The 118,410-nt window shown below is 35.2% G+C and overlaps 14 protein-coding genes, 2 long non-coding RNA genes, 1 other non-coding gene and 2 pseudogenes across 32 annotated transcripts; 7 read left to right on the forward strand and 12 right to left on the reverse strand.

Annotated features, from left to right (window-relative positions):
- The first annotated feature begins 10,875 nt into the window (after nucleotides 1-10,875).
- LOC140838214 (uncharacterized) lies at nucleotides 10,876-15,276 on the forward strand. 3 transcript variants are annotated; one of them, XM_073204363.1, is made up of 12 exons: nucleotides 10,876-11,369; nucleotides 11,466-11,532; nucleotides 11,897-11,969; nucleotides 12,222-12,305; nucleotides 12,396-12,512; nucleotides 12,693-13,118; nucleotides 13,210-13,604; nucleotides 13,826-13,925; nucleotides 14,004-14,063; nucleotides 14,136-14,222; nucleotides 14,483-14,611; nucleotides 14,728-15,276. In XM_073204363.1, the coding sequence occupies exons 2-12, from the start codon at nucleotides 11,468-11,470 to the stop codon at nucleotides 15,028-15,030; spliced, it is 1,839 nt and encodes a 612-aa protein (XP_073060464.1). In that variant the 5' UTR covers nucleotides 10,876-11,369; nucleotides 11,466-11,467; the 3' UTR covers nucleotides 15,031-15,276. The 3 variants fall into 3 exon arrangements, with proteins under 3 accessions (XP_073060464.1, XP_073060463.1, XP_073060465.1); XM_073204362.1 differs by having other exon boundaries at nucleotides 10,878-11,369; nucleotides 13,201-13,604; XM_073204364.1 differs by lacking the exons at nucleotides 10,876-11,369; nucleotides 11,466-11,532; nucleotides 11,897-11,969 and adding an exon at nucleotides 11,996-12,068 and having other exon boundaries at nucleotides 13,201-13,604.
- A 97-nt stretch (nucleotides 15,277-15,373) lies between these two features.
- On the reverse strand, nucleotides 15,374-17,387 carry LOC140837642 (CASP-like protein 5C1). Its single transcript, XM_073203757.1, has 3 exons — nucleotides 16,953-17,387; nucleotides 15,837-15,969; nucleotides 15,374-15,747 (listed from the first exon to the last, which is right to left on the reverse strand). Exons 1-3 carry the CDS (start codon nucleotides 17,081-17,083, stop codon nucleotides 15,550-15,552), a joined length of 462 nt encoding a protein of 153 aa, XP_073059858.1. The 5' UTR covers nucleotides 17,084-17,387; the 3' UTR covers nucleotides 15,374-15,549.
- Nucleotides 17,388-20,922: 3,535 nt separating this feature from the next.
- On the reverse strand, nucleotides 20,923-21,012 carry LOC140840370 (small nucleolar RNA SNOR75). The gene has a single exon (XR_012119958.1). It is a non-coding gene; the product is annotated as a small nucleolar RNA SNOR75 (small nucleolar RNA).
- A 701-nt stretch (nucleotides 21,013-21,713) lies between these two features.
- On the reverse strand, nucleotides 21,714-25,473 carry LOC140838215 (wall-associated receptor kinase-like 14). Its single transcript, XM_073204365.1, has 3 exons — nucleotides 24,588-25,473; nucleotides 23,370-23,429; nucleotides 21,714-23,209 (listed from the first exon to the last, which is right to left on the reverse strand). The coding sequence occupies exons 1-3, from the start codon at nucleotides 25,342-25,344 to the stop codon at nucleotides 21,942-21,944; spliced, it is 2,085 nt and encodes a 694-aa protein (XP_073060466.1). The 5' UTR covers nucleotides 25,345-25,473; the 3' UTR covers nucleotides 21,714-21,941.
- Nucleotides 25,474-27,662: 2,189 nt separating this feature from the next.
- Nucleotides 27,663-28,163, reverse strand: LOC140838218 (uncharacterized). The gene is made up of 2 exons (XR_012119548.1): nucleotides 28,012-28,163; nucleotides 27,663-27,975 (listed from the first exon to the last, which is right to left on the reverse strand). It is a non-coding gene; the product is annotated as an uncharacterized lncRNA (long non-coding RNA).
- On the forward strand, nucleotides 27,819-31,497 carry LOC140838216 (nuclear pore complex protein NUP58-like). Of its 5 annotated transcripts, none has more exons than XM_073204371.1 (6): nucleotides 27,819-28,162; nucleotides 28,236-28,350; nucleotides 28,782-29,255; nucleotides 29,623-30,126; nucleotides 30,596-30,631; nucleotides 31,128-31,497. In XM_073204371.1, exons 1-6 carry the CDS (start codon nucleotides 27,819-27,821, stop codon nucleotides 31,158-31,160), a joined length of 1,506 nt encoding a protein of 501 aa, XP_073060472.1. In that variant the 3' UTR covers nucleotides 31,161-31,497. The 5 variants fall into 5 exon arrangements, with proteins under 5 accessions (XP_073060472.1, XP_073060471.1, XP_073060470.1 ...); XM_073204370.1 differs by having other exon boundaries at nucleotides 31,125-31,496; XM_073204369.1 differs by having other exon boundaries at nucleotides 29,623-30,124; nucleotides 30,591-30,631; nucleotides 31,128-31,496.
- A 1,358-nt stretch (nucleotides 31,498-32,855) lies between these two features.
- On the reverse strand, nucleotides 32,856-35,376 carry LOC140837644 (L-ascorbate oxidase homolog). The gene is made up of 8 exons (XM_073203758.1): nucleotides 35,215-35,376; nucleotides 35,024-35,133; nucleotides 34,665-34,935; nucleotides 34,475-34,574; nucleotides 34,031-34,385; nucleotides 33,410-33,772; nucleotides 33,205-33,286; nucleotides 32,856-33,105 (listed from the first exon to the last, which is right to left on the reverse strand). Exons 1-8 carry the CDS (start codon nucleotides 35,350-35,352, stop codon nucleotides 32,908-32,910), a joined length of 1,617 nt encoding a protein of 538 aa, XP_073059859.1. The 5' UTR covers nucleotides 35,353-35,376; the 3' UTR covers nucleotides 32,856-32,907.
- Nucleotides 35,377-37,728: 2,352 nt separating this feature from the next.
- LOC140838220 (L-ascorbate oxidase homolog) lies at nucleotides 37,729-41,607 on the reverse strand. Of its 2 annotated transcripts, none has more exons than XM_073204375.1 (9): nucleotides 41,478-41,607; nucleotides 40,828-41,000; nucleotides 40,588-40,697; nucleotides 39,889-40,159; nucleotides 39,626-39,722; nucleotides 39,176-39,521; nucleotides 38,699-39,064; nucleotides 38,514-38,592; nucleotides 37,729-38,106 (listed from the first exon to the last, which is right to left on the reverse strand). In XM_073204375.1, the coding sequence occupies exons 2-9, from the start codon at nucleotides 40,966-40,968 to the stop codon at nucleotides 37,897-37,899; spliced, it is 1,620 nt and encodes a 539-aa protein (XP_073060476.1). In that variant the 5' UTR covers nucleotides 40,969-41,000; nucleotides 41,478-41,607; the 3' UTR covers nucleotides 37,729-37,896. The 2 variants fall into 2 exon arrangements, with proteins under 2 accessions (XP_073060476.1, XP_073060474.1); XM_073204373.1 differs by lacking the exon at nucleotides 41,478-41,607 and adding an exon at nucleotides 41,261-41,445.
- A 1,017-nt stretch (nucleotides 41,608-42,624) lies between these two features.
- Nucleotides 42,625-44,984, reverse strand: LOC140838219 (pentatricopeptide repeat-containing protein At4g37170). The gene has a single exon (XM_073204372.1). It carries the CDS (start codon nucleotides 44,724-44,726, stop codon nucleotides 42,660-42,662), a length of 2,067 nt encoding a protein of 688 aa, XP_073060473.1. The 5' UTR covers nucleotides 44,727-44,984; the 3' UTR covers nucleotides 42,625-42,659.
- Nucleotides 44,985-47,950: 2,966 nt separating this feature from the next.
- On the reverse strand, nucleotides 47,951-48,948 carry LOC140837885 (protein TIC 20-I, chloroplastic-like; annotated as a pseudogene).
- Nucleotides 48,949-49,110: 162 nt separating this feature from the next.
- LOC140837645 (serine/threonine-protein kinase SRK2I-like) lies at nucleotides 49,111-51,774 on the reverse strand. The gene is made up of 8 exons (XM_073203759.1): nucleotides 51,601-51,774; nucleotides 50,771-50,845; nucleotides 50,590-50,691; nucleotides 50,446-50,499; nucleotides 50,253-50,345; nucleotides 49,981-50,073; nucleotides 49,481-49,684; nucleotides 49,111-49,393 (listed from the first exon to the last, which is right to left on the reverse strand). The coding sequence occupies exons 1-8, from the start codon at nucleotides 51,745-51,747 to the stop codon at nucleotides 49,136-49,138; spliced, it is 1,026 nt and encodes a 341-aa protein (XP_073059860.1). The 5' UTR covers nucleotides 51,748-51,774; the 3' UTR covers nucleotides 49,111-49,135.
- A 2,772-nt stretch (nucleotides 51,775-54,546) lies between these two features.
- Nucleotides 54,547-56,494, forward strand: LOC140837646 (transcription factor HHO5-like). Its single transcript, XM_073203760.1, has 5 exons — nucleotides 54,547-54,805; nucleotides 54,910-55,145; nucleotides 55,356-55,614; nucleotides 55,852-55,928; nucleotides 55,997-56,494. The coding sequence occupies exons 1-5, from the start codon at nucleotides 54,592-54,594 to the stop codon at nucleotides 56,015-56,017; spliced, it is 807 nt and encodes a 268-aa protein (XP_073059861.1). The 5' UTR covers nucleotides 54,547-54,591; the 3' UTR covers nucleotides 56,018-56,494.
- Nucleotides 56,495-58,230: 1,736 nt separating this feature from the next.
- LOC140838221 (uncharacterized) lies at nucleotides 58,231-60,238 on the forward strand. Its single transcript, XM_073204376.1, has 3 exons — nucleotides 58,231-58,693; nucleotides 58,916-59,042; nucleotides 59,748-60,238. The coding sequence occupies exons 1-3, from the start codon at nucleotides 58,310-58,312 to the stop codon at nucleotides 59,966-59,968; spliced, it is 732 nt and encodes a 243-aa protein (XP_073060477.1). The 5' UTR covers nucleotides 58,231-58,309; the 3' UTR covers nucleotides 59,969-60,238.
- A 922-nt stretch (nucleotides 60,239-61,160) lies between these two features.
- On the forward strand, nucleotides 61,161-66,133 carry LOC140838222 (peptidyl-prolyl cis-trans isomerase CYP40-like). 2 transcript variants are annotated; one of them, XM_073204378.1, is made up of 9 exons: nucleotides 61,161-61,815; nucleotides 62,840-63,340; nucleotides 63,573-63,660; nucleotides 63,744-63,796; nucleotides 64,546-64,650; nucleotides 65,233-65,308; nucleotides 65,449-65,486; nucleotides 65,568-65,629; nucleotides 65,722-66,133. In XM_073204378.1, exons 1-8 carry the CDS (start codon nucleotides 61,645-61,647, stop codon nucleotides 65,619-65,621), a joined length of 1,086 nt encoding a protein of 361 aa, XP_073060479.1. In that variant the 5' UTR covers nucleotides 61,161-61,644; the 3' UTR covers nucleotides 65,622-65,629; nucleotides 65,722-66,133. The 2 variants fall into 2 exon arrangements, with proteins under 2 accessions (XP_073060479.1, XP_073060478.1); XM_073204377.1 differs by having other exon boundaries at nucleotides 61,162-61,815; nucleotides 65,727-66,048.
- A 135-nt stretch (nucleotides 66,134-66,268) lies between these two features.
- On the reverse strand, nucleotides 66,269-68,416 carry LOC140838223 (uncharacterized). Its single transcript, XR_012119549.1, has 3 exons — nucleotides 67,981-68,416; nucleotides 67,436-67,796; nucleotides 66,269-67,234 (listed from the first exon to the last, which is right to left on the reverse strand). It is a non-coding gene; the product is annotated as an uncharacterized lncRNA (long non-coding RNA).
- An 11,976-nt stretch (nucleotides 68,417-80,392) lies between these two features.
- Nucleotides 80,393-85,820, reverse strand: LOC140838224 (uncharacterized). The gene is made up of 3 exons (XM_073204379.1): nucleotides 85,607-85,820; nucleotides 83,096-84,878; nucleotides 80,393-82,449 (listed from the first exon to the last, which is right to left on the reverse strand). Exons 1-3 carry the CDS (start codon nucleotides 85,669-85,671, stop codon nucleotides 80,410-80,412), a joined length of 3,888 nt encoding a protein of 1,295 aa, XP_073060480.1. The 5' UTR covers nucleotides 85,672-85,820; the 3' UTR covers nucleotides 80,393-80,409.
- A 7,624-nt stretch (nucleotides 85,821-93,444) lies between these two features.
- Nucleotides 93,445-96,569, reverse strand: LOC140838225 (uncharacterized; annotated as a pseudogene).
- Nucleotides 96,570-104,267: 7,698 nt separating this feature from the next.
- Nucleotides 104,268-105,867, forward strand: LOC140838226 (cyclin-dependent kinase inhibitor 1-like). Its single transcript, XM_073204380.1, has 4 exons — nucleotides 104,268-104,760; nucleotides 104,911-104,972; nucleotides 105,239-105,418; nucleotides 105,505-105,867. The coding sequence occupies exons 1-4, from the start codon at nucleotides 104,536-104,538 to the stop codon at nucleotides 105,575-105,577; spliced, it is 540 nt and encodes a 179-aa protein (XP_073060481.1). The 5' UTR covers nucleotides 104,268-104,535; the 3' UTR covers nucleotides 105,578-105,867.
- Nucleotides 105,868-113,885: 8,018 nt separating this feature from the next.
- On the forward strand, nucleotides 113,886-117,642 carry LOC140838228 (sialyltransferase-like protein 2). Of its 8 annotated transcripts, XM_073204388.1 has the most exons (11): nucleotides 113,891-114,202; nucleotides 114,487-114,655; nucleotides 115,525-115,717; nucleotides 115,812-115,883; nucleotides 115,950-116,013; nucleotides 116,109-116,172; nucleotides 116,349-116,430; nucleotides 116,897-116,977; nucleotides 117,074-117,139; nucleotides 117,231-117,299; nucleotides 117,397-117,642. In XM_073204388.1, the coding sequence occupies exons 3-10, from the start codon at nucleotides 115,553-115,555 to the stop codon at nucleotides 117,258-117,260; spliced, it is 624 nt and encodes a 207-aa protein (XP_073060489.1). In that variant the 5' UTR covers nucleotides 113,891-114,202; nucleotides 114,487-114,655; nucleotides 115,525-115,552; the 3' UTR covers nucleotides 117,261-117,299; nucleotides 117,397-117,642. The 8 variants fall into 8 exon arrangements, 7 of the variants coding, with proteins under 7 accessions (XP_073060483.1, XP_073060488.1, XP_073060485.1 ...); XM_073204382.1 differs by lacking the exon at nucleotides 115,950-116,013 and having other exon boundaries at nucleotides 113,886-114,206; nucleotides 114,390-114,655; nucleotides 116,109-116,263; XM_073204387.1 differs by lacking the exon at nucleotides 115,950-116,013 and having other exon boundaries at nucleotides 113,887-114,202; nucleotides 114,497-114,655; nucleotides 116,109-116,263.
- The last annotated feature ends 768 nt before the right edge of the window (nucleotides 117,643-118,410 follow it).

Here is a 118,410-nt window from a genome sequence, read left to right on the forward strand (position 1 = left end):
ATTCCAGTGCACTGAGGAGAAGAAGATGGAGACCCTTAGTTTTCTTCTCGAGGGCCGTGCGCGCAAGTGGTGGCGATCGACTTCTGCGCCGATAGTCCAGTCTCAGGGTAGGGTGACCTGGGCCGATTTCCGTGCAGCTTTCATGCAGCTGTATTTTCCTCCAGCCCTTCGCCAGGCAAAGACGATTGAGCTCCTGAATCTTAAGCAGGGGAGTATGTCTGTTGATGAATATCAGCAGAAGTTCTTCGAGTTGTTACCCTTTGCCCCTCATATTAGTGGCAGTTCTGAGGCCAAGTATGACCATTTCCTCCAGGGTCTTAACCAGGAGATTTTTGATCGAGTCACTGTCTGTGATAATCCTACTTCGTATGATGGGTTAGTGAACCGGTGTCGCCAGGCAGAGATCAGTCTCCAGCGTGGTAGGGCTATTCTTTCTTCTAGACCTCCGAGTACTTTGAGCCCTCGATCTCAGTCTTTCAAGAAATCTGGTTCTTCTTCTTCTGGATCTAGATCACGGTCTAGCGGTGTTTTCCGCTTTGGTAAGAAGAAGGTTTCTTGTGTGCATTGTGGGAAGAACCATCCATCGGAGCAATGCCGATCAGCCGCGGGAGCTTGTTTTCAGTGCGGAGAGATGGGTCATCTCAAGAAGAATTGCCCTCAGTTGCGAGGTGGAGCAGGATCTGGTTCCGGATCTCAGACGACTGTTCAGCAGAGGAGGCAGGGTCAGGCAGTGGGTAGTTCAAATCTTCGACCTCGTGCCCAAGGTCAGGTTTTTGCACTGAACCAGGATCAGGCTGCAGATGAGACAGAGAGAGTCATAGCAGGTACTTTTCGTTTATGCGGTATTCCTGCTATTGTTCTTATTGATACCGGAGCATCGCATTCATTCATTTCTGCACGATTTGTTAAGCGTCATAAGTTACCATATGTTTCTCTAGACGTCATTCTTTCCGTTTCTACCCCGATGGGTCATTCGGTGTTAGCAAAGCGTCTAGTGATGGGTTGTCCCTTAGATTTTGAGGGTAACGAATTGATTGCGAATCTTATGATCTTGGAGATGGAAGATTTTGATTGTATTCTAGGTATAGACCTATTGACTACCTACCGAGCTACCGTGGATTGTTACCAGAAGCTTGTTCAGTTTCGTACGACTGAGAGCTCTAGTTGGTTTTTCTATGGTGAGGGAGCGCGACCTCCGATGCCAGTGGTATCTGCTCTGAAAGCCTGTCGTGCTTTAGAGGCGGGCGGGGAAGGCTACCTCATCTATGCGATTGATTCCTCCACAGGTAGTGTTGGTATAGATGATATTCCAGTGGTTTGTGAATTTCCTGATGTTTTCCCAGATGAGATTCCTGGTTTTCCTCCGGTTAGAGAGGTGGAATTTGGCATTGAGTTAATGCCAGGGACTGCACCGATTTCTCGTGCCCCCTATCGTCTTGCTCCGTCAGAGATGAGAGAGTTGAAGCAGCAATTACAGGATCTTCTTGATAAAGGTTATATTCGCCCGAGTGTTTCACCTTGGGGAGCTCCAGTCCTGTTTGTCAAGAAGAAAGATGGATCAATGCGACTGTGCATTGATTATCGCCAGCTGAATCGTGTGACGATCAAAAACAAGTATCCATTACCTCGTATCGATGATTTGTTCGATCAGCTTCAGGGTACCTCTGTTTACTCCAAGATTGACTTGCGATCGGGTTATCATCAGATGAGAGTTAGAGATGATGATATTTCCAAGACTGCATGTCGTACTCGATATGGGCATTACGAGTTTCTAGTTATGCCATTTGGATTGACGAATGCGCCAGCGGTGTTCATGGATCTGATGAACCGAGTCTTTCGGGATTTTCTAGATCAGTTTGTTGTGGTTTTCATCGATGATATCTTGATTTATTCTCACAGTGTGGAAGAGCATATCCAGCACTTGAGGATTGTGTTGCAGATTCTTCGTGAGAAGCAATTGTATGCTAAGCTGAGTAAGTGCGAGTTCTGGATTGATCGTGTAGTATTTCTTGGTCATGTGATTTCCAAGGAAGGAATTTCTGTGGATCCTAGCAAGATTGAAGCAGTGCTGAATTGGTCACGTCCTACGACAGTGGCCGAGATCCGTAGTTTTCTAGGTCTGGCAGGGTATTATCGTCGCTTCATCGTGAATTTCTCTCAGGTAGCTAGACCCTTGACGCAACTTACTCGGAAGGATGTTCCAATTGAGTGGTCATCTGAGTGCGAAGATAGTTTCAGAGAACTTCGTCGACTTCTGACTTCTGCACCTGTTTTGGCGTTACCGTCAGGATCTGATGGTTTCAGTGTTTACACCGATGCCTCTTTTCAAGGCTTAGGGTGTGTGTTGACGCAGAATGATCATGTGATCGCTTACGCATCCAGGCAGTTGAAATCTCACGAGGAAAAGTATCCTATTCATGATCTAGAACTAGCTGCTATTGTGTTTGCGCTAAAAATCTGGCGTCATTACTTGTACGGGGTTAAGTTTGAAATTTTTACTGATCATAAGAGTCTGAAGTATCTGTTCACTCAGGCTGAGTTGAACATGAGACAACGTCGTTGGATGGATCTACTTAAAGATTATGACTGCGAGATCAAATATCATCCAGGTTCTGCGAATCTCACAGCCGATGCTCTTAGTCGCAAGGTGAGAATCTCTGCACTTCAGACCAGTGCTATGATTAGTACTATCCAGGATTGTTGTTCATTGGGATTTAATTTCAAACATCGGAAAGGTATGGAGAGCATTCGTGTTGCTACCATTTTATCTGAGCCAGCTTTGTTCGCTCGGATTCGAGATGCACAGATGTCTGATCTCAAGACTCAGAGATTAGCCCGATTGGTTGGTGGAGATAGCAATTTCCATTATCAGTCTAATGGTCTTCTGTGTTTGTCTAATCGGGTTGTGGTACCAGAGGATGATACTTTGAGGGAAGAGATCTTGGCTCAGGCTCATCGAAGCAAGTTGAGTGTCCATCCAGGAAGCAACAAGATGTATAAAGATTTGAGGACACGATTTTGGTGGAAAGGGATGAAGCGCAGCGTTTATCAGTTTGTTTCCAAGTGTCTTGTTTGTCAGCAGTTTAAGGCAGAGCACCGTCGACCGGGAGGATTATTGTTGAACTTACCTATTCCTGAATGGAAGTGGGAGCATATTGCGATGGACTTCATTACTCACTTACCATTGTCTTCGAGGAATAGTGATGCTATTTGGGTAGTGGTGGATCGAGTCACCAAGTCTGCTCATTTTCTGCCATATAACCGTGATTTCACTTTCGATCGTATGGCTCGATTGTACATTCAAGAGATTGTACGTTTGCATGGGGTGCCAGTCAGTATTGTTAGTGACAGAGATCCTCGTTTTACCTCACGATTTTGGGGTAGTTTCCAGTCGGCATTGGGTACTTCACTAAGTTTGAGTACGGCTTATCATCCAGAGACCGACGGTCAAACAGAGAGGACTATCCGTACACTTGAGGATATGTTGCGAGCTTGTGTTATGGATTTCGGACCCGCTTGGCAGGATCATTTGCCTTTGATTGAGTTCGCGTACAACAACAGCTATCATCGTAGTATTGGTATGGCACCATTTGAGGCGTTGTATGGGCGACGTTGTCGTACTCCATTATTCTGGGACGAAGTTGGGGAACGACATGTTGAGGGACCGGAGTTAGTCCAGCAGGCTATTGATAAGGTTGCAGTAATCAAGAAACGGATTAAGATCGCTCAGGATCGACAGGCTAGTTATGCGAACACCAAGCGGCGACCTCTTTATTTTCAACCAGGTGAGAAAGTGTTTCTCCGAGTTTCGCCTTTTCGCAGGATTTTGAGATTTGGTCTCAAGGGTAAGCTATCTCCGAGATTTATTGGTCCTTTTGAGATTCTGGAATGTGTGGGAGATTTGGCTTGCAGGTTAGCATTACCTCCGTATCTGTCTGGGATTCATGATGTGTTCCACGTATCTTTGTTGAGACGATATGTAGCAGATGAGTCTCACATCTTGCATCCATCTGAAGTTCAACTAAATACGGATTTATCTTACGTGGAACGACCAGTGCGGATTCTCGATCGCAAAGACAAGGTATTGCGGAATAAGATCATTCCTCTTGTCTTAGTTCAGTGGCAGCGCAGAGGCACTGAAGAAGCCACTTGGGAGCTAGAGAGTCGTATGCGTTCGGAGCATCCAGAGCTCTTTTGAGTTATGCTTTGTATATGTTTGTGTTTGCAGTTGTAATCGAAAGATCAGTTGTGTTCAACAACAATTGAGATATTATAACGATGTTGTTATTCCGCTTTGTTCATCCTATAAACCTGATTTCGAGGACGAAATCTTTTTAAGGGGGGGAGAATGTAGTATCCCGATACCTAATTTGAGTTAATTATTGGATTAATTATATTTTTCGGTGGGATCGGAAGGACCGAACCAGGTTCGGATCGTCCGAAGAGGGTTCGGATCATCCGAAGTGGGTTCGGACCATCCGAGACAGGTGGCTGGACACGTGGAAGGGTTCTGGACACGTGGAAGAGTTCGGATCGTCCGATCGGGGTTCGGATCGTCCGAGACAGGTGGCTGTACTCGTGGAAGTCATGCAAGGTTCGGATCGTCCGATCAGGGTTCGGACCGTCCGAAGTGTACCGGATCGGATCGTACGAAGTGGTTCGGAGCGTCCGAACGTTGGCTATAAATAGAGGCGCGAGGCTTCATTTGTGACTCGCCATTTCAGAGTGTTCCAGAGCATTTCAGTCGTTTCTGACAGGTTCTAGTCTTTTTTCCGAGGTTTGGGCACTAGCGGGGAGCTATTAGTGTTGTAGCGGAGCTGTGCTCTAGTTTGGAGCTAGCGGCACCAGTGGGCTGACTGCGGACGCAGGCGTGAGTCTAGGACTGATTGTTAGGATCTGCTGGTTTGAGGTACGAAAGTACAATCCGAGATATCCTGGTTGAGTATACATTCATATATGTGTTGCATGATTATTTGCTGCATTGTTATATGTCATATGATGCATGCTATTATGTCACGTTTTATGATGCATGTTGCATTTCATGTTGAGCCGTATCTCCTTCGAGATAGCCTTTACTGTTGAGCTGTATCTCTTTCGAGATAAGCTATATCTTGTGGGGCCGCTCAGCCCTATCTTGTGGACGCATGGACACCGAGAGTACACAGTGGCCGACGGGTCGGGAGGGCTTCGGTGATCCGGGACATTTTAGGTCCACGTCTGTTCTTGTAGTGGATGCAGTGACCCAGAGGAGTACCGCGCGGCACTATCCACTTGGCGCCTCTAGACTGAGCATTTTGAGATCCTTTGTTACTCCTGTTTCTTGACTACCCTGGTATCATATCATAGCATGTGCATTTCATATAGGCTTGTATACTCATGCTTTTGTACTGGGCGTTCTTATCGCTCACGTCTTCGGTTTTTGTTTATCTTGGACACCCCATTCCCACGGGGCAGGCCTCAGGTTGGATGGCTCAGGAGGAGGAGGAGGACGTTGAGTAGCCGGTGGAGTTATTTATTCAGTACTCTTTGATTCGATATGGTTGTACCGTATACTTTCTTTTCATTCTGAGTTGTTATGGATTTTCGATGGGGTTGTATAACTATCATTTGTTGACCTTTTCCGCTATTATCTCTGATTGTTATTAATTAAGTTAAGTTGCATGCTTAGTTCTTGATTAGTAGGTGATTCTGGAACGGGTCACTACAATAAGACAAATACTTTGACATATATTTGAATGATATCTCATATGCATATCTTAATTACATTATTCGTATCTCTTCTCAAGATTTTTAAAATACAATAATTAAGTTTGTATATCGTTCCACGAGATATAAAATATTATAAAACAAAATATAAACTCGATAGAAGAAAATTTATTTTGTTTCAATGAATAATATAATATTACGTTCTAAACGCAACAAATGAGATTGAAACTATATCATCCTCATGACATGATGCACGCAATCATTATTTCAAAGCTTCCAAAAAATGACGATGAAGATGACTTTCTTGAATTGCGTCAAATTAAATGAGGACACAAGTTAAAGATATAACCATTTGAAGAGATTTCAAGTATTTTTCTCACAGTGATTGAGAAATAGTTGTTAAAAATTTATTAACCTTATAGCTATATATTTATAATATTGATACTAAATATATAAAAATGATATCACAAATATCACAATATTTGAAGAAGGTGCAACACCATTCATTCGTTATGTTGTTGAAGAATATATAAGTTATACATACTTTTAGTCACAGTGAAAACTTATCGCGAATAAAAGCATTTTTTCTTAGTTGTTATAGTTGATGATTGTCAAAAGCTGAAAAATCATTTAACAACAAAAAATAGCCAGAAAAATAAGATTATCAGATAAAAACAATGTAGAAAACCGAAAAAATGTCGTGATAAAGAAGCAAACTATGAGCATGTCAGATCCCGGATAAGGATTGTAAATAACATAATATATGTTAAAGACGATCAGATATTTGCTGAGCATATCAAAATAGTTATATGCATATTATAACAAACTACGACAAAGAGTTGTTGAGTTCTCAAAATCAACGAAGAAGAATATTTGAAAGTGTGTCAAGTGGATAAGATAATTTCTCTTATTCATATACCGTCTATGGTCATGATTTTTTTATTTTTTATGGCTTAGTTTGTTTCAGTTGATAAATGTTATTAGTCATGTTTTAATTCATTTAAATATTATCAAAATTTCGCACATATATTTTCAGCAGTTTAAGTTTTTACGTGCAACGCACGTGCATTTTTCTAGTGAACCAAAATGCAACGGTTAATATTTTTTCAAATATATAAAATATTTTGTCCTCGTTAATTAGTTCAGTTATCCAAAATAATCCTCATCCCCCAGCTAGTTAAATTCCATATCTTGAACCTATTCGGCTTAAAATGGGTGGGCACAGAGCTAGAAAAAAGAGAAGCCTTTTGCATCCATATGTAATTGGCATTGACTCCATTGTCCACATGTCTTTGGAAAGTTCCCCTTTTCTTTTCTATATAGATTCTACACTTCTTTTTACAATTGGGTTTCCAATTACTAGAGTAGAGTAGAGTAGAGTAGAGTACACACGAGCTCGACTCCTGCCTGATTCACAAATTACTTTCTTTGAAAACTTTAACTTTGCACGTATGTGTATCCCTTTGTTCCAGTTAAAAGTTGTAAATTTTCCAAAATTAAAGCTCCCCATTTAGGCGCACCCCATTCCTCCTATGCCTTAGAAACCAGATAGAGACATACACATGATGATCTCTCTCCGCGACGTAAAACTTTGACTTGTTTAATTTGTGTGTATATACGCGTGGAAGGCAGGCGCAATTCTCACGTCTATGGACAACGATAGAGAAATATTCTTGTCTCTTATTCATTAATACGGATTATTTTTGCGCCCTTTCAACTAGGAAAATGGGAGAAAACACTCCAAACTGTGTTATATATTATGCTGTTTCCAAGCATTGTCGGCATCAAACAAAAAAGTTCCACGTCTCAGTTCTAAAATATATATACAACTTGGTATTATTTTGTAATTATGTGATAATAATTTCAAAAATAAAGCATGCATATGTTGATACACTTTCCCTAGCTTGGATTGGTTTTTAGCCATCTCACAAATAATAATTTTGTCTCCGCCTCGATGAGCCTGCACAAACAAGACTATATTTAGGAGGTTTGGTGTTAATAATTCGCAAGTATTTCCGATTTATAAAAATGTTTGGCCTAAATTGCTAAAAACAATATAATTTCTTATTTCGCTACAAATCCATATGTGCACATTCTAAAGCACAGGCCCGGTCATATTGTAATGTAATAATTAACCATGTATGAACTTGAACAGATTAGCGAAGAGTCGCGGTCCCCATCCATTATAAAACACAAATTTCTAAAAAAAATAAATCATCAGATCGATTAATTAAGTTTTGATTATAAATTATTTAGAGAGTAAGAATGCCATCTAACCTAATTCAGTAATTAATGTCTTAGAAATTACTAAATTAATGTGGTTGACATCTCAGCAAACATGGAATCCGAATTCGTAATGTGGATTTACAATTAATAAATAAACAATCTTGTTTTTTTGAACATAAAGAAATAAAGAAGCCATTGCAATTGCCGGAGATACTAGGCCTACTAAAGGCACAAATATATATATATATAGTCTATATTATACCGGGGTGTTTCTCCAATATACGGAGTCAAAAAATGGAGGTTGGGGTGCTAAGCCTAAGATACATCAATCGCATATATATATACGTCTTCTGACATTAATTCAATTATTAATTGCATACGTCCGCCAAGCATGTCTGTCAGTTTGATTAAAGATTCGGGGGTTTCACTTACTCCCACGTCAATTGTAGTATTTATATAGATATTGGGGAGAAACAAGGAATCACTTCGTACAAAAATTTCCTGTAATGGTAAAATAGAACTTTGGTGGTAGTAATAATTAATATATTTTTAACGATTATTTATGAAATTGGTGCATCGAGTCTGAAATTGTAATGGATCAAGTGCTTCTTTATGGATTGGAATTTAACTGTTCTTTAATGAATCAACGGACGATAAAAGGTTTAAGGCAAAAATTTGTGTGAGACGGTCTCACGGGTCGTATTCGTGAGACAGATCTCTTATTTGGGTTATTCATGAAAAAATATTACTTTTTATGCTAAGAGTATTACTTTTTATTGTGATTATGAGTAGGGTTGATCCGTCTCACAGATTAAGATCCGTGAGACGGTCTCACATGAGACTCACTCAAAGTTTAATGAGGACGGCACTACCTCATTCAGATAGTTCATCAACATGTGCAAGTGTTTATATATGGAAAATTACAGTATTTTCATTTATTTTTGTCATTTTTCTCGATTATCAAATTTCACTCTTAATAATTTATATTAGTAATTTTTGGATTATCAAATTTCGATCATATATGTATGTGTATGATTTTTTTTTGTTACTAATTTTAGTCTTTTTTCGATGTAATTAATGTTGACGTTTATATTGTCATATTTATATTCCTGACAAAAAAACAACTAAATCGCTAAAAATATGAAAATGCATCGTTAAAACTGAAATTTGATAAAATAGAAAACTAAAATCGCAAAGAATCAAACATATATGACTCGTGATACATTTCACTACCCCATTAATATGGAATATCAAGCATTCAAATGTGTGTATAAAACTCAATTTTCAAATGAAACGACAATTATCAATAAATGCACCAGCCTTGATTAACATTTTAATTATTGTCCTAGCTATACATCAAAACTCCATTTGCTTCTCTTTAAATGAGTATAGGTCAACATGACGACAAACTTTGATTTTTTTAACTACTTAAATATTTGTTATCGATCTTGGAAAAGGTCAAAACCCTAAACATTAATCCTTTATTTTATTTACTGATACTGCGACAAGCAATAATTTCTTGGATACTCAAAGACAACGTGGGTATCTCCATCTACCCTTTTCTAAAGTTTTTCAAATCTAGTTATTGGACAAAGGGACACCCACAAATTTTCGTTTCCTTTGAAGTATCCATTGGCTTTCATCCCTTTTGAGGTGAATTACTTTCTTCTAGCTAACAACTTTGTAGGATCGAATGCTTACCGCTTTATCAAAAACTATAACGGATGGTAATTGTGTAACTCAAATCTTTTAAACCGCACATCTATAATATTTCGTTGGAATCAAACAAATGGATAAATTAACGTAAAAGGCTACTAATTCTTTGGAAAGATGAGATTTTTCATGCAAAACATAGCAGAACATTGTTTTACTTCACTATCAAAATTATTTTTTTGAGAATAAAAAAAACGACTATGCTAACTAATATTGAGGTTTGTATTCAAAGGCTTAAAAAAAACGTGCATGGAAAATTCCCAACTTCAAGATTTTAATAGCCTTGAACTTAATTCCAATGCACAACTTCTGCATATTTACCTTTTTCTTCACTTTTTGTTGACCTTAAAATTCCCAAATTGAAAAATATAAATAATGATATAGAAATATTTAAGTAATTTTTTTTAAAAGTAGCAATATTGTTAGTTATTGGTCTATTACAAATTTCCTGAAAATAAATCTTATGATATTTTTCTTAAATGAAAAAATATTATTTATTTACTTAAAACATCTCTCTATACATGTTTATTCCAAAAATCATGACCAACTCAAAATAATTTATTTAATTTTCATGTGCAGCAGAATTTACATTTTCTTATACACGAAGTTTTAATTTTAAAACATTATTTTCATAAATTGAATGGAAAATAAGATGTTACCCTGGAGAAAAACATAAATGAATTAAGAGTGAGTCTCATGTGAGACCGTCTCACGGATCTTAATATGTGAGACGGGTCAACCTTACCCATATTCACAATAAAAAGTAATACTCTTAACATAAAAAGTAATACTTTTTCATGGATAAATCAAATAAGATATCCGTCTCACAAATACAATCCGTGAGACCGTCTCACATAAGTTTTTGCCATGAATTAATATTGATTTAAGAGTTCAAGTTTTTGCCATGAATTAATATTGATTTAAGAGTGTATCTAATAGCATATGTGGTATATGCTTACTTTAATGGACCTCACATATGAGAACAATTAATGTTCATTTTAAATGCATCATTGGGGTACAACATTATTGTATTCTTTGATGTCTTGAGTTTTTATAGCATAGAAGTGTAATGTGTTTGATTTTAAAAAATTAAAGATATATTAGCTTATTAATATTTTTTAAAAAAAATATTAATTTTACAATTTTCACCATCCCTTGTTACAACACTGTATATATATATATATGGCGGTAAGCGACAAGAGAAGTCATTGGCTTTTGTGACACCCTCCTCATTTTTAATCACAGTTTGATCGCTCAAGCAATTCACTTTTCTATCACCAACCATACTTTTTTTTTTGCCTTTCAATTTTTCCTCTAATTTTGTAACCTTGTAAAGAATCTACCTTTGTACACTCTTTGACAATAATAGCTTGAGATTTTCTTCATTTCAAGTAAAATCGTGTAGGCGGAGTTTACGCTCCTTTATAGCACCTAGAGGTTCCCTCGTTGCCCATAAGCCACAGTTGAGGCAGCAGATTTTGTAGTGGTGTGGATGAAAATGGGAGCTTTTCTTTCCTACGAAGTGAAAAGAAACGGAACATTTTATGAGTGCACATGATCCTCTGCTGTGTTCAGAAATCGGATTGGGCAAGGGTGAAAAATATGCAAGAAGACTTCGGGTTTTTAACTCCAAGTTTAGGTTTTCAGGACCCCCTTTGGGAATTCTTGTTTTTATTTAAAAAAATCAATCTTGGTACTCAACTCCAAAATCAGAGCTTGTGAAGGTATGAAGTTTTCATGGCCCCTCAAGCTTTGTGTATAATTTGTAAAACTAAGTTTTGTTTGTTAGAAATGTTATATTGTGCTCGAATGATTTACAGAGATGAGTTTGGAAAGGTTTGGCGACGGTAGGTGGCCAGAGCTGGTCCAACACAAGCGTTCCAAGAGGTAATCTTCTTGTTTGGTGACGCTATTTTGGGGTTGTTAGTATGAGAATGTTGAGGCTAATGATTTTCTTTATGAATTAGAAGACTTCGGTGATATTTTAAAATTTCCTCTGCCGTCAGAGAGTATCTCTGCATTATAATGATTTTATCCGTTTGACTGTGAGCCATTATGCTATTTCTTGGTGTTCATCTTATTTTTGCTTACATTGGAAAAGTTGATGAAGAAATGAGAATGTGGGGGATGATTATTTGTTTTAAATCTTGAATCTTAGATTAAATTTTGTGATTGTGTTATTTTAGTAATTGATTTATAAATATATGACATTTGTTTTTTTAAAGCTCTCTTACTTCTGTGGCAATTGCAGCTTCCCCAGCTGCAAAGAACAAGAGCAAGATATGCAGGATCAATCTACTGAAGCAGTTCGTGGGGCGAAATTGGTGTGGTTACTTTGTTGTAGACTTTTGATGTTGTGAATAGGGTCGGCAGTTGTCATTGAAATTTTTTGTATCTCTGGCATTTATCAAACTTTTGCTTGTGTATGTTCGATGTAATTGTTTTGCAGTTTATAGTCCCGTTCTTTTCCTTCGTCTATTACTTGCTGCTTTTTCTGGAATTATGTTGCTTTGGATTCTATCGACCATGATATGTAGACTTTGATTAAGACAGTGTTTTCTTTTTTCGGCTGCCAGAACATGGGATGCTCCAATGAATGTATCGACAGGAAGAAAGGGCAAACAACGAATGCTGATATCCAGTATTCTTTGAAGCAAGAGGTATGGGATAATATTGATTTTCTAAGCTTTGTAAAATTCAAATCTCAAGTGTTGTCAACCTTGATCGTAATTCACAATTCACCATGCCAGATATTGCAGCTTGAAAAGAGATTACATGACCAAATGACTGTCCGTGGAGCTCTCGAAAAGGCTCTAGGTTATAGGACTTCCTCCAATGATATTTCCGACGTAACCACTGTTCCTAAGGTACCACTCTGTAGCTCTTACATTTGGAACTTAAACGAGATTTTTTATCGTTATCTTCTTGGTCTTCTCCTCCACAAACTTTACATTAGTCTCCCATTTATTTTCTATAGCTAGCTTCATATTTTTCATGAACATGTCAACCATAGTGGTTTTGATGAAAATTGCTCAAACTATATACAGCCAACCACAGGACTCATCAGAGATATTGCCGTTTTGGAGCTAGAAGTTGGGCATCTGGAACAGTATCTTCTTTCACTGTACAGAAAAGCATTTGATCAAAAAATACCTTCCTCGTCCCTCTCCAATAAACACGAAGATTTGAAACCACCCATATCACCACCAAGAAGAAGGCGCCTAGATTTTTCAAGATCGGATATTACGTCAGCAAGAGTGAAGTTTTTGCCTCAAACTGAAATTCCAACAGTATCCAATACGAGGAAGGAACTCGTTGATTCAACCGTAGAGAAGTTCAATGATTTAAGTGTACTATGTTCTCGTTCTTCTGTGTGCCAATACTCATCTCAGGAAAACCAAAACTCACCTCCAGCGGAAGCTTTTGGGAAAGCTTTGCAGGCGTGCCGTTCTCAACCATTATCCATGATGGAGGTATCTCACATTTGTCCTTTATTTTCCGTATTTTTAAAATTTTCAATTTTCCAGTAACTTAAATTTCTTTGTTTTCTTAAAGTATGCACAGAATAATTCTTCACAGGTCATCAGTCTAGCAGAACATCTTGGAACTTGTATCTCAGATCATTTCATAGAGACACCGAACAAGCTTTCTGAGCATATGGTCAAGTGCATGTCCATTATATATTGCAAACTTGCCGATCCTCCATTAACAAATCATGGCCTGTTATCTCCCACTTCATCTTTGTCATCAATGAGTGCATTTTCTCCAAAAGATCAATGCAACTTGTGGAGTCCAGGATTGAGAAATGATTCTTCCTTCGATGTTCGGCTGGATAACCCTTTCCACGTTGAAGGACTAAAAGATTTTAGTGGACCTTACAGCACAATGGTTGAAGTACATTGTTTGCATAGCAATGGCCAGAAATTGGGTGATAATGAATACTTGTTGCAAAATTTTAGGTGAGCATACTTCCAGCATGCTTGTTCACATATCTCTAGTTTGCATCATCTAACTTGTTACCATCCCATATTGAATCTGTTAGAAATTATGGAATCGTTATTAAGTTTAGGGGTTGTGCGACCTACTAACTAATCTTCAAGATTTAGCCATTTAGGTTCTCTTCTTGGGCGGCTGCATAACGTAAACTGAACTTGGAATGTTAAGTTTTTACATTTTGCAGGAGTCTTATTTCTCGATTAGAAAATGTCGACCCTCGAAAGTTGGCACATGAGGAGAAGTTGGCATTTTGGATCAACGTACACAATGCTTTGGTGATGCATGTAAACACCCAAATAGCTAAAATCATGTCAATATGACGTGTTGATCCTGACTTGACTATGCAGTTTTCATGTAAACAGGCGTTTTTGGCTTATGGTATCCCCCAAAACAATACTAAGAGGATGCTACTACTCTTAAAGGTAACAAGAAATAATTTATTTTTTGAAATAAGACTGAGTTTGAAAATAAAAATTAACACTCTTGTCACCTAGGCTGCCTATAACGTTGGAGGTCAAATCGTAAGTGCAGATGCCATCCAAACTTCTATCTTGTCTTGCCGAATGTCTCGTCCAGGACAGGTATGGATATATGTTCAGTATGTTGGTTTTCTAGAGTTTTATTTTACTCAACTTGTAAATAGACCGATCTCTAGACTGCACAAACTTTAATTCATTAGCCAAAAACAGCGAGAAATATGGCTAAGTTCCGCCTTGACGAAGTTTATGTCTTCAGATTCATATTCTCAATAAGATAGGCATATCCATGTTTCAGTCATTAGTTCTTGTTCTTTTTTGACAAGTCAAACAAGAAGCTCTTATCGAATTACCTTTGTATTCAGTGGCTCAGGTTGCTACTTTCTTCGAGAACGAAATTTAAACCGGGTGACGAACGACAAGGATATGCAGTTGAACGTCCGGAGCCTCTTCTGCACTTTGCAATTTCATCTGGGAGCCATTCTGATCCTGCTGTAATAATCCGTAACCTTCTTGTTTTGTATATGCCTTGTTCTTTTGGTTAAATCACTTCTTTCTGTACTTCTTTGATCTTTAACCAAAACAACGGTTCGTTTTCTTCTGTTGTCAGGTACGTATTTACACACCCAAGAAGGTGTTTCAAGAGCTGGAAGCAGCAAAGGAAGAGTACATTCGAGCGACTTTTGGTGTCCGAAAGGATAAGAAAATCGTTCTGCCCAAGATTGTTCAGTCCTTTTCGAGGGATTCAGGTTTATGTGCTGCTGGTATAATGGAAATGATCCAACATTCTTTGCCCGAGTCATTGAGGAAAAGCGTCAAGAAACGGCAACTGAGAAATCCTCTCGAGAACATCAAATGGGCTCCTCATAACTTTGCTTTCAGATATCTTATTTCAAAAGAGCTGGTAAAGTGAATGTTAGCCTCGGTTTGTATCTTGTTCCTTAAATCATCTTGGTGACAATTTCATGTTCAATACCGCTTAGTCTGTAATATGCTTCAAAAGAATTTATTTTTTTGCTGCTCAGTATTGTATCTAAGTCCAGCTATCATGTGAATTATTTTTGTACATCCTATTTTGGTACAGCCTTTTGTTTTTTTGTTGAAAACAGTAAGCCTTTTCGATTACTATAAATAGCGATGGAGTGCGAATGATTTATGATCTAAATATGTTATAATTGCTTTTTTTCCAATAAACTCATTTCATGTTCTCTGGTTGGAAAAGATAGAAAAGCCCAAATAGAAGAAAAACCAAAAACAAAGCTAAATTTGCACCTTTTATTACAGATTTCACGGAGGCAGCTCCATCTCTAAATTGTACACTTGCAACACTACAATGAATCGTTTCAAAGATACAAACCAAAAATGATGTAGCAATCTCCAATTAAATTTTACATGTCTACATCTCACGTCCTGTACAATAATCACGGACAAGCTATAAGGTAGCTGGAAGAAGCCAAAGATTGAAGAGGGATGATGCCAATATCAGAAACCACGACAAGAACGCCATGGCAGCAGAAAGTTGATATCTGGAGCATATCTTTTGGCTGCAGAAGGAGCCTCCAAAAGCAAACAGGATACTCGTCACGCTAGCCGTTGAACAAGACGCAGCCAAAGCCAAAAACGACAGAACCTGAGAAAGGATATGGCCTTTATAAGAATATTTTGCAAGTGATGTTAAAACAAAGAAATTATTGGATATAAATATGATTAAATTTGTACCCAATCTCCTATAACAACGATCGAAAGTATTCCTGGATGACGGGCAGTGCGTTTTATGAAAAGAGAGAAGATATCCACCACTGCTAATGTCAAGCTCCACGGAATCACTAGAGCCATGATGGTGACCAGGAAACTGTGAGCAGAAACAGTAACGGCATGTTACATAATGAAGAAAAAAATATCAAATCACGCAGAAGAAACAATGGTATTAATACTCGGCCAAGTATGCTAACTTGTAGAATATTTTTCCAAATCGATTTTGTAATGCATCAAGATCTAACATTTATCAAGCTAATACATATATTAAACCCACCCTATTCAAAGCACAAGACAGAGACACGATACTTCGCAACTGAAGGGTGTAGTATATTAATTTTTCTTAGTTGTAGACTGATAGTTGATCAATGAACAGAAAGGGAATGCTAATACAACCCTTGATCTCGAACCACTTTACGACGATAAAAAAACATGTTGGCTTCAGACAATAACAGATGCTTGATCCTACTAGTTTGGTAATGCATTGAAACTAAATCTTGTGACGCTTGTGGTCGATATATAGATCATCTCAAAATTTTAAGCTTTTTTCAAATCTCCATCAGTAATGTGAAAAAGGTTCTAACCACTCGAAGAAGCGATCTGAAACCAAAAAAGAAAAGCTACCTTTCCCATCCTTGAAGAGAAGGTGCAAATCTTTCATCCATGATTTCGGTAAACATTCAAAATTTTCAATCTCAAATCCTGATTAATCACGTCCTACTTCTAAATTCTTGAATTCATCACTAGATTGACAACTAAATTTCTCAACTTAAATCTTTAACCACCCAACTTCATCTGATACCGACTCTGTAAAAATGTCTACCAATTGTAACCGACACTTATGACTTATCAGCAGTAAAATTATTAAAGCACAACACAACCACATGATCAGAAAACATGTCCATAATCCAATTGGAAACTCTACATCCTAGAAAATCAATACTACCAATCAAGAACAAAGAAAACATTAAAAACAGTATTCAAACAAAAGAAAGGAAAGTAAGAAGAAACGAAACAAGGGTGTTCTCTAAGAATCAAACAAACTGAAAAGACACCATCTTTAAGTTTAAAACTTTTTACCAGAAAGCAGTGTAACTGTAAAACTCGACATCAAAACACATAAAGAGCAATGAAGCAACAGCAAAAAGGGCCTGTCCCAATCTCAAAGCCAGGCTCGCACTTGTCCCCGAATCCCCAGGCAAAAAATCCATATAATCTGTACATAAATCCCTATGTTATCCCGAATTCATGCAGACACGATCTTTGTATGCCTGTGATGGTGATCACAGCACAACTTCCTCACACCCATATAATCCTCTGCTCAAGGCCATTCATCGAAAGATGAGAACTGGGAAATGGAAGCAAATTCTTAAAGGCTTTCCATGGAAAATTTAAAGCAAGCGTTCTCTTTGATGGGTCGTGAAAAGTTTTTCCGGAAGGAAAAAACAGCGGTGGAGATTGGTGGAGCGAGGAAATGACATGGTGGCGACCAGACCTTTCCCCCTGTCTTTTTCTCTTTAATTAATTAATTCAGTCATAATCATATATCATAGTCGTGTACATTACTATTGAATTGAATAAAATAAAATATGCATGCAAAATGTATTCGAAATATGTGGTACATCATTTAATCATATACTGAATACATATGAATTGAGAAGCCTTTTTTTCCTGAAAAGGTTGTTGAACAGATCATCTATAATGTATATAAATTGAGTAGTGAGACATCTCACGAAGGTGCAACCCTACCGATATTCACAATAAAAAGTAATATTCTTAGCATAAAAAATAAGATTTTTTCATGGATGTCATAAATAAGATATTCGTCTCACAAAATACGATCCATAAGAGCATCTCACAAAAGTTTTTGTCATATAAATATCGAAATTCTTACGTTTGATTTTGTGAAATCAATTAATTTTTATTAAAATATATTATTTATTTAAATAAAAAAAATTTACTGATAATTATAAGATCTAAATAAACTTTAAAAATTCGCGTATTATATCTACGAATTATATATTTAACATCGTTATCCAAATAATAATTAAAAATTATAATAAAATTTTATAAATTATTTTACACGTAATTCCCTAATGCATATAAAAAGAAAACACGTAGAATGTTCGTTGGTGAGTGAGTCTAATATTTTCACGGTTGATCAAAAAAGTTGACTATTGGCCAGATTCCTATATTGAGCGGTTGCGGCTTCAATTTAAGTCCCACCATCCATGGCTTTAAACTACTTCAAATTCAACGTTCAATCTCCATTAATTCTTTTAAAATTATCACACTATACATATTCTTAAGTATAAATTATTTATTTTTAATTATTATTTATGAAGAATATATCTTATTTATACCACGGATTTCTTGGGGTATTTCATGTGTCAATGACAAAGATTTTAGAAAAATGACATCGGATTCAAGGGTTTTGCTTTGCCATTTATCCCATCGATCATGTTTTAAAAACTATTGTTATTTTTGAAAATAAGAGTTGAAATTTTTGAATATTGAAAATAAAAATTGTAAATATTGAAAATTAGTGTGTAGCAATGTATGTAATAATGTATTTATTTTTGAATTATTTTAAAAAAATTATAAATAGATCTCTCAATTTATGAAGAATAACACATAATTGAGTATACAAAATTTTATAAAATCTATAGTTCAATATATTTTGTGGATTTGATATTTTCACTTTTTATCGTAAATTTTTACTTTTAACACGTTATTAGCACAATACACGAAAATTCGGTTCTTTATATTTTTCGGAACTCCAAAACACAAGAAAAAAGTAACAATATTCAAAAGTAAAAAAATTTATTTTACTATTTTTTTTTATTGTGTATTATTTAATATATAATATCATGTTATTATGTAAAAGAATTTTATGACACATAATTATAACAACGTGATGTAATTATTACACTTCTTAAAGCAATCCGACCGAATGTGGTATAATCGGCTAAATGAACACTTAATGAAAAAACATATGTTAACAATTCAATATATCTTTGCGTTTTCATTAAAAATACAACATTCGGATGCATAATTATTGTTGTATATATTGATGATTTAAACATCAACGAATAATAAAATTCAAAAAGTTGAGTCTTACTTGGGAAGACTTAAATAAAATATTGTCTGGGTTTGCAAATTGAACAAAAAAAATGTAGAATATTTGTTCACAGGTCAAATTGTACAGAAAATGTCTTTAAATGTTTTAATATGGATAAATCAAATCCTTCAAGTACTCCAATTGTTGTTAGATAATTAAACATAGAAAATGATTCATTTCGTCAATGTGAAAATGATGAAGTTATTCTTGATCCAGAAATATCATATCTAAGTGTTATTGATGTCCTTATATCTTGTAAATTATACAAAATCTGATATATCTTTTGGAATACGGATGCAAATCTCATACGAAATATCATTCGACAAGAAGCATGTGACAATATATTAAAATAATATTGTATGTATTACTAGGGGTGGGTACGGTACGGTATACCGTACCGAAAATATCGGTATGGAATTTTTTCATACCGATACCGATACCGAAAATGTGGTATACCGCACATTCGGTATACCGAATTTTCGGTATGAAAAAAGTTCATACCGGTACCGTACCGACACCGAAAAAATGTTGGTATACCGAACTTAAATTTTAAAAAAAATAATAAAAAAAAATTATTTTCGGTATTTCGGTATATACCGAAATACCGAAAAAAAAAATATTCCATACCGATACCGAAAATTTCGGTACGGTATGATATCGTACCAAAATTTTCGGTATACCGATGTTTTCGGTAAGTTCGGTATTTTTTTCGGTACGATTTTTCGATATTTCGGTATTTCGTTATTTTTTCTCACCCCTATGTATTCCTCAAACGAAAGAAAGATACATAAAAAACGACAGAATTAAACATATTTCCCCTAAATTCTTCGCATTCACCTAAGAGTTTAAGAATAATAAATATATTGATTCATTACATTCTATCAAGTGAAACCTTATCATATCTCTTCAGAAAGACACTTGATATGACGATATTCAGAAAGCATATACTTAATATTAGGATCAACAATACAAAATTTGTGAAGAATCGTTTGTGTTAACATGAATGAGAATTTACGTGACTGTACTCTTTTTCCATTACCATAATTTTTATCCTAATCAGTTTTTTATAGTAAGGCTTTTAACAAGACAATATAAAAACACGGACTGATAACAATCATTGTATCATAATCATCATCATAATGGACAGTGTTGAAAATAAATATTAAAATTATTTAATGTTGCTGATAATAATTGTAATTATTGAAAATTAGTGTATAATGATATATGTTATAATGTATTTATTTTTGGATTATTTCAAAAAAAAATTCTATAAATAAAATTTTCAATTTATGAAAAAAAACATATGCATAATTTTTACATTTTCCTAATTCAATCTCGGGTTCGCCTCCGAGGTTTCAAGTACCCGATGCAGCAACCAAACGGGGAGAAAATTGGGGGGGCGGGATATGGCTTATGAAGGTCTCGAACTGGCACACGCTCTAACCAACTTAGCTAATAGCGTTGATATTAAAAAATAAATTTAATTTTATAAAAAAATGTCGATTATCGAACTTCGTTTTGTTTTCATGAACCAATTGGGTTAAGAAACACTAAACATTAAATCATGTCAAAACAATATTTGCTTAATTTCATCTTCCTTTCAAAGTACAATATTTCTATATAATTTAAATAATAAGAGGTACTTTTATTTTCTTTTTGAGCCGAACAACAATGTCCGATCAAACAATCTGCTGCGGATTTGAAGCCGTTGTTGCAGATTAAGACGACTAAATCTGCAAACTGAAAAAGGTTTTATCAATTATCGGGAGCACTCAGAATGAGTAGGAGGTTATAAACTCAATCAACCAAAAATTCAGATCATTTGTTTTCCTCATCGTGCACCCATTAATTAATTATTCCAAAAAAAAAAAAACAAAAAACAAAAACAGGAGGAAAATCAAAATGAACAAAGATCGAGTGATGTGGAATTCCTTTCAGACAAATGCCTCGATTCGTCGTCACATTTTTAACGAATGGATTTCGATCGGACTCGTCATCGTAATTTGTTCATCACGAAGAAACATCCATTAATCACCCAACCTTTTCTTACTAAAACCATGGGAATCGAAAAGGAAAAAAACAGACAGGAGACAAAGAAGAGACGTGATTATGTATTAAGAAAATATTCAGAAACCCTAATCGGAAGACGTGAGAAGTGAAGTGAAGTGTTCTTGGTTTTATAGGGAAATTTTTGTGTTTAGGGTTTTGCGTTAAAATGACCAAAATGTGTATGGGCTTCTTGGAAGGTCATTTGTTTTGCATTGGCTTGGCCCAAGTGTATTTAGTTTAGGACCTAGCTTAATACACAACCGTTGACTGGCCCAACCAAGTCGTGGAATCTGCATCACTTAACTACCATTTCATAGACTTTATTTTTGATTATTTAAAATTGTATTATTCATATCTATTTTACACTTCTTATTGGGGAAAATTTCAACTTAATATCTTGAAATTTAAATTGAAGAAGATAGAAAACACGTCGATGAGTGACGATTCGCCGCCACAGAAAATTCAAAAATGACATGATATATGCTTATTATTAAATTATTAAATTTTATAAATGTTAGTCGTCACCACTCACCAATATTTGAAATCTCTTTTTTTGTTTTTATTCAAGGGAAATGACCTCTTCAAATTGATATGAAAATAAATTTATTTTACAAAAATCATGTTAAATCATGCATAACTCCCCAGAAGATTATAATTTTAGATTCAAGATGAACACATACTTAATCAAAAGAGATCACTGGGTTCAAATTAACTCGCTTGCTGTACTAGTATTTGTTCATTAACCGGAACCCTGCACTTCATTTTCTTCTAATTAAGCCCCAAATAGCTCAAGAAAATGAACAAAAACTTGATACTATAGTCATACAAACCAAATATATATATATATATATATTTGTGTGTGTGTGTGTGTGTGTGTGTGTGTGTGTGTGTGTGTGCAGTCATCGAACCATATTCGACAATAAGCTGCTGGCCGATGGTGAGCTCTGCTCACTCGGCCAAGGATCCTTCACAGAAACTGGTGAACAATCCTTCATATCTCCTTCTGTTCTCGATGGAACAATCGCCCTACGGCTTTTCACCCCGGATTTCTTAAAAGCCATATTTTTCAATGATTTCTCACTCGCATGATAAGGTGACGAACAAGGGGACGTGGCAGACGATCCCAGATACATAGTCTCGTCCAAATGTGCCCAACCACTTCGCCTAATCTGTTCCAACTCGTCTGCCACTTCCATCATCGAGGGTCTCATGTCCTGATGAAAGGAAAGACATCGAAAAGCCATTTCGGCCACCTTGTGTACCGATGAGAGTGTCCAAGCATCCCGGTTTGGCTCCAGATATGGGTCGATTATCTCATCAACACGACCTTTTCCGATCCTGTCGATTGCAAGTGCAGCCAAATTAATGTCGCTGTGAGGTCGAGAGAAGTCTACGACCTTCATTGCTGAGATTACCTCGACAAGAACGACCCCAAAGCTGTAGACGTCACTTTTGTCAGAAAGATGGAAGTTCTGATGATATTGAGGATCCACATAGCCAGGAGTCCCTTGTGGAGCTGTGGAAATGTGGGAATCGTCTGTCATGCCAAATCTTGAAAGACCGAAGTCAGCTACTTTTGAGTTGAAATTCAAATCTAACAATATGTTACTCGACTTGATGTCCCTGTGATATATTGGATTCATGGCAGAGTGAAGATAGGAAATGGCACGAGCCGTTTCAGCAGCAACGGTGAGCCGAATCGTCCACGGGAGAACTGCACCTCTCTCTCTCTGCAGATGCTCGGAGAGGGTACCATTTGGCATGAACTCGTAAACAAGAATATGTTCACCATTCTCAATACAACATCCTAGGAGACGGACTAAATTTGGATGGCTAACGGAGGATAAAAGTTTGATTTCATTCATCACTTGTTCCACACTGTCATGATCTCGACTTCTTAATTTCTTGATCGCTACCCACTCATCATTGTGGAGTTTTCCTGCGTAAACCGTTCCATAGGCGCCTGTCCCAAGCCGTAGCCTTTCGGAAAAGCCATTTGTGGCTCTTTCAATTTCCTTGTATGGATATAATGGCACACTGGAGCTGCCTGCTGCTTCAGATATCAAACGCCTTGCAGTCAAGATGCTCTTCAGAGAGGCAGAACGTCTCTTTATGCACAAGAAGATGAAAGCCAAAATGACCACGGAAGCGCCTCCAGCAATAACCCCTACGAACAGAACCGAATGAAGAAATTTTTACCAGTAAACTATCAAAGATTTGTGGCTAAGGAGCTCGAGAGCAAGCAATCAATGGCCAAAATGGAATGGCTCGGTAACCTTTTTAAAATAACATACAAGAATGCGCGATTTTAACAGGGTGAGAAGTACCTCCCATAAGAATGCCCACTTTACTTTCATGGCTCCGTGAAGAAGTGTAGATAGTAACGGCTAGTAGAAAATACAGAGAAGAAAGAAGTTAGGAGAACGAAAATTAACTCAAAGTACATATTTATCTCTATATATCATATATACTTAGAGTTTCATCTATGATCATATATATATACTTAATATTTCATGTTTACACACGACGTCTGTTTGTATAACTAATTTTTTTTTATAAAATTTGATTATTTTGTTATATTTTAAGGATTATTATTTGGATCAAAATTATCCAACCATATTAAATATATAATTGAAAGAGATAAAGTGAATTTAGATGTCTGGATTCGTATCTATGTAATTGGACAACATTCTCCTTGAAACTAATTTTTGAGGTAGATTTAAATCAAAATCTCAATCTTAACATGATATTATATCTCGGACTCATTCTTATGTTTTGGATCGTACTACGAGTCATCAGATAATGTCTTATAAAATTAACGATCTAATTGTTTATTCTTAGACGTGAATGCAACATATTAAATATCTCACATCAGCTGAACTAAATCATTGAAAATTACGTATATAGACTTAGTTTATAATAAAATTATAAACTAAATCATTGAAAATTAAACTTTACGCAACAATAATAAAATCAAATGTAAATTTTATATTAAATTTAATGTGATGTGGACTTGTCATGTGGTAAGAAATACTAACTATATATTAACTAAATATTATATATGCGATTACGAACAAAATACTAATATCCAACTTATAGTCATGATCAGGTTTCAACGTTTACCGATTCAAAAGCTAACATAGATGATTTGACCAAATACCAAGTCTAGAATTGATGATGAAAACAGGTAGACCGACTCTTCCACTTTCCACAAATTGTGTAAAATCCAACCACCCCTTATCCATATATTTAAAAACTTAATAATAATATTTATACGATAGTTTTTTTATAATTAATTAACATGAAAAAGTATTAAAATCTAATCTCAATCCTCCTCTCCAAACTCTGGAAAAAAAAGCAAAGAAAAAGAGAGGCAAAGTGTAATTTTGCTTAGTTGGGAAGAGATTTATTACAATTTGAGCTCGAACCAACATTTTAACGCATGAATCTTGGTGTCATGTATAGACCAAATAATAATAATAATAATAATAATAATAATAATAATAATAATGATTTTCAAATTGAATTGAAGTAATTGGACTAACCTTTCCTACAACCTTCACCGTCGGCGAAACCATCTCCGGCGTACCCCTCGTTACACTTACATCGGAACCCTTTCCGCTCCCATCCTTGTAAGACCTCCGTGCAATTCGCGTTTGCGGCACATTTACAATCCCCATCAACCCACCAACCCAACTCCGCCGTCTGAAACTCCAGAGTGACGGAGGAGCTCCCTCTCACACCACCGGAATTCCCATCCATGTCCACCAGGATCGAAGAATGTAAAAAAACGCAGTTCCCTTTACTCAACACCTTTTCATAATCCAGAAACTCTGTTTCGTCTTCAATATCCTGCGAATAACACGTTAAATTAAAATTGCATTCCTGGTCACCTATTTGTGAACTGATCAATCTACTTGGAATCACGCAATCCTTCAGTCTCGAGCTGCAGTTTTTCAACAGAAGGCCATTACGCCACGTCGGTGCGTAGTTTTGGCTGAAGAGTCCCTGCAGTTCTTGAATCGGGCGGGTACAGCTCGCCGGAAAACTGATCAGAATGTGATCGGCTGTCCAATTCTGGACCAAAAAGTTGTCGATTGTAATGTTTCCCGTGTTCCGATTGCAACTTAATTTAATTTTACATCCATCGGAGAAACCAAATGGATATTGCACTGACTTGTTGTCGCAAGACTGATTACATTCCCTTGAGTCGTTATTCTGAGCAAACGACGGCAGGATGAAAACACATAAAAATAAACCAATAAGGTAAATACGAAAATCATATCGTGCGAAAGGGATCATTAATCAGTAGCATGGAGCAAGAAAACGAAGAAGAGAGAAATGGAGACGAATTGACTTGCGAGCTAGGATCAAGTCTATGCAGCTGCTTGCAAGATGTTGGATTCTTGAAAAGTAAACCAAATTCAACAATTTGATTTCAATTAAATACTAAAAAATTATGTGTATGTATATAAATTAACAAAATATGGTACAATCATGTCAACTCGAGGTACATGTAAACGAGAGATATTTTTTTGAATACATTTTTATTGTAAAAATACATATTTATCATTGAAGCAACTTATAATTTTTTTTGTAAAAAATACATTTTGAAAAACATTTTTATAATTACTTATTCAAACGAACTCCAAATTATTTTAATGTTTTAAGATTAGACTACAAATTTACAGGTGATCAAGGAGAGTGGCATATAGTCGTATAGAGATGTGGTTGATTCTTCCTTTTTTGAAAAGGATTATGTTCTTTCAATATATGAAGTTCATTGATTTTACACAAAAACGATTGTGAAACGATTTAATGAGTTTTTCAGAAAAAAATATTACTTTATTCATATTTCATTCTATTATAGTGGGGAAGGTTTGGGCATGGATTAAAAATTAAGATGACATCCTGTTAGTCCTTAAATATTCTCAAATACTAGTGAGTCTCACGGACCATAATCTGTGAGACGGGTAAATCCTATCCATATCTACAATAAAAAGTAATACTTTTAGCATAAAAAGTAATACTTTTTCATGGGTGACCCAAATAAGATATCCGTCTCACAAATACGACCCATGAGACCGTCTCACACAAGTTTTTGTCCTCAAATATTAATATTTCAAAATTTCTGTTTTCTATGATAATTCCATATATTTTTTTTAAAACAGAAAGTGTCATACCATAAAGTGATTATATAATAATCAAAACATATTTTATAGTAATAAATGTGTGGAAAACAATGAAAAATATGAAAGCTTGAGTTATTAGATTTACTATGAGTCCCAAAAAGAGTTAGTTTATGTTACACAAGTGTATTTTACCTCATATTCCGATACTATTAGATAATGCGAGCCTCTCATATTTTTATAAAAATTTAAATACATATTAATATTAATGATGAAAAGACTATTTAACTTTTGAAAAAAATAGGTAGCATAAATAATAATCCCAAAAGGGCAGATTCACTGGAGCCGAACAAATTACTTAGCCAAATATGCACTGGGCGTACATATTGGGCTTTAGATAACAAGGGGCCCACATGTATCGCTGAATGGTTTAGATTTATTAACCCGTTACTTTCTGTTTTTGGTATAGTCCGTGAGAGAAATACTTTATATATATATATATAATATTAAATATATAATAGAAAGAAAATATTGGTTCGATGTAGTTTTCAGAATCCCCAAAATACCCATCATTCTCTTTTTTAGTCCCCTACTCTAGTATATTATAATCCTCTTTATTTATATGATAAAATTACTAAATGCGGACATTTTGAATATTTATTTTATCCATGCGTCAAAATATAAAAATGATTATCGAGACACCTTCTGGAAATTTAAAAGCAAATACTGTCTAGCATGTTATCATATTTAAAATTTAATACTACACACACTATCTCAACTAATGGAATCCTCCCTAATTTGTATCATGTAAAACAGTTGGGGGGAAACACGAGAGTGGGTCAACAAAAAACGATTCCCCCGATCACCTTTAAATTTCCAACTTTTTTAACGCGAATGTTGTGTTGTTTTTTCTGTTTGTCGATTTGCGTACTTTGGAATTCATGCAATTTCAGATCGATATCAAAACAACACACCGTAAGAATGAATAATTGACTTATATGACATCAATACCTCAATTTTAAAACAACATTTCGAACAATTATAAAAACAAAATGCCTTATTTCGATGTACGTATAACCAATTGAAATTGAGTGTATTAACTTTTAAAGCTCATGAATTAAATATAAAATATTTATCTAGAAAAATAACTTTGCTATAATAATTGTATCTAAATAAATCTTTCCCATATATATAGATTTTGTACTTCTGTCATATTTCTATTGTATTAAAAATTTAAAACTCTTTTGTCAAAAAAAAAATAATTTAAAACTCTATATCTTATGGTCAAATACAAAATTTCAAATTAAATATTTACATTTTCGTAGGTAAAGCTGCTTGTCTAATTATGGATTTAAATGAATTGCATCGTCTCACCATTTGTAATTTTTATACTGATTTTCAATTAAGGGTTGCGGCCTTCCCAGGCCCAAATCCCAGACCATCTTCTTTTTTCTTTTCTTTTTTTCCCCTCGATGGCGCATTTTTCTACCATTTTCACATTTTAGGGTTTTAAACTTAAATTTAGGGTTCTTATTACAAGCTTGATCTGCATCCACGTTCTTCCGAATTCCATCACGTGATCTATACTTCGAAAACTTGTTAAAAGCTTCGAATTTGGACAGGTGGAAGTGTGAGTTTTCTTAGTAAATGGCATTCTTGTTCACTCCACAGCCACAGCAGCAGCAGCAGCAGCAATCCCCTTTCCAGTCTCCGTTCAACCAACCCAATCCTTTGCAACAGACTACCGCATCGCAACCCCAACAGCAGCCTCAATCCCCGTTCCAGTTTCAACTCCAACAGCAGCCTCAATCCCCGTTCCAGTTTCAACTCCAACAGTCACAAACGCCCCCGCAGCTCCAGCAACCGCACCCTCAGCAACCTCAGACACAGCAGCAGTTTTATCTTCTAACTAATGATAAAGCTCCTGCAACTTACAGTACCAAATGGGCGGAGCTCCATCCCGACTCTCAAAAAGTTCTCCATCAAATTGAGTAAATTTCTGCGAATTTTTCCCCGATATATTTGAAAAAAAAACTTTCTTAATTGGATTTTTCTGGGATGCAGGGAGAGAATTTTGGGATACAGAGATGAGAGTCAGCGACTGGATCAGTGTAGCCGGCTCTATGATTCATCCATTTCCAACAACGGGTTTGAGAACGAGGCCAGCTCTATCATGCAGGTTTTATTTCCCCCTCTCCTCTCTGTTATATTCAGCCTGATATTGTTATGGTGCATTACCCATGACTTATTTTGATAATTTCTGGGTGGATATCTGGATGGATGGCTAAAACTGGCATTGAACTTAAAAGTAGTAAAATAATTTTTATATTAGGTTTAATTTCTTTGGTTGCCTCCTGTTATTTGGCTGTACCATTTGAGGGAAGTTCGACCTCATTGTGCTAGTATTGGACCTTTGTGGCTGGAAACAAATTTGCTTTTGTTTTTTTGGGCATCATCAATAAATTTATTTCATGTAATCAATGTTGATTTATTTATAACACAGCAGTTTCAATTTATCACGCACATGAATCTGATTCTGCACATCCCCAAGATAAAAACTTGTTTGGCATCTTTTACTTTAACAAGTTTGTTTGGCATGTTTTACTTTAGCAGGAACTCGGAGGAATTAGTGTAGCTATAGATAGACAGAAGGCAATTCTACAAAAGCTAATGACTGTTGTCAAAGATATGCTACGAAACACAGAAGGAGCTGTCCGTTCCTTTATGATTTTACTGCCGAGATTTCTTCACCAAAATAAAACGGCTGCTGCAGGTGCTTCTGCACCATCCCAAACTTTAGGAGCAATGACCACACAAACTTCAAGTGGTCATGCTGCGGCAAATAATTTACTGCCAGTACTTGATTTCTACAGTGGTGTACCAAAGAAGCCATCTCCCTTCTTGCACCAAACTGTTGCCAGATTTGAGAAGTATATATCGGAGTGTCGTCAATGGATCGAAGAGTTGGAGCAGTTGCTTTTTTTAGATGGAAAGAACTCTTGCAATCCAAGTTCTTCGCTGTTACAATCCCTGCCTAAAGTCTTGGCAAATGTACATGACTATTTTGTTCATGTTGCAGCAAAGGTAATGATAAGGTGCCCTTCTTGTGTTGTTTTTGTATTAGCTTTTTTACATTATTTGTATTTCTCTTCTCGTTGTTTACGATGTATTTATTCAATTTTTCTTGTGCTTATCGATAATAACTCTCCTAGTCAGTACATTCAGGACAGTGGAGTCATAACATTGTCTTCCAGTTTTTGAACTTCATATTAGAATTTACAATTGTCTCAATAATGCGATTTTTTCCTGTTTTAAAATCACAAAAATTATATTTTTCTCTACGGTTCTCTGTTACATTTATATGGTTTTTTTTTTCCATGCTTACCTGTTTTTTTAATTTTTCCTTTCGTGAATTATTACCAATGACTTGCTTTTGCTAATGATTGTGTAGGTTGAAAGTATTCATCAGCATATTGAATCCATGAAAACCGCATATCTTGCTGACCAGCGCCGTCGAGGGGATGGCAACAATCCATTTCTCGAGGCTGATCGACGAGAAACAGCTAAACAGGAGGCTGCCTCTCGAAGGATACACCCAACTCTTCACTTACCTGCAGTTTCAAACCCAACTGCTCAAGCTACTGGACCATTAAACAACTCAGCTGCACCTGTCTCATCAATGACAACCAGTGCTCCTGCTGCTGTATATGCTTCGAGTGGAAGTGCATCCTCACTCTTTTCTACTCCATCCATTGCCACATCATCTCCTTCTCTATTCTCCACTCCCACATCTTCTGCTCCAGTTTTGTCTTTGTTAGGAACCACAGCTTCCCCCCAGTCATCACCATTTAGTTCCTTATCTGCGTCATCCTCAGCATTTCCCATTTCCACTCCCTTGTTTAGTTCAACCCCAGCTTCTGGAGTCTCAACGTTTTCAACACCTTTTGCTACAGGTTAGTGTAATTCAATTGATTAGTTGCAACTTGTTTTTCTAATGTTATCAAGATTCTAGATTACTAAGAACTCCAAACATAGAAAAGGATGACAGGTTTTTGCGCACAAATTTATGCCAACAAATGGATACCCTTTTCTTTCCGCAGTGCCCGTAAATACCGGCCTCAGTCTTCTATCATCAGTGGAATATTCATCAGTAGGGTGCTACCCAATCTGTTATTTAGTCTGAAAATTGGTGTCAACCTGTGGTTATGGATTATTAACAACAATATATGATTCGTGACTACTTTTTATAAAAGCTGCATGCTATTCTCCAAACAACTACTTTTTATAAAAGCCACATGCTATTCTCCGAAAGACGCCCCACTTATAAAGGCACAAAAATCTCATCGATTTTTCATCCCCTGATGATATAGAAATATTCTTGTAATATAAAATTCTCAGTGGGTTTTCTTTTGCAAGCAGGTGCCGCAACTGGATCAGGAGCCAGCTTTGGGACTTTATCTGTGAGTAATTTTGATGTTTTTAGGCCAACTATGCTAATCCTTTTTTTCCCTATTTTCACCTTTTTATCTGCCCATGTTTTGACCTTACCTTCCAAGACGATACTAAAAAGGGCTAATTTGTTTAATGATCTAATTTTCTTCTAATTATTAAGAGTTGTCTGCCCAATGTTGCGAGAAACTCTGGAGTAGCAAAGTTTACTTTTAAGATCACATCAGAGAGAAGAATGCTCATGCCTAGCACTTTCTTCCTCTTTGCCCCCAGACCACTATTTTTCACTTCAATCTTTATCCACAGTAGCTAAAAGTGAAGTTTTATTTTATTTTATTTTCTTTGCAACCGCAAATTAGTGACCAGTGCACATACTTGGTTGCCTTGAATCCAAAAATGCGAGATTTAGCTGCGTACCAATGTATTCATTTTCTCTGATATGTGAACACTTGTTTGTATTGACTTTCTTGTCATTCGTTTATGGCTTCCTCTTTTGTCGCACAGAAGGCGAGAGCAAAAAGCCGCACTGGGCGTCGGTGAGAAGGCATCTCACTGTCTCTCATATGTTCGGTCCTTTCCATTGTAATGCAGCAGGCTTTCCTATGCTTGTTTTGATGTTGTCCCTTGAATTAACTCAAGTAATTCCTCATCAACAACCGATCGTGAGAATATACGCCTATGAAATTGTACCTGAATCACCACCAGAATTGCATTTTGTATTTGTTGTATATTGTATTTCCTATTCTATTTTTCGACCGAATTTCATAGATCACAACCCTCCAAAATATTATTCCATTCTAACCGTGTTTAATGGCCTTGGTGATGGGTATGATGCAGCACAAAAAATTTCGTTCTTTTTTTGCCACAATAAAGAACAAATTATTACGTTATCAGAGTACTTGGTAAACAATTTTATCTATCTTGATTACGCAGCGAATTGGGTGAACTATTTATTCATGTCAATTGAAACAAAGATGGACAAACTGAGTTTTTGAAAGCAAAACCACCTTAGTTCGTATTATATTTGTCGATGGTGGTATTAATTAATATTAGTGACATCATTAACAAATTCTTGTTATTTTTAAAATCAAGATATATTTTCTTTTAAAAAAAAACTAGGAGGGACCATATCATAAGTGGTTGTACATGCATCATTTAATGTGGCAAAGTTCCAAAAGTTTTTAAGCATCGATTGGCCAATTTATAGTTGATCAATTCCTCTGTCCCGCTTCTTTCCATTTTTTTCGTCTAGGAATCAAAATGTTGTCTAAGCGCCCTTTGCCCCTCTCCCACCTAGTCTCTCACGAGTCGTTTTTATAAAAAAATATTTTATTTGAATCATTCATAAAAAATTATTATTTTTTAAGATACCTACTATTTGTTTATTAGACACTAGGTCAGCTACTATTCCAGCTAATACATAAATAAAACCAAAGGTTTTAAAAAATTTGAGAAGGATCATATAGTTAAGAAGCAAATTTTAAAGAAATTATACATATTCTATTTTTAATCTTGTAAATATTGGGCCGGGAGAAGACGGTCAAAAGTAGATAAATTATGGCTTTTACCAATACTAATGGATTAGATTTGTTTTAGACATAAAATATGTGTGACTTGTTTTCACAGCAATTATCTGATAAGCACCACTAAGTATGATTTATAAGTAAATTCATGGGTAAAAATAATAGTAAAATTATATATCATTTTTTTTTTCGATTTCGAATACTGTCCTTTCCATAAGAACAAATGCTCGCCCGTTACTTAGTTATCGAATTGGTTTGAAAGAATGCATGATTAAAGATAAAGAAACCATGGAAAATTCCGGTCCTTGGTTCATATAGATTATTACTACGTAAGTTCCCAATGGAGAATGGAAAAGAAATCTATTACTATCTATTAAGGGAGAGACACTTATAATAACTAATTTTGGTGTCATGGTCTGTTTTATTAATTATATATATTAATAAAATGTTAAAATTTTTATGTAAGTTATATGTAGTTCAGCGGTTAGAGTCTTTGTTCTTAATGGTTTAGGTTAAAGGCTCAATTCCTATTTAGATCATTTTTTTATTTTTTTATTTTTTCATTTATTTTTTAATTTATCTATCAAAATTACAGTTTAGTCCCTCACTATTTCTTATAGTTATATTATGATCTTCATTTAAATATAAATCAAATGAATTATAAAAAATATTATACAAGCACGCAACGCGTGCGTCGGTGCACTAGTTATTAAAAAGTGTTGAGAATTAAGTCAAAATGAAACTATATGGTAGGTAGCTCCTACTTAAGGATGCTTAGCCTTGCCACAATATATCACATTATCGGGGATCCCATTTTCTGTGGAGCGGCTGGGCTCATCGTTCCACACTTTAACGTACAGTTCTTGTCCTAAATATCGCCGCTGCCAATTCGCAGACCTCAAATTCCACATCCCCTTGTTATCGAACGAAACAAATATTGCACTCCAAGAATATGGATACACCTGCATGTACGTTTTATGTCACGATTGCATGATAAGATATAAAACTGAACTATTTGAGACGTCTTTATATTTGGGACGAAGTGACCATTCATTAATTACCTGAACAGTACTTCTAGAGACGGCGTCATAAATGTTGTAGAAGCGTGGCCTCAACGTAGGATTCCACTGCCCACTACCAAACCTAGAATTTAATTTTGGAGAAACAACAATGTTAGGTAATTTGTCAGTTTGTTGGAGTTTAGGAAAAGGTGATTTTTGTAAGGTAAAAGACAATAATATTGATATTCTTGGCTGATAGGCTTACCCAACACTCCAGAAACTGTTACCATCCAGATGCCAAGTCTGAATGTAAGATTCATTATTCTGAAAGACTATCTCCACAAAATCGTGCAGAATAACGCTTAAAACTGGGGTGCCAAGAACCACAGGGCCGGCAGGAGGGCTGTCATTGGATGAATTTGTGAAAACACCAGTCATATTGTAGTAATCAGCGAGCTTTAATGGGGTCTCTGGGTTTACGTAAGAAACTTTGTTCACTGCGTATCTCAGCTTTCCGTTGATTTTGGCACGTGAGTTGGCTAGTATGACTGTTCTTGTTATGTTTATGCTGCCATAGTGGTATGATCCCTGGGGGTTTGGCCTGGCTGCGTTTGCTGTAGTGTTCCATCTGAAATAAAGACACGTGGATATTGATGTTCATGTTTGATCTTGGTTTTTCGGATCACATTCATTCATCCGATTTAGTTTTAGATACACATCTTGCATGCGCACTTTTAACTACTATATATGGAAGTGATCAAGGCAAGCCAAGCTATAAGTAAAAAGTTTAAAGTATAGTCTTTATAATATCAAACATAAACCCTGTCTGAATTACAATAACTAGTCCCTCAACTAAAATTGTAAATTCATCCGTGTCTGGTCATACCTGATGGTTCTAGCTTGCTTCATGGACCGGTGAAATTGGCCAGTTGGAGCAGCAGGTAATTCCCTAGAAGCTGCAGTTTTTGAGCCTTGAAGATGAAGGATTGCAGTGGCAGTGAGTGTAGGCCTCATAAAACGGGTGGATGCGACGATGAAATAATCTGTCAATGGATCAATGGCACCATTTATCGTCACCAAAAATGAGCTGGATTGGCCCACATGAATGTCTAGTGAGTCGTACATTTCCGGGAGAGTGTGGGATCCTTCAACTTCTACCAGGGCCAGTTTGTGGCCCTGGATTCTGAAATTAATCGATGTCGTCATTCCTACGTTAGACACTCTAAATAGATACGTTTGGCCTACAAAATCAAATTTTATCAAGAATCTTGTAAATCAAATTATTATTGGTAGATTATAATTCACTTTGTGTATCATCAATTTGTATCACCTGGAACAACAGTGAAAGAGGTAGAATCAGGATTCCCGTTTATGAGGAGACCATCAGGAGATGGAAACTGGTTCCCTGAGTCCAATATCTGTTGCAATTCCTGTAAACCAATGACCGAACATAACATAATTCTTCATTAGCAAATATGTTTGAATAATAATAACAATAACAATAGAATATAATACCAAACCTCGTGATCTTTCTTCCACCAGTCACCGATAAGTACTGTAAATTCTTCGTATGGTTTAAGATACGGCACAGGAATGATCGACCTGGCCAAGATATTGAAGCCCCCGAAACCGCCAGCAGCTCTGTGCAACAGTGTAGAAGGGAAGTAGTTGTAAGTTCCGATCTGGTCTTTCATCTGCATTTTGTATGACCAGTTTGAGTTGGGAGGAATCGGGCAGTTGGTTCCGAGGACTCCATCTTGCCATGAGGACTTCCTTTGTTTGATTCCATTCCTTATTTTCACCAATAAGTATACACATAATAAGTCAATCTATACTATATATAAGCAATATTTTACATGTTAATAAATGTAAAACTTACCACGTGAACAGCAGAGGTTCATCCAATTTATTTACAACAGTGACCCATACATTGTCATTAGTTATGACATCAACGGTAGGACCTGGAAATTGTCCATTGATAAGAATTCCCTGCAAAGAAACGCGATCAATCGAAATACTCAGAGAGCATCGTATGTAACTCATCATCTCAAATAAATCCTTGAATCTCACCCTTTGTTTGATGAAGAGGGGCGAAATATCTCCATACTCCACGACCCACGTAAAATATACAGTTCTATCTTCGGCCTCCACAAGCGAAAAGATCCATAAAGAGGCCAAGATTCCGAGCAGGATGACGACCTCTCTCATTTTGTTCACTTACAGCACTCAGTTGAGAAAGCAGGATATGCACGAGTTTATATATAATAGGAGATGTACCGCTTTTGTCTGAATGGTAACATGCAATATACTCAGGTTCCAAAATGAAATCTTACGGCTCCTTCACGCCGCACTTCATGCTCATTGATTAATGCATTTCCAGCTCGATTTCAATGGGGTCTGGACCGATGGATCGATCAAGTTTCTTTAGATTCTCTATGCTTCAACTTTAATCTCGTTTAGTCAACTATTAAAATATATATAGCAGCCCGGATGGCTTTAGTTTGTTATATATTGTTAGAGTTCTTTCAAAATATAATTCGTGAGTATATAAGACTGAAATAAAATATACCAGAAGATTAAAATATTGATACATATAATACAACTCTATGTATCTTTATCACCAAAAATTTTGAAAGCTTAAAAAAGTATAAAAGCAAAAATAACGGAAAAAAAATTAAAGAGCGTAACAAGTAATTAAGTGTCTCACTCAATCAGGATTGTATCGGATCCTCAAGGTCAAGATCTCTTGCCTAGTGGCAAAGGTGAGGATGGAATTGTAAATTTCCTTTCTGGTCAATACTACAATGTATAGGTTTCTTCCAAATAACTGTCGTAAGGATTAATTCGTCGGCGGATACAGTTTGGGCGCGTAAGACGCAGCCAATAACGGATCGTCTGGGATATCTATAATATTATATTAAGTTTGAGAATTTACGGTAATTAATTTTGGTGTCATGATCCGTTTAAATAATTATATATTAATAAAATGTTAAAATTTTAATGTAAGTTATATGTAATTCAGCGGATAAAATCATTGTTTCTTGGGGTTTCTCTTTGAAAAAAATTAATTCATATTGTAATATTAAAGTAAATTATTAGAATAATGCACTTTATAAAGATTAAATTTCATGCAAACAATATATAGTTTATTGTTCAATATATTTATTTAAAGTTTTTACTTGTAAAACCGTCTCACGAATCTTTATCTTGAGACGAGTCAATCCTACCGATATTCATAATAAAAAGTAATACTCTTAGCATAAAAAGTAATATTTTTTCATGGATGACCCAAATAAGAAATCCGTCTCACAAAATATGATCTGTGAGACCGTCTCGCACAAGTTTTTGACAATTTTCTGACAAAATATATTAGAGAAAAAAATTCACTTTTAAGTTATAATTCTCAGCCTGAAATGGCCGAGGATATTGCATGCAGATATACGATATGCGATAAAGATTGTGGGCTCGCCCGAAGACTCTCCGCTCGATGAAGTGCCAACAAATTTTTAATTATTTTTTTTTATAAAATATGATCTGTCCAATTTTTTCTGACCGAAATCAATGACAGAAAATAGCTGGTCTTTATTATTTTTTAGTATATTAAAAACCCTATAAATTAAAAGATTATAAATATAATCCAAAAAATTAATATTAAAAAGAAAATTATAAAAAGAACTTGATATAATATATCAGTAGTTTACATGATAATATATAGTGGAATTTGTCAACTTTTTAATCATGTGTAATTTTTAATTATGTGTATTTTTAATTTTTTGTATTTTTTGTTGTATTTTAAAATTTAATTATGTGTAACTGTATTTTCTTAAAATTATTTTAAATTTTGTTTGTTTTAATAATTTTGTTTCTATAAAATAAAAAATTTATATTTAAATTTCACCACTACAAAAACATAGATGAAGTTATCAATACTGATATTATCGTCTCCCATTTTACGAGGAGTCTGTGATACTTGTGGATCTTTACTTACACACTTCCTATGAATTAGATGTGTCTAATTTATTTATTTATTTTTTCTTTCTTTAATTTTTTTTCTTTTTGTTTTTCTTTTTTCTTTGTTCTTTCTTATTTTCTCTTTTTTAGCATGAAATTAATTTTTTTTATTTTTGTTTTTTTTCTTTATTTGCTATTTTCTAATGAAATTTAATTTTATTTTGACCATTTTAACCAATAATATTTACAAATAAGAATTCCACTTTAAATGTTAAACTTTAAACTAAAAGATAAGAATGATAGAAAAATTAATACACATTTATTGATATATATACTTTTGCTGATGACCTAATTAATACATATTAGATAAATTGAATATTTTTTGATAAAATATACTCCTTACAAAAATGATATATTTAAATATGAGTTACATGAGATAAAATAGTATTTTTAAGTTAAATTTCCTTAAAAGTTGAATCTAACATAAAAACCATTTTTGATGTCATGTATTAATGGTTTCCTCTTCTGTTCAGTTTGTCAATGAATAAAATAACTTGCTCAGTTGCTCTCAATATGTATTCTCCCATAATTCACACATTTGTGGGTGCCAACATGGTAGTGTAACAAGAGAGATCGAGACAACTGTAAATTTAACCATTTCCAGAGGTGTCTGTAATTTACGTTTTCATCACAGACCATACATAAAATGAAGGATTCTCAGAAAGAGAAGATTTACGTGTGTGTCTCGCAGTCAACCTCTCATGACCAGAAAGTAAAATAAATAATTCTCTCATAAATTAGTTAAGGATTTTTCGTTCGGCCGACTGCTTTGCCGCAGAGAAGAGCGTTGAAAGGTTTGTCATATTCCATGTAGAGACTGGGAATTGGGCTGTAAACTCTCAGATAAAATTGCTGGCCAAGATATTGCCTTGCCCACATTGCAGACCTCACATTCCACATGCCCTGGTTGTCTAAAGATACTAATATAGAAGTCCAAGAATTGGGATATACCTGCGAACATCAGCGGAAAATAAGTGTTTATGCCATGCTATAAAGTCGGAAGCTTTCATGATATTATGTAGCCAACAGTAAGAATCAGAAAATTTTTATGAGGTAGACTCTGCTAGAGTTGAGAAAGACGTGCGACCACGTATAGCCTTCTGATGCATCATTAATACTGAATCTCCCTACTGATTGTAAGAAACATTCATAAGAATTAAGTCTGATTTTTACTGCTTGATTTGAAAAAGATACTCCACAAATATTCGCTGTCTTTCTTCAACTGTTTTTCCATTCAATTTTTAGTTTGTTGAGCTGTGGGGGCGACTATTTATGCCAGACTGCCGCTGGATCCGCCTCTCATTCAAAAATTTCAAAAACAATTATGACTACATCATGCTAGTGAGGTTTAAAATTACCTGTGTAGTATGTCTGGTTAAAGCATCAACAAGATTATAACCATCCCTGCTCTTCTGAGTCCACTGTCCTGCTCCGAACCTGTTTTACAAGCAGATTTTACAAGCAGAAAAGAAACGTCATCTACGACACATGACAGACCAAGCCATTATGAGGTAACAAACTTGTTGCAGATATAGTGGTGTACCCGACAACCCAGAAATCATAGCCATCAAGATGCCATGATTGCATGACATTCTCGTTATTTTGGAATACAATTTCCACGAACTCGTGTAAGGCAGCTCCCAGAACAGATGTGGTCAGGTAAGGACCGTTGCCAGATGGAGAACTCTGGATTGAGTTTAGGCTAAAAACACCAGGAATGTTGAAATAATCAGCAAGCTTTAAAGGGGTATCTGGGTTGATGTATGAAACACCATTAACAGCATATCTTTGCTTCCCATCGATAATTGGAGCCGAGTTAGCCAAAATTAGTGTCCTTGATATCGTGATTTTCCCGTAATGAAAAGAACCCTGAGGGTTTGGCCTAGCTGCGTTCGATGTCAGGTTCCACCTGCAAGAACAGTTTCAAGCGTAGTTCTTAATAAATATTTGGCTCAACGCTCATTAATTTGCTGGTTTATTTCAAACTTATTACGAATAAGATCTTGGACTCTTGGGGTACCTGTAAGTTCTGGCTTGGGCAATAGACCACTCCATTTGGGGAGGTGGACCAGGCGGTAAAGGTCCAGAAACAGAGGCATGAGAATTTGTATAATGCAGAACTGAGATTGCAGTGAGATCAGTAGTTGTGAATCTTGTGGTAGCAACTACATAATAGTCTTTTGGAGACTGATCCAACGTGACCAGTATAGTCACAGATTGACCAGAGTGGATGTCAAGAGAATCGTACAGGTTCTGAATAACATTTGACCCTTCGACCTCCACTAGCATCAATTTATGTCCCTGAATTCTGAAGTTAAATGAGGTGGACAAGCCTATGTTTGAAACTCTGAACATGTAGGTTTTACCTGAAATTAAAATAAGATAACGTGAGAACATAAAGCTATACCGTTGCATTTCATTCTGTAATGTAAAAGCTTGAGTATTGTAAAACTGATAGCACAAAGATTACCTTGATCACCACTGAATGTGGACCGACCCTGGCCGTTTATAAGAATGCCATCAGCAAAAGGCAGGGACTTCCCTGAATCAAGAATCTGTTGCAATCCCTGCACAGCATTTCTACAACTATCAAAACATACGTATCTGGTATAATATATAATAAACACATTTTGATCATTATGCCATGTACATCAGAGACAATTGTTAATATTTCTACTTGGGATGAACTTCAACAAATTTAAATTTCACAGGTGACTCTATGTAAACTCTCACCTTATGATCGGTTTTGTACCAATCACCAACCAGCAGGGTGAAATCTCCCGCAGGCCTGGCATATGGGACCGAAATAACAGATCTGGCATAGACATTAAGAGCCCCAAATCCCCCAGCAGCTCTGTGCATCAGAGTTGATGGAAAGTATGTGTAGCTTCCGATTTGGTCCTTAGTTTGGAACCTGTATGTGTAGTTTGAGTTGGGAGGAATGGGGCAATTTGTCCCCAAAACGCCGTCTTGCCAAGAATTTTTTCTTTGTTTGATTCCATTCCTGTTTCATATCCAAGGCACATGCTCGTAAGTTCACACCTTACCCAAAATTGTAACAAGTTCTAAATCACATTGTAACAATTTGTCTAGCACACAGTAAAAGTAACAAATAACATGCTTGTAACTAAACAACACCTTTCTCAAAATAGTAACAACTTTGAAATTGCATTATTGACACACAATTTGTCTAACAACAAAGGTAAAGGAACCGATCTTTCGCAAAAGACAAAAGAATCTGTAATGTACTTCAGAATTTTAATTTGGCTACGTGGAGTCCATAAATTTTTATGAACCCACATGTCCAAATTCCAATGAATTTGGATCCTTGGTGGTGCTCCTTTATGCTAGCATGAATTCTTCTACTCCGGAATTATCAATGTCAGTTTCTTGATGGAAGATTTAGACAAGTGGAAAGTAATAAAGACTCACCATGTCAATAGAAAAGGTTGGTCCAGCTTATTGATAAGGTTAAGGACTATATTCTCATTTGTCACACATTCAATCTTGGGACCAGGAAACTGGCCATTGATGAGGATAACCTGCAGATTCAAACTTCAAACTCTTAGAGACTCAAATGCTGACCAAAAAAAGTAAAAACCATACAATGCCGACGTGTAAAATAGAAAGAAAAACCAGAATTTACGTTTCGTATCGATTGTTAATGCTAACCTGTTGAGGTACGCCAAGTGGATAGGCGGTTCCATAAGTGACAGTCCATGTATAATATTTGTAATCATCCTCAGCTTTCACAACAGAAACACCCCAAGAAGCCAAGATTGTCAGAAAACACAGCAAAACTGCTTTCCCCATTGAGCTCAGTTAGAAACAATAAACCTATGTATCTGCAAAATCCCCATTCAAATACATCAGATGTCACCAAAACACATTTTGTTCATGGGTTTCAAGAAATGAACATCAAACTTAGACGTCATAAAAAACACATATTGAAGTATGGGATTATTACACTATTACGGATTCTAAACTGAGCACGAAAACAATACTGAATCTCGAAACAAATATCGAAAAATGACATCAGAACTGAAGTGGGAGTTAAACAAATAAACCAAAGAACATGTAAAATGTGGAAAGATCGGAGACACACCAGTATTAAGACTAAAACTAGCACCAAATCTGAAAAGATGAACGAATCTGAGAGAATCTTTGTTCAAAACCGGATGTTTTGCACCTTATGCCACTTGGGGAAATGAATTTAGCCCCCCTATGTGTATGCAGATTGAGATAGATGTGTATATATATATATAAATATATTTAATACTACAATGGGCAAGTGTCAAATGGATTGACAAAAGAAAGAAAACCTCTCGGGTTATGCTTGTCTGTCAATTGCCAACTTTTCACACCTCTCAGGTTATGCTTGTCTGTCAATTGCCAACTTTTCACATGACGCGTTATTATGATGAAATTGGTGCCTCCATTTCATAAGTTGCTGATAAATTGCATTATTTCCCGCAAATTATGTTGGCTTGCATGGAGGATAAGCCGCGGGTGGACAGTTAAAAAATAGCGCCGCCTAGCATATTATTAATTTTTTTCCAACATCAGTCTTTACAAATTTATGTTAGGTAGCTAGTTAAAATCCCTCCCCCTAATGTATCAAAATAAAATATGTAATCGTGCACTTAAAATTTGACGGTTTAGCGTATTGATAATCTAGATATATACTGATAGTCATCGAATTAACAACGAGGAAAATATTCCATTATAGTATCTCATTAACAAAATATATGCAAGAAGATTATAAATTTAAATAGAATAGAAATGGTTAGAGTTTCAAATTTCAAAATTTCAAATTGTATTGTCTTTAGAATCTCATTTACAATTCACCGCTACACTTTTGAAGAAAAAACGTGACCTTTCATACGCATCTTGCTTGCTATGGATGAGGATAGGGTGTGTGAGAGGAAAGTGGCCAATAAAAAAATGTTAATGTGAACCCCTGAATCCTGTGAGCCGCAACTGGACCCTTGTGGGTTCCACACGTTTTCATCAATACACATTTTATTTTTGAGGAACATCATCAATACTATTTTAATGAATAAGTAGATGTAACCTTTCTGCAAATTCAACGCATTGATTAGCGTTATTTGCAGGCTTTCTTTATTTTGAGTAACATGCTTAGCTTTGACGTAATTTCGATATTCCTGTCGGTATGATATTTCGGCTAAAGTGCTGATAATTTCAGAAATATTAGTTCGTTTTGAGGTGCAATAAATAGATCTGGAAAGATGTTTAAATAATAAATATTTCACTTTTGATCTACCCTTTTGAGGGCTATATTTCACGATCCAATATCACTTTGTTCGAGCTTGGCTGGATACTGATTTGGTAGTTTTAGCTTGAGTTGAGTAATTTTCAACTAGCTCAAACTTAAACGTGAAAGCTTTTTAAAATATTTTAAATTATAGTTTGTTGTTGATTTTTGTGCCGAGATTTGGACATGTTGAGTTAATCATCAAATTTAATCCAACACTTCATTCTAATCACCAATAATCAAGACATGAACATTGTCCAGACTCGAACGTATGGAACCTAGTTGAATCCCTTATTACTATTCTCCTCTCCACAATACCAGAAATGAATTTGATTGCAGTATGACAATCAACACAGGTCCTTAAATTCTTGAAGACTTTTATCTCAGTTCCTGGTGGAGTACTAATTACACCGAATGCCACCGCGAGCTTCTCACTATGGAATGAGAGGTTTTGCTCCTTCTGCTCCTCCTCCACATCGTGCAGCACGTAATTTGTACTCGGGATGTACCCTTCCTCTATCATTCTTTTCGAAACTTTCCCCAGAAACTCAAATATTTCTTCCGACTTGGGATGAGACTGATCTCCAACCAAGAAAACGTGGACTTTATTCTTGACATCAATCCAACTTATTCCAGGTTTCTTTACCACTTGTCTTTCGTCCATTAGCTTTCTCACTTTTGCCACTTCGCTCCATTTTCCTGCAGTAGCATATATGTTAGCAAGAGTTACATATGTTGCTGCATTCTCGGGTTCGATTTCAAACAAGGCCTCGGCTACTTTCTCGGCAAGTTCATAATTTCCATGGATTCTGCAACCACCAAGCAAGGAAGCCCACAGAAACTTGTCAGGTTTCATTGGCATTTTCTTGATGATATCTTCAGCTTCTTTAAATCTTCCGGACCGACTCAATAGATCGATTACACATGCATAGTGATCAACAGTGTGAGACAAACCATGTTTCTCTTCTATGGAGTAGAAATAGTCGAGACCTTTATCGACTAAACCAGCATGAGTACAAGCCGAAAGAACACCAATAAACACGATGTGATCAGGCTTATCACCAGATTGCAAAAGCAACTCGAATAGCTGAAGAGCATGGTGTGGTTGGCCGTTTTGAGCATACCCAATAATCAAGGATGTCCATGAAACTAGATCAGGTTGAGGAAGCCATTTGAACACTCTTTGTGCTCTATCAACGCTACCACATTTGGCATACATGTGAACAAGTGCGCTAGCAGCAAATGAATACGGATCAAATCCTGACCGTATCATGTTACCATGGACCTGTCGTCCTAACCCCTCGGCCGTCTGATTGGCACACGCATTTAAAACTCCAGCATATGTGAATTCATTAGGCCTAGTGCCAGATTTTAAGAACTCGGTGAATAAAGATAGACCCTCTTCCCATCTCCCATCTCCAAAATATCGATCAATCATAGCCGTCCAAGAAACAATGTCTTTCCCCACTGTTCTATCGAAAATGTACCTTGCCTCATTTATGCTCCCGCATTTTCCATACACGTCCAGTAAAGCACTCCAAACTACTGCATCAGAATCCAACCGGGTTCTAATGATATGTCCGTGAATTTCCTTTCCCAAACGCAAAGACCGCAGAGTAGCCGAAGCTGCAAGAGCACTAGAAACAGTGAACTTGTTAGACTTGAAATTCTCATTTCTCTGCATTGTTCTGTATAATTCTAACGCATTTTCAGGTTTGTTATTTTTAACACTTCCTGAAATCACGGCGGTCCAAGAGAAGTTATCTCTTTCCGGCATTTGATCGAACAGATTCCTCGCTTCTACCATTCTACCCATCTTCGAAAATCCTGATATCAAAGTGTTCCAAGAACACAAATCTCTCTCGCCCATTTCATCGAATAGGTTACGAGCATCCGAAAAACTGTCGCACTTGCAGTACAACTCGAGAATCTTGTTCGAAACAAAGATCCCAGGTACAAAACTTGAGCCTTTGATATGGGCATGAACTCTCTTACCCTCATGCAAAGCCCTCTTCTCGATACAAAGTTGTAAAATCGTGATATATGTAGCTGCAGATGATACGTGAGCGTGGCTTTCAAGTAACTCGACGGCATCTCTTAAGCGCTTTTGTTGGCAGAAACGTTGGACATAATCTTTAAAATTCTCTTCTTTGTATGATGGATCAAGGGATCGTGGGTCTTCCTGCTTGGATGATCTAATGAACTGCGTTTGAGAAGAATATGAAGAAGATAACAGAGAAGAACGGCGAGCAACGCATTCATATAGCGTTCCCAGAATCAATGAACGTGGTTTCATCAAATACAATCGCAGATTATGCTCACTTTTTTATCCCAATCTAAACACTGGACAAAGATGTAGGATCATATGGGATAAAAATTGGATTATTAATCCGATCCAGCTAGCTAGCCATTCTGAAATCTAATTGAACACATTATCAGCTGTCGATTTCCTAGGAGTTTTATATCTTTCAAAACCTAAAAATTCAGGACGCGAAGATTCAATATTGCAGAAATAATTTAGATCAAGTGGTGAATGACTTCGATTGATATAATTTTGGAACCGTAGATTGTTTGTTTATTATTTCGTTGTTTATTGTGAAAAAATGTAATTCATTACCCATTAAATATCTGTAATGAAAACACGCTTTTATAGTTTGAAGAAAAATATTTTTTACGAATCTATAATATAATATTTCAAAACAATAATAATAATATAACAACTATTATTAATTATTAATAAGTATGTTTCATGTGAGACGGTCTCACAAATTTTTATCTATAAGACGGGTCAATCCTACCGATATTCACAATAAAAAATAATATTTTTTTATGGGTGACTCAAATAAAAGATCTGTCTGACAAAATATGATCCGTGTTTTTGCCAAATATAATTGCATCGAAGAATGTTTTTTCCATCAAATTTAATATTATTTTAGATTTTCATAAAAATAAGAACTGAAAAGTGGTATTTGGTCCATTTCAACCATATAAATTAGTTAGTAGAGATTTTACTTTACTTAATAATATATTAATCGTACGTGATATAAATATTCATCCATACAATTTCTAAAAAAACCAACTGTTAAAGGAGGATATCAAAAAACGATTGGACTCTATGATAGCCCAAAAAACCAGACCAAAAACATGCTCGAAGCAGGGACGGATCCAGGAATAAGAGTTGGGGTGGGCTTGAACTCAATATGATAAATTATATATTATTAAAAAAAAAAGTACATTATATCGTTCAACGAAGTTGTGCCTTACGGGATTTTAAAACATAAAATTCATCAATAATAGAATTTACATCAATATGTTTAGCTAAATCTCGTTCAACATAGAGTGTCAAACAATCGGCAAGAAAGTCATCCTCCATTTTATTGCGAAGTGCCGTCTTCACATGCTTCATTGCTGAAAAAGCCCGTTCAATAGTGGCAGTAGACACAGATAATGTCAAAACAAGATGAATCAATCTAGTCAACATAACATAAACACTTGACCGTCCACTCTCGGTCAATTGCTGACACAACTCAACAAGTGTAGAAACCTTTAAATTCTGCATCACATCGAGTTTATAAATGTATGAATGCATACTTCAAAACAACAATTTCTTGATCTGTGAAATCTCCAGGATAAAACATCTTCGCAAGCTTGCAAATATCATCACTGTTAAATGAGTCAAATGAATTTTTAGGATCTAAAACTATACTAAGAGAAAGAAGTTTCACCGATGACTCATTGAACCGAGTATTTAACTCCATCAAAATGAAATTTATTGCTGCATTAAAAACATCAAAGTGGTAATGATGTTCTATTGAATAAACCGTCGCTAATTAAAACCGTCGACCCACCTTTTTTTTATTTTTTAATACTTTAGCGACGGTTTTAGAAATAACCGTCGCTAATAATTGCGACGGTGTTTGATAAAACTGTCGCCTATCCACATCGGCGACGGGTTTACTAAAACCGTCGCAAAAGTAGCGACGGTTTTCAAAAAACCGTCGCTAAAACCGTCGCTAAATAAAAAAAATGGGCTGAGCCCTAGCGTAGATCCGTCTCTGGCTCGAAGGATGGTGGAAGTTTATTTGGTCGATCTCGGTGCCCCCGAAGTTCCGCATCTTCTGGTGGAGATTATCAAAGGACTTACTCCCAACAGCCTCCAACCTGAAATCACACCACATACCAACCGAAGAAACATGCCTCTATTGTGGCTTCGAGAAGGACTCCACAACTCACGCCCTCTTTACATGTCACTGGAGCAGGGAGGCATGGAAACAAACTATCTACTGGTCCTGGATAAAAAAGATAACAAATGCACCCACTCTGGAAATATGTTTGTGGCTGAAATGGCATCTACCCAAGCCTGACTTTGAGAACTTTTCAGTTTACACATGGGCCTTTTGGAAGGCAAGACAGGATGCATGTCATGGAACACTACTGGATCCCCCAAAATTGGACACCAGTTGGGCGCTCGGATGGCTTAATGATTACAAGCAAGCACAAAGATCGCTACACGTGTCAACACATATAGAGCCCCAGAACCCTTTCTCTCTATTGGATGCCGCCTATGGAAAACCACTGGAAATTGAATGTCGATGAAACCTTCAATCTTAACACTTAATCATTCGGCATCGGGGGCATTATTAGAGGCTCTAACGGAGAAGCCATCCTAGCTTTCGGTCGACAGACCAACCGACCATCGTCAGTACTTGGGGGCGAGCTTCTAGCTATCAAATATGGAATCCTACAACTCAAGGAGCAGAATTTCACTTCGACTATCATAGAAACAGATTCATTTCTCGCAAAGCAAGCAGTCTTGGGAGAGGAGGAATACCTCGATTACGAAGGAATATGGATTTCAGACATCAAAGAATTGATGAAAAACATAACAGTGGAAAATCTAGTCCATGTCAAAAGATCGGCTAATGTAATTGCTAATGCTATAGCTACTTTTTCTTCTTTCTCTCCTACACCATTTAGTTGGGTGAATGGAGAGTTCCCGATTTGGTTGACAAAGCTTGTAAACTTGTTAACTTTTCTTTCCTTTTATCTGAATAAATTACAGGCTCTTATCAAAAAAAAAAAAAAAACCAACTTTGATGTAATTAGTGAGAAAAACAATTAACCATGAATTTAACATGTAGAACATTAAATTACATTGAGTTGAAAAACATCATATGGATATTATGTATTACTTATTGCACTTTTACCTTAGTTGGGTATTACAGTAAGACGAAAAAAGGTTCATATCGAAATTCAAAATGAGCCCCAATTCAATTCACACATTCCATTCATCTAAATACAAAACAAAAAATAATTAAAATTCGACTGTGGACCAAGATCTCAAATAGCATTCAAGATACAGATGTCTGATACTAGAACATGAAGAAAATAATTAAAAAAAAGGCAGGTTTTGGTTTCTCATAAAACATAGGGCTCAACCATTCAGACTAGCGAAAGGATACGAGTACCTCAAAATGCAACCATCTATATTGCCAATAATACCTTCAGGCCAGCTTCAATAGCATGCCTTAAAAATATGGAATTTGAATGTATGCAGCATCACATACAAATGGAATGTCGGCATACATCCTAGCCAATGAACACCTAATGCACTCGAAAACCGTGAACAAATAGGCAAATGCAACTGCCATCCAAAAATGCATCCCAACTTTAGCCATGTATAGAGCAAGTGGCATCCAATGGCTCACAATCCCAATGACCTGCAATGCAATCTCCAGCAAAATGCCCATAACGACATGGGATCTGAAGAAATGTGTCCACTCTTTTCTCCTTACTATTCCTAGCTATGCAACAAAAGAAATAAGCCATTAGAAACCAGCTTGGTAATCTCCCAATAAGTCTCAATAAAGGGTAGGTTAAATATTCAAAACCCACCAAGAAAGGATGTAGATGATACTTAATAGGTCGTTTCAGCATACATATCCATGTTTTGTGAAGTGGCGTCAGATAAGGGACGGACACAAGAGTTCTCTACCACCATCTTTGCTTGTTCGTCATGGCAGGGTATCTATAGCTATAAGGAACGTCTTTCGATGCTCTTGGTGACAATGATAATCGACGCCTCGTGGGTAATTTGGGTTTATTCTTAGCCTCCAAAAAGAAGAGTGTTGATTTTTTTTTTTTAGAGATCCATCCATTTTATTAGTGCTTTCATAACTCATTATTTTCATAATCAACATCCAGTAAAATTCACTTCCTTTCACCATTAATAACCTTTCTGTCTAGCCCATGTCAGCATCATCAGGTTTCAAGAAACTGCTTATTAAACCTTTGCTCTTTTACCACCTTTGGACGGTGCTATATATTTTAGGCTCAACCTTTTCTAGACTTCCTCAAAAGTAAGATATATAAGCGATATTTCCAACATATGCAGCAGTTAACAGTTAAATTCATATCTGGATACAACAGTGCTTAGTCATTTCAATTTAAAATATTGATCCTACCATATTATTCATGGATGACTGGCGAACTACTCCTTCCTCTAAGGGAAAGAACATTACCAGGTAGAGCAAATCTAGGATAAGACATAAGGTAGCACAACATCTTTTCTCTGCACATATCTTTATGTGATTAATGTATGTACAAAAAGTTTAACTCCTCTAGTACTAGATCCCTACGTTTTTTCAATAGAATTAATGATATCTGCAAACAACAAAAATCTGATTTCATATTTTCTACTAAGAATCACTTGAAAGCATAGACGACTTCCCCGCTGCTGTCAACATCAAAGTCCGGGTCAGAATCGAGGTCTTCAATGTCATAATCATCCGGTTTGGATAAACCGGGGGTAAGTGTTTTGGCTTCAGAAATTATCTGCATGATCACTTCAAGGCTCTGCATAGGCTCTTCAACCTGCTTACCTACCATCTTCTCATCCACCAAATCTACAGGAAGGTTCTTTAAAAACCACGCGTGCTTTTTAATATCGGCCATTGTAATGCGCTGGTCACCAAGTGTGCCACAAATGCCGGCTGGAGGTTAGAAAGATATTGTGCAAATAAAATATGTCGTTTTCGAATATTCACTCACCTGGGCAGGATCTCGAACCAAGATCCTAGAGATTAGATCCTGACATTCCCCAGATACGTTGACGTGATCTGGAAAGGAATACTGAACATTTAATATTCTCTCTATTGTCTCATGGAAGTCCTTGGATTCTCTATAATCCCCAAATGGATAGGCACCAACAAGCATTACATATAATGTCACTCCACATGACCACACATCTGCAATCTGAGTTAGTAACGACATTAATCTTGATATTCTAGTTATATTAACCAATTCAAAGATCATCAAGGAATACATAACATTCCAAAGGAAAACAGCATGAGCTGGAATTTCATGGCATGAAATCAAGAAGAGAAATTCAACGATATCAAAGTTATAGCTCCAGCTATAAATAGATTATCAGTGGATAAGGAAAGCATTGCATTTTACATTCTTTTTCTCAGGCAACTAAGAATTAGAAATGGGACAGGATATAAATATATATAGCAAAAAAGAGTATAAGAGCTAATGATTGGTTTTACCTTGCCATCATATTCTTTGTCAGTTATCACTTCAGGAGCAATGTATGCGGGTGTTCCAACTCCAGAATTTGGTTGCGAATTCAGCAAAGAAGACTGTAAAGAACAGTTATAATCAAATAACGAACAGAGGAAATCAAATTACTTTAAAAGTTAAGTAGAAACCATGATGAAGGTCTTTTCCAAACAATTTCTAAAAAATAGTTGCAACAACTTTTGGTTCAATTCTGGATGGCAGAGAATTATAAAAACATGTGTTAATTCAATAATGTAACCTTTGAATAGCCGAAATCGCATATCTTCACTCGAGGTGCTGGGCTTCCATCCAACAATATGTTTTCCGACTTCAAGTCTCTATGACAAACTTGCTTCAGATATTGAGAAACAAAATATCCCAATCAGATTCTATTCTGCTCCTTGCAAGTAAGAAATGTAAAGATATATACACAAAAATGAACATTATGATACCATGAAATGGCAGTAACTGACTCCACATATAAGTTGTTGAAAAAAGTACCGAGCCTTCATGAGAAACATCAACAAACAGCATCATGGACAACCCAAATGACCAAACCACTCACATATATAATATATATTTGTGAATCAAAAAACCTTATCCTCATTGAAGCACCCTTCGCTAGATATGAGCTCGTATAACTCTCCTCCCGACGCATACTCCATCACGATAGCTAAATGATTTGGTGTCAAAATCACCTGAAACAACACATTAAGAAAGTCACACAAGGAAAATCTTATTAGACTTGAGGATGTCAAAATGATAACCGGGGCAAACCTCTTTAAATCTAACAATGTTAGGGTGCCTCAAAGACCTATGATTAATAATTTCTCTCTTCACATTTTCATCTATCTGCAATAAAACCATAAGCAACTGGTAGTAATCACTGAAAGTTGCTAGAAGTAAACACAAGCGCTCACTCAATCCACCAACCCAAAACCTTAGTTAGAAAGAAAAATCAAACGAAAGCATTAAAACAATGAAGAACACAAAGTGAAGCAGTTTTCTGTAATTTTATTGCAAGTCCAGGAGAGTGAATTGGACCTGGAGGAGTATTTTAAACGTTATCATTTAGCAAAAACTTCAAGAATCAAGATTACAACTAATTTAAGTTATGATCAGAAAGAAGATTATCAATCTCGGTATGCATTTATAATTTTAAAATCTTGTATTAAGAATAACATTAACAGTTAAAAAACACAACAAAAAAAATGATCATTTCTAAGCCATTTGTCATGCATGGAAAAAGAAAAATAAATTGAAGCGCTAGTTAGTTAATCAAGAAGATTGGTTGGCATGGGAAAAGAAAAACTCCAAAAATTTCACGAGAATGACAATCAAACTTCAAAATACTTCTATCCAACTCATGAAGCTAAAGCATGCATGCCAATTATTGAACAGTTTCGGCAGTAGCATTCCAGTCATCAACTGAAAAGAATATTATATACTCGCTACAGTAATAAATTCAAGAAAATAGGCATTACATTCGGCGCAACAAAACCAATTTCCAGCTGCTAAACTAGAGCACCTCCGGTCTTCACCAAAACCGGCAACTAAGAAACCAAAAGATACAGTAACAAAGGGTGAAAATCAAGAAATTAACAAACCTTGTTCCCTCTCTCAATGTACTTAACAGCAACGAGCTCTTCCGTCTGCTTATCTCTCATCAATCGGGCAACACCGAAATTACCTGTCGCGATATCCTTGACCAAATCGTATCGATCAGAGTCGTGCATGGTCGGTATTATATCCATTTCGGAAACAACTGTAATGTCCGATGGATCCAGTTAGAACTCAATTCACTCACAGAACCGCGAAGTATCAATGATGGTGACGGATATGGTTATGGAGCAGTTAATCAGAAAACAACGGGCCGGAGGGATGATATATAGCGGTATAAGTCGACTTTGAATTTCACAACTTCTCACTTTGCCGTTTCATGCTTTGTGAACTTTTAAGGGAAAATAAAATAAAATATTATATAAATTACATTAAAAAATAATAAGCTAGATCAGTTTTCCACATGCATCTTCAAACATAATCGTGATATTTAATTTTAACTTTTCATCACTTTTCAATGTATTCTTTTTTTTAATCAAATTTTCAATTCAGTACTATATTTTAATTTTTTTTAACAAAAAATTAAAATCTTACTACCAATCAATTTCCACGCATATATCAATTCAAAATGTAATTTAATTACACTTGTCAAACAAAATCTTACACAATATAATATGAGCAGTAAAAATTTATCTCCTTTGATATATATATATATATATATATATATATATATATATATATATATATATATATATATATATATAGTGATGCTACCAAATTACTTCAAACTCTCTTCTAACGACGCAAATCGTCGTGAGGTCAAAAAAGAATCTCAGTTATGTTGACACTATTGCGGCGGAAATTAGAAGACTCTTAGGTGTCATCATTGCCCATCCATCTGTTCTATCTGTTCGAGTTTTGCTTCTCTAAAGAAGATGAGAGGCTAAAAATAAAATTGAGTCCCCTTTTGTTTGAGAGAATGAGAATTTTTATAATTTTGTAATCTTGATCTTGATCATATTTTGTAATCTTGATCTTGATCATATTTCTTAATAATATAAGTTTTAATATATATATATATATATATATATATATATATTTATATATTGAATGACATTTAATTCACACTTTCCAAATTTCTGTAATTCAACTTACACATAAGGGCGTCCTTGGGACCAATATTCTTATAATTATCAGATTTCAATAATTTCATTTCATTGATATCCTTTGAAACTAATTATTTGCATCGGTGTCGTTGATGCATCCAAGAAATTGGGACATTTTCTCATGCTTTCAAAATTTCATTTGTACAGATAGTCCACCTCTTTTATGTTCACGTAAACTCTTCGGATTCCTTGTAAAATCCTCTTCCATTGGTCGATCAATTACTCGAGATTATCTAAGCTTGAAGTCAAGGATCCATCACTTTTTTCGAGCATCAAAAGCTCAAACGGGATTTGGATTCGAAGTTGGAACCATGCTCTTGGTGAGAAAGTACTGGTTTAAACATTAATATTATTCTAAAAGATGAGTAAGTTTGACGATGATCAGTCGAAGGTGAAGCGGAAAAGAGCAAAGACAAGAAGAATCAAAGCCAAGAATCCCCCGCCAATCAGTTTCTTCGTCCATTGGTTTTGTGTGTGGAAAATCGATAGTGATTTGAAAATCAAACATTTGTCGAATCTCTTGCTAGCTTAGTGGATAATGAATCATCACACGAAGGATGTCTTTAATTTGGCTTGGAATTTATCCAAAATATTATCAGTAGTCGTTTCAAGAAAAGTATTATCGTAATGTCTATATACTTTTATTAATTTAATACATCTCTTGCGAGACGTTCTAATGGATATTCTATCTATATATATTTACAATAATAAGTAATGTTTTTTTATGAATCACCCAATGACTCGTAAGATGTTGATCTTACAAAATATTTTGCGTTATTAATTATGCTTTTGAACCAATTAATGAATAGATAAGAAGACTAATATCGTACGTTAAGAATCGATAGAGATTGGTAATCATGCCTTGGAACCAATTCACGAATAGATTAGAAGACTAACTTCTATGCCCTTTTAAAACCTTTTAGAAGGACAAAAAATAAACACGAGGATTGCTATCTAATAATCTTTTGGGCACCATTTATACGTGTCATTATTTTGTCGGTTTATGCAAGGGTTTTAGTTGTTGTGAACGGTGCTATTATTTCTTTGCGATTATTCTGTTAAATTTCAAATTTATTGGCAAATATAGTGGAAATAACAACGAAAAATAAAATGTAAATATGACCTCTTGATTATGATATTATGGTTTTGACAAAAATTTGTGTGAGACGGTCTCATAAGTCGTATTTTATGAGACGGATCTCTTATTTGGATCATCCATGAAAAAGTATTATTTTTTATGCTAAGAGTATTACTTTTTATTGTGAATATCGGCAGGGTTGACCCGTATCACACATAAAGATTCGTGAGATCGTCTCACAAAAGACCTACTTTATCCTTATATGTTAATTGCTATATATGATTTAAATTTTTATTTGGCAGTCATCAAAACGTTTCACTAACTTTCAATTAATATACGGAAGCTAGCATCAACGGTGTAAAAATATGGGATATTATACTCTTTGGAAAATACCATATTTCCCCCAATTTTCGTTTAAAGTAATTAAACATTAAAAAAAAAATTATTTAATTATTTTATTTTAGAAACTAAATTCCACTAAATTTATGCACACTTTTTCAGTATTCTTGATCAAAATTTATTTTATATATGGATGTTGGAAAATACAATTATGATAAAAATTTAAAATCAATCAAGTAAAACATGCTGATTCTGTGTCAAAAACATATAACCAACCAATCGAATCTTTTTATTACAAAGAATCTGGTTGATTTCCTCTTTTACCCTTCCCTTTTATTTTTACTATTTTACACACATGTATATAATAGCCCCAGCCCTTTCGCTAAGTCTTAAAGCACACCAGAAAAGGATATACATAGAGACAAATCAGACAATCGGTTTTTGTGAGAGAAAAAATGGGTGAAATTTATAAAGAAATGAACTTAGATGGTGGCTCAACTTATGTTCCAAAAACCATAGCACAAATCCTCGCAGACGTTTCAATGGTGGGTGATCTTGCAAAGAAAGCATCCATGCTGGGATTTCATATCCGTGAAATGGAAAAAGAGATTTCAAAAATCGAATATTTCAAACGGGAACTTCCTCAGTACATGCACTTCTTAGAGGACGGTAAGTTGTATCCCTCTTTGTCTGGGATTTATTGTTACGTCGATGAGCTTGCTTTTGGAGAATGCATAAAGAATTCATCTTTATTTATTGTGACGATTTTCTAGCGACTGAAACATTAAAGAAAGAGATGCTGCGGTGGAAAGGCCAAGAAAAAGGACCAGTAATGGTGGAATTCTCGCAGACCAAGGGTAATTTGGAGGGGTGTGGAGGGGTAAATGGAACACTCGACATCAGCGAGAAAAAGAGCTGGATGCGTTCTGTTAATCTCTGGAGCACCCCTGTTCATTATGAAGAAGATAGCTTTGATACCAATCAAGACTCTGCTTTTCACCAAGAATCAGTTAAGCCTCTATTGCCTTTATCTTGCATTTTTCGAGGTAACATCAAATGTTCGAATATTAAGTAATTTTAATACATGCAATTAATTTGTGGTGGACTTGGATAATTTTCCTAATAAATGGGCGGGACCCCTAGTCAAAGCTGTGTGGGTCAAAACCCCAATGTGAAGATTTTACTTAATGGTTTCTTTTAAGCAATTTTTAATTTTCAGAGTCATAAGGGAAATCCCGGAGAGAAACTATTTGAGGGATATGCTCTAAAGAACAGGGGAGGGGCATTTCTTCCATATAAGAAACCAGGGAATAATGAAAGAGAAGTAGCTGATTCAGTCGATAGCATGGGGACATCCATTGATTTAAATGTAATAGCAGGGGACCAACAACTGCAGAAGCAGAAGCGGAGGCGTTGTTGGTCTCCGGAGCTGCACAAGAGGTTCGTTGATGCATTGCATCAGCTCGGAGGGGTGCATGGTATGGATGACTATTGTCTATACAAAATTTGTTTATTTTTGATACGATGTTTTCTTTGGGGTTCCTTTATTGTTTTGTTCGAAGTGGTTTGTGTATTTGGAGGAAAAAATGAACTTTGGGATATATGGGCATGAACTACATTTTTAATACATGTATACACATGATGTTCACTCACTAGCTCAATGAAAAAAATGGAGAAAAATAAATTTTCAAGTCTTTGATTTGTTCATCATACAGAGGCCACACCGAAGCAGATAAAGGAATTGATGAAAGTCCATGGCCTCACCAATGATCAAGTCAAAAGCCATTTGCAGGTATCCCGAAAAGTATATAATCATTTATGATTAGTTCCAATATAAACGTATTTCGCTTTTTTTTATAGAAATACAGGCTTCATATTTGAAAGCTTTCCACTTCATATGTGGAGCCACTGGATACAGGCTCCTGGTTGACCCAAGATCGGCGTGGAGGTTTATCGAACCCAAAGTTAAAGAAAAGAAGAAACAACCCAAAGAGTTAGAAGAAATGAGGAACAAGCCCAATTAAAAGCCCACATATAAATAAATAATTCAGTCACAAAGCCTATGAAGAAATTATCATATATGTGTCTTTGTTTTTAGCTAAACAGAAGAATATTTCTTGTTTTGATAGTTACAACAAGATAAGTTAAGTGTCAATATATTATTCGATGAAATGGGTGTAAGTGTACACGTTTTGCTTTGTAAATGAGCTGAGAATGATATCCAAATATTGATTCATCTCCTGCTTGTGTTCCCTGACTTGATATCAGAGCTAGGAAATGGCTGACGTCTCTCCTAATCCTGGTTTCACCACCTTGGCGGATAATTCCTCTGCAACTAATCCTAACTTCCTACTCATTAATCTTGCTAACCAAATCATCGTTGTTCGGAGAATTACCTCTTGTGGAATCTCCAGATTTTGGTAGGCATCAGGGGTCTTGGACGCGAGAGTTACATCTCAAATCCTCCTTCAATACCTTCTTGCACCACCTCTAGTGAGGCTGTTAATCCTGATTTTGTTGTTTGGCAACTTCTTTTCTCATTTCTTTTGGCGTCCATGAGTGAGGGCGTCCAAGTGAAATGATCGGCTATGCATCTTCCATCTAGTTATGGAGCAGAATTTCGATCATCTTTGTCACTTGGTCTAAAGCTCGAGTCATGCAATATAAGCTTCAATTTTAGACTCTTGAGAAAAGGGGTCTAAGCATGAAGGATTACATTGTTAAATTGAAGAGCTACGTGGATACACGTGTTGCATGTGGTCGTCCTATTTCGAATGAAGACCAGATTCTATATATTCTCGGTGGTGTTGGGATAGAATATGATTATGTTGTTGTTCATGTAACCTCCAAATATGATACTTTAAGTTTCTCTGAAGTTGGTGCTCTCCTCATGGCTCATGAAGGAAGGATCGAGGCTCAAACTTTTAATGGTGTCACTCACCTATAGTTGACACTTTTAATGTTCTTCCGGAGCGTAAACTAGACTATCACTCCCATCAAATGTCCAACAGAGGTCGGGGTCGTGGAAGATTTTCTCGAGAGGATCGAAGACACTGGCATAATAATAAGATTCCAGTTTGTCAAATTTGTGGTTATATGAGACACGTTGCTAAAATCTGCTACTATCGATCCTACCCTACATCAACTCTCACTACTTTGTGGTTATACACCCCCTCAGCGCTCATCAACGCCTCATCGCACCCCTTTTAATTGTTCCAATAGATCCTAACCTACAGCAGCTCTCACTACTACAAAATCAGAACTATCAAATGAGAAGTGGTGGTTCTCTGATTCTGGTGCCTCTCATCACCTCACTAATGACATTGCAAACTTCTCCACTGGTTCTAAATACTCCAGGGCGATAAGATTCACATGGACAATGGTGCATGTTTGTCTATATCACATATTGGTCAATCTAAATTTTCATTTCTTCCTCATCATACACGAATTTTTTGAATAATCTTCTTCGTATTCCACATCTAACAAAATATATGCTTAGTGTGAGCAAATTTACTCAAGATAATCATATCTTCTTTGAATTTCATTAGAATAAGATTTGTTGAGCTCCTTAACAATTGTATTGAATGACCAACTATTCACGATTTGTATTCCCAATTTGGTGTTTGGTGGTACTTTTAATCTCGATGGAATATGATTGAAAAAAGAAAGTACGGGTAAGAATTGATATTGCATAATGAAATGAGAAGGCAAAACTTGTGTGAGACGGTCTTACGGGTCGTATTTTGTGAAACATATATCTTATTTGTGTCATATATGAATATCTTATTTCATTGTGAATATTGGTAGGGTTGATCTATCTCACATATAAAAATTCGTGAGACCATCTCATAAAAGACCTACTAATACGAGAATGTGTAAAACTCATGTGAATGTGAACATCCATAATATACTTGGAAATAAAATTAATTAAATTAATAAATATAAGAGAATTTTTCATCCTTAATTTAATTTACGTAATATAATTGTACATACTAATTTATTTTTATTTTTTTAAGAAAACAGAAAAGTTAGGGATTGAATTAGAAGGCCCAAAAGCCCAAGTCTCTGAAACTGGGCTAATTATCTTAATGAAGGACGTGAGAAAATGACACGAAAACCCTACACAAGTAAGAAGCCCGTTTGCCTCTCCACCATCCACAAAAGCTGTATCAAATGTCGAAGTGGTGGCGCTCGGCCGCCGGGATTCTCAAGTCCGCCGCGGAATTAAGATCCAGCCGTCCATACCATACTATTCAAGCAGTCCCGAGGGAAATCTCAGGGCCTCGGATTTCCGCCCGTGATCGATCTCAGGGGCGGATCCCCACCGTGGTATTCTCTCAAAACTATGTGCAAACAAACCCCAACGATCCTACGGCCATAACAGCTTCAGCATCAGTGTCTCGAAAACTTCTCCTCACTACCGAGAGGAAGCAGATCAAGGCTATCCTGAAGCATATCAAGCTTCCGTTTTTCTGCTCCACTACTTTTCCTCTGCAGATTCGAGCTGGGTCTGGGTCTTCCACTATACTTGAGACCAAAAGGGTCCTTCCAATCAAGGCTAGTTGGCTTGTTCCCTGCACTATGTATTTCATTTCTTATTGTTATTTTTTAATTGTTCACGCATGCTTTAAGAATATTTGCTTGAATCGCTTTTTTTTTCGTATTATATTCATCCTTCGTGGTTCCGTAGATTTAGCTTATCTGAGTTTGAATTGATGAAACGTATCGAATTGAAGTGGGAGTGTTTCGAATTCCTAATTGAAAGGTTTTGGTGTGTAGATTCACGTGGATGGAGATGGCAATGTACTCAATTTGGTGTTCGTATGGGCGGAAGATGGCACTGAACTGAAGGTGGACTTGCCAATTGTTTATACCGGAGAAGATGTTTGCCCTGGTCTCAAGAAAGGTTAACCTTCTTTCTATTTCCATTATATTTTTCAAGGTGAAGGTTGAGGGGGTGTCAAATAGTTAAGGATCGAACTAAGCTGGGTTCTCGATGCTATTATGTTTTTGGAAATGCAACAAATTTAACAGAAAACGGAGGTGGATATTTGATATTGACTTACATAATTTGATAGAAAGGTCCATCATAAAGATATATACTCCTTCCATTACTGATCATCTCGACCATATATTGTTAAGACCGCTCAGTTTGATACTTTGCATGATATTAGATTCTTTAGCTTTTCGATTCATGACCATGATTGTTGTCTAAATAAGAACGATGGAGTGTTGAATCAGAATTATGTCATATATTTTGAATCTTCATACTGGTTATTTCATCTATCTATATAAATATTTTTCTCTTTCTGGCAGAGGACTAGGATGGAACATTAGCAAAAGAGTTTTCAGAAACATGTTACAAACTTCAAGTAGAATTAGCTTGTCTTTCAAAATGTATAAATAGTATTAGAACATAGTTTTGATGTCTTGTCTGTGTTTAACTAAAGGTAGTGAACCTAAACAGCGTCGGAAATTTCCTATACAATGTTTCTCCAGAAATAGTAGTGAGGACAGATGTCAAAAGTGTGAACTTTATTTCGTTATTTATAAATATATGAGTAATGTTCTAAAATTTTCATATTACATACATCTTGTCATGCAAAAACAGGGGGCAGCCTAAGTCGGATCAGAACGAGTTTGAAGTACTTATGCCCAGCTGACCAAATTCCCTCCAAAATAGAAGTGGATTTAAGTAACCTTGACATTGGGGACAAAGTTTTAATGCATGATGTTGTGGTTCATCCGAGCTTGAAGCTTCTCAGTAAGAATGAGACGATGCCTATTTGTAAAATTATGGCGACAAACATAGAAATCATGGAATCTGCATAGTACAGTCAGGCATATGTTCTGGGGATGCAAAAAAATGCTTGGAAAACCGTCCCAAGATCAATGGGAACAGACCAAGGAGAAAAGATTAGTGTGGTTATTCAGATTGTATCATGGTGATATCCATATCGGCTTAATAAAATTTCTGAAATTCTTTATGATGGTTGTGACTTGTACGTACCGGTCATAGAATAGGCCCCAGGTGCCTCTAGTTTTTCAACTTGAGTCTAAAGGTAATGTCAGAATGGAAAATCTTCAGTTTTCTCCCCCTGCTTCGTGATCTCTTTCAAGTTATTCTAGTCATCTCAAATCACACAAAGTATCCTGTTGCTGCTTTTTTTATTTTCTCCTTTGCATACATTGAGCTAATCGTTGCCCAGATGTTTGTATGTTTATATTTATAATATAATATAACGAAGTAGATTAACTTTGATACCAAGACAAGGGTTACTGATGCTTCCGGATTGACTTAAATTTTAGCATGGTATAATAACTTGGACTTCAGCCCAGTTTGATATCGTGGTTTATATGCATGCAAGTACATTGGTTCGGTTTAACATTGATTTGGAGTGATAAAATTTCAAGAAATTTGAGGATTTTGCAAAAATATGGAGGAGCGCTCAACATTATTTAATTCTGAATGTGATTAAGAATTTAGTTTCGAATTTGTATTCTCTTATTTGAATGTGTGTTGTTAATTGTTTATAGTTATTGAATCATGTTATTGCACTGGGATAAAATTTGTTGATACTGATTTATCGAAGTTTGGAAAAATCGAAAAACTACATAAATAAAACGATGCATGTGTATGTTAGCTATTCCAAATTGATATAAAATCGCTCAAATTAGTGTGAAAGAACAAGATGATATGCCGTTCCAGAAGAAACAAGAATTAAGTTGTGCATGCATCAACTTAGGATCCACCCCAAGTTCAATCAGTTGACACTTAGTTGCTTCTGCTGTAGTCGGATGACACACAATATTTAGTTTCTATGTGCATCAAGTTTTTAAAAATAATTAAAGATAGAAACAACTTAATTAATTTCGAGTGAATTTTCATATGAAAATTTGAATAATTCCTAAATATTTTTCCCACATATAAAACCAATCAAAAAAGCGAAAGTTAGATATCATAAGATGAGACGTTAAATCCAATTATAATTATAATTATCTGAAGAATATCTTCTTTTGCACACCAAAAATGAAAATATTTGAAGAAAAGAAAAAGAAAGACATGGAGTCTGGTGGAGAAACGAAATGGCTCTCCACTGTATTGCAGAATTGCAATGGGCTACGTGACAACTTCCATCATCACGTACGGACTGTAAACCTAAGCCCAACCGTATCCATTTATCTGTAACGATTGTACTCTCCTCCTGTTTCTCTCTCCCCCTCTCTCGACACACATACTCATGCTGACGCCTCGTTCACCGACCTTTCCTTTTCCCAGTTTTCACCGAAAACCGTCATAAATACCTATTAAAACCGCCTGCTGGACGAGGAATGCTCGCTGTTTGCCTTTTAGTCTTCGCCTTCTGTTTTCTTGTCACATTGTGCGCTTTTGTCTAAACCACTGGCGCTGCGCTCGAGGTTACCATTGGCTCGGGGTGGTTTTTGGTTTTTGCTTCCTGGATTGAAAAGCGTTTCGGAGTTTTGGGTTCTCTTTGCTTTGCGTGAAAATGGTTAATCCTAGGTGTTATTTGGATATCAGCATTGGAGGGGATATGGAGGGGCGAATAGTGGCGGAGTTGTATAAAGATGTCGTGCCCAAGACTGCGGAGAACTTTAGAGCTCTCTGCACTGGGGAAAAGGGTATTAGCCCTAAATCTGGTCTTCCTCTCCATTACAAGGTCGTTTCTGGTTTGGTGTTCGTCATGTGTAGTTCGTTCTCTTTTTTCCCTTTATGCTTTGTTTGCTATTGATTGGGGATTATTTGTATTTGAGGAATGTATTTGATGAAGAGATTTGAAATGACTCTGAATTTTGAAGATTTGAAATCAGCTATAACAGCAGATATAAACGCTCGATGAATTTAAACCGATGGTTTGATCCATCCAACTTTCTGAAAGAATTCTGATCAACTCTTGTTTCACAGTCGAACATTGTGTTAAATATCTCATCCTTGTTATTAAAAATTATATATTTCTGAAATGACTGCTTTTCCGTTTACCAATTAGTTGGTAAAAATTTGTTATGCATCTTTTCTTTATTGATGTTATTTATTGATAGATGGAAGCATCCATCTTCCTCTTGGTATCACACAAGTCAGCACAATTGAAATCTTATAGTGTTCAAATTATCTATTGTCTTGGTAAAATGAATGTCTATTTGTCTCAGAATGTCTATTTGTCGACAATGACTAATGAATGATTAATGCATTAATGATTCCCAAAGTTCATGCAGATCCAGACAGCACACTTATTTATCACAATTTACTTAAGAAATTTCTGTTTCTGTGTCCTTTATTCTTGACCTTTTGCCCTGAAAAAAGCTTTTGTGAATTCTTTTCCTTAGGTTGGTTGATGGTATTCTAAAAGAAACCATGTTGTCTATAATTTTAGCCCCCGGAGGTGGTCCAAACAATATTTTAACACTAACAAAGGTGGCCCATATGATAAGTTTATACTTTAATAATGCACTCTCTTGTGGGTAATTTGAAGATCGTGGAATGGTTAATATCTTAGTTTTGGATGTAGTTGTTGACTGGCTTTACACAAATTAACATCCAAAAGAACAACCCAAAACCTACTTAATAAAATATAAAGATGATTGTATTGGTAGGATTTGAACTGTGACCTCCTACTCCAAAAACAAGTGGGAATATTTCCAGAAGTTCAACTTCATTAAATAATAAAATCTAAATGTTTAATGCAGGGTACGCACTTCAATCGTGTTATCAGAGGTTTAATGGTGCAAGGTGGTGATATATGTTCTGGAAATGGAGTGGACGGTGAATCCATTTATGGGTTAAAGTTTGAAGATGAAAATTTTGAGCTCAAACACTGTCGGAAAGGGATGTTGTCAATGGCTAATTCAGGGCCAAATAGCAATGGATCTCAATTTTTCGTTGTTACAACTCAAGCCACCCATCTTGATGGGAAGCATGTCGTATTTGGAAAGGTGATCAAAGGATTAGGATTGGTTCGATCAATTGAGTATGTAGCAACCACAGATGATTACCATCCCACTATTGATGTCATAATAGTTGATTGTGGAGAAATTCCTGAGGGGGCCGATGATGGGACAATTAACTTCTTTAAAGATGGTGATGTATATCCTGACTGGCCGGTGGATCTTGATGCAAAACCGGATGACATCTCATGGTTGATAACTGCAGTAGATTCCATCAAACTCTTAGGAAATGAGTGGTACAAGGTGGTTACATTTGATAATTTTTATATCCTTCAAGTTTTATTGTCGGTAGCTTGTCTTCGTAACTGTAAATTGACCTTTACAGTGCCTGGTATAAATCTGACAGTATTTAATTTAATCTTGATTTACTTTTTCTAAATGGTTTATGTTAAGAACACAGCAATTTTTGATGTTTTCATGGGTTATCCAGTCTTCATTTTTTCTGCCACGATGTTTTAAATTTCTGCATCTACAGAAGGAAGACTACAAGATGGCCATTAGAAAGTACCGAAAGGCTCTCAAGTATCTGGATTTATGCTGGGAGATGGAGGACATTAATGAAGGTGAATGCAATAATGTTTATCAACTAAATCTTAGTAGCAGGCGCCCTTCATTATCTTATTGCCTGATCCTCGTGTTTCTACAGTACAGAGTGAGTCTCTGAGAAAAACGAAGTCTCAGATCCTTACAAATAGTTCTGTGAGTTCATATTCTCTTTCCCTCGTACCCGTACCATTTTCTTTCGTGGATCACCTACCATTATACCTTAAGTAACCACCTATTTTTGCATGTTAGTTTCATTTCTTAATGGAAGGTTACTTTTATGATCCCTAGTTGTGGATCGTGTTAGGAGGTTGATGGAATTATGATGAAAGTGATGAAAGTTGAGGGTCGTTTTGGAGAGGAATCACGATCTTGTAGATGGTTAGAGGCTCGTTAAAGAGAACCTTGTGATCTTTTAGTGTTAGGCTTTTAAGAAAATTCCAGCTTAATTATTTATTTTCTTGCAATAACTTATAAATAAATTATATCCTTCTCCCTGTCAACCACTAAAAGATCTATAAATTTCCCTACTAACTACTATAGATAAAGTCAAATCTTAACATAAATATAATAACACAAGGTGAATGGATTGATCCTATTATTCAAAATAAGATAAGATAACAACAAACTCTATCTCTAAATAAAAGATGATAGAGGCATGAACTTTCCATCTTGTTGTAGGCCCGTGACTGTTGCCTGATCTTTTTTTAGGGCATTGTTGTTACCTTTACTTAGTTCCTCTGAAATTAAAAGCACTACCACTGGTTTGACAATCTAACCAATTTTTTTAAAAGGTTGAATGAATAATTCTCTTTTTCCCTGTATAACATACTTAAACTGAAGAAGATCAAGACATGCTGAGCTCTCTATTTTACTTTCGGTGCTAATTCGAATCCTTGCTTTAGGTCTGCAAGTTGAAGTTAGGAAATCTTAAAGGAGCATTGCAGGATGCAGACTTTGCAATCCGTGATGGTAAAGATAATGCAAAAGCTTTCTACCGCCAAGGCCAGGTTGGTGCCTGATATTAGATTTTTTTTCCACTAACTTGTTTTTTAAATGTCATTATACGTTCATATGCTTCCTCACAGATTTGTTTTTACTTTGCTGCCTTTGTTTTAATGTGTTCTTTTAGATTTTCCTATGTAAGATGATCTTTGCGTTAAACATGCTTCTGCTGTGTTCTATAGGTGTTTGCTTTGTTGATATGTTTGCTTTGTTGATCTTAAATTTTCATATATTTCAAAAGCCATAACCACCCCCCTTTAATTATAGCTAGGCTCTTCCTATCCCAAACACGAACAAACTCCATCAATTCATGACTTCATATCATCCCTCAGAACCTTTCCATTTCTGTGTCACTGAAAAAAAAATTGATGAAATAAGCAAAGAAAAAAATTGTTCAAATATTTTGAGTCAATTTATCAGTGGTGGTTCCAATAAGATTAAACTCAGAAACTTGTTTGCTTCATGTTTCTTCTAGTTATTTTATATGGATTCACCTCTTTCTGGAGAAATTATCTCAGTTACCTGAAAGCTTTTCCTGCCCGTAAACTGCCATGCACAAATTCTAGTTTTGCTGCCATCTTTTTCAGGTGTATATGGCACTCAACTACATAGATGCAGCTGTTGAAAGTTTCAAGGAAGCATTAAAGTTGGAACCAAATGATAGTAAGGACCCCATCCCCACCGCCTTTTCTTCTACAAAATTAGGTTAAATTCGTAGATATCTGTGACAATACTTAATGTTAATTTTGTTAGTTTCATATGTGAAATGGCTGTATAATTGAATTGATATTTTTTCTTTATAGGTGGTATAAAGAAAGAGCTTGCTATTGCAAAGAAGAAGGTAGCCACCTTTCCAATTTATATGTACAGTTAAATGATATATGTCGATTTAGTAGTTTTAATTTGTAGACATCGTTAACAGATTGCTGATAGACTTGAACAAGAGAGAAAGGCATTCTCGAGAATGTTTCAGTAGAGATTAAGGTGTTTTGTTTTTTCTATTTAATTTTCATTTTTTCTCCTTTTTTTTTTGTATTCTTGATTCAAGCTGCTTGACATATTTTTTTGGATTGAAGTACAGGTTACTGATAACATGGTGTGGCTTTAAACTCCTTTGGTCCTGCAAAAATGTTTTAAAGAATTGCAAGACAATATGCCGCCGTCACTTAACCAAATTTTGCCCAAATGTGTTGCACAGCCAATAGTTTTGTGGTCTAACATTAACTTGTGAGCTTATGGATATTTCTGGTTGACATTGATCTCTACATTACTGATCATTTGAAATATTTTGGCAACTCTCTCCGTACAAAAAAATCATTATATTTGAACAAAAATGGACGATCTTTTTTATTGACTTGGTCACTGGTTTTATTGTTGAATTGCTGTTGTGGATTTCATTTATTGTCCAATGACTAATGTTGGTTCAATTACTAATTCGTCTTCTTCCTCAAGAGTTGAGGGCAAGGCTCAATTTTCTAGCTTCGATTGTGGCTCAATTTTCATGCTATCAAATTTCTTGCAAATTGATGGAAAATATACATGTGGGATAATACATAGCTGGAGCCGGGAAATTGCAGCAACTAGAATGCATGGGAATAGAAGATCGCGAAAATATCATATCAACCACCAAAATAAATGCAAATGTCCGAAGATACATTTCAGTTGACAATTTACAACTCATGGATCGTGGAAGTATTATAAGTGAACACTCAACCACTTCATTTATGTAATATATTCATATGCCTGAAGACAGACTCGACATGCAATGGGTAAATTTCAAGCAATTTAAGATGAAATAGAATCCTTCAAATTAAGGGACCGGGCTTTCTTCTCCTCCGACAGCCACTTGGCTAACCGGATAAGAGCTACCTCATTGGTGCACTCTCCCTGAACTGGCTCCGCGGTGCCTCTCTCCAGATTAAACCGCGAAACAGGTTTCTTCATATGCTCTTTCCGAGTTGGACAAGGTTCTGCAAATTCAAGTTAGTCGAAACATCCAGCAGCGTCACGTCACTGGTCAATCTATCCTCCTCATCAAAATTCAAAACCCAAAGAAAGAAAGTTATGCGTGTAATCTCATAAAACATTTGGCTATGCTATAGGACGACAAATTTTCGATTTTAATACTACCTGTATACGTAGATAATTTTCTTCGTTGCCCAATAATTGGAATAAAATGAAGATATGAATATCAACCATATCAGAGCTCGCATCCTGAGAAGCTTCGATCCACGGGGTGCCTCCTTTGTTGTATATCCAACCCAGCACTCCCCATTTGGCAGCTTCCCTTGCCTTGTACTTAGGTCCAACAGATTGGGCTATTCCCGTGCCCAGCGATAGGACCAGTAGCTTCTTGCCGTCCAGTGCATGTTCTAAGCCCATCGACATTTCTTTGGAAATGTGTGCTATAGCCGCAAGTGCCCGCGTTCAGCTCAGTTGAATATGTATGTTTCTTTAAATTATCTTAAGCTAGAATTCACGTTTTGGTTACACTCAACGGATTGTTTGCAGCGACGATAAGGTCGAATGTGCGAGTCTTTCCATTGGAATCCTTTGTCTCAAAGTAGTGTGGTGAAAGAAAAGTGGGAGCTGCAGAGGTACCCAAGCACACGTCTGATAATAAAGCATTCTTGGAAACATCTGTTTTTCCTTGTCAAAATATCAATGAAACTGACGTAATTCCAACTTTAAGTTTTTAGAAACAGAATTTCCATCACATTGAAGCGTTAATTGTTTTTCTTTATTAACGTACATTTTTCTACAAGTATGCTCCACAAGTAGAATGGATACCTTGGTCAAACTACTGATCAGAAAAGATGCATTGGTTTTCCTTTTGAACCAAGTGAACCAGCTTTGTTTCCACAAAGTGGTAGGTGCCAAAATTACCGTCCTTGAACTCGGAAGAATTGTATAGGATCTTGAACCTGATTCGACTAATTTTTGCCTGTACAGTGTTCTTAAACTTCTCTCTTCATCAAGCTTTTAGCATGTCTTTCCAGACTTCCAGTGGCAGTATGGGAATAGGATATAAGGGAGTATGCAGCAGCGTCATCATTTAATCTGGTGACATAGGAGGATAGATCATTCTGATTCTCGACAAAAGCTTTGTATAATCCAGGCAATTTATATCGCATCGGCACAAACTTCTCACCTCAATTATAGAGGAGCATTAGAGTCACAAGGGAAAAAGGAAGAGTACCTCTGTCAATGAACCAGTAAAAAGGATTTCATTTGCATTTATTTAAGGAGCAATTCTTTCCCTGGTTAGTACAGGTGAAAGCAAACAAAAATTAGCTATGCAATTCATCGTTATACAAAGAATAACTTGTGTTGACTAAATTAAGACAAACCTTATATCTCATCTCCTTTTCACAATATCCAGCTCCGGATGACACCATTAGTGATCGGACATCTAACTAAATGTCAATCAGGAATACAACCACCACCAAAGCTTGGTGTCCCGTGCTAAAATAGGCGCAGGCCCACAAGGAATCGGCAAGAATAGCATTTCATTCAAGACTAAGAGCAATCATATCAACTAAGTGATGAATAATGCAACATATGAATATCAAAATACCGGAAGGAAGGTTCAAATCTTGAAAATTTTATAAAGTCCAGAAACAGTATATTCATTGTTATTGAAATTCCATATACCCCATATGACACTGGCAAATATCGAATATCACAAGTGAAGAAACAAAGGGAACTAATAAACAAGGCGGGAACTGGGTTTGGTTGTAGTTGAGTTTGGGAGAAAATTGAAATTGAAAGCAGCCGTGTTAGACATGAATTTTATTGTGGCGATGATAACTAAAACCAGTAGACGAGCAGACCAGAACAACAGAATAACTTATCAGTAGCTGTTGTTCTAGTAAAACTAAACAAGTAGAAAAGGGATAACAATACAAAACCAGTAGAGAACGTTTTCTAACGTTGCTATCTTAAATGTTACCGTTAAAGAGTTCCTAGTACTAGTATTAATTGGAGCATTAAATACTATACGGAGTCATTTAATGCATATTACCCAATTAAGTATAAAACAAGACTGATTGTTTTATAGCTTTTCTGCAGGAACTTGTTTCGGTAATAAAGCTGATTGTATCAGTTATCTGAAGACTTCTCTGATTGTGAACGTTGAACTCAGTCGATTATATATACTTGGATCAAATCCTTGTTCGATACGACACTTCGCATAATATCATTTTCAAGGAACAAAGCTACTCTCTTATCAGACGAATATCAGAATTCCTTGAACATTTAAAAAGTTCAACACAAAGAAAAGTAGCACACGCTTCATAGCTTATATCTGATCTTTTGTAGATCATCTTGTGCTACTAATTCTTACACTCTTCACGATCTTTACTGCACTTATACTTTATCAGAAGAGTCTGTAATCTGAAAAGAGTCTTTTCAGAACTTTGTGTTTCGCATTTTTGTGAGTTGAGAAACTAAGAGTTTCAGTAGGCTGAGGTGTAAGTCCTTCTGAAGTGGATGTGTACAAGTGTTGTACTGTAATATCCAAAGTCTTTTAGTTATACCTTCTGGAAACAGAAGAAGGGGAGACGTAGAAGAGTTTATCTTCGAACTTCCATAAACAACTGTTGCCTACTGTTTTATTGTTTTTCAACTACTTCATCAGATTGTTTCCGCACGTTTTATTGTAATCAGGTGAAAGTATTCGTACAAGATCAACTACTATCCTTAACAGGATTTTAGTACCTCATCAGAACGAAAAACGAGTAGAGTTTATTCACCCCCCTCTAAACTCAACTTCGATCCTCAACAATTGGTATCAGTGCAGGTTATTCTTGTTTGTGAAAAACTACAACAAATGGCACACTTCAGCAAGATCCCTATGTTCTCCAAGGAAGATTTTGACGACTGGAAGATAAGAATGCAAGCTCATCTTGCAGCACAAGATGATGATATGTGGTATGTCATCACAGATGGTCCACTGAAAATCTTAAATCCTAACACAGCTGTTGCTGTTACTGACGGTGCACCACAGATGGTCGAAAAATCAAGAAGTGAATGGACCAGTGAAGATAAGAAAAAGGCCAATCTTGATAATGAGGCGAAGGATATATTGTATAAAACTCTCGACAAGAACACTTTCAGCAAGATTAAAATGTGCTCTACTGCAAAGGATATTTGGGAAAAGCTCATCCAGATATGTGAAGGGAATGAGCAAACGAAAGAAAATAAACTGTCTGTAGCAATGCAGAAGTTTGAAAATCTGAAAATGAGAGCTGGTGAAACTCTAAATGAGTTTGATGAAAGATTCAGTAGCTTGGTCAATGAGCTAGCTGCTCTGGGTAAAGAGCATAGCAACAGAGAAATAGCCCTCAAGGTGATGAGAGTCTTACCCAGAGAATGGGATGTTAAAACATTGGCTATGAGAGTGTCCAAAGACTTGAACAAATTGGAACTGCACGACTTATTAGCAGATCTAAAGGCCTACGAGTTCGAATTGGAAGTGAGAAGTGGAGAAGAGCCTTCAAACCTACCCACCAAGGCTCTTGCTGCTACTGCTACTGCCTCTACCTCTTCTACTGCTGCTGCAGTTGTACCTCAGGCATTACCTGCTGTGATCATCGACAATACAATGGAGAAGACGGCTGAACAAATCAGTAGTGATGCTATGTCTTTATTTGTAAAGAAATTCTCCAGGTTCATGAAGAAGAACCATCGAACCTATCAGGGTCCCAATCGCAATTTCAAGAAAGATTCACCATCTGGTGATATGGGATGCTTCAACTGTGGAAAGATAGGTCACTTCATTGCTGATTGTCCTAAACCAAAGAAGGATGACCAAAAGAGAAAGGATCACAAGAGGAATGACAAAAAGTCCAGAAGAGATCGAAAAGCGATGATTGCCGAAGAAAGCAAATCTAAGTGGGCGGACTCTAGTTCTGAGTCATCTGACTCAGAAAGTCATTCCAGTGACAGTGATGCAGAAGAAGTCAAATGTCTAATGGCAGACAATGACTCAACCTCGACATTTGGAGAGGTATTTGATTTTGACTCTAATGAATTTACACGAAATGACTTGATTGATGCACTGCATGAAATGGTAAAAAGAGTATTCCAGACTTTCTCAATCGTTTGAAGAAGTTAAGATTGAAAATCAGAACTTAAAGAATCAGAACAGTAAGTTAACTTGCTTGCAAGTAGACAGCTGCAATGATTTACAAGTTAAGATGAGTAAATTAATAACTGATAATGAAAGAGCCAAAACAGATTACCAGAAGGTGCTTTCTGAAAACCAGAAGTTGTCGCTACTGATAAATGCTTGGAACAAGTCTTCTGTTTCATTGGAAAAGATGCAAGAATTACAAAAACAGTCAGGAGATAGGAGTGGTCTCGGTTTTTGTAATAATGAAGGCACTTCTGAAACGAATACTAAGCCAACATTGGATATGTGCAAAGGGAAATACATTCACTTTGTGAAATCCAGTGTGGTACAGGAACCAGAAGTACCTACTGCTTCAGTTGAAAGGAATGTAAATCTGACGAACAGAAGAATGCACTATGGTCTGGGTTACGTTAAACCTAAGGAAAAAGTTGACCAGAGTTATAGATTCAGAAAAGAATTCAACTCTGGAAGACAACATCCTATTAAGGTTAAAAATTACCAGTACTACAACTCTAAACCTGTTCAGAAGAGATACAGACTGGAAAACAGAAACAGAAGGGAAGAACAACATTTTGGCATGCATACTGTTAGAAATAACAGACCTTCTGTTGCACACACATCTTTGGATACCCGAAGTACAAAGTCACCAAGAATTGTACAAATGTGAGTTCCCAAAGGACTGATAATGCTTGGACCCAAATAGATTTTGGTACCAGATACTAAAATTTGTGTTTGCAGGAACAACAGAAGGAAGCAGAAATCAGTAACTCTACATGGTATCTGGACAGTGGATGTTCCAGACACATGACTGGACAAAAAAACATACTTTCCGAAATAGTGAGCTGTACTGGACCAAAGATAACTTTTGGAGACAACTCAAAAGGTAAAACCATGGCTAAGGGTAAGATTATCCATGGTAATATAACTATTAACGATGTGTTATTAGTTGACAATCTTTGTTACAATCTAATCAGCATTAGTTAACTATGTGATAATGGGTATTCTGTGACTTTTCAAAAGCATTCATGTATAGTTAGAGATTCTACTGAAACTACTGTGTTAATTGGAAAGAGAGACGGCAATATTTACAGAGTCTCTTGGAACTCAAATCATGTCAATACTCCTACATGCTTAGTTGCTTCTCTTAGCAATAAACACTGGCTATGGCACAAGAAATTGAATAATCTGAATTTCAAGTCAATCAATTATCTCAAGAAGCAGAATATATTTGATGGATTACCTGACATTAATTTAGTTAAAAATCATGTTTGTTCTGCTTGTCAGCTTGGGAAACAGATAAGATCCAGTTTCAAGACCAAAGATAGCAAATCAACTTCAAGATGTCTGGAACTACTGCATATGGATCTATTTAGTCCTATCCCCATTTTGAGCTTAGGGGGAATGAAATATACTCTTGTTGTTATTGATGCTTTTTCTAGATTCACTTGGGTAATCTTTCTCGCAGGAAAAGATCAAACCAGTAGTCTCTTGATCAAGCTTCTAAAAAGATTCAAAATGAAAAATCTACTACCATCATTAAAATCAGAAGTGATCGGGGCACTGAATTCACTAACAAGTATCTTGAGTTATATTTGAATGAACAGGGGATTCATCATGAATATTCAGCTGCCAAAACTCCTCAACAAAACGGAGTAGCTGAGAGGAGAAATAGAACTCTAAAAGAAGCAGCTAGAACAATGCTAGCAGATGCAGACATTTCTCAGCGCTTCTGGGCTGAAGCTATCAATACTGCTTGTTACACGCAAAACAGATCTATGGTCAACAAGAGACACAACCAGACTCCGTATGAAATATGGAAAGAGAAGAAGCCCAATGTATCTTATTTTCATGTGTTTGGTTGCAAATGTTTTGTACTAAATAATGGCAAAAATCATTTGACGGCATTTGACTCAAAATCAGATGCTGGAATATTTCTTGGTTACTCTGCTGTAAGCAGAGCTTTTAGAATCTTCAACAATAGAACTCTTAATGTTGAAGAATCGATTCATGTTGTCTTCGATGAAGACAGCAGTGCTGAAATTTCTAACATATCTGATTTAAGTAACAGGCTAGACAGGATTCACTTGGAAATCGACAGTGAAGATGATGTAGAAGCAAATACCAAGGATCTTCAAAATCCAGAACCAGACACACCAATAGTGGAACCAGAAGTACAGAACTTGGATCTACCAATACCAGCAGAAGATGTTCAAGAACCTACTACTGGTTCTGTAGAAGACAATCTTAACATAACAAATCAGGAAGATACCCATTCAAATCCGTTTATCTGGAGAAAATCTCATCCTCCATCATTGGTTATTGGTAATCCAGCAGCACCGTTGAGAACCAGAAGGCAAATGCTTAATGAATATATGCATGCTGCTTTTATATCTCAGGATGAACCAAAGAAGATTGAAGAAGCTCTTCTGGATCCTAGTTGGATTGAAGCCATGCAAGAAGAGCTGAATCAATTCAAACGTAATGAAGTTTGGTTTCTAGTACCTAGACAATCTCATCAAGCTGTCATTGGAACTCGGTGGGTATTCAGAAACAAACTCAATGAAGAAGGCACAGTGGTGAGAAATAAAGCTAGATTGGTAGTTCAAGGCTTCAGACAAGAAGAAGGCATAGACTTTGATGAGACTTATGCACCAGTAGCAAGGCTCGAAGCAATCAGAATATTCTTAGCCTTTGCTGCTTTCAAGAATTTCAAAGTATATCAAATGGATGTGAAAAGTGCTTTTCTAAATGGTCTTTTACAAGAAGAAGTATACGTCGAACAACCTCCAGGTTTTATCGATCATTTTTCTCCGCATCATGTATTTAAATTACACAAAGCATTATATGGTCTAAAACAGGTACCTAGAGCTTGGTATGACACTCTATCACAATTTCTTATTGATCATGATTTTACCATCGGAGCAGTAGATAAAACTTTATTTACTTTAGTCAAAGATAAGCACATTCTTTTAGTACAGATCTATGTTGATGATATTATTTTTGGGTCAACTAACCCCAAATTATGTGCAAAGTTTGGAAAATTGATGCAGGATAAATTTGAAATGAGTATGATGGGAGAATTAACATTCTTCCTAGGATTACATATTAAGCAATCAGAGACTGGAATCTTTATAAATCAAGCCAAGTACACCAAGGAGCTTCTGAAAAAGTTCGGAATGGAAGCATGCTCTGCTGCTTCTACTCCAATGAGCTCATCTATTAAGCTTGATAAAGATGAAAGTTGTATTCCAGTAGAGGTAACTCAGTATCGAGGTCTTATTGGTTCTTTATTATATTTAACTGCCAGTAGACCAGATATCATGTTTGTTGTTTGCATTTGTGCTAGATTTCAATCTAACCCCAAACAATCTCATTATATTGCTGCTAAACGTATTTTGAAGTACTTGAAAGGAACTCAAAACGTCGGCTTATGGTATCCCAATGATTCATCGTTAAATCTTATTGGATATTCAGATGCTGATTATGCAGGTTGCAAACTAGACCGAAAAAGCACAAGTGAGTTTTGTCAATTTCTTGGTGATAGGCTGATATCCTGGTTTAGCAAGAAACAGACTTCCATAGCCACATCTACTGCAGAAGCAGAATATCTGGCTGCTGGAAGCTGCTGCTCTCAGATACTATGGATTCAAAAACAGTTAAGAGACTATGGGATTCAAGCCTCCGAATCACCTATATTCTGTGACAATACCAGTGCAATTGCAATCACACGAAATCCAGTACTTCATTCCAGAACGAAGCACATAGACATCAAACATCACTTTATTAGAGATCATGTGCAGAAGAAGAACATTCGTCTGGAATATGTTTCTACTGATCAACAAACAACAGATATCTTCACGAAACCCTTACCAGAAAATAAGTTTTCTTACTTTCGTAATTCTCTTGGTTTGATAGATTTAACTTGATTATTTTCTGTTAACTTAGTTAACTTTTATCCTTACTCGCTTATTTATCGTATTGAACTAACAGTAAGATATTTGCAGAAAAGCAGAAGAGAAAAGTCAGATAAGCAAAACTGGAATTTTATTAGAAACCATTTTAGTACATTACACGATGCAAAAGTAAAAATAGTAGATCTTCTTTGCTATTTAACCAGTAGCGTTACATGTAGCGTTTGTCTTCTAGGAGCTCTCTGATATTTGCTTGCAAAGTACTTCAACAGGAAAAAGATGGTCTTCCTCGAAGAGAAAGGCCTAGAAAGAATCTAGCAAGCTTAGGTCTTGCCAGCACTAATGTAATTTTTAGATGCCTTACAGGGCATCAGAGAGGATTTCAGCATCATCAATCCACCAGCACTCTCTTATTGCATTAGCATGCTTCTGGAAGAAATCGATGCTACATTTTAAACTCAATCGAAGCAAAAGATCTGCTTGACTGTGGAAACTACAACTCCAGGAGTGTATTTCAAGGATCATTACGAAATTTATGATACCCTCAAACTTCTCTCTGGACAATTTTGCTCCATCTCCTGAATCAAACTCTAACTCTCTTTTTACTTGAGTTTTCATTGTTTTTGTTTAACTTCGTTCAAGCTTTGCAGGTATTTATAGAGGGAACAAAGACTCTTGTGAATCGCAAGATTGCGACTGTTCATTTTCAACGGCTCAGATTGAGAGATGGCCAAGAGTCACTTGTCGCAATTATGACCATTTATTAATTGCATTTACCGAGGGGGAACAGTATCTTAGTCAGACTAAGAGTTTGACACCTTTTCAGAAAACAGATAGGATGTTTGTCTTTTCGATAAAACTACAAGTCTGCTGGTTTTGACAAAGTGCTCGCATATTTCAGCACCCTGAAACTTCCAGCAGACGTTATCATAAAATGACAAGTCCTTTTCTGAATTCTTTTAGTAACCGTCTGGACAGCCCGCTCTTTTTCAAAATTTTCAAAATCATTCGTCTTTCTGACAGTTTCTGCAAAACTTTTCAAACACTCAACCAAGAACATACTGACACGTGTCTTTATGTTTATTTGACGGCTGTATATCTATTTCATATTTCACATTTTCACCTTTACTGTTTCATAACTATCGCTATTCAGATACTGCTTTCTCTATATCATCAACTAACTACTGCAAAATTTTTCTGATCTCATCTGCATACAGAAATGGCTGGAGCATACACTCTTAACGCTTATCAAGTTAACTTTGCTTCCGTTCTCAACATCAAGGATGAGAATCTCTTGAACATGTTTCAGGATATTGAGAAATCGGGACTCCGGAAATTCCTGGAAGCACCAGCAGTTATCTACAAAAATGCTCTCCTGGAATTTTACGCTAAAGCAACAGTGCATGAAGGAAGGATTGTTCATACTCAAGGAGATGCTTCTATCTCCATTGATGCCGCACACCTAGGAGCAACCTTCCTCCTTCCACTTTCGGGTACGTCTGAACTCTCTGATATTTCCAAGACAGATGTCTGTTGCACTCAGCTCTTTCTCAGCATCTGGAGAAGAAGTGTCTCCTTCCTGTCACAAGAAATTGCTCAAAATAGAGTATCAGATTCTGGCCGATATTGTGGCTAAAGCTATTTTGATCAAGGCCGGCACCTTCGACAAGTTGACGAAGGAGAAAGTTCAAGTAATGACCGACATCTCTAAGGGGATTAAGGTGGACTGGAGTCATTTTATTTTCAGAATTATGAAGGATATGGTTGTCAGGAGAAGTTCTGGTTTCGCGGTTCAGATCAGTGTTTTGCTCAAGGATGCTGGTTTCGCATCTACCAGTGATCTCGATGCTACTTCAGTCACCATGATTGATGCTGCAAATGTATTGGCTCTAAGGCCTAAGCCAACAGTGGCGGAGTTTGTTGCGATGAAGAAGGAAATTGGGGAAACTGCTTCTGAGGCTCCCAAACCTCAAAAGAAAATTTCAAAGAAACGATTGATTATTTCGACGGATTCCGATAAAACAGCATCAGAAGAGTCTGCTGCTGCTGTTCAACCAGCAGTGCCAACCCTAGCCAAGAAGAAACCGCGCACCATTCTTAAGATTAAAAAGACAGCAGCACTGTCTAAAATTGAGAAAGTACCTATTCGTCAGGTCTTTCCAGAAACGGTTCCTTCTGCTCGATCAACTGCTTCTTCGACTGCACACGCTACTACGTCTGTTTCAGCACCTTCTACTGCTACTGTTTTTAAGCCAACATCTGGAATCGTTATTCGGGAACCAGCAAGCGGGTCTTCTGCTTTCCGACCTATTGCGCCTATTTCATCTTCTGACAAAGGCAAAGGGAAAATGGTTGAAGAACCACCTATTTTTGGTCACAAAACCATTGTCACCACCGGCGTTGATCTTCATCTAGCCGAGATTGAGACCTCTGCAAACGATGACATGAATTTCTTTGATGAATGTCATACTGTCCGTTTGTTTCATTCCTTTGCTTACTTCAAAACAAAAGGGGCTTATGGCAAAATGATGAATGCGGAAAAGAGAATTTTTCAGCTGGCAAAAACAGAAAATGTCATCGAGGCCTTGCGCAGAAGGAACTTCATCCTCGATCAGCTGAAATGTCAGAAATTAGAATCAGTTCTGAAAGTTCTTCCATCGAATTTTGATCCTGCCGTTCCTACTGCTGTTCAGGATCAAAATGTTATTTTGATTCTTTCTGACAGATTAAAGCAGATGAGTGAACAACTTCTTGCTCAAGAACAAGGCTTTGGAGAGCCTACTGTTTATCATGTTGGCCTTGTCCCGATCTTTCAACAGAATCAGACAGTTGAGGAAAGGACTACAGCCTCCCCAAAGGCTGTTGTTCATAGTACTCCTGCATCTCCGACTAGGCCCATTCAGTCCTCATCACTATTGTCCGTGCATGAACTGGCTTTAGTTGAGGAAGTCATTGAATCGATTGTCCCTACTGTCTCTACCACTTTGGAAGCAGCACCGGCTATTTCCTTGCCCCCTTCTGGTTCTCCTACCCCAGGGCACCAATTAGTAGAACCAGATGCTACTTCTTTACTGCCGCATCTAGAGTTGTTTTCTGCTGCACATCAAGCAGAAATGAACATTCTTCTGGAACAGCCTTCTGCACCTTCTATTGAAGCACCTTCAGTTTCACAGGCTGTTACTGTCCCAATGGAAGAAGCTTTGGCCTCTGACTTGGCCATTCCTACTGAAGATATTACTCTTCCTCTGGTTACTGTTGAACCTACTGTTTCTGCAATTCCAGCAGAAAGCACAGCAGACCCTGCTCCTTCTACTGCATTGATGGATGCTCCTCCTGTTTCTACTGCATTGATGGATGCTCCTCCTGTTTCTACTGCGTTGACTGTCTCCCTCCCTGTTTTTACTGCGACGAATTCTCGTCTTTCTGAGATCAAACAACGCATTCTTGCACGAACTCCCTCCCCGGAATCAGATACCTTTGACCTGGAACATCAAATTCGGTTTCTACAAACCGAACTCAATAACGTCTCTGATTTAGTGAAACGTATATCTTGTGAAAACCTAGCGGAATTCAGTGGTGCTAAATCTTTCCGAGAGCGAATGGGGAAATACATATATCTCACTAAGGAGACCACGGACAAGATGTATGCTGAAACCTCCGTTTTCAGACAAGCTATATCAAGGACTCACGGCACCATCATGCTTGCTCAAAATGATATACTCACTCGAATCACTGAGCATGATGATCTTTTTCAATCACTCTCTACTTCTGTGGAACTTTTGGATGCCAAGATTGACTCTCAAAATAAATCTATCACTACATTAGATAATCGCATCTCTTCTCAGACCCCGTATCTGGAGATGCTAACCGATGGCATTCAAAATATTTCCGGCAGACTGAATGATCTCTTTACCCATGTGGTGGCCGCTGATGCCAAAAAGGGGGAAGATAGAGGAGATAGAGGAGATCAAGCAGGAGTTAGGCAAACAGAAGATGAGGCTGAACCTTCTAACAGAAGAGATCAAGAACCTCAAAATGAAGAAATCATTTACAGGGACATTGGAACCGATTGATTTGTTTCCTTTAATGCGTTATTAACATTATCCGTTTGTTTAAATGATTATCTGTTTTACTTAACGCCTTTCTACTGTTTAGGTTTTGGCATCACCACAAAAGGGGAAATTGTTAGACATGAATTTTATTATGGCGATGATAACTAAAACCAGTAGACCAGCAGACCAGAACAACAGAATAACTTATCAGTAGCTGTTGTTCTAGTAAAACTAAACCAGTAGAAAAGGGATAACAATACAAAACCAGTAGAGAACGTTTTCTAACGTTGCTATCTTAAATGTTACCGTTAAAGAGTTCCTAGTACTAGTATTAATTGCAGCATTAAATACTATACGGAGTCATTTAATGCATATTACCCAATTAAGTATAAAACAAGACTGATTGTTTTATAGCTTTTCTGCAGGAACTTGTTTCGTTAATAAAGCTGATTGTATCAGTTATCTGAAGATTTCTCTGATTGTGAACGTTGAACTCAGTCGATTATATATACTTGGATCAAATCCTTGTTCGATACGACACTTCGCATAATATCATTTTCAAGGAACAAAGCTACTCTCTTATCAGACGAATATCAGAATTCCTTGAACATTTAAAAAGTTCAACACAAAGAAAAGTAGCACACGCTTCATAGCTTATATCTGATCTTTTGTAGATCATCTTGTGCTACTAATTCTTACACTCTTCACGATCTTTACTGCACTTATAATTTATCAGAAGAGTCTGTAATCTGAAAAAAGTCTTTTCAGAACTTTGTGTTTCGCATTTTTGTGAGTTGAGAAACTAAGAGTTTCAGTAGGCTGAGGTGTAAGTCCTTCTGAAGTGGATGTGTACAAGTGTTGTACTGTAATATCCAAAGTCTTTTAGTTATACCTTCTGGAAACAGAAGAAGGGGAGACGTAGAAGAGTTTATCTTCGAACTTCCATAAACAACTGCTGCCTACTGTTTTATTGTTTTTCAACTACTTCATCAGATTGTTTCCGCACGTTTTATTGTAATCAGGTAAAAGTATTCGTACAAGATCAACTATTATCCTTAACAGGATTTTAGTACCTCATCAGAACGAAAAACGAGTAGAGTTTATTCATCCCCCCTCTAAACTCAACTTCGATCCTCAACAAGCCGGAATATGGAACAGAGGCCAGACAATCTAACTATACAAACACAAAGACAAAAAACATACAAGCTTAAAAATAAACCATCAATACATTGATGTTTTCATTATTATGCGAAAAAAAAATATGGGAGAATCATTCACAAAAACTTTGCAGTTACGAAAACAATAAAACTTTTGTTGACTTGAATTAAGGTTGCTCACATGCATAATGACAGAACCAATACTCGAAGACGGCTTGAAGAACATCCATGGATGCCAAGTTTTATATGAAACAATAGAAGCCTCCCAAAAAATGAAACAAAACAAGTACGAAACAGATTTTAAACTGGTGCAACCATTGATTTTTCATCACCAATGACCATGAACGACCAAGTACCCCCGAAATACCGTAGAACTGTAAAACCCGGAATTATCAACTTTTAGTGTTAATCTTTACTAGGATGTTGCTAAACTTTATACTCAGCTTCCTTCCGCCAAAATTGCTTAGTCAAATAACTTTGGAAAAAAACAGTAAAATAGAACGATTGCTTATTCATAACTTGCTAATTCATTACCCTCCATCTTGGAATTTACAGGGTTTAAAAGAGAGTTTGTGAAGAGGGTTGGTGGGCCTCTCACAAAGAAGCTCTCAGAGTCACTTTCTATAGCGCGGGGACACTTTCCAGGGGAATCATTTGGCGAGTGGGTAAAGGGAAGTTCAAACAGATGATCCCCCCATATATCATAAGTAAATTTTTCCTCAAGACCTGCCTTCTCCTCTACACTGATCTCTTTCTTGAACAAGGTCTTCACCTCGCGCTCACCCGATTTCTGGTTTTGAAGTTTGGATCCAGGTGCCCGGGCATGAGGAGCAATTCTCGATGTTGAAGCCAAATATGGAGACTGACATGCCCAGGTTGGGGCAGCTCTCCAAGCACTAGGAAACGTTGCAGAAGGCAATAGAACAGCCTTGGAAGCCACATTCCTAGTCAAACTCGGCCTTTCTAGAGGGGAGCAGCCCGGATTTTTGTTCCCGCATTTTGAAGAAACCTCAATTTCCAGAAGATTGACCATAGAGGGAGTATCAGAGATTTCTTCATCATCGCATTTCTGGTCAGGTGTCTGAGCAAATGGGTTTCTATTCTCCACAAATTGTTCCCCATCAGGAGACACTAGACATGATCGTTTAGGAATTATGGATGAAACAGGAGACAAAGGAGATGAAGGGGTAGAATTGCCACTCTGACTGCTTGATAACTCAAAAAGTCCGATAGTAGAACTCTTTTTCTTTTTTCGCCTCCTTACCTTTTCTTTCGCAATGATAACCCTCAGGTTTCTTGAGTCAGTTGCATCTTGCGCATCAGAATTCACAACACATAAAGATTTTGACAGTCCTGACGCTAATCTGAACTCTGGTTGAGCACCCAACAGAGTGTTATTTTTCATCTGACATTTTGCAGCAGGATCATCATGCCCTTTGCCAGAGATATTACAATCAAGAGATTTACCAGAAGATTCCAAGGTCGAGGCTTCCTCTTTTTCAAATGATCGTTCTACGAGATTCATAGTGGAAGAGGATTTTTTTCCATTTTTAATTTCATCAGGAAAAAAGGCAGTAAAACAGGGAAGGAGACTGACCAGCAAAAACGACAAGGTGGCAGCAACAAGGACCACAACCACAGCTTTCTTGACAAGTATCCAGAACATCGATCTTTTGCAGAAGTCCATCATATACATTGGTAAACTTGCTTTCATAGGTATCACAAGAATCCCAGTAGCCAAAACCAGCTCAAGGTTCCTCTGTATTCTGGCCGAGGAAAAATCAGTCTGGTAAGATAGTTGAAGCCTCATAGATTCTCCAGGTTGAAGAGAAAAACCTTTACAATTACGTACTCTAAACCCATCCAAACCACATTTTGAACCTGAAACATCAATTCGTATAACCTCCATAGAAAGATCACCCGAGTTCTTGGCATAGACCTCTTTTGTCAGGGGCTGGTAGCAGGAAGAACTTTTCTCCGTAGAGGCAAAAGACGAAAAATTTAGTTTAGTTGGCAATTTTAGTTTAAATTCTAAACCTTGCACAGGTTCAGATTCCTCCAGCAACACCATTGAGAGTGACCCTCCAAATCCTTGCAGCGAAATCCACTCTACACCAGAGAGATTGTTTCTAACCAAAGCTGAACTTCTCCACTCACATCGATTGGACGGTTGAAAAAGAATTGGACCAAAAAATGCACTACCATGAGGATGAATAAGCGCCTCAGTTATTGCATTGTCTGCCAACGAGAACCCATACCTTATTGGTGAAGATAATTTATCGCTCAGAAAAGTCTTAGATGAAGAAGGTAGTAAAAGCAACTCCGATGTCCTGCACTTATCAATGACTTCCCCAGAATTTAAAATAAGTTGCATAGCAATTGGTTGTTGGCTCGGGTTTTTAACAGCAATCCACTGGGAGCAATAATTTCCAACATGAACCATTGGAAATAGTAATTCATTATCATCAAGAACAGACATAAAATTTGAAGTGGCTTGCGATTTCCAATTCCTCAGGACAAATTCTTCCGCTTCACTTGAATCCATGGCCTTCAAATAATTATTAGCACAATTCAAGGTTACTCACAAAACAACTTGAAATAATTTAGATTAAACTCAAAAGATCATTGAAGCAACAAAACAAGTGATATTTTGAGTACATATTATTATTTAAAACCAGAAAAATGGCATAAAGCACAAAAAAGATATTGTCGCGAACATGCAGGTGATCGCATTTTGGAACTAAATTGCACAATTTTTTTCTGGCCATCACAGTGATGTGGTTGACTAAGTAATGTGGTATGTTAAAAGCCTGAACTTTTGCATTATTTAAAAGACCAGATCCAGCAATCTGTTCTCTCTGCTTCAAGTATTGAAATCTGGACATCATTATGATTTGCAGTACGACACTGAATTGCAATTCAATACCTCATGAAATGTGGTACGCCAAGGGTAAGCAATCATGTTTTTTTGATTTTCTAGTTCATCAAAAGTATAAATGTATGTTTTTGCTCCATTAAGGTATAACACATGCAACTACCAACCATAGCCAGCGAGCAAAAAAAGTTCAGGCACTCAATGTAGCAACAAGAGACCAAAATACCAATTCAAGGATTAAAGAAGAGTCGTGGAAAAATCACACGCTAATCCAAGAAAATTTGTTTCAAGGAAGAAACAAGAGGCAAAATCTCTTTACCTTGGTCTCAGAAGGTGCCTGAATGCTGCTTCTGTAAGATGTTTGTCTTCCTTTGATATAAACAATATTGTTGATTTTTTGTGCATATCCAACAGAATAATCTAACTCCTTATCTTTGGAGCAGATATTGATTACATCTATGCAAGGTATTTCTATCTGAGAAATTCTAGAGTCATTTATCCATACAAGTAATTTGCAGTCCAAGTCTGCTCGGGGTGTTCCTAGATGAGTGTAATTGAGAATAGCCACTTGTGTGGTGGACCGAGGAAAAAGCAAGAGTCCTTCAACTGACTTGATTTCAAAAGTATTTGTACCATCTCCGGCTTCGCTGACCTTGATCGCATTCAATAGATATGGATGATTGTTTCTCACTGCCAGGGCAAAGGTACTAGATCCATTTGAGCTGCATGGAACTAAGGTCTCTATAAAAACAGAAACATTGCCTGTATCCATAGCTGAGTGTGGACTCAGTTCCACATCAAGGGGTATCATAAGAGTATCAATTCTATTTGTAGATGATCTCAACAACAAACAGAAAGCACCACCAACTTTTCCTTCAAAACGTTGTGAAAAGTCTAATTCCATGACAGCCTCGGTTTTTTGAGGAGCAATCTCCCAATTCATGTGTGGCCTCATGGAAATGTGTGGTGAGCCAACTACGCCACTTTCCACATCCAACCAATCTTTAGCACTCAATATATTGTAGTCACTTGTATCCTCCACAGTGTGAATGCGGCAAACAGCTTTTGATGAACCTGAAGTATTTCTCGAAGAAACAGATATCCAAGCATTTATCTCCTCCACATAGAGAGTTTCATTGAAAGGATTAAACAAAGACAGATTCTTTCTCCACCTTCCAATGGAGGAAACATTAAGATCAATCAAAGGCTTTATCAAATAAGGTGACTCAACAGCAAAGCCTTTAGCATGAACAAGGAAACCACCAATACTTGTCTGTAAAACCAGTTGGGTTGATGATAATCCCAACTTTGTGGGCAAAAAAATAAAGCATATTGATGCAACCTCCCCTGGGGCCAATAATGTTTCACTAAAATTGCAAGGATAAAAATGCAAGTTGCTACTATAAGGGTGATAGATACTCAAATTTCTGTCATCACCTATATTCTTCACTGTTAAAAACGCTAAGGAAGGATGATACACATTCTTACGTCCCCAATCCAGCAGTGAAGGATTTATTTCCACAGGAGGGGTAGACAAGTCATCCAAAGAGTCATATTTCACAGTATCAACATTTTTCCCTGATTTTGATAGGAGAGTTTTATAGTCAGATGATGGTCTTGTACAAGAGGAATTTTCTGTTTGTCGTTCAAAACCATCTTCCTGCTGCAAAGAACACAAAATGGTTCTCCCATCCGATAACTGGAAGATACTACGGTCAAGTGACCTACTTATGCTGCTACCTACTTGCTTCAGTCCAGAGGAAAAATCCCCAGAATCATCTAACACTTCTAAGTTAGAATCAATTTCATCAAACAAAACCCCAGACAACGTTGACGGGAAACAGAAAGAATTCAAAGGCAGGCATATGTTTTCAAGACCACGTTGCTGCACAGTACTACTCGAAACCATTTCTGAACTATTATGACCACCAAATACATCAGAATAGCTTGTATCGAAATTGGCCCCATAGGACCCACACGTCTCAGTATCCAACTGATTTGACGCTTCGGTTACAGGGTAGCGCTTGCAAGTTACAAGAGCCAACACAGAACACAACAGAACCACCGCACAGCACAGATTCTTGGCAAATTGAACCACGTCCCTGGATAGAAAATCGTTATTAATATGTCCCATGTGAAGAAATCCTCAATGATTTAAACAATGGAAACGAAAAATACAAATAAACGAAGTTAGGAGGAAAAGAAATTCAGGGAGGTTTTTTCAAGAAAATCGTCTCAGAAGGAAAACAGAACTGTAAGGTAACTAACTCATTTATGAACTAAAAGACTATGGCCAAAAACTTTCGATGACTAACAACAAATATTCATATTTTCGCGAGATACCAAACAAACCCATCACCAAAAAAACAAGAGTTCTTCGAACGAAAGGCAGTAATAGAAGAAAAACTTCAGATTTTCAAACAAAAACAAAAATTCATAGCGCCATCATTATTAATCTGGCTTTGACTAGATTGGTTAGAATCTCAACTAATTAATAAATACTCCCCAAAAAAGAATAAACCAAAAATTATAACCTCGAAGCGAAACCAATCACACGTCACTTTAGCTACAGCATAACATCAGGAGTTCAGGACAATCAACCCAATGACACGGTTGGAAAGCTAGACTTTGTTCACAAGACCCGGAAAGTCTCCCCTTTAAACACCAGCTCCAAAAAAAACATTTTTAACATAAAACATCAAACTTCACGCAGGATTAAAAACAAACGCTCTTAACGGTCTGATTATCAAAGATACTCCCAGAAAACAGCGAAAGAAAAAAAAATCCAGCACAAAACAGAAAAAAGAAAAACAAAAATGAATGAGTTTACCGGCGGCGTAACATGGAGAAGAGCCTCAGTATGAGACCTTCGATAATTAGGGTTTGAGATACCATTCTCAAAGCAAGGCTACACCATCTATACGATAATCAAAAAACATATATCAAAACTCCAAGAATTTGAACTTTAGGCCTCTTCATATTCAGCTCAAAAAAAAAAAAAAAAAAAAGTGGGTGCTGATGAAAACGGGGTGAATGGCCTGATGAACTTGAAAATAATAATAAAAATAAAAATAAACCCCACCTCTGCTGAATTTATTCTCTTTTGCCCCTCGAGTTTTGGTTATTACGAGGCAAGGTACATTGAAGGGAAGTACAAGGCTATGATAATGACAGTGTATTCTCAAAACTATATGGTTTTTGCTGAGTCTATTCATTTATGGACTGATTTCAAAGTTTAAATCTAAGATTAATTACTATATAGATATTTTATTAATATAAATTTTTTGATAAAAATATAATCAAATATTGAATTATGAACGATGGAACTGAAGTTTGATAAGATTGAGATTTTAACTTAATTTAATGTCAAAAACTAGTTATTATAGTTGAGTTATGTCCCTGTCTCGATATTAACAGTCGGTTATTTTATTTTTTATCGATGAAATTACATAATGTACCATTTTCAATGAAATGGTGTAGAATTCTTATATTTATCAAAATATAAATATAATAAAATAGTAGTGAGATGGACTTGAAATGCCTTGTTATGAAATGGTGGGCCGTGCATGAAATATTCTTCCGGCACATAACTATTTTCTGATCACCCAATTGACACACAAGTGTTATTCAATTTTATCGGGAAGGAATAAGTGATTTCGGCCATATTCTATTTATCCGCCAATCTTTAAAGTCTAAGATAATAGGAATATATTATATCCATTAATTATGTACAATCTCGACTTTGTTGTTAGATTTAACGTTACCGAAGCATTAATGAAAACTAATATTGTTTTTTTAAAAAAAATTATAACGATATAACTCGCGAAAGAAACCCTCAAACTAACATAATAACATGCAAATCAAATTAATTGAACCGTAATCGAAAAATTGTTATTTTTTAATTGAAAATTAAGATTGTTGTGCTAGGTATGAGACACACCGTATATTAATTTTCATTGTCCTAACTTGCTAATGAAATATGATTTAATTATTATACTAAAAAAATGTGTAGACGTCTATGTTTTATTATTACAACTATCATGTTGCCACTTGACGCCTGACGGGTACCAACTTGGGGCACAATTTTATTATGTAAAATGTTGTAATTACAAAATTATAATCTATTCACGAATGAAACGGTGAAATTGATTTCCTATGAGTAATTGGATGATTATGCAAATTTAAGATGAATTCGTTAGGTAGCATGAGCTCCTATTAAAAAATAAATCAATAAATAAACTGACAAGCATAATGATAATTTTTTAAGAACGTTATATGGTGAACGTGTTTGCAAACTAGCATGGTGCACGCTTTTTTCAGACATAATTTTAATTTTTCGGTAACAGACAAGATACTTTGGCTTTCACATGTTTGTAGACTGAGACAGATCTAGTTTAGATCGGTCATTGGCCGTAGCTTATCGATAATTTTTTTTTATTATTATGTAAGTTTTTTACTTGGTTCCCTCTTGCACATCCAAAGCTCGTCTTACCTTCTTGATATTACATTAAGTTCAAGATTCTCACAACTCTAATTCTTAATTTCGTCCCTATTTGTATGTGTAAAACTTGTGTGAGACGGTCTCACGAGTCATATTTTGTTAGACAGATTTCTTATCTGGGTCATCCATGAAAAAATATTATTTTTTATGCTAAAAGTATTACTTTTTATTGTGAATATCGGTAGGGTTGACCCATCTCACAGATAAAGATTCGCGAGACTGTCTCACAAGAGATCTACTATCGGTCTCACCAGAGACCTACTATTTATTTTTATAATATTTCACATGTTTGTCGAAATTTTTTTTTTTTGATAAGAAACTAATATATTGATAATAGTAAGTCAAAGATTACATTAGGAAGTGGACAAGCCATCCACAAATAAAAGACCACTAGATTTAAAAAGACGAAGCCTGTAACTTATAAATGTCAATCAATCAACATGAGATGAAACACCAGTCCCTAACTAGATCTGATAGTAGTAGATGCTTAAAAGTCGTAGTCGCGACTGTCTATCTTGCCACTCTGATCTTAATCGTTTCCCACAGATTCTCTGAATTCTCTTCTATGTCGTTGAATAGTTTGTTGTTGCGTTCGAGCCATATTGACCAAAATAAGCAATGAATAATGATGAGCCAGAAATGATTTAGGCCTTTTCCTTTTAGATAGCAATGTTCCATAAGGTACATATCTCGTGAATTTAGAGGAAATGTCCATTCAAATCCCAACTGCTGCATGACCTTGATCCAAATACTTCTCGTGTAGTAGCAGTGAACCAATATGTGATCCTGATTTTCAAGGTCTTTTTTGCACAATACACACCACTGAGGACATAAAGCGTAATTTGGATTCCTTTATCCGCACTTTGTCACTCGTCTGCAATTTTCCCAACGCAACTATCCACGAGAACACTTTCACCTTTTGTGGGATTGGCACTTTCCAGATTGTAGCGATGAAAGGGAAATTTGGATTTGAATTATTGTTGAAAAAAGTAGAGTAAAAAGAATTAACTGAGAAAAGACCCGAAGAATCTCCTAACCAAACCCTGATGAATGTATGTTTTAATAAAATGAATGTATGTTTTAATAAAAACTTTTGTTTTTTTATTTATTTAGATGACTTGTATTCCTTAAAAAAAAAGAAGATGATGATGACTTGTATTTTTAAATTTCCGGATATAATTTATTTTTTTACTTAAGAGTATATACATTTTTTAAAAATATGAGTGACTTTTTTTTCTTTCAAAAACATAGAAAGGACCGATATTAGTAAATCGCGGAGTACCACAGAATAGATAACGACAGGAAAGGGAAAAATAGATGCACTCAGGGGTCGGCCACCAATGCTAAACGTCAAAAACTTGGGCGGCCCCTCGCGAATAATATAATTATTATATAAAATTCAATTCGACTAAAATAAAGTATATCAACATTTTTTTTTTGAAAATTAAATATTAATTTCCAAAAAATAGCAATTCGAATTATGAATTAAATCGATTTGACAAAGATCCCTTGTTTAAATAATTCTCAAAAATGAGCAATTTCGACTCGATGCATTAATTTTTTTTAAAAAAAATTAAAAAAATTAATTAATCTTTATTGATAATTAGGTTATTATTAAAGAAATACTCGAATCCTTCGGCCAATCACAATACAGATATTATTTATCATAAATTAATCTGGACAAAATATTCGATTTCTGTGAGGCCAGCTTTCCAATAAGTCAATGTGGTAGTTATTTTATTTCATTTTAGTGAAATAAAAGTCAACAGTTTATGTTTCCAATTTCTTGCTAAGTAATTCAGTCGTGCTGCCGTAAGCAAACCAAATAATTTGTAGGCATCGACAAAGTCATTGGATCATAGAAAGTTACCTCACCTAATAAATGAAATTTATTATTGCATGTGTATCCAATAATACAAACGCATTATATGTCAGTAGATTTAATATTTATTATAGGTAAATATATACCTTTTTTAAAAATTAAAGTGGAATACATCTGTATAATTAGTATATCTCTTATTTGTTTCTTTTGTGATTTTGGTACTACATTTTATTCGATTTTAATCGTTAAATTTTTGGTAAGTTTATTCTTTTTTTAATTAGAATTAAAATATATGATATGACACTACATATATTAACGTCATGACAGATGTACAAATACGCCATATCTGCATCACGTCAAAAAAAAAATGAAAAGAGATTGAAATTTGACAAAATGTATGAAATATAATTGCAGTGTGCGAGTAACACAAAATTAAGAATGTTTTTGTTACTGGACGGACATTATGCAGAAACCTAAATCACTCTTTGGTCAGGCCCATCACCCACCCAATAACGGGGAAACCCGACACTACCTTTGTCTTCAATTCAAGACTGTTGCATTTTTCGACATAAAAATTTATATTCTATGTTTCACCACGCCATATTATTACATGTGCATCACAAGTTCAGGTATTTTTACAAAACGAATCAGAAATATTTTATTTTTCAAAGTACTATCATTCATAAAATTAACCTATTGAAACTTGAAACTACTTATCTAAAACACTGGATTTCTCTAACCAAAAACCATCCGGATCAACATTTAATCTACATGCAAAGTTTTTAGTGTGAATCTTTTAACATCGATCCAAACTCAGGTACCCTATTAATATCGTTTATTCAAGAAATTCGAGATCACATCGAAGGATAGGATCAGTAGTTTGTATATTTTATTGCATACTTGATATAGTCAATAATTTCATATACGTTAATAATAAAAGAAGACCAAACATACGCAGCAGCAAAAATAATAAAAGAACTCAAATGCTGCTAACTAGCTAGGTAGGGATACTTATCTTCCTTTCAATTAGTTAAGCTATATATAAAATAGATATAAAATTTGGTTAATATGGGAAACTTTTTGAGGTCATTTTTGTTCAACTTTCTATTGCGAGACAAAGCATGGTCATTGCTTGTGGAAGTATATTTTGAGGACAAACGATTTTTGGAAGGGAAAAAAAAAACGATTATTGCACGGACTCAAAAAACTAAGTACTTGAATAACAATGATAGTTTCATGAGTTGACCACCAAAATTACAGTTCAAGCACTTGGATATCACGAGAGATTAGGACCACTTTCTCATTTAGGAAAGCAAACAAGAAAAAAAAAAGAACTTGAAAATGACCCATGCATATATTTTATTCTGTAAAATTAAATAAAAAGATCTCGTGCGTCATAAAGAATCCATTTATTTTCCAGCATGTCCTATGCCCGGACTGTGACCCGGCGCCGTTGGTCTCAGATCATCCATTTTTGCGCTCAAATCCCGCCGCGTAAAATCCCTTGATAAACCTTTACCATGTCCCCTCGAGATCTCATGCTTATGTTTCCCATGCATGTTTCCTGCTTTAACCTCTCCTTGGATCTGATTCAGCCCTTTGACGGGTGTGTAATACCCGGAATCAAGTGCTGAACACAATATCACAAGTATAAAAATCATGGCCGCAGTTACCTGCAGCACAAACCTCACTTTCATTGCCATGGCTAAGCTATACTTGCTTAGTTTGTGATAAAAGACTTTACACTCTCTATGTTATTTATACTACAAGTATGTAGCGTATGTGCATTAGAAAGTTTAAATCTATGCTGTGAGTGGTGTTCATGCACCCTGAGGAACTGAGAAGACCATTTGATATATATACAAAATATGAAGTTAGATATTGATATGGCAAAAACTTATGTACGACGGTCTCACGGGTCGTATTTTGTGAGACAGATCTCTTATTTGGGTCATCCATGAAAATATATTATAACTTTTTATGTTAAGAGTATTACTTTTTATTGTGAATATCGGTAAGGTTGACTCGTCTCACAAATAAAGATTCGTGAGATCGTCTCACAAAAGACCTACTCGTTTGTTATATGAAATAAGATTTTTGTGGTTATAAGTATGATCGATTATAAGGACTCATCGGACGATTTAACTATCATAACAGCACTTAAAAGTAAGACTCGATCGTTTCAATTGATTGAAGTCTTTAATTAAATTATTCTTAACTTCACATATAATTAAGATATACTAATTATAAGGAAGAATCTCAAAAGTTCAACAATCATTAATTTCGGGTGCCCCAAATTAATATATTATATAAAGCAAAAATAACAAATGGTGTATCTTTCTTTTTTTAAGGACGACTCAAATCACATACCGTACGCAGTGGTCACCTGCTTCCAACTAGCCCTTTTTTTTTACCCCACGAATTCATGTCTCCATGTGAGACGAACCCAAAAATAATTATCTAAAGAAACCCACAATACTGAATGAAACGATTATGTTTTTAATTGATTTGAAATCTAACATGGGGATCAAAGTGGGGTTGAAATGGCCAAAAATTAATAAATTAACTAACTTAACTAACGAGAACGTGGTTACCTTTTTTGTTTTATTCAAAATTTTTGTTTACGTGTGGGTTTATAGCAGCTTTTTTATCCCTCTAAGTTAAGAGAAGATGGACCTTTTTTATCCCACTACATTCACTTATAATTGAATAGTCAAAAGATTATCAAGATAACATTGTTCAACTTCTATCTATAGATCAGGATTAGAATTTTTTTAGAAAATAACATTGTTTAAATTACTAAATTTTTGAAAAATAGCCATCTCTTAGTTTATTTGAGTATTTTTCAAATAAACTTCACGGGGTTAGTTTTTTTAAAAAAAAAAGTTTCATCAAGGTTATTTTGCTAATTATCTTGTTTATATCAACTATTTTGGTATGATGACAATTGAAAAGAATATTATAACATGTCATAAATTTAAAAATAAAATTCTAATATTTAAAATAATTATTTGGATTGTTTACGGGTCACTTCTCTATATCTCGTACAAAATAATTATATTTTAGGGGGATCGTCGAATATTTAATTCTATCCTTATTTTCTGATCAGAACAATCCAAAACATAAATTATATAAAGTTATGAGTTTCAATCGATTCCTTCTTCATAGGATTTTTCGTCCTTCAAGATGTGTTAGATTAAGGAAGATAGATATTAATCGAGTACTAGGATTGAGTTTTTTTTTTTTTTTTTTTTTTTGAGAGTGTTAAGGTTTTTTCATGCATGAACACGATTGAGATTTTAATTTATATGATTATTTGAATGTAATAATTTCAAAAATTTTACAATATTAACTGTAGCACGACTCAGTTAGACTCACGGTTTATATAAAAAAATTTGGTATGGTATGATTTAAACCATATGATAGGTCAAAATCAAACATTTGAAATGCTAAAAGATATGTCTCGGTGATATATTGTACCGTACCAAAAATTTTATACCATATATCTTACCGAAATTATGATATAAGAAAATTTTATACCAATGAGTACCAAAAATTTTGGTACACATAATGCTATCATACCGAAATTATATGGTATACCGAGATTTCAGTACGGTATCGGTATCTATCATTGTATATTGTAATAAACCTTATATTTTTTAAAGTTTATAAATTTATTGTTTAAAAATATTATATTGTTAAACCTTATATTATGGTATATATCGAAATTTTCAAATTCCATACCGTCACTGTACCGAAAAATTCGGTATTTTTATCGTGTCGTACCGAAATTTTCGATATATTGAAAATTCTATATTTTTTAATTATGATAATCTCAATATACCTAAAATTCGGTATTTTTTTCTCTCCTAAAGTTTAAGGATTGTTAAAAATAAAAAGGGCTGCAAAGTTTAAAGTAGTGCTCCGACAAAATAAGGCACTCTTGAAATTAAATATATAATTATTTCTTTGTTTAAGTGAAGTTTAATTAAAATTTTCTTTTGTGTTCCTCAAATTCGATGGGGTTGGTGATAGATTTCTTCAGAATCAATTGCAACTTTTTGTTTCAGTTTCATGTGCTTTCCAATTAGTTTTTCTCAAGTGAAAGGTGAAAGCAAAACTTGTAGGACTTTAAAATATAAATCGTAGTACCAAACAAGACACTCAGTTGATTTAAAATATTTGGGACACAAACGAACTAGGAATTTTTTATGCGTGAGTTAAGGATATATTAAATGCAGAAGCAAAAACTGGGTTTTGACTATAATGTATATATTCCCTCGGCGATGCGATGGCTGTACACAAGTCTGACCTACGACTTCTAGTATGCAACGAATGCATCAACTAAAAACTAAAAATTGTTTAGTAAAAAGGGGTGAAAAAAATCGGCAGATGAAATCTGAATAGACATCGAACGTGGCGATGATCAACGTTGCATTGATCAAGCACGTGGATGAACTTCATCATGTCAATAATGGTCATGAATGTACAAGAGCTAGATGATTCTCTTCTTTCGGCAGGATCAATGAACTAGAATTAGTTTAGTCTCTGTGCAGGAAGCTCTCGTAAGTAGTTCCTCTGAGAGTTCTTTTAACGTCATCCCAGTTCTTCACATGTTCTGATAGTGGCTCCTTTGTGTATCTTGACTTGGCGACTGGTTAGCTCCATTTGCGGCAACGCCAGAAATTTTTGCACGTCCACCAGTTTCTGCAAATGGGATTAAATTGAGATTAAAAAAAAAGCGGGTTCCTGAGATTTTCACTCACTAGCAATGGTGAAAAGAAAGCAGGACCAATGGCTGCAGCCATTCGCTTTTTAATTCTTGCTAAAAAGGAGAAGAATGATATTTCATCCCCCTAGGTTTTTTATGCGCAGAAGCTAGCAATACAATGAATCATGTCATTTGGCAGAGTCATAGGAACATTTGATTTCGTCGAAAAAGACGCCCCGAGTGATGGCAGACAAGTTCTTTACAAACTAGAATATTCTAAAACCAGTTGACAAATTTGAAGGCATTCTTGTCAATGAACTGAGATTTTCCTATCACGGGAAAAACCACTTACCGTACGATTCTTTAGGAGGTCTTCATAATATAGAACCACGTGTCTGGTGCTGCGGAAATAATTCAATGCATCCAAAATCATTTTCTCCATTTGCATGAGATCCATCATAAGTGATGCTAAATTGATTGTTGGTTTATATCCAGCAAGAGTATCGGCCTGAGATCAACGGGTTTTAAAAATGAGTTAACCTGCATGAATGAAATTACTATAAACGGTTTTGGAAGCTGAAAGAGATACCTCTTGGCGTGAATGCACATGGGACTTGTGAATACCGTTCAAGAGTTTGGCATTTCGATCGTAAGAATTTGCGAGTACCGAAACCATCCTGCGCAGATGATTTTTCCGAAAGAGGAAAATTACAGAGACCCCCCTGTCATTGAAATATTCAACTATTTCTCTGTGATATTCCATCAATCCCTGAAATATATCATTAGGGGCCAAAATCATTCCATTGGCTAGTTTGGAAGCAGAAGCACTTAGTTTTAAAATAATACATTAAGCGGTCTTAGCTCATTGCTCTATTAGACAAGGCTGAAGTAGAAGCCTTGCTACCCGCATTTTTCTGCCCATTATTTCGATTACAGGTATAGTTTTATGAGTTAAAGGGAAAGAAAACACTGCTACTCTAAAAGGTTGTTTTTTTAATAAAAAAAAATAACTTCTCTGTTCTGTTGCACTCGGGTGTTTGAGTTATCTCGAAAGTAATACATAAAGGCTGATAGCCAGAATAAAGTTTGACAAGCAACCTGATTAAGCATCCACTTGAATCCAATGGCAGCCGAGCATTGATTCTTAGATGCGCTCGTAAACCAGTCCATATTGAAAACTCGGTCTAGGGTCGACGTTATTGAAGAAACATCCCTTCTCCTTTCCATAACGGAAAATATCTCTCCATTAGAACTAACATTACTATGGCTATTTAAAAATGTCTCAAACCAGCCACTTCCGGATCTTTGCATAGACACAATGGCAAACAAACGCACCGGATTACAAGCACATTCAGCCCTGAAATTTATGAAGTCAGGAACATTTCTGCTCAGACCGTATTGACTAAAACTGAAATTTCAAAAAAAAATAACAGTATGACAATTACCTGCTAAAGGTCGTGGGATTTGGGTAATGTAAGTACGGAGTTTGAGACCTATCAATGCCAATATTATGACATCGCTGTGTTGGATTAACTTCAAGGCCTGGAGATTTTGGACGGGTATAAAAATTGGTTTGATTTAGACAGACTGAACATATGTAGAGACTGCACACAACAGCAAATCCTAAGACTGACACCCTTAATGAGGCTTGGGACGATTTCTTGGGTGGTTTAATGATTAGAGCGTCCTGTGATATACAGAATCGAATACTAAGCAAGTTTAATATCGAATAAACGTGCACATTGCCGTACACAGGATTCAGACAAACATACTAAGCTTATAAGAACATAATAGTACATCAAAAAAATAAATTTCCCAAGAAATCAAAGAAACCGAAAAATAAGCAGGAGAATCGGGAACCGAAAGCAAAAGGAGAAAAACAGAGAGCAAAACCACATCAACAAGGAGAAAAAAAGCATAAATCCCAAAATCAGTAGATAATATAGGAAAGGAACAAGGTAGGTTTCCATTAAATCCCGCAAATATCATGCAAAGATCAAAACTTGCAAGAACGAGGACATGAAGAGCCTCAAAACCCATCTCGATTTCCCAACCTGCCGTTGAACTTCAAATTTCAAACAGATTTCACAATGAACAGAAATAAAAACATACGCAGTCCAACTACAAATCTTGAAAATTAAAAACTCGTCTGAAAAAAAAGGATAGAAAACGGGGCGAGAAAAAGGTGAATTTGCTGTTCTAATTTTTAAACAACAAACGATAACCCACTACTTTAATAAACAAAAACCTATGAAACGAAAGAAAATAGAAGAACTAATGCCAACATGTAAGGAAACAAAAAACCCACCTTGGTGAAGAGACAGATATCTTCACCCATTATAACTCTCAAGCAATAAAAACAATCCAAAAGGGTTCCTTCTCAAAAACCTCAGACTTATCCGACTACTCGAAACCACCAAGAAACACTTGAGAATATAGTGATAATAAGTATCTAAAACAGTTGAAAAGTATATAAAGAAAGAATATGACAGAGTCTCCTAGTCGGTAACAAGAATTAATCAGAGAAAAATTGAAACTCCTCGATAAGAACGGAGATGTTAAAGGGCGCCAGCTGGGTCGCTACTGCTTTTTTTAATTCTCAGCATTCTTCATACTGCGTATTATTATATACAATAAGAAAATATATAATGGTTTCTTGTATTTATACTCAACACGGGTGGCCAGTGATCGAGTTCAAATATATGTCTAACTGCGAAAACATTTGATTCCCGTTTTGTTTGGGTTTTTGTGGAATTGGAACTCGAAAATTATTAAACTAAATCTGGATTATATACGGATCTTTGATATTGTATTAGAGGGGTCCGCTGGAATAGACAAAATCATGAAAAACGGGGTCGGCTCCGACATCAACCTACGACGTGTTTGACCAGATATTTTATTGTAAAATCGATTATATTACGGATAACTGATTTTTGGGTTTTTAATTTTATTTTTTAGTTATTTGTGGGGTCTCTTTTATTTATTTATTTATTTTTGATAAAGGGTCTCTTTAATTTCTGCTGTTGAATTTGGATGAGGATCCTAATTCTTTTCTTTTGTTTCCAATATTGAATTGTTTTGTTAAATTTTTAAATATATATTTTTAAAATTTATGAAGATAGATTTATTTTATCAGATCATATCTTTAAATAAATAACTCGGTTTTTCTTAAACAAAGTCTCCTCTCTAGAGCCCGACTGTACTCTATCTCATATTAATTTACAAAAAAACTCAAATGAGATGGTTTCACGAGTCATTTATGTGAGAAATCTCCAATCTGATTCGATTAATAAAAAAAATATTGTTTTTATACTAAAAAGATTATGTTTCACTTTAAATTTACACCGAGTTGACGCGTCTCACGAAAATAGATCAACAAGACCATCTCACAGTATACTTATTTATTTATAGCTAAAATAGTTTATATCAAAATACAATTACATATATGAATATATGTGTGGGTTCTTTTCAAAACAAAAACTGGCTTAGCTCATGATTATTTGAACAAAAGGGGCACGCAAGGTTTTTATTACAACTAAGAGAAAATTGCGTATTTATGTATTAATATTCAAACAAAAAATTAATATTTAGAAAACTTGGATGTCTAAGGTCAACTTAGGTTGTGGTCGTGTTTGGCAGGATTAATTATCATAAAAAAGAAATTGAAACCCCAAGCTTCACACATCGTCAACGCTCCCCCTTGTTTGGGCGATTGGTTTGACTCATTCGCAATTAAGATAATTTATCAAGTTAAATGTGATACTGCCAAACCGAGTGAACAAGGACAGAGTTCTCAACTCCATATTACATAACATCTTCGTTCTTTTTTTCCCTTTTTTAGAAGAAGCATCTGGAAAAAGATGCTATTAATTAGAGGAGTAGTTTGACCCAAATTTTCTTTTTGTAGCTAGCAGTGAAACTTTAACAACACAATCGTAACCTTTTTTTAATAATTAATAATGATAATAATAATAAATCTAATATCGAGTTTGGTTTCTGATGGATAATGACCCAATTTAATTATTCAATTTCTTATTGAGGCTCAAATTAATTATAAAGCCTCAAACCCACTATACACTCCGAAAAAATCTTTAAATAGGTGAGGATTCTCATTATTAAGAGGGTGGAGGATTTTCTGCTTAAATTTTTTAGCTCTCAATTAACATCTTCAAATTGTTTTCTGACTTGAGAGTCGGAGTGTTTACGCCAGGCAAATCCCTCCTCTGACGTTTGTCTGTGACGCAGGTGATAACATATAAAGATTTCTGTCCACCAGCTACTTGAACCCGTTTATGAGCTAGCTAGAATATCCTTCTACGATTACTTACATTTGTTTACGTACATCCATAATAATTCGAATAATGATCACAATTTTTTGCTACATCAGTACTTTCATTTAGGTTTATTCAAATATTGCAAAATTCAAATCATATTTTTGTGATTTTAAGCATCCTGAGACGGATATATATGCTGATAAATCGAACTCACATATAAAACCAATCTTAGTATCATGATCCTTTAATCTATTGATAAGAGTTAGATTTTAAGATCCAAACTATCTCCATACTAATCATACACAAATTAAAAATGCTATTGGAAAAACAAATTATACATGCAAATTTCTCAGTAGCGACTTATTTAATGTTGATATTGAGAAATACAAATTGAATACATAAAAGTTTATTAAATGTGAAATCGACTATATATCTGGAACGTAAGAAGAAAAAAACGAGGACTATATAATTGGGACGAAACTAAGGGGTAATATTATTAAATGAATATTTTTAAAGGTACAACAAATATATCGTGCATCTATATTTATAACAGTGATATCTGATATGTTGTTATAATCGTATGAAATTCGGTAAATGAAATTTTTGTATCAAATTTTTTGTATTATAAGAATTATTATATAAATTTCGTTGTACTGGTAGCATGATTCTGGTTGATTTAATGCTTTTCATTTACATTTAGGTCTTGGTACGTGGGATGTCACCACTCTGGAAACACTATGACTTCGATAACATACCACAGTACGGGCAAGAGTGGAAGATTTTATCTGATCCAAAAAGAGCCTAAATATAATTAATTTCTAAATTATCTCTCTTTCACCTCATATTATCCAATTACTTATTCAAGTTCAATCTTATAAATGATCTAATATTATATTTATTGTAATATCCTTTACATATATTTTTTTTCTCATCACATTGGCTTAAGTAAATAACATTAATCTGTATAAATTTCGAAATTCAAAATCCTCGTCCTAATTTATTATGTGACAATATTTGTTACTTGCAAATAAATACATTTGGGTCCAATATTTGAAATCTATTACTCAATTACCGAATCAATCGAAGCAATCCGTAGAATGATGATCAGCCTATAGGCTGGGCCGTGAAGAAATTTAGTCTTATTCTTCAGTTAGGTTCAAGTTTAGAAGCCCAATTATGAAATTTGGAAAAATGCGTCGTTTACTATTATAACAAATAATTGTGCGTTAACATTTTTATCCTTCAAACTATTTGTTGTGAAATTTCATGAGTAACTTGTAATATATAATATTTTGCCCAAATAATATATTGTACTTCCAGTCGTCCTCCACTTTATAATATAAATTTGACCTTACTCCGATGGGGCTGGTAGATATTACTCGTATAGGTAGTATGTCCTCATTCACTCAACATATTACACGTGTGTTGAATGATAGATCATGGTCATTCATATATACATCATAATTAAATGAGTGATCATGATTTATTTACTCAGTACACGTGTTGAGTGGAAAAGAGCAATATCTACGTGGATATCATGAACAAAACCCTCAATTGGACATAACAATAAATTATTAGCATTAATGAGTTAAATTGTTAGATTATAAACCCAAAAATTGTATCATCTCAAAAGATTTATTTTTCGAATGATATAAATTTTCCGAGTTTATAGATTGTTTTTTCTTAATTTCAATGTTGGATTTGATTTTCGTAACATTAATTGACGCGGGAGCAGCATGAACAATGCAATTGAGTGAATTGATTAGAGGAGAGCACGTGTTTGATGGTCCTCAAGATTAGAATGCTACACTACGTAACGTATATAAATGTATACATCGCTGTTAATTTGGCACTAACTTCTATATATATTTGCATGCCATTCATATATGGACCACTTCATATATATAATTACATATACTATATATATATATATATACATACATATATATATATATATATATATATATATATATATATATATATACATATCTATATGCATGCATGCATACATACATACATACTGATGTAGCCAAAAAATTTGACCCGAATTACTCAGCGGGTTCGTAAACGTGTTCAGGTAGCCGGTGGAGAGAAATATTTGTGGGTTATTAGATGCGTCACAAACAAACGTCAGAGGCGCCGGGATTTGCATGACGTAGACATTACGACGCTCAAATCAAGAAATAATTCAAAGATGTTAATTGCTTAAATTTTTATAATTAATAATTTGAGCCTCAATAATAAATTGAATAATTAAATTGAGTCATTATCCATCTCATACAATGTTAACATTTTAACCATGGTCCCTACCCAATTTTGTCGCCTTCTTTGCGTTAAATGGAAGAGTTGAAGGATTTATAATAAGGCTCTTACAAAATTTAACTAAGAAATTAATTTATATATTGTTTTGGTGGTTCCTATGGATAATTTGTTAGGTTTCGTTTTGGAAGTTTGCTCTTTGTTCAACAAATAAATACAGATAAAACCCGTAATTTTTCATCAAATAAATTTAAATTGGACTGAAAGTAGTATTATCAAAGTGCGAAGAAATTTATATATTTGCAGCATCAATGAAGATAATGATTTGTCTAGTCACTATTATTCAGAGATGGGGCCAGAAAATTGAAGTTGGAGGCAAAAAAATTAACTTTAGGGGGGACAATAGCAAATAGTAGAGAGGAAATTGAAAAATTTATAATTATTTTTAGGTCTCTAAGTCAAAAAAAATTAAAAATTGAGGAGGTGGTCGTACGGTCCCTGCTATCATTGCTCCAAAAAATGGTGAACTTAATTATACGTACAATGCATACATACGTATATACATTTAACTTATAGAGAGGGAGAATTGTTAAGGTCAATTTCCAAAGCTTATGAAAATAATAAATTCGTGAAAAGCAAATGGAAGTTCCTTTTAAGCTTGGTGAAAGGATCATGGAAGAATCGGTAGTGGGAAACACGTCGCGGATATGAAAATGAAATCCATTTCTCCAAAGTTTAATCTATTTATTTTTACGTACAAATTGCATGCAATCTCGTTTTCTTGCCCGATGGACATTGTCCGATTATATATCTGATTTCTAAAATTAAAATTACCTTTTCCCTTTTCACTGGTCAACTTTTGTTGCCCAGTTTTCCTATATATATTTCCTAATTAATATTCCTCGTTACCTGGCAATGAACATGGCAGACACTCAAAAAAGCACAACACCAATCAAGATTTCTCACATAGATTTAATAGGAAATATGCGTATAGCTTTATAAAATTATAGATAGACGAGGTTGTAGCAAAATAGAACTTTTCCAGTATTTTAATATAACATGTTCAATTGATCATTTGGTGAGTCTCGCGTATATATTTTTCGATTCAGTTGTTTATTCTTTTAATGAATAGTGTGAAGAATAAAAAAGAAAAAAAAATATTATTTTTTAAAGCGGTTCAAATTATTTCATCAAGATGAGAAAAGACATTAATCAAAACTATTGTATTAAAATATAAGAAATTAGTTACTTCAATGTAGTATAGAATCAGCTAAGAGTGGGCTTCATGTGAGACCGTCTCACTGATCTTAATTTGTGAGACGAGTCAACCCTACCCATTTTCATAATAAAAAGTATTACTTTTTCATGGATGACACAAATCAGATATCTGTCTCACAAATACGATCCGTGAGACCATCTCACACAAGTTTTTGCCATCAGCTAGACTTATGCATGTTATATATATGAGAATTATATATGTATACATATTAATTTTTTATGTGTATTATAGGTGGAAAATGCAATTTTGGTAATTTATATTTGTCTATTTATGGTTTTGATAATCTGTTTTGTATAATTGCAATTTTCTCCACTTTGATGATGGTAATTTTGATATTTTTTTCAATGTAGACCTGATCAAAAACTGATGTTATGCAGATGTACAATGTCAAGTATACACTCCCAATAAAAAATGAATTAAATTATCGAATTTAAAAGACATAGGAACTAGACTCGATTTTGACAACGTAAAGAAAAGAAATTCTAAAATAACAAAATCGTAATTTTTTTCTATTATATACATTTTAATTTAGCTGAAATTTTACTGAAGTAACTTTTTCCACATTAAAGCTTATGTTTAAGGTACATTTTTCTTATATGTTGTTGTCATAAATAAGAATATTACTGAAAATATGGAGGAAATTAGAGACGTTCCAGAGACCAAATGTCTTTCACACACTAAAAGATATACACTCACTAGTAATTAATGGTTTTACGTGAACAATTAATTATCAAAGCTTAATATATCGTATTTTATTATTTCAAATGTAAGGAAATTTTTTTTTTTTGAAAGGAATGTTTGAGGAAATAAAAACGAATTAGAAGAAATAGATATCACTGGCTAATTTGATTCTTCGTGCTATACACCATTAACGGGGTGTTACACTGGAAAATAAAATCGAAAATCAAACAAATAATAATAAAAAAATAATAATAATAATATAAGATTAATTTTAAAATTTAATTATTTACAAACAACTAATATTTCAAATATTGTAATGGCCTCTATTAAAGCTTTAAAAACTTTAAATTTAAACTATACCCACGCACATCCTTTAAAAAGTTTAGAACAGCTTTAACATATATATATATATATATATATATATATATATATATATATATATATATATATAATGATTCCATGAAAAATAATTCTGCATTTTTGTTAATTAATAAATTTTATAATTTGGTCCCATTTTTAAATATATTTAGGGGACAAAACTCCACTAAACTTCAATTTTATTTGCCCACGAAAAGGGCATAACATGCATGTGAAGACACTATAGTTGTATATAACAATTTATATGTTATCCATTCTATATTTCTGTGCCCAATAATATGTGTGTGTGTATATATATATATATATATATATATATATATATATATATATATATATATTTAAAAATTTATATTAGCCTTGAAATATATTTCTATTGATACAATGTATCACATTCATAAACACAAAGTTTAATGTTTTGGGGGTATGGGACAGTATCGGCGAAACGTGGTAATGATAATTCTACAAAAAAAAAAAAAAAAAGGATAATAAATCCGACTTTATTTCAGTAAATGGCTGGGTGGTCCATTTTCATTTCATGATTTATTGAATATGATTATGTATTTGAATAAGTAAACAAAAAGTCATATCTCAATTTTATTTGGCATATATATTTCCTAATTGACTCACGTTATCATCCCATACGCACGTTATTTCCTATCCACAGACGCCTATTACTATTATTATTATTATTATTATTATTTTCTTGACAATGTAAAGCATATCAAAATTATCACAAAAATGTAACAACCTTGTAGAATTTATGAAACTTATTATTCAACTTATAGACGATGGATATCGTATGTATACGAAACTCCGATATGAAATATATGAAAGAAGCTACCACGATTAGTCCCCTCAAGCTAGCAAAAATCATTAAATTCATGTACATATATAGTATTTTTCTAAAAATAAAGAAAAATGAAATTCTGTTTTTTTTCCCTCATTATTGTAAATGAAAATTTGAATAGTTATTTGTGAGCATTAATTCAATTATTTACCTAACCGCCCATCATGTTACGACCCTAAATTAATTGGCCGTGCATGCCATGTTCCCGTGTTTCAATTTCAACATAGTATATTTATACTACAAGTAATAAATAATTAATGCATGATTTTGGCACTTTCCGCAGTGTAATATCCAATGGATCCCATCTTCTTACTTATTTGTCCTCTTTCATGTCAAACCTATAGAGATTCCAATGTAATTTTTGAAAAATCAGAATTATGCTGATGGATTTGAATTCAAACATAAACTACATTTGAAGTTTTTTTTTTTTCTATAATATTTTTTGTATGTGTTAATATTTGAAGTTAATATATACAAAAATACTGATCTGAATGAAGAAAATTTTCTTCCACAGTTAACACTCCTTATAATGTACACTTATATTGAAAAGAAATCTAAAAATATGGACAATGAATATGAATTTGAAAATTTACCAAAATTTTAAATTCTTATTTCAATCTAAAGAATTTTATTAGTAGTTTTTAGGGAATTTTTTTTCGCAGTAATTAGAGGCAAATTTAATAAAAATAACATGTTTTATTATACATCAAGTGGAACAAAATTTCAACCGCGATTAAAACGGGGTGGGAGCAAGCTCAATCTGAACCGTTCTCCGGCCATAACCATATCTCTCCCCGCATTATCTCTCTTTTCACTTCCCACATTCTCTCCGTATAAAAGCTTTGTGGCACAGAAAAGAAAGCGCAGCAAAAAGCTGAGATCTCTGCCCGCAAAATATTCTCGTACTGTTTGTGTTTAATTATTGCAATCACCGGTTTGATTCATTCGAAATCATAATAAATGTTACGTGCTGGATATTGAATGAGGGATTAAGAGAAGTTCCGGTCATGGAAAATGCCGCGGCGTCGGGGAAGAAGAGAAAACTTGGTTTGCGAGAGACTATTCCTGCACCATTATTTCAGCTGAAAGCGCGACGGTTAGCCGTCATGACACCGGTGAATTCAGACTCGTCGGTGGATTGTGAATATTCAACATGCGAATGCGTTATTAGTTCGGATAATGTTGTCATATCTGCAGTTTGCTCGAGTCATGGATCTGGTGAACTGGAGAAGGTGAGTTCGACTTTGTTAGATCTGGAGGTGTACGTATAGAATATCCCGGAAGAATTTTATTTTGATCTGGAAGAGAATATTGTGTTATGAGCTTTAATTGTTCTTCGAAATTAATGAGTACGTTTTGAAATTTGAATTCCTTCTCCCCAGATTCAGAAGGAGGATATTGATGAAGGGACTGGCGATTCGTTGGATTGCGGAGTTAGAGAGAGGTCAAGTATTAAACTATATATTGAACCACAATTATTGTTATACTTTTGATCTACATTCAATTCAAATTTCAAATTTCCCGACAAAGGAATTAATCCTGAATGGCTGCTCTTCAATATTTAATTTTCTTCCTTTCGAAATTCCCCACGCACGCACGAACGCGCACTGTACTCTTTTCTCTCCCTCACTCACTCCCATGCAATGATTAATGCTAGTGCTAATCAACTTCTTCACAATAATACTGCTAAAGTACTGTAGTCGCTTTCAGGAGAGAAACTTCTCCATTAATCGAGGTTCAAGCTGAGTCTGGCGAACTGGAGTCGACGGCGAGACCGCTCGAATCAAATTTTCGCCGGCCTTTCACAGCCGAAAAGATGCCATCCGAAGATGAACTCGAAGAATTTTTCGCGGCCGCTGAAAAAAATCAGCAGAAAAAATTCATTGACAAGTGAACACAAACCCTCCCTTTCAGACATTATAAACACACACAATACCAGTTCAGAAATAAACTTCGATTTACATGTAACATTGCAGGTATAACTTTGACATAGCTAAGGATGAGCCACTAGAGGGGAGGTACGAGTGGGTTGACATTCAACCAAAGTAAGCCATCATGAAGAAGATACATAATGGCAGCATTTTCGTGAAGAAGGCTAGCTGGCAAATAATTTCGTCCTCCAAGCTGATAATGAGTCAATAGAACATCAAATATCAGTGTTAGTATTGTTTCCACTAATCTAATTAAGCATAAGCATTAGAGGGTTTTGAGTTTCCTCTCCAGGTTTCTCTTTTTAGCTGATGTTCTGTAATCTATGATTCCAAACTTCTGCATCTGCGTATATATATATATATATTCTGCAAGAAGCACAACCGTAAGAAGAAGATGTGTGTCTTGTCCACAGTGTGGTAAATATAGATATATATTATATATATATATATATATATATATATATATATATATATATCTAAATTCTATGACAAGAAACTTGTCTTTCAGAAATAAACAAATTCAATTCCTTTTTTGTTTTATTTTCTTTTGGGTTTGTATATTCTCTTTATTCTATCTTCACCCATTTTTCTTCACTGAAATTCTCTGATCCTTTGTGCAACCATTTATATACCTCAGTTTCCATTTCCCCTCTTTGGCATGATATCTTTCTGCCATTAATTTTACTTCTTCCCTTTTCAAAATTTTACCAATTCTGATTCTAAGTGGGTAGTGGGTTATTACTTATTACAAGCCATATTTTTATAAAATTCAAGCTTACGACAGATATATGATCTGAGAATAGTTTAAATCTTAAATTCATACACATACTGATTAGGTGTTAACAAGATATGCTACGTTCTAACTCTAATAACGTGTTAAAATCGTTATTGTTCTAAGAGTTTTGTGCTTATAAAAGGTAATCTGACAATAATTTGTTTAACGTTGATTTGAAAGGTTGAAGCCGGCCCCCCCTAAGTAGCCAGGAGCGAGCAAATCTTGTTCTTGCCTAATAAATATGTTCTTATATGTTCTTGTTGAATATTACTTCAAACTGTAGTTTCCAAACATTTCATAATGGATATACCGTATACGCTCCATCATCACCCACTGAAAAGCTAGGGGCCCAACCAAAGCAATTGGATGCAAGATTGATTGAGGAGAGGAAAAGAGATATTTAGGAACAAAGCCATAATATGTTTCATATATATAAACAAGTAAGAGTATATTAAAAGCTTGGGTTTCACACCAGGAACAAAAAAGAAGAGAGATCGAGTGAGTGAGTGAAGAATAGAGTTTGCCGTGTAAATTACGGACATGTGGTGAAGATTGGGAAAGATGAACTGGCTCCATGTGCCTTTGTGATGCGAGTGTGGGCGCGTTTTCTCAACTTTTTTCAATCTTAATTTCTTTAATCCCCCACTTTGATGCATGCATGTTCAAGTACAAAAACGCACTCAATGCATGTTACTGTTAAATGTTTTTTTTCCATATAACTTCATCATTGCTTTGTTTTGTTATTTTACATGATTAAATAATGCATGCGTGAATATTTGCATGTTGATGTTTTTACCCGAGACCTCTTTCCAAAATTAGGACTTTGGTGGTAGTCTGGTAGATGAACTATATGATATCGGTCACAAAAAAACGAGGCGGTTGCGAGGGGGATGGTGGTCCTTGGTTTTCCCTTTGGTAAATTGGCTCATAATAATAATAATTAATCGCGAAATAAAAGGCCACGGAGTGGTAGGCCAAACGTCCTACTCTTGACGGCTGTAGCGTTAAGGTCATCCAAACTAATTTGATTCCCCAACTTTTAACTTTATTCTATAAACCGGCATTATCATTTATTACGAGTTTTCCACCCGCATCACATGCAGATAAATGCTAACCAACAAACGCTAGTAGAGTAGCTCATTTTGGGTTCAAATATTTCCTTTTAAACCTGCGGTGTAAAAACTTGTGTGAGACAGTCTCACGGGTCGTATTTTGTGAGACAGATCTCTTATTTGGGTCATCATGAAAAAATATTACTTTTATGCTAATAATATTACTTTTTATTGTGAATATCGGTAGGGTTGACCCGTGTTACGGAAAAAGATTCATGAAACCGTCTTATAAGAGACCTACTCTTCCTAAAATTACGGCTATGCGAATATGTACATTGAATTCTTTTCCAAAATATTTTTACAAATTTTGTTTATTATTTATAAATATTTATATTTTTTGTATTCAATAATTTTAATGATCCTTATTATCTATTTATTTGTCTTTTTTTTTTGCGCAAATGTAACTTAAAAATCGAAAGTTCGCCTTTTTCAACATTTCAGAATTATTAATTTTTACAATATATTTCCGAAAAAATTAGTTATTGTAATTAAAATACTCCCCAGAGAGTCAGAGACACTTGGTTCTTTAATAAATAAATAAAAATTCTCGAACAAATGAGATCAAGAGTATAATATATATGATCACTATAATTTCTTATTCGAGCTAGCTACAACAAGCTAGGTTTAGAAAAACAAAAGTTTTAACTTTTGAAACATTACGTATTTCGAGGATTGCATTTCATGCCTTCAATAAATTACCTAATCCCTACATGACAATGCAGTTTCCATCTTGCAATTGTGTTGGAAGCATTGCTTTTTACTTAATGTTAATAATTTATTGCCATTTGCGAATGCATGTGCATGTATTCACAAATCACATATGTCTTTTATTTTTAAATATTATTCAGAATCAAAGACAAAGAGTATATAAAAAAAAATGAGGGAATATATATTGGGATTTGGAATAGAAGATCTGCCATTTGCGAATGCGTGTGAACGAATAATGAGAGTGAGTGATCATCCATATGTATACATACATATATATGTGTGTGGGTAAAAATTAGGAGCAAATTAAATTAGGTAGAGGATCCGATCGGAGCACATGTTTGTAGATTCCGAGCATCTTCTGAATTATTTGTATTACTTTTTTTTTTCAAACTTCTGATTCGTCAAATATTAATTATCGTTTCTATGATTAATTTTAAATATGCGATTAACTAACTATAAATTATTGTTAGAACTGTACATACTCAACACAATTAAACTATTCGAGGATAATATAAATATATGTTATCCTCGAATACTTTTTGTCTCTTTTTTTTTCTAATAAATAAATTTCCACAAGACCAATTACTGAAAAAAAAATCAACAAATTCTAAACTTTTATATTTTAACCTTGATATACTTTGAATTTTTCTTCATCACACGTAAAAATGCCTGGCCTCTTGCTGTTTCTTTTTAGAGAGAACATAAAAATAATCAAAGATTAATGAATTTCCCGTACATCGGCCCAATCACCATGTCAGTGAAGTCCATGACCAACGTGTGTCATTGGTCTGGGTTGTAATACTCAGTGAATTTCGGCTCTTGCTAATTTTTGGGTTGGGCCGTTGCTTTACTAACTAATCTGGGCCGTTGAACAACTCTGATTCATTAAACATTTTTCATTTACGGATACCAGCTTTCACTCCCGTCCGTCCTCGAACAATTTAGAAAGGCATCAAATCCATATTAAATCTTCACGTGAGCGGTGGAGTTAATATTATAGTCAGCTGCTTTGAAAAGAGGAATTTTGAAAGGAAAATTATTTGAATGAAGTAGATGATGCGCTTAGATATATCAATGGATTCTCAAACTAAGCAAAGTGATGCGGGTCAGTTAACTATATATGTCTTTTGGATTGAAATTTCGAAGTTGATTTGCTTTATATTTCCTTGGTGTTTTTGCTTTGTCGAAAACTGGTATGGCATGAAACTACCGTACAGAGGGAACTATCGATGGCCAAAGCAAGAAAAAACGACGCCCGAAATTTCTTCCCTTAACAGTTGTGCAGAAGAAGAAACAGAAAGAAAGTCCAGTGCCTCGAGTTGGACAACCGGAGGAGCATTCTGCGAATGACAGTGAAGAGGTTGCTTCCGAGATTTTAGAACGTTCTAAATTCTCTGGAGCCGCCTACCTACTATTTTAAGGATGTTAAAAGCTTCGAGGAATTTCACATTGTGGTTCATGGATTATGCATCGACCTTGAGCTCCCCAAACTCACTCGCCGAAAATACTACAATCTATGCTGCAGCAAGAACACTTTTCTGCACGATCGACTCCTCCCGGGGCTCTCCTCAGTCTCCTGTAAGTTAGCTTCTGGCATGATTTTTGAGGCAGTCAATACCACCGATGCTATAGAAGGTTGTAACCTCACCACCCCGAGAAATGAATTTGACGTGTACGTGGGAAAATTCTTTGAGGTCTTTCGAACTTCTTGGCTTAAAGGTTGGATTTTTACAGTCTCGATTGTTGGTATTCTGACCAGCTTACAACAAGGTTTTGACATTGCTATGCTGTCTTTGGTTGAGTGTTTTTCTTATTCAATGTTTGGAAAAAGTAAACAAGAAATTTTGATTCTATCCCAGTTAGACGGGGTTTAAATATCTTTAATTAATAAATTATAAATGGATATAAAATTAAAAACACTCAATTTTTCAATATTTTCTTCACAGTAGCCAGCCAAACATACATAAAAACATAAATCACACAGCTTTTAGATAATACATTGGTTATGTTGATATCCATTAATTATGTTGTAGCAGATATATTTGAATCATTTTTTTTTTATTTGGGGTAATAAACCTAATATTATTGTATATAATTGGAAGGTGAATTAGACTGTAGCCCGATATATATATATATATTGATGCAGCTAAAATAAATGAGTCGCGTAGACTGCACAAGCGAGATCTGACTGGTTAGCAAACTTGTCCACTTGGCCCGTAAAGGAGCTCGCCTGACTGGTAAACGGATCCACGTAGACAATGCACGGTAAATCGCTGGGTGTCACCTGCGTCACGAACACTCGTCAAGAAGCGCCGGGAGGATTCCCGGCGTAGACACTCCGACGCTCAAGTCAGTAAACAATTCAGAGAAAACTCAGAGAACTCAAGAGCTTTTGGGGAAAAATGAGAGCATACCTTCAATAATGAGAGACATCCCCTATTTATAGGAATTTCGAGAGTACCTAGTGGGCTTGGGCCTTTACAAGCAATTTGGGCTTTAACATTGAATTGACCAACTAATACAATTACTAATTGGACTATCACCAAATTAGTCACAAAAAATTAAATATAATTGGACATTACCTATCATATATATATATATATATATATATATATATATATATATATATATATATATATATATCTTTTACTATTTATTAAGTTTAAGTATATTAGAATAACTGTTTTTGGTGTCTTTGGTCTGTTTTTTGGTTTCTCTATTTTGCCCCTATTTGATATCAAAATTACATTTTTGTTTTTTTTTAATTTCAAAAAACATTTTTGTTTTTATTTTTTTTATTACAATTATTCAAGTAGCACTTTAGTACCTCGATAATTTGTCAAATTTCATTTTAGTCCATAAATAATTATAAAAAAAAATTGTACACAGACGCACAGCGTGTGCAGAGTAACTAGTATATATATATGCCTGAGCACGTATAACTGGAGCAAAAGCCCAATGATGGTGTATGGTGGATGATTACGAGCCATGAGATTATTTTCAATTATAGAACTTAAATCCCATAGTCTTCTCAGCAAAATCCAAGAGATTATCGATTTCAACTTCATCAATATAACCACTATGATTAAAATCAGCCTCGCTGATCCCGCGGCCACTTTTCAGCGTGCTGAACCACCCTCCCCGGCTCCAAATCGCCTTTCTGAGCTCCTGTTGGCTGATCCGCCCATCTTTATCTGAATCAAACTTCATCAGCCAGATTTTGAAATCCTCCAAGGTGATCTGCTGTTTCCCCGAGCTAGATGTGCAGCGAGACCTGTCTCCTACTACTACTATTGCCATGAAATTATTTAAACTTGTGTGTGTGTGTGTGTGTGTGTGTGTTTGATTCGAATAATGAATTTTTGCTGGATTGATTCAAATCTATTTTGTGTTTGTGATGCATTTATACGTGAGAAAGCTAGGGAGGATTAGGGTGGGGACATTTTTCTTTAATGGATTCCTTCTTATCACGTAGAAAGAATCTGAAAATGACAAATTTATCACTCGATTATTTCTTCGATTCATTCCTGAAAAAATATTGTGCTATTTTGTATATTGTATCTGATCTTTTATCAACCTCTTTAGTGGCGAATATATGTGAACTTCTATACTGGAAAATTAATGAGCACGTGATATTTGAATTGATACCTCTTTTTTTTTTTTTTTATCTCGCTCGTTACAATTAACGAAAATCTAACTCATTACCATCTTTTACTATTTATTAAAATTAAGCATATTAGAATAACTGTTTTTGGTGTCTTTGGTCTGTTTTTTGGTTTCCCTATTTTGCCCCTATTTGATATCAAAATTACATTTTTGTTTTTTTTTTTAATTTCAAAAAACATTTTTGTTTTTATTTTTTTTATTACAATTATTCAAATAGCACTTTAGTACCTCGATAATTTGTCAAATTTCATTTTAATCCATAAATAATTATAAAAAAAAATTGTACACACACGCACCGCGTGTGCAGAGTAGCTAGTATCAATTAATGTAGGACCGAGTTTTTGTCGTTTTACCAAAAGATATAGTGGATGGTAACAGTACAATGCAAATCTTTTAAGTCGTATAACAACTCAAACGCTACATTTTTTATTACGATATGTTCATCGTAGAAAATTATTGTATCATCCAACACAATATATGTATCAAAATATATTTAATCTCCATCTCAGTACAGATAAATTCATTATATATATATATATATATATATATATATATATATATATATATATATTTTAATAATAATAAAAGAAAAGGAATTTTGATTTTGTATTAGCTTTCACATTACGCTGCTAATAACAAGAGTATAATTCTACTTTTATTATGAAAGCAAGATTACGAAGAGTGGATGACAGCAAGTTTAAAAAGAGTATATGACGTCATGTGAAGGCATCGATATTTAATTGGTCGCCATGAATGTTATTAAGTCCCATAGTATAATTGTTCGAGATGCTTTAATCTAACCTACTTTATATATAAAATGAAATAAAAATAATAGAGATCTATTTATGTATTTAATGTTAGGCAAAAACTTGTGTGAAACGGTCTCACGGGTCGTATTTGTGAGACGAATATCTTATTTGGGTCATCCATGAAAATGTATTATTTTTTATGCTAAGAATATTACTTTTTATTGTGAATATCGGTAGGATTGACCCGTCTCATATATTAAGATCCGTGAGACGGTGTTAAATGAGACCCACTTTTAATGTTGATGATAAATATTATTATTTATAATTAAATTATATATTCTATTAGAATGTATTGGTCAAAATATATAAATCGATCTTCTCTTCTTAGCCAAAGAAAATTCGATTCTCAAATAATTACGAGCCTAGTGATTAGATTAGATTGTGACGTTGGGTCCAAAATGTTTTAACTTTCAATTACGCAGGATTTGACACTTAACTTTATTACTTCAGTTTCAAAAACAAATATATATTTCAATTTTCATATCAACATAATAATTATTTTTTCTTTTTTTTTTTCACTAATATATTCGTTTTTGATAGATTTGCTACCATTTTTGAATGAAAGGCGGTGGGAGTAACAATAATGGGCCTATGAATGCGTATCAAGCCCAAGACCGAGAATTGTATTATTTATAAAGTATGTAGAAACTAAATTACGTTGCCACATGAATATGAGTCGACAGTGGGCAAGGGTTCGTGAATTGGCCCAACGATGCAATGGTTAGAATATATTGTATGATACCCAACATTCGGGCCCAGTAAAGGGAAGCATCGAATGACACTAACATATAAAATATATATATATATATATATATATATGAAAGGAAACCCAACATAGAAACATATCTTTGTTTTTATCTTAGCACAAATGTAACATACATAGTTCCATTCGAGAAAACTCGTGCTAGAGCGTCTGAGTAATAGCGAAATAAAAAATTTAATAAAACATGATAAAATTGAGACTTGGACTTAAAGTCAACCCAGAAGCTAGTTCAAAGAAAAAATTGTAAATTTTCAGGTATTTTATTCAATCAATTAGAGAAACGTAATAAAATATGTAATATTTCTGAAGGATTATATTTATAATAACACCATCATAAAATTATCTCGACCCCATTATATACAGGATGCATGATGTCGTGGTTGGACTCCGGAGACCAGGAATTCAGTTTGTACCACTACAAGAAAAAATGATTATACTGACATTTTTTTAGTGGCATTTTTATAATAATATCGTTATTACTTACATATCATGACATTAGTTACACATAAAATTTTAAATAAAAAAAATATTTAATTAGATATGTTATAATGACGTTTTTAATGAATGTCACTAAATATTTTTATTTTTCCCACTCATTTCCAATTTTTTAATCTCTCCCTCTCCCTCCCACTCTCACGCTCACCGTCATACATCTGTAAAAAAAATTTCTCTCTCCAACAATCTCATTATCTCACCCCAAATCGGCTTCCTTCCAATCCCTTGCATCATTGCACAACACCACCTTCTGCCACCAGAGCCACCGTGAATCATGGCTCATGACATGTAGCTTCGGTCTAAGCCATGAATCGAAGGATTTGAGCCTCGATTCGTGCGACTCCAAGCCCTAGAGCGAGTCTTGTTTCTGCAATTTCTTGTGCCGTCTTGTTCGAGATTTCCAGCCTAGTTCTTGGTGAGTTTTATTAAAATCGTAAATGTAATTTATAGAAAACGTGTTTTTCCTATTCTTGAACTCTTAGGATAAATAGGCTAGAGTCTTTATTTTTATTTTTTTGCGGGATTTTTTTCACCTCAATAAACAGTTTTCAGCAATGGGAATTTTCCCCACAAAATGGTTCCCTCCTTTATCTGTCAACAAGTTTTCTTCAGTTTTTGACAGTATTTTCACATGTTGTTGAGAATTAATCTAATTTACGACCGAGCCCAACTTTTCCCTGTTTTTTCTCACGGTTTCAGTGGTGAACAGTGACTTTCGACAAGTTCCGCCGATGCTCCGCTGTCTGCTCGGATGTATAGGCCTACGACCAACAATTTCATTATTTAAGGCTATTGATCGAATCGCAAGATCTTGTCCTCCAACAAATTAACGTGGCAGTTGCCAATGTCTTTTGCTGGATTAACTAACGCAAAAGATTTTTAAATACATTGTATCACCTTTAATCTAATTTAATTTTTTGAAATTCTCTAGTTTGTTGAATGGTATTGCTAATGCGTTGCAGTAGGATAAATGATCTCAGCTTAAGTGGGAGAATTCCTGACTTCATTCACAACCGGAAAAAATAATAGAATAATGCCCATTATAGTAGGCTTTGAATAAGTGGAGCAGAGGTTCAAAAGCATAAAATGAACTTCAAATCATATGCGTTGATGTTGGTGGTTGATAATAGAATAATGACTCGGTTGACTTCTCCAAGTTGTGTGTCCTTGGTATCTTGTACGTAGGCGTGATTCTTTGTAATTCATTGAGTTTAATGTTAATCATCGTAGGTGGAGAGAATAAATTTCTGCCGATCACTGAATACTGTTTTATTCACTACGTTTCTGATGCCGATAGATGCCTACTACTTTTCGTTCCTCCTAACGAATTTTTTAAAAAACAAAAAATATTATTTGATTTGTAAATAGCACGTCTTTTTGTAAAAAGGGGGGATTAGTGTTACATATTTAGCTGTTATACCACTTTTTGAACAATCCACCTCCTTATATACCCATTGTTGAGTTAATATTTCCATATAGACCTGTAACACTGTCAATGATGGATGGTGTTTAACAGGCTTTATTTGAAGAAAAATTTGATGCCCAGCCTTGTGATTGTTTTCTCTCCAGCTATACTTCGGTTTTTCTTATTGTCTCAATCTTATTGCTTTAGTATGGCGAATAAACATTTGGTGCACTGAAACACTTATGAATATTAATGCTACTTTTGAGTAATTGTTGATGTCCGTATGCATTCTATCCCTCCACCTTCCAAGTTCGATTTTATTTTTACTGCAGGAATCGATGTAAGAATAAAACTTTGTGCATGGAGAAACTTGCTCTGGTGCTCCCAGATGGACCACCTTACGTACCAAGGAAATTTGGTCGATGTGTTGTTATTGGTAACTATGGCGATATTTTGAAAACTAAATTTGGCAAAGAAGTAGATAGCTATGACGCGGTTTTGAGAGAAAATGGAGCACCTATTCAGGTTGTCATTCTAATTTTATTTAACTTCTGCTTGTGATATCCACATGCTCTCACTATTGCTTTGTGCTTTTTGCATAACTTTTCAGAAAATGTAGGTACAAAAAGTACGTTCCGCCTTCTCAATAGGGGCTCCGCAAAAGCTCTTGATAAAGTTGCAGAGTTGTATGGTATGAACATGATTCACTAGTCTGAACATTATTCTCGTGTGGAAGTTAACAAATTCGAATTTTCAGATAAAGGAAAGGAAGTCTGGATTGTTAAAACACAATTCACGATATCACGAACAAGATGATCCAAGTGTTTATACCTGCCAATTTACTCTAGTAAATTAAGTTTGATCCTATGTGATTTGTGAAAAATCTAATTTTAAATACTTATCTTTCTACTTTTAGGAAATTCCAATACTAAATCCTGTATATCTCATGCTGGGATCATCATTTGGATCAGCTGCAAAAGGTATTGGACTTAAGGCTCTTGAGTTCGCTCTTTCCATATGTGACACTGTTGATATGTATGGTTTCACTGTCGATCTTGGTTACAAAGAATGGTACGTAACTGTTGGAAGAAGTTTCTGAATGCGCCTTTTTTAAGTTTGTATTGTTTCTTATTTTGGAGCCTCTGTATAACCTCAGGACCAGATATTTCTCAGAGTCTAGACAATGCCATACTCCTCTGCATGGTAGGGCCTATTATCAGATGATGGAATGCCTTGGAGTAAGCTCGAAACTTAAATATTTTACTGCTGAAGTTGTACAAATGATTTAGGTTTACACGATGTTATTGCCTTGTCCTGCATATTCATTGTAAATCTACATAACTGCCTAAACACGTTGATAAATTATAGGAATATAATACAACTTTGTTTGATCACAAAGTTTGCCTTGCCCTTTGTTGCTGAAATGTTGCGAGTGATTATCTTATGGTTCTTTGTGTTATTCCCGTTTACTCTGCTAACCATATCACTTAGAGACACATTTACTTAATATGAGGAGCTGTGCCAAGAACTCAATGAGTTTCGCAATAGGGGCACTTCCTCTGAGCTATATGAAGCTAACTCTAAAGTATGCAATTATATTTGAAGGGTCATTCAATCATAAATATATGATTCATTTGGCATCAAATATCAAAGATTCTGTGAATGTATACTGTCATACTTCAAAGTGAAATTACTACATTGCAGGTTTATGGAAATGGTTTGATAAAAAGTGAAGGGCTCAAAAGGGGATTGCAAAATATGGAATCATCTGACTATGAAAAATTGGTAAGTTGTTTTATAAACTTCAACTAGATTACTTTCAAAGATATTTGTTTTCATAATCACTATGAATAAATTATGGATTTTTATTTTTTGGTGAAGGCTACAATGAAAGAACTAGAAAATCAACTTCCTGAAGATGAGGATGATCCAATTGGTCAAAATGACGTATTTGCTCAAATCATTTCAATTAACTAGTATGTATTGTTATGCATGTCATATTAGTATATTTTTAAATCAATATCAATTATATTTGCAGTTGACAGTTAATGACGAAGATTTCTACTAGTGCATTTGGATAAATAATAATTTTCTAGTTTATCATTTGGTATGATATTCACTAATTTGAATTAAATTTTAATCTAATTATTTTGTGCTTCTTTAATTTTATTTCATTCATACAAATATATGAATTTTTATTGTAGGTGACAAGAATATTGGATTTTGATTAATATGAGATGGTTGAAGAATGAAGATGCGTCACAAGTTTGCTTATGTTTTGCTTTACAAGACTTAATTGTTTGCTAGTTCTTAAACTAAATACATTTGGTATATTTGTTGGGGTATAGATGTTTTTCGAGGTAGCAAATTTGTTAGTCTTATACATTAATGATTGCAAAATTAATGACAATTATTTATTAACAATTTAATTTCTATTTTAAAATTTTGTATTTATGTTAATTTGTTATATCCTTGAATATTATATCATAAAAATATTGAAAATCGATGACATTTCATAAAATATGACATTTTTTATGTCACAATAAAACATTAAATAATGTACATAAAAAATGTCAATGTAAAATTCATATAGAGACATTTTAAAAAGTCATTATAAACAACTATTAATGACAATTTTCAATGTCCTTATATACTAGTATAGAAAACATTTGTAAGTGTCATTACAAATTACATAATGAGACATTTTAAATTAACATTATAACCTTTCATTGGTGACATTTTTTATTGTCACTACAAAATAACATACATGACACTTTTAGTTGTCATTATAAATGATTTTAACTGACATATAAATTTGTCATTATTACTATAATAACAAGACATGTATAAATATTTTTAAAACATGAGTTTTCCTGACATTTAAAATTGTCATTATATGAATAATTAGTAACACGTATGAAGTTGTCATTAACATCTTATAATGACATTAAAAAATGTCACGAAGTTTAAGACGACATTGGAATAGACGACATTTGTTGGAGGTGTCACTAAAACTTAAATGTCACTAAATATTGAATATGATGACATTTATGAATATCACCATAAGCATTTATTCTTGTAGTGTACAGAGATCGATGCAGCGGAGATCGAGGAATAGAAGGATGAGGTGGATGTGACATAGGGTAGAGCGGTTGCCGCCGCCCCTACGGCGGGGAGATGAAGAGCTCTGTGGCTCGTCGGTGGGAGCTGGGAGTTGA

The sequence above is a fragment of the Primulina eburnea genome, chromosome 8, assembly GCF_022965805.1.
Source record: "Primulina eburnea isolate SZY01 chromosome 8, ASM2296580v1, whole genome shotgun sequence".
Lineage (NCBI taxonomy): Eukaryota > Viridiplantae > Streptophyta > Magnoliopsida > Lamiales > Gesneriaceae > Primulina > Primulina eburnea.

What these genes read in the sequence shown, in the direction of transcription:
- LOC140838214 (XM_073204362.1), top strand. Translation starts at nt 11,468, where the DNA reads ATGAGTTTGGAAAGGTTTGGCGACGGTAGGTGGCCAGAGCTGGTCCAA. An exon ending in TACTTGTTGCAAAATTTTAG is followed by an intron (nt 13,605 to 13,825) that starts GTGAGCATACTT and finishes TACATTTTGCAG; the next exon opens with GAGTCTTATTTCTCGATTAG. An exon ending in GAATGTCTCGTCCAGGACAG is followed by an intron (nt 14,223 to 14,482) that starts GTATGGATATAT and finishes CTTTGTATTCAG; the next exon opens with TGGCTCAGGTTGCTACTTTC.
- LOC140837642 (XM_073203757.1), bottom strand. Translation starts at nt 17,083, where the DNA reads ATGGATTTTTTGCCTGGGGATTCGGGGACAAGTGCGAGCCTGGCTTTG. An exon ending in TACAGTTACACTGCTTTCTG is followed by an intron (nt 15,970 to 16,952) that starts GTAAAAAGTTTT and finishes TTCTGCTCACAG; the next exon opens with TTTCCTGGTCACCATCATGG. An exon ending in TCGTTGTTATAGGAGATTGG is followed by an intron (nt 15,748 to 15,836) that starts GTACAAATTTAA and finishes ATCCTTTCTCAG; the next exon opens with GTTCTGTCGTTTTTGGCTTT.
- LOC140837644 (XM_073203758.1), bottom strand. Translation starts at nt 35,352, where the DNA reads ATGAGAGAGGTCGTCATCCTGCTCGGAATCTTGGCCTCTTTATGGATC. An exon ending in AAGCAAGCTAGAACCATCAG is followed by an intron (nt 33,773 to 34,030) that starts GTATGACCAGAC and finishes TCTTTATTTCAG; the next exon opens with ATGGAACACTACAGCAAACG. An exon ending in TCTCTAGAAGTACTGTTCAG is followed by an intron (nt 33,106 to 33,204) that starts GTAATTAATGAA and finishes ACGTACATGCAG; the next exon opens with GTGTATCCATATTCTTGGAG.
- LOC140838224 (XM_073204379.1), bottom strand. Translation starts at nt 85,671, where the DNA reads ATGGTATCTCAAACCCTAATTATCGAAGGTCTCATACTGAGGCTCTTC. An exon ending in TTCTCCATGTTACGCCGCCG is followed by an intron (nt 84,879 to 85,606) that starts GTAAACTCATTC and finishes TTTTCTATCCAG; the next exon opens with GGACGTGGTTCAATTTGCCA. An exon ending in AGGCACCTTCTGAGACCAAG is followed by an intron (nt 82,450 to 83,095) that starts GTAAAGAGATTT and finishes AATTATTTGAAG; the next exon opens with GCCATGGATTCAAGTGAAGC.
- LOC140838226 (XM_073204380.1), top strand. Translation starts at nt 104,536, where the DNA reads ATGGAAAATGCCGCGGCGTCGGGGAAGAAGAGAAAACTTGGTTTGCGA. An exon ending in GATTGCGGAGTTAGAGAGAG is followed by an intron (nt 104,973 to 105,238) that starts GTCAAGTATTAA and finishes AGTCGCTTTCAG; the next exon opens with GAGAGAAACTTCTCCATTAA. An exon ending in CAGAAAAAATTCATTGACAA is followed by an intron (nt 105,419 to 105,504) that starts GTGAACACAAAC and finishes GTAACATTGCAG; the next exon opens with GTATAACTTTGACATAGCTA.
- LOC140838215 (XM_073204365.1), bottom strand. Translation starts at nt 25,344, where the DNA reads ATGATCCCTTTCGCACGATATGATTTTCGTATTTACCTTATTGGTTTA. An exon ending in CGGTGAAGGTTGTAGGAAAG is followed by an intron (nt 23,430 to 24,587) that starts GTTAGTCCAATT and finishes ATTTTCTACTAG; the next exon opens with CCGTTACTATCTACACTTCT. An exon ending in AGTGGGCATTCTTATGGGAG is followed by an intron (nt 23,210 to 23,369) that starts GTACTTCTCACC and finishes TTCTGTTCGTAG; the next exon opens with GGGTTATTGCTGGAGGCGCT.
- LOC140837645 (XM_073203759.1), bottom strand. Translation starts at nt 51,747, where the DNA reads ATGGATATAATACCGACCATGCACGACTCTGATCGATACGATTTGGTC. An exon ending in ACAAAGAATATGATGGCAAG is followed by an intron (nt 49,685 to 49,980) that starts GTAAAACCAATC and finishes TTACTAACTCAG; the next exon opens with ATTGCAGATGTGTGGTCATG. An exon ending in TGGTTCGAGATCCTGCCCAG is followed by an intron (nt 49,394 to 49,480) that starts GTGAGTGAATAT and finishes CTTGGTGACCAG; the next exon opens with CGCATTACAATGGCCGATAT.
- LOC140838220 (XM_073204375.1), bottom strand. Translation starts at nt 40,968, where the DNA reads ATGGGGAAAGCAGTTTTGCTGTGTTTTCTGACAATCTTGGCTTCTTGG. An exon ending in GGTACAAAACCGATCATAAG is followed by an intron (nt 39,723 to 39,888) that starts GTGAGAGTTTAC and finishes AATGCTGTGCAG; the next exon opens with GGATTGCAACAGATTCTTGA. An exon ending in CACATTCAGTGGTGATCAAG is followed by an intron (nt 39,522 to 39,625) that starts GTAATCTTTGTG and finishes TTTTAATTTCAG; the next exon opens with GTAAAACCTACATGTTCAGA.
- LOC140837646 (XM_073203760.1), top strand. Translation starts at nt 54,592, where the DNA reads ATGGGTGAAATTTATAAAGAAATGAACTTAGATGGTGGCTCAACTTAT. An exon ending in CTGCTTTTCACCAAGAATCA is followed by an intron (nt 55,146 to 55,355) that starts GTTAAGCCTCTA and finishes TTTAATTTTCAG; the next exon opens with AGTCATAAGGGAAATCCCGG. An exon ending in AAGTCAAAAGCCATTTGCAG is followed by an intron (nt 55,929 to 55,996) that starts GTATCCCGAAAA and finishes TTTTTTTTATAG; the next exon opens with AAATACAGGCTTCATATTTG.
- LOC140838216 (XM_073204367.1), top strand. Translation starts at nt 27,819, where the DNA reads ATGGCATTCTTGTTCACTCCACAGCCACAGCAGCAGCAGCAGCAGCAA. An exon ending in AGGCCAGCTCTATCATGCAG is followed by an intron (nt 28,351 to 28,781) that starts GTTTTATTTCCC and finishes GTTTTACTTTAG; the next exon opens with CAGGAACTCGGAGGAATTAG. An exon ending in CCAGCTTTGGGACTTTATCT is followed by an intron (nt 30,632 to 31,124) that starts GTGAGTAATTTT and finishes TTTGTCGCACAG; the next exon opens with AAGGCGAGAGCAAAAAGCCG.
- LOC140838222 (XM_073204378.1), top strand. Translation starts at nt 61,645, where the DNA reads ATGGTTAATCCTAGGTGTTATTTGGATATCAGCATTGGAGGGGATATG. An exon ending in GTCTTCCTCTCCATTACAAG is followed by an intron (nt 61,816 to 62,839) that starts GTCGTTTCTGGT and finishes TGTTTAATGCAG; the next exon opens with GGTACGCACTTCAATCGTGT. An exon ending in TAGGAAATGAGTGGTACAAG is followed by an intron (nt 63,341 to 63,572) that starts GTGGTTACATTT and finishes CTGCATCTACAG; the next exon opens with AAGGAAGACTACAAGATGGC.
- LOC140838228 (XM_073204382.1), top strand. Translation starts at nt 115,553, where the DNA reads ATGGAGAAACTTGCTCTGGTGCTCCCAGATGGACCACCTTACGTACCA. An exon ending in GATCTTGGTTACAAAGAATG is followed by an intron (nt 116,264 to 116,348) that starts GTACGTAACTGT and finishes GTATAACCTCAG; the next exon opens with GACCAGATATTTCTCAGAGT. An exon ending in ATCCAATTGGTCAAAATGAC is followed by an intron (nt 117,140 to 117,230) that starts GTATTTGCTCAA and finishes TTATATTTGCAG; the next exon opens with TTGACAGTTAATGACGAAGA.
- LOC140838219 (XM_073204372.1), bottom strand. Translation starts at nt 44,726, where the DNA reads ATGAAACCACGTTCATTGATTCTGGGAACGCTATATGAATGCGTTGCT.
- LOC140838221 (XM_073204376.1), top strand. Translation starts at nt 58,310, where the DNA reads ATGTCGAAGTGGTGGCGCTCGGCCGCCGGGATTCTCAAGTCCGCCGCG. An exon ending in AAAGGGTCCTTCCAATCAAG is followed by an intron (nt 58,694 to 58,915) that starts GCTAGTTGGCTT and finishes TTTGGTGTGTAG; the next exon opens with ATTCACGTGGATGGAGATGG. An exon ending in TTGCCCTGGTCTCAAGAAAG is followed by an intron (nt 59,043 to 59,747) that starts GTTAACCTTCTT and finishes ATGCAAAAACAG; the next exon opens with GGGGCAGCCTAAGTCGGATC.